Source organism: Mixophyes fleayi, unplaced genomic scaffold (assembly GCF_038048845.1).
Source record: "Mixophyes fleayi isolate aMixFle1 unplaced genomic scaffold, aMixFle1.hap1 Scaffold_46, whole genome shotgun sequence".
Classification (NCBI taxonomy): domain Eukaryota; kingdom Metazoa; phylum Chordata; class Amphibia; order Anura; family Limnodynastidae; genus Mixophyes; species Mixophyes fleayi.
The window spans coordinates 350,677-463,673 of record NW_027448146.1 but is presented as its reverse complement, the minus strand read 5'-3'; the positions used below and the strand labels follow the sequence as shown (position 1 = coordinate 463,673).

The following is a 112,997-nucleotide window of genomic DNA, read 5'->3' as shown; positions in this document are numbered from 1 at the left end:
CCCCATCCCCTCTCGCTCCCTCCTCTCCCCTTGGGGGTCTCCCTGTCATCCGTGCCTTCCCTCTTGGACTCCGTCGTTGGCGGACCTTCCCCTCTCCCCTCCCCCACCCTTTCTAGTTGTGCTTTGAGCTCACTGAGTTACTGTGCTTATTGTTTACTGTACTGTGCTGTCTCACCTCGTATTGTAATTTCGCTTGTCCCTGTACGGCGCTACGGACACCTAGTGGTGCCCTATAAATAAAAATTAATAATAATAATAATAATAATAATAATTCTTTCCTTTAAAATGTTCCTAATAGGCTGCTGAGTTGAGTATTGCCCGCCGGACTAAAATTTGCCAGGCCTCCCATGGCATGTAAGAGAAAAGCTGGTAGGCAGTGAGTGGAATGTCAGAGAAAAGCTTGTGGGTAGTAGGGGTGGGAGGTCAGTGTGTATCCAGTGAGTGATACGGGGTGACCTATGTCTAGTGATCAGTGTGTATCAGTTTTGTGACCTTTGTATAGTTATTAAATTGTACCAGGGGTGTGAAATCTGTGTGATTTGTGGATAGGGATCAGTGTGTACCCACTAATCATTGCCATGTGTAGACCCTCTTTTCACCTATATATAGTGATCAGTGTATATCAGGTGTGTAATAGTAATGTGACCTTTGTATAGTGAGCAGTGTGTATTAATAATGTGACCTGTGTATAGTAATCAGTGTGCTTTGAGTAAATAAGGGTATGGACTGATTGGAAGAGCAGGAACCCAAACTGGTATCTTGCTTAAACCCCATTGAAATGGATGACCAATCCTCAGTTCATTTCATATGCTCTGTGCTGTTTAAAGCGATAAATAAATAGGCAGCATGCAGCCCCAAATACTCAACAAGTTTTGGCTGGTTTACACTATAACAGGGTGTTCACTACTACAGTGAACACCCTACCACATTCAGCAAAATGAATCCCACTTTTCATTAAGATGTTGCATAAATCACATTAATGCAAATTTATGACAGTTATGCAAAGTCATCTTCTTTTGACACCAATGCATTTCCACTGTCCCCCCTTAGTAATAGACTGTATATGCTATTTTTACACTATGTCTATATATAAGATACAATACGTAGTCATAGAAACAGTTAAACGCTTATATGTAGGAGTTCCCTTAATGCAGAAATGATCATGTCTATTTAAAGTATCTTGTTTTAAATGGCTAACCTGGTAACCCTATTCTTTATCATAAAAGGATATTATTCACATTATTCTCTGCCATGTGCAGATCTTTTCTTCAATACATAAAATAGCAACAAGTTGTTGCATTTATGTAGCATTTATGCAGAGTAAAATGTACACTGAATCTCAGCTCTAGGGCATACAGACATCTCAATTTTAAAATGTAACTAGCACTATAATTTAAGTAACAGTGATACCAGTAATAGTTTAATGGCCAGTATCCATGGATCTAAATCAGTGATGAACCAGTAAATGGTTTTAGTCATTGTTAAGTATTTCTCTTATACACATTTTCATTTTAAAGTATTTAAGGATCATTTTCAGGTGTCTTTTATAAGCTGCAGCTTTGTGTCCCAATTAAAACTATAGTCTGTAGACATTTTAGCAGACTGCCACTAGATGGCAAGAGTGAGCTCTGTCAGACTGGTCTAATAGTCATGATGGAAAAAGTCTTAAAACTTTTATCAAATGGAAGTTTAGAGTGAAGCAATAAAAATAAAGCTCTGAGCAATGTTGTGGATGGTGAGCACATTAATTAAAATTTGATATATCCTCTTTAATATCTTATTTTTAATTAACTTGAAGTCTACACAAAATCAAAATGTTGCTGTCTACTTCCCCTCATAAAATAATCTGAAAATTGACAGACATTGACTCTTGAGGAAAATTTCAATTTACAAATGGCTATAAGGGAGCCCTGCAACAGAAGCCGAGGGTTGGAGCTAATATTTTGATTTTGTTTAAGGCAATTGTGTATGGGATGAGGGATAGTGGGGCCTGGAGTAGAGGAAAGAGCAGGGAAAGGTGTATCAGCAGAGGAGAAGCCAGACAGGTGCATTGTTTAGAACATCCCTGGAAGTCAGAGTTACACTGGTGCCAGAGATTCCATGTAGGAACTGTATTATGAAGTAAGCTGGCTAGATAAGCCATGGAGAATGCAAATCAAATACAATTCAACTAGGTGGTTCTAGCAGAGGGGGCTTCTTTTTTCTATTACTTTGCATTTGTAGTTTTGCTGCATTACTTATATGTGCAATGAGCTTAATTAGATATTTATTGAGAGGTTTGATTGGCCTGTTCAGCAATAAGATGGATGGGTCAGTCGGTACACAAATATTTGTTATTTGGTGCATTAAGTACAGGGCCCCTTTTTAAATTTAGCAATTAGGGCACATTACCACCAGCAGAGGTAACCCTGTGCTATTCCAGATAAGCCAGCACCCAGTTATTACTGGGTCCTAGGGTTCCAACTTTTCCACTAATTAGAAAAAGAGCATGAAAAATCTTAATTTAGACTGTAAGATCGAATGGGGCAGGTACTGATTTTCAGTGTCAGACTTGGGCATGAAGGGCCCACCAGGGGACTGCAACGCTAGGGGCCAACCAGAGGGGGTGTGGCCAGCCATCATGGAGGCGAAACCAGACACTAGAGGGGGAGTGGTCAGCCCACGAAGGACAGCTAGCACCATAGTGTGGTCAGGGCCATCTTAACAACAATATGGGCCCCCGGGCAAAGCAGTGCACCGGGGCCCCTACATAGAGAGAGAGAGAGAGAGAGAGAGATAGATGTATAGAGATACAGATATAGATTAGGATATATAGAGATAGAGATAGATAGATGTACTTGCTCAGTGACCCTTGAAGGTTTTTTTTGCAGGTTCTTTCTTTTGCAGGATTATTTATTCTAATTAAGAGCCCTGCCTATGGGGCCCCCTTGCCCATGGGGCCCCCGGGCACCTGCCCATCGTGCCCAATGGAAAAGATGGCCCTGAGTGTAGTATATAAAGAATGCAGTGTGTGTGTAAAGAGTACACAGTCTTCACCTGTCCCTTAGACTGGGCAGAACAGTCACCAAAAATCGGGATTGTCCCACTAGACCAGGCTTGGTTAACCTGTGGCACTCTAGATATTGTGAAACTACAAGCCCCAGCATGCTTTGCCAATATATAGCAGCTTATTGCCGGAAGGGTATGCTGGGCCATACTCTGCCATGCTGACTTGGCCCCCCTTCACACTCTGCCATGCTGACCTGGCCCCCCTTCACACACTGCCATGCTGACCTGGCCTCCCTTCACACACTGCCATGCTGACTTGGCCCCCCTTCACACTCTACCATGCTGACCTGGCCCCCCTTCACACACTGCCATGCTGACCTGGCCCCCCTTCACACTCTGCCATGCTGACCTGGCCCCCCTTCACACACTGCCATGCTGACTTGGCCCCCCCTTCACACTCTGCCATGCTGACCTGGCCCCCCTTCACACTCTGCCATGCTGCCTCAGTCAGAACCCTTATCCCTCTTTCATCCCTCTCACCATTTCCCTCAGTGCTCTTTTCTGTTTAAAAAAAAAATGACAGGCTGGCTGGCTTGGGAGCGCACTCACTTACCTGTCTCCTCTGTCTGTGAAAAGCTCCGGCATCCTGCTCCTCTGGGCGGCCGCGGCTAGTGATGATAACAGGAAGGCAGTAGGAACTCCTCCTCCCCTGCTTAAAGTGAAAAACACACTACCGCGCAGATGCAGAGAGCCATGTCTGGGCTCTCTGCACCTGCGCGGGATGTGTGTTTGTTACCGAAGTGTCGCCGCTGCCGCCATCGCAAGTCAGGTCTTCCTCATAAGCTCCGGCCTAACAGCGGAGGGGGCGGAGCTTCAACGCGGCCGGGCCTACCGGTGAATAGCCCGGCTGCCCGGCAGGCCAGTCCGAGGCTGCTGATGGTAGTGAGTTCTCTATACAGTGCTGCAGAATTAGTGGCACTATATAAATAGCTGCTGATTATGATGATAAGTTTCTTTCAGGCAGCCACATGACTTCAGAGGGACAGCTTACCTACAGCTAAAACTCCCAGAGTTCTTGGTAAGGACTATGGCTAATCTGCTGGCATAAAAGTTCCCGCAACAAAAATTGGAGGCCTGGGAGTACATATTGTGTCCTTTTGCTAATAGTTATCTATTCTTCAAGATGTAATGTTGTACTCAGTTCTTGTTCCTAAGGGGCTTCATGTGGTTCAATGGTTTGGAGTTCTGGTGATAATGCACAATTATATTAGATTGAGATTGCCCCTTTCCTGCCTGATGAGAACATGTAGATACATTCAAACTGGTTTAAGCTTTTTAACTTAGTTGTTTTCAAATAAAGTTTTTTAATTGGCCACAGTGAATAAAGGAGAATTGCGAAAGTCAGAGGTTATCCTGGAGTTATGCAAAGGAGAAAAAGTCAGAAATTTCAAGTATTTGAAAAACATGTCTTATGCCCACTTTGGCCCATGGAGGTGAGAATCTGGTTGAATTACATCAGGAAAACAGCAGGTGATGCTATACTGAGGTGAGAGGTGAGGGGTAATGGTTCCAAATTTACAGAAGCCAGAGGAAAAAAATCTAGGTGGTCCTCTACCAGGAAGGCATTCATAATTTCTGTTTTATCCTTAATTTGAACCCTTTTCCTGAGCCCTGGTTCATCAGGACAGCTAATGTGAGTGTATTGGTAGTATTTCTGGGCAAGCAAAGTCATCTTGAAGTCATGGACTTTTCTAGAAGTCAAAAGGAACAGAAAAATAGTGTTTGTAACAAATATAGCAGTCTGGGTGATATGCTAGTTTTAACAGCAATTCTACCCACCCAGAGATATATAGGGCCTGATTCATGTTTGGACATAAGTCTGTGCCGTATCTTGCGTAAAATAGCTAAGTGCATGCTCCGAAACAGGCCTTGCACAAATGGGTGGAATTGCATGCAATTCATGTCTGTGCACATATGACACTTAAGACTGCACTTAAGTGCAAGGTCTGAAGAGTTGGACAAACATAGGGAATGCGCGGTCAGTGTGTGCCGAGGACATGCTGACACAGATGTGGACAATTCAAGACCTGGGTTTCTCTTCAGTACGTTTATTTTGGAGGTGTATCATTTGCAATCAGGGGATAGCAGTCTCCACTCCAGAGTTCCCTCCAAAGCCAGTGCCTGGGTGCCACCATCTTGGATACAGTCACTTGATCCCTCTCAGCCAGTCAGAGTACAGCTTTAGCTCAGTTGAAGGCAGCCTCCAATCAGTGGGTAGCAATTACTGTAAAAGGACTTCCTGGAGCCCTAACCTGTTGGGAGCGAAACGTTGATTCCTCAGATGCCAACCTGGTTTCCAGCAGTCTGCAGTCTCCTCATTTATTCCTGCTCAGACAGTGCAGTTTGCATTCCGTGTCCAGTCCAGCATTCCGGTTCCAGTCCGGTCCAGCATTTTGGTTCCTGTCCGGTCCAGCAATCCGGTTCCAGCCTGATTTCCTTTGCTAAATCTGATCACCGTCCTACTATTCTTGACTACATGCCAGTCTCCAGTGCCATTCATATTCTCTAGTCTCCTGAACTCACAGCAACCACCATCTCTACCAATACTATCTCTTCCATGCAAAGGAACCTATTCAAGCCACCCACCTTTTTCTATGTAGTCACCAGTTCCGCTCCAGAGACACAACCAGTCCGGGTACAGACAGATCCTCAGTCGTGACATTGTCACGAGCACTAGGAGTTTTACCCAGAATTCACCAGGTGTAGCTACACTTACCAGAAGTGCAGACCTCTGGGTAGTGTGGTGAATCAGTGGAACCATACAGTAGAATAAAGGAAAGGAATGTCAATAGTATAAATGCTGAGTCTTGGCACCGTGGAACTGTGATGGTACAGCAGTTTAGTGAACAGGATAAAATGAGGAAAGAGTCCCAAGTGCCTTAGCACGCAGGTAGCATATAGCAGGCCAGTACTTGATAACTGGATAACATTAGGCAAAGACCAATCAACAATATAGTAGAAGAGTCAGCGACTTGCAGCTACAATACAGAGGCACGTGTAGACTTTAGTCCAGCTAATAGGTACCATACAGAGTAGTAGCTATATCACAAGGAAACATGAATGGTCTACAGCTGGTAAGTTTCACCACGGATATGTAGAGAAGACTTGTCCAGCGCAGGTGTGTAACAGAATAGCGTGAGTGGTCTGCAATTGGCAAGTTGTACCACTGATGTGAAGGGAAGACTTGTCCAGGCGCAGGCATGGAACGGAGTAACGTGAGTGGTCTGCAATAGGCAAGTTTTACCACTGATGTGTAGAGAAGACTTGTCCAGGTGCAGGCGTGGAACGGAGTAACGTGAGTGGTCTGCAATAGGCAAGTTGTACCACTGATGTGAAGGGAAGACTCGTCCAGGTGCAGGCGTAGTAGTAGTCTGCAGCGGGTAAGTTTTACTACCGATGTGGAGAGGAGACTTGTCCAGAAGCAGGCAGGTAACGGAGGTAGCGAGAGTAGTCTGCAGCGGGTAAGTTCTACTACCGATGAGGAGAGGAGGCTTGTCCAGAGCAAACGGATAACACGAGCAGAAACAGGAAACACCTCAGAGTCTCAAGGAATGAGAACCAAGAACAGGCAAAGGTAATAGGGCAACAGGTGCCTTAAGTACTGAGAGGTGATTAATTAACCAATGAGACTAGAGGCGAGGTATTAACAGTTGAGAGTTTCTGCACATGCGCAATCTTAGTCAAGATGGCGGACGGCCGCGGCTCAGGAGAGGCGCCGGCAGGAGCAAGAGAGACCCATGTCCCAACCTAGAGGCACTAACAGTCCGGTGAGTGACAGACATGTTGTCTGTTTAATATAACAGTTTGAATCGATTTAGATAAACATAATGTCTGGATTAGATCTGACTCTGGCTGCTAGGGTTTCTATACATATGGCGGTTATTTGCTGGGAAAATGGGGAGCTCTCTGATGTTTGCCAACTTGAATTGATCCTGATCCATGCTCGAGCTCTTCTCCATAATAGAGTAAGATGGATAAAAATACAGTGCTTGTATGGCTTATAGCAATCTCCTTTGAGGTTATACAGTATGTCCTGAGTGTCTGTAGCATGAAAGACCAAGACTATATTAAATTGAAATATATATCATGTCTGTCTATCATGCTAGGCAGAAGGGGATATAGTCTGTTAGCAAGGATTTTGGAAACTAGCTTAAGATCGTTGCTGAAAAGGGACATTGAAGCTTTTGCTCTTCTGCTCCACGGTAGGTTTCTGTCCTCCCTGAGCTCGCCTTTGGACACCTGCGTTACGGTTTGACAGGTGTACCGCCCCAGTCAAATCCCCCAAGTGCCACTGTCCTCGGAGCTCCTTAGGCAGTTCAGAGTGTCCTTATTTGGTATAGTTACCACAATTTTTTTAATAATAATGATAATATTGAGTGGGTTGCATCTAGATGGAAGTACTTGCTGTGCATTATTTTATTAAAGACTTGCACAAGGTGGAATGTTATAATTTGTTAAAAGGTTTTGTAGTAGGCCATCAGGAAACTGTTGGGTCTGAACGACTTCAATATTTTCTGGGATTTTAATTCATCTCTGAGCTCATCCTCCCTAATGTCTTTATTAAGTTTGTGTGAAACTAATGAGTCCAGCTGAGGGAGGCTAGAAAATTATGCACAAATGGCTCTGATTCATTGCCATCTGAATGAACACTGTGAATATGTTATAAAGCTCTATAAAAATCCCCAAAAATCATAATAATTAATTTGGGGACTTATACAGTTTACTTCTGTAATCTCTTAGAGCTTGTACAGTTTGGGAGGCTCTTTTTCCTTTTAATTGGCCAGCATAGTATCTGCTTTATTACTCTTTTCATAAAACTAGGTCTGCGCGAAAGGGGCAACCACACACGGCGTCAAGCTGAATGGGGGTGCATGGAAATCAATATTTTAGGTTAATTTGGTTAAACCTGAGGTGTAAGTTTTCTTTCTTGCCCCAGCACCTAAAATTTCTAGTTAGGGCTCAGGCCTGATTTACTAAAGAACGTAAATTGCGATTTTGTGCGTACAATCCACAAGATCACTCTGCGTATGCCCAGAACTGGCTCATATGCCACAGAACATTGCAACGTTCAATTCATTTTTGAACACAAAGGACACTTACTACAGCCTAAGTTTTCAGGAAGGGAACGAGGTGGAGAAGGAGCGTTTGCCCATAGTCAATGTACAGTCAAGGACCCTTCAAAGTATTTGAAAGTTTTGGAGAAAGTTATGTTTGGGAACTTCAACCTGACACAAGATATTTGGTATTTGACCAGTGTGTACTAACAAAAAGCCTTATAAAAACCATTTACTCTGTGACAATTAATTCTAGAGAGGTTCTTGTCTCCTCTCTCCTCTACTTCGTAAGTACAGCTCTTTAAAACACATTGGCTTGTGCTGTCAGGTTATCCAGAGGTTTTGTAAACAGTTAAAAAGTTGGGGAGAAAAAGTACAGCTCCCTCATACTCCTTTGTCTTCTCTAAACCAAGTCGGCAGTCAGTCCTGTGTTTTACATGTTTGGTGTATGCTCTGTCCACTGTTATATGGACTTCATCAGCACTGAATGGTATGGCAGTATAAATTTAGAACTGCCTTGTGTATCATTTGGTTCTCTCCTTGGCTTTTATTTTTTAGACACAACAGAACCCCTTTTTTCCTTAGTGCAATAGATAAATCCCCTTATGCAAGAGGATTAAAACAATTAATTAAGCCACAATTAAAGATGGTCTAAAAAAGTAGCTACCACTGTGGAGGTCGCACTCTAGCCCCCTCCCTCATAGGCACTTTCACTGTTGGGTGGGACCTAGTATTGTAGTGATGGTTAGTTGTAGAATCATGAAGGCTCTATGTGGAATGCGCTAGACAGCAATGCTAACCACTGCGCAACCAAGCATTTTGCACGTGGAGTATATTATCATTTATATATTGTTGAACTGCTATTGACTAAAAAGCTAAACCACAAAACACTGCATAGTGCAACAAATAGATCAATGGCTACTTACCCTTCTCTGAAGTAATATAAAGCATATAAGGTCATAATAGAGAATGTCCCATTTGGCAGTCTGAAAATCAGTGGGCAAATTTAATTGAAAAGTAGTTTCCTACTACTATCAGCCTAAAAGCACATTGCACTGTAGTGTACAGTACAAAAAGTGACATGGCCTATTGTGGTTCATCACTATCAATCAGCACTTACACATGCCCTATAGCGCTGGAAATGATATGGCTAAAAAAAACATACTTTAGAGAAACACGGGACTTAAATCGGCCACATGGTGTTGGAACGCCCTCGCCACGCTCTTACTGTACATTGCCTATGTTCAGCCGCTCATTACCACCCCCATTCTGCCCTTAAAGTTGTAGGCAGTCATAAGTGTCATTTGCTTTTACACATCAATTTCATGCAATTGCTATATTGGTGTAAGGTCCATTTCTGAGCATGAGCATGAATCAGACCCATTAGTTCAACCACTTTTGAACAATTTTTTTTTTTTAATGTTGTTTTCTATTATCATGTTGTCATTTTTTTTTTGTGTAAATGGAAAATTATTGTTCCACATTTGTAATTTTAGAATGTTTTAAGAATACATACCAATCATTCCTCAATACAATGAATTCATATTTTGAAAAGCCAGTCAGTCCTCCACCTCCCTCCATCGTAAATGCTATAAGCAGCCCCAGTACTAGGCAGCTGGGGTTGATTCTCAATACAACAGAAACAACTAGTCCATGGTCCCCCATGATAACCAATTCCCAGGCAGATCAGTGCAGGGCTGGATGCCTCTATTAGGGAAAAAAATGCACCCTCCTTCAACCCCACACACACAGGCACACAAACACTGCCATATTTCCTATTTATATTCACTTTGAGGTCTGAGGTCTTCAACCAATTCACTCTCGTGTTACTAAAGTCTCTTTTAGTGCATTTTAAATAGTGCGTACCAGGTAGGTAGTCTTCAGTGAAGGGTGAATAGACACAAGAAGGATAAAGACACTTTATCATGCCTTATAAATATCCCCTTAATGTACAATGTGCAGAACAAAATCAATACTACAACACTTACCGTTCTGCACATTGTAAATGGAATTTTAAGCATATTAGTTGGATGATTCTTTTTATTGCCTATAAACAGTCAGACATGCACAGACTCTCATGCAATCCTATTAAATGTTTCTCAATCTGAATGATTATGGTCTAGAGTGCTGTGGGTTGGACTTGGCTGTAAACCACTACTGTAATCTGTTTCAGATAAAACATGATTAGCCTTAGTAGTTGACTTCCATACATTTATTTTCCTTTACTGGATATATATGCCCATGGCACACAAGCATATTACTGTGCAGCCTCTCTTTTCTCCTTTCATAAACAAAACCAATATTGCGCAGTGAAATAGGATATAACACAGGCATAACATGGCACAGCTTGAACTCCTGTAGTCAATAGCACACCCCATGATCTGCTCAATTACTGTGCAAATATCCTAAGTGGGAACGAGTGGCAACAAATGTAAGTGCTAATACATGATCAATTTACTTTGGGCTAAATAGATAGCTCTTTTAACACATCTTTAACAAGTTCATTATAAGGCAATCATTACCTTTTCTTAAGCTAAATGGAAGAGCCATTTACAGAAGGAAATAAGTTAATTAAATCATCTACTTACATGGATTTACACACCTCAACCTACTTCCTTCCTCTTAGAATTTACGTAACCTAAGTTTACAAGTGTAAGGGCTTAAGTGAAGAATGATGTACTAGTATTAAAACGCAGTAAACATTTCCTCCTGTGTGTGTATGTATATAATTGCCCTTACATACTGAATATCTTGCAATCAGATGTCGTGCTTACTTCTTTTTCTTCAACACTGTATCTCACCTAGCATATCCTTCCTTAGCTATTCTTATTGTCGGGATGATAACAATTTCTGTTTCGGCTCTAAACATCTTCATAACTAAATGCTTATGGCTTATGTGTTACCTATATAGTGGCACTCTAACAGGAATCGTCAATTACAGAGGGCATTTGACTAGAGTCTCTTGTTTGTGTTTGCTCTGGTTTCAGTGTAAATTTCCTGTTGTCAAAACTGATATATGAGAGTTTCTTCTTTATATCAATAATAGGGTTCTATTGTTGAATCGTCAGTTCTTTCTCCCTGGAACCTATCAGTTCTACCATTGCACAAGAGAGAATGAATTAAATTACAATGTATAGTTAATGAATAGGCTATTGTAGCTTAATGACCCAATAAAGAGGTCTTTCTTTACCTTAGTGTCCAGATACACAAAGTATTATCTAATGCCTTTAATATTACCTAATAACTTGTGAGGGCATTTTTAGCATGGGTAGTAACACATTAGAATAGTTATATTTATTTAAATTGGTTAAATCATATAGGACCAAATGTATAAAGTAGAAAAACACTTTAAATGTTTATGTGGAGGATTACTTACTTTGATCTTTTCATTATTATTTATTTATTTTTATCTTTTCCTATTTTATTTATTTAACTGGGTTCAGGGAATTCTATGATGGTCTATTTCATAACACTTGGGGATTTGTATGCTGTGTTGTGTGTTCCCAGGCAGGTCTGATATATATAAAAAAAGGACAAAAAAATATATACTTTTATGTATAAAGCATGCAATGATCCTTTTTCAGGCATTAAGGAAAATTTTCTACTAATACATTAAAAAAAATAGAGAAAACGTTTCTTTCGCCGTAACATGGTGGTCGTCACAGCAGTAAATTAAAAGGAATATATTGTTAATTCACAAGTGAATTACACTGGCCAAAAATTACTTCCTGGTTTCCCCTGAGGGGAAGGACAGTTGGCAAAAGAGTGGTAATACTGAACAAAGTCGCAAATGAACATGATATAGCATGTCAGCTATTTCACTTTAAAGTATCACTGACATCAATGGCGATGCCTATGTGTGTGAATCCAACAATAGAGATGTAAAGATCATTTCTAGCACACTGACATTTGGACTAAGGTTTTGCATTGCCCCAGAATGTTGCAAAAGTCAGACATTTTTCTTTCTAAAAGTCTCTTTTAAGGGTGACAACTGTTAGCAAAGCAATAGGACAGTTAGAATGATGAGCAGATTTGGTTAACTGTAATGATTCATTCATTTCAAATCTATTATTTAGCTCAACAATGCACATATGTCAATAAATATTATTACCACATAGCATGCAATTGTGGGCAGCGTGGTTGCACATTAGTTAGCTTGATTCACAGTGTTGGGGACATGAGCTCAATTGTGATCAGGGCTTATAGGTTGTATGCTCACCCAATGCTTGAGTGGGTCTGCCCCCGGGTGGTCCGGTTTCCTCCCACAGCCTAAAAACGTATTGATAGTTTGATGCTTACTGTCTAAATCACAGAAACTAGGGTCCATTTTTGTCAGCAGCCAATTAGTGAGGCTGAGACTGATGTGAATGAGTGGATATGCTCTGTACAGAGCTGCAAAATATGGTGGCGCTCTATAAACAATAATAAATAGTAGCGAGTTTGCTCTCCCTTTCAGCTCCAAAGTTCAATTTGCATGCCATCTACAAAGGAAGGGGAGAGAGGGCACAGGTCAAAAAGGCTTTGAATGCCTATGTATATCACCCCTAAAGCTAATACGGAATAATTAGTAATGTACCACCATCAACACAGATTATAAAAGGGATAGATGGAACTGTAGCCTGGGGCCTATAACCACCCAGTCTGCTCCTTTTGGTGTATGAATGTATTTAGAGAAGATTAAATCTGATGGGGGGGCGGGGGGGGGGGGGGGGGCAGAGAAGGTCAATCTACCTGGGGCTCCTGTGTAACTGACTAGCTCTGGAAGAACATTAACAGTGCAGAGGGTCATGCTATGTCTTATCTAGCAGAAAAGCCTCTACTTGTTCATGTATATTCTGGCCACTGTTTAGATAAAATGTAACGTGAACCTTGGGAAAATATGTGTGCGGTAGTGCATAGGTCACCAGGTACAGGGCGTGACAATAGGTTAGGTATCCCATATGTCCTGGTTTTACTAAGACTGTGCACTTTTGTCCACTTACATGTTGTTGTGTTTCTGCAGAGGTGCGAAGTTCCAATGATAAATTCTTCATGTTCCACTTTTAATTCTCCATGTCACTCTGTATTTGTAAATACACATTTTGTGTACTGAACAGAGCTGGAACAAGGAGGTTCGGTTCATTCTGCTCTGTAGTGTGGTTGGGGACACTTAAAGCCAAATACCCCACTGTGAAAAATGCTAAAGTTTGCATCCAAATGAGGAACGAGGTGAATATTTCACAGAACATGTTTTGAATGTTTCACTCACTTCTTATTGTAAGACTTAATTTACAATAATTCAGTCTGCTGATGTACCCAATATTACCAGAATAAATAAGAATAGACTCATATAGTTATGTTATCTTGTTATTCCTAGTTGGGAACTAAAAAAACATATGCGTTGGATTTTATGACCTGAGCAAACTTCAGAATATTTGGGTGTTCCAGTTTTCAATTTGAAATTATAAGAGCTCTAATAATGGTGATTCATTGTGGGTCACTGCATAAGTGGCAACAGATAATAACATTTATGTTGTGAATCTGTGAAGATTAATGTCTTCCAAATCGTTTTGTCTTTGGCTGAAGCTTCCTCAGAGGGCCGTATTTAGAGCTGGATGCATTTTGCGTTCCAAATGTAAAATTATGATACAAAAAACACATCCTTATAAATGTATGTTGAGTCACAAGCAGAGGCGGAGCTAGCGAGCTGTGTTCCCAGTGCATTGGGCCCCATTATCTCCATGGGCCCCGGTGGTAGTTCCGCCATTGGTCACAAGTATTTCAAGATGCATCCATTTAAAGAAAATAATAATCAGTCATACAAATGCAAATACATATTCCCTCCAAAAGCATATAGATGTGACTTAACAGTATTAGTAGTAAATGCAAAAGTTGCATTACCCTATTTGTACACACTTATACATAAGAGAGAATAGTGTCTTGACAGTGTTATTAATAAATGCAAAAGTTGCATTTTCCATATAAAATGTAATGACATACAAACACTCCATATCTTTCGTTTACTGCTTTATAAAACCAATGAAAATTTTTTCTTTCCTACAAGTAGACCAAATTTAAATAACAAATGAGTAATCCGAATAGATTGTCACGACTTGATATTCTATAGCCGTGACAATAATGAAGTACTATCAGCTGGAGGGGTCAACAGCAAGCAGCCTACTAGAAATAGCCAGATGTTTGTGTCATCATCATAATCATATATTTTTACTCCAGTCCTCCAGTGTGCGCAAAAAATACTTAGGTGTATCAGGGGATGCGTCTAAGTCATTAGGTCGCATGTCCTGTGGATGTACTATGCTTATGAGTACATATCCTTACTATACACAAATTCCCCACCTAAGTCTAAGATAGTTATAAATATAGATATGTACACATGTTGGTGTACATTACATAAATGCGGATATCTATGCCACAAAAATTGACCTATGTCCAACTCAATATGAGGCTCAGAGATCGATGTTGGGGCTTTTAATAAATTTTATTGCTTGTAAACGCCAAAAGTAATTACCTATAGGTAATTCACAAACCACCAAAGCATATGGCAATTGTTCTTTTGTGATGCCACACGTTTTCTGGGAAAGTGCATGGATCTACAGGCCAAGTAGCGGCATTTGTGTGAGCACTGGTTTCCTGTAGTCATTGGGAGGCATTGGGCAGATCTAGGGCATTCCTGGTTGACCGAAAGCAGTTGTAGGTTGTACATTGATGTGATGTTCATACTGTTCTCAACATGCACATTTTCAGGTTTACCCACCAACCCGCAAAACTAGGTGTAGAACACTTTTACTTGTACACAGAAAGAAGCATTGCGGGTGTGCAGATTTTGAAGTAAGTAAATCATCAACATTTATTTATATAGCGTCAGCAAATTCCGTTGCGCTTTACAAGTAAATGACCCTTATTGTTTTCAAGTTTTTAAATGAGGGCAAATGTGAAAGTATTTTAATTATGGAAATAATGTACATTCATAGTCCTTAAAATGAAAAAAATGCCATAATTTTATAATGAACATATTGTGAAATATAGGTTATGATATAGTATGTTATAAAATATGTAAACACATATGCAAATAAAATATACAAGGAACTTAAGAAAATACAAATGTCAGACAACTCTTTCATCTCAATTATAGTGATGAAACTGGTTACATAAATTAATTGTGTTCGAACCGGCTACTTTAATCAAGAACTAGTCTATTAAGTGTGACTTTTATTGGATGATGTACTTAACAACTACAATGGCAGAGCCCTATTAATCCCATCATGGATCATCAATAATTTCCTGCACTTCTTTTTATAAGAAGAATCTGTTGTGTCATTTAAGACAAAATTGATCAAAAGGACAGTCTGAACCAAAACAAAACATAAATAAAATATAGTGTGGTTTTCTAATTATTTCAACCACATCAAAGTGAGTTTTTTATGTATAATATGGATTATCTAATTACAAATCTATTTATAAAGGAACATATGAATAAAACAATTAGAGTAACATAGTCAAATTAAATCACTAATTGTAATTCACATAATGCTAAATAGTAACAGAAAAGAAATACATGAAAAGCATAGTACTGCACCAATATATATATATATATATATATATATATATATATATATATATATATATATATATATATATTATTTTCTTAAGAAAACTGATAATTGTTACAGGTAAAAAATGTTTTTTATTTTTTATTGTCATAAATAAAGAGAATAGATGTAGTGGTGATTTTTATTTATCTTACTACATGTCTTAAGAGCTACACAGCTATTTTAATGTACTGAACAGTGTGATCTTTTACCTACGTACAGTTTATGAGAAGGGCATTAGTTTATGTGATGCACGGTGGCTCACAAGCTCACCAGCATTGACCCACACAGATTTCAGGGGGGAGGAGAAGCACTCCAGAGGAGGGGACATTGTAAAGAAGCAAATGCAACAGAAGGGAGGAAAAGGAGTCTTTGGTACCTCCCACAACTTTCTATTTCATGCTGGGTTTGTGAATGTTCTCCCACTTTAAATATCACGCAGGATGGCCGAAAGTGACGTTTGAGCAGATTACTATAATCATTACAGAATAAACAAATCTGGCTAGAGGCTGTAAATAAACCAGCATGGCACAGTGGGCAAGCTCTTTTCAGACTGACTTCACTGTCTTACTCACAGAGGGGATCAAGTACAGCAACTTCAACTCATATCCACTTTGAGAGCTGGATTGTTATTCTATTTTTCCCCCATTGATATTTATTTATTTTTTTGCACTTTTTCATTCACTACTGGACATCAGTAGTAGGAAGCTTTTACCTTGCGATTATCATTTGGCCTTTTGGAGCATTGAAGCTATGATGGTAATCATTTGGAATGTATTTCTACAAACGTTTTTGCTGGCACTGGTCAAAGCAAACCAGAGGAGCTCCAGAGACACTGCAAACTGCAAGCTCAACAAGAAAGTAAGTGTGAAACCTGCAGATCACTCAGGGAAAGCTGATAGCTCGGTCAGTGCACCAGTAATGCTCTCTGCGTGTAAATCCATTGTTACAAGGATAACGTTTTCTATTTTATCTCCTATTCACCAGGCTTGTGCAAGTAAGCATTTTAGAATATTGCAGAAAAGCAGATGTTTGAATGTGGACCACAGTGCAGTATTTTATGCATTTTATTTTATGTTTATACTAGAGGATGGAGGGCAGATTAAAATAATAATCACCTATAGGGTTGTGGCTATATAGTAATTTTAACTGGATGTTATATCTATCTATATATCTATCTCTCTATCGATCTAAAGACATAGATGTCAACTTGTCTATAGAGAGAGTTATCTCTCTCTCTCTCTCTCTCTCATTAATTATGTTTGTTCTGTAAAGTTATTGGTATGATATAATGAGATCACTTTCTGTGCATTGTTCTTCTTGACATATGTAGGTGTTGGACTACTGAGTTTCTTCAACTTGCATTCACTTCCATGTGTATAACTTGTTTTCTACAAGATCTCAAAATATAGTTTTTATTTACTTACTGTCTAAAACCTTTAAATTCATTCCAAATCATGTTCCTGAAGTTCTTGTTCTGAAACCTTCTCCCTAATAAAATCTTGTAATGCATTTGTTGAAAGTTTATTTGATATAATTTGTAGTCATTTCATGTCTAAGCTATAAATTACAGGTGAGACTTTGTAATTTTCCATATAAATGAAGCTGTCTGTATTTGAGTTGTTTGACTAGAAGCAGAGGACATTATGCTCTTGCTTTGGGCATCTGAAAAACATGGAGCCATTTCTCTAATACTTTTTACAAATCCAAACCATACCTGTCCGCACCAGATTCAAATATCCAGATACTTTATATTCCTGTTAAAAATATATTTACATAGTATCTGATTCAGGATCCAGTTTGTTGCAGGAATGAATGCAATTGTATACAAATACATTTCTGACAACTGTTGACTAGTGAACAGAACATGCAGGGGAATTCATTAGTCAAATACAGTTTCTCACATTTTGATACCCTATCCTTCAAACAACAAAGATGTGAAAATCCCTGCTGGCAATGTTAAACATCATAGTGAAAAGCTATACATTACACAACTATATAGGCTGGTTTAGCCACATTGCAATTTGGCTAAATGTTGTGCTATTGTGATCTGTTCATGTGACCTGACAAACCAAGCAAGCAGATCTGTAACAATTTTGCCATCCATGTAGGTGGCCAAACTGGCCATAGAAATTACCATTTGATGGAATCTGTGGAATCTGTGGAAAATGGTACTATGTGCAAAAATGTTTTGTAACCCATAATTGCCAATTAGTTGTGCTTTAATTTCATAAACTACACTAGAGAAATGACAGGTAGAATCTGATTTCTATAGGTTACAACATATCTGTTAAATATTCCCATAATCTGTAATTAAGACAATTGTATTGTACATATGAGAGAGCATGCATTGTATGGTAGTTTTGAAAAAAAAAAATTGCATGAGGTTCTGAGCAACCTGCTGAATTTCAGTCTAAACCACATGGTAAAACCACATGTGAGGCAAAACATCCAGCTTTATATTAACTTAGTCCTCCTCCGTAGTATGTAAAGCAAACCGAGCTCGACAGTAATTTCACTAGACATCGCCATGATGTTGACAGATCAACAGTATTAGACAAGTTCTCCCAATTGTAAAGTGCTACGGAATTTGCTGGCGCTATATAAACGATGATGATGATGAAGTTCTATCCCTTTGTATAGGCATCATGCTCAAACTGCATATGATTTGAGTAATCACGCCAATCAGAACCATGTCTAAAATATTTACCTTTTTGCAACATTTTGTCATGTAGTTTTGTAAACTGCGTCTTCCAAATATAATACATTGCACCGTTTTTATATTTCTCAGATCCTGCAACTGACATTGCAGTCTGAGCTTTGGTGGTTTTGAATGATGCAGTTTGATGTGCTGCCTATGATGCATTGCTTGGTTTGCAAATAGCTCATGAAAACGCATGAGAAAAGGCGGTCTGACAACTCCCGCACTGATAAATCCCACTCTAAGCTCCAGGCCATAGGGTCTTTAACACCTATGATCTCAGTATGAACACCTGTTGTGTCCCCTTATGTACATCGCTGCAGAATACTTTACAAATAGAAAGTAATAATAATAATTGTAGCCCAGGGCAATCAATCATGCATTAGTTCTATTACTCAACTTGATTGTTCTAAGCAAAGATTTGATTTGTGTGTATAGGTTACAGCACAGACAAAATGACTCACATAGCCAGACCATGTAGATCATTAATGGTGTATTTACACCTTAGATCTGTGTTTAACCCAAGCTTGTTTGTTTCTGTCTCTTTAATCCATTTTTTTCAGGGACAGCTACCGGAAATTTGTTTCAAGCAACTACTACTCCTTAGAAACACTATAAACTGACATGATCTATCTTATGAGATAATGTTGTCCATCTGTTTTTCAGTTAATGAAATTGTCATTAACAAACACTTCAGTAATGCAATCAAATTTAATGTGCATCATGTAGTTTCTGTTGGACAAATGGAGGGGGTACTGGCAGATGACACAGAAAGTGTGAAATGTATTGTATCTTGCTGTTTGAAAATCTGGTAGATAGACGGCCATGGGAATTCTGCTTATTGTTTTCTTTTGGAATGTCTACTTTTTGCTCTTTTATGTTATACCTCAAAAAAGTATCAGTTGGGTGTTATTCTTTCAGACCACAAGTGCCGTCAGCTATCTTGTGGTGTCACAGTCACCAATCATTTGCACATTAAAGCAAAATTAAGCTACGAATAAGAAGTTTGTTGATGTTTCAAGTAGTACACAAAGCAAAAGAAAGTTATTTCAAATAATTTAGATATTTATGTTGTTCACAGATACATTTTTCCTGGCGCTTTAGTAATCAGTGCAAGTCTATAGAGGCATCAGAGCATCATTGGGCCATTGGATGCTTTGGGGACTCTGGCAGAAGGATTCACATTCTTTAATTATTAATTTGTGTACCACAAGAGAGCCATAATTGCACATTACAATGCATATAAAACCAAAATGTGAAAACACTAATTGTATACCTCCATCTAGGAGGCATCAATGTGTAAAGCTGTGAAATTGTAAGCTTGCGAGCAGGGTTCTCTTACCTCTCTGTCTGTATGTATTACCCAGTATTTTCTTATTAATGTTTGTTCCCAATTGTAAAGCGCTACGGAATTTGCTGGCACTATATAAATAAATGTTGATGATGATATTGCAGCCAGTATCGCACTAATATTGCAGCGAGTATTGTCCTATCCTATCGATAGGTCATAAGACTGTTGGTGGCCCTTGTATGTGGTTCTCTGAAAGGCTGCATTGACACCAGAAGTGATTGCATGTCTGTGGCTAATTTAAACAGTGGTCCTGTGGTTCAGTGCTTGGGCTAAGCAGCAGGACCACTATGTGTGTGGGCATGTTAACTGATAATTAAGTGATTTAAACTGAAATGTCAGAGGTGTAAGATACAGTTATTGAGTTCTGCTTTTACTGTGCCATTCCTCCCTGCATTTTGCAGAATTTATGTCCGGGAGACTCCCGAATTTCTGGGAGTCCTCCCTGACTCCCGGGAGAGCAGGCAATGCTCCCTGATCCTGGCCGGCTGTGTAAATTAAACAGAGGGGACGGGGCTTAGTGTTGCAGTGCACTCGTAATTGTGGCCCCGCCCACTGGTTTTAGTGGTCCAATATGGTTATGCCTGTTCGGGGGTGGGGCTAATGACACAATTCTTAGAGCCCTGCCCCCACACACCCACCTGTCCCCCGGACCTCCCAGGAAACAACTTGCTTATGTTGGCAAGTATGATTTATAGTCTATTGAGAATGCTGGGATGATGATGATGAATTTATTCTGCTGTGCAGTGTGGTCGGGGCAGGACTAGCAACACTTAAGCCAAAATTCCAACTGTGGAAGCATATATTGCCACTATCAGTTTATTTATTGGTTAAATCAGTGGATGCTTGTTGAGCTTTCACAAAACCATAGTACAATACTGTGAGCAACAGTGATTGGCTTTCTGACGAAGGAAACCATTGTTTTGGTTTCTTTCTTAGATTATGTTTGACCTGTTTGGAATAGCATAAAGTGATTGAAAATTTACTTAGTGCTATGATGTTTTTCCTAGTGTTCAACAGCCATCAGTCATTACAGTGTGGGATGTGGCATTTTTATGCATAAATACAGGTATTTTAATAAATAACTTTGATTGATCTGAATGTGCTTAGATATAGTGTTATGTATTGCACTGTTTTGAAAAACCATAGGTCTGTTTAAGAAATGTCAGCGAGGGCCTTATTTTCAGTATGTGGAGTTGTAATTCGTTGTTATACCTATACCAGCTGCAGAATATATAACTGGCTATAAATGAGTGTCATGTATATTCCACGTGTAGGCATTAACTCCAACAAGCAATTGGTATAAACCAGAAACTAAGTGGTATTATACTATTTGTAAACTGTGAGTAGAAGTACTTAAGAATGCTGTTAATGAGATCCCGTGGGCTGAGATAAAGTTATGTGGAGTGTGTGAGGCTTTTGTTTGCTTTGTGTCTTGCTCTTTACTAGGAATTGTTTATTTTACCCCAGCTCTCATCTCTCTGCCAAGCACTTTATTCACTGCAACCTGACTCTTTTCTGCTGCAGCCAATGATCAGAGGAGGCCACAGTCTCTCTAGACATAACCATTACTGCTTCATTAGCTCCCTTTATTCTATCTCCTGTTCCCATTATCACAATTTCCATTTGCATTTTAATGAACTGAGAATCACACTGTTTGCTCTACCTTTCTTATACAAATCACACAATTAAGGTTAGAGATTCTTCTTTAATATGCAGCACTTTTCACATAGCATCTCAGTTGTGCTGGTTCTAATGGCAGCCTGGACTGAACATGGTAAAGGTGACGCATACAAATATTGAATAACTCCACTCTCACTGCTTTAGTTACTTTTCCTCACAACCTTATTGTCAAAAAATTTTCCTTGAACTATACCTAATAATTTCATCTTTCCATTTAAGGATATTCTAAGCATGATACACATGTGGCCAATGATTTACTCACAACAAAGTCCAAGGGTCCCTTTTCCTGCACACCATTCACTCCATTGCCCTTTGCCCATCATACCTATCCAGCCGTTCCTTCAGCATCTCCACCTCTGGAACATCCTCCTCTCTACTCCCACTATCTGTTCCCACGAGGCTCTGCTGTATCCCTCTTCTCTTGTCACTGTACACCTTTATTCCTCAGTGAAATAATTGTGAGGCGCTGTCCCCACACTCCTCCTAGGTGCTGGGATGGTCGCTTGCTTTGCTCTGCACTCCACGTCCTGTTGTCTAGCAACGAAACGCGCTTCCGGCCCTTAGTCTCTCTCGGTCTGTGTGTATGTTAGGGGATTTAGATTGTAAGCTCTAATGGGGCAGGGACTGAAGTGAATGAGTTCTCTGTACAGCGCTGCGGAATTAGTGGTGCTATATAAATAAATAGATGATGATGATGGAACACCACGCTGCGCGCGCATGCAACGGGCCACTGTTTTTGACTTACTGACGGTGGTCAGCTGTGTTCTGACCGCCAAATCAGATTCCTCTCCTCCCTTTATAAGGAACATTCTGGCACCATTAGGGTGTCAGATTATTGGTTCACACCAGCTCCAGCACTTCCTGTTTACTCCTGCCTCCTGACTTCTGGCTTGTTCCTTGGCTCATTCTCCTGGATTCTGATTTGGTTCTGCACAGCCCGTTTGGTATTGACTTTCTGCTTGTTCAAGATGGCTCTTCTGATTATCCCTGTGTACTGTGCTACTGGTTGGCTTTGACCCAGATCGTTCGACCATTCCTGTCCTACTCCCCACTGCGCTGGTGAATAACTTGGAGAACCACGATCAGTGCACCCATAGTCCATACTGTCTTGTGGAGTCCCTGGTGAAGACCGGGGGTGCGTTAGACTCCGCCCCCTCCCTGTTTAGTTGCGTAAAATACCACCCGGTGGCTCCTACGGTATTATTAACCATGACATTAATCCACTCATTTGGCCCCCTGTATCATCTCTTAACAGACAATATCCAAATATTTATTTCCTCCTCTAATCCTTCTTTCCTAACTCATATGACCAATTGCCCTCCTCTTCTCCCCCACTGATAATAAGATCACAGTTTCTGTAGTCTACCAAGCCCCACCATCTAGATGTCGTGCATAACTCTGCTCTCTCCTTTACTCCTCCCATCCAGTGTCTCTTAAAATCCTGTAGTCTTCACCTATGAACCATCTCCAGAATATGTTCCTTTCTTCCTCAAGACGCAACTAAAACTCTAATCCTCGCCCTCACCATTTCCCACCACGACTTTTGCAACATTCTGCTGCTTGGCATTTTCCTCACCCATCTGTCCCCAATTCTATCCATCCTAAATACTGCTGTAAGACTGATATTTCTCTGTCACTGCTGCACCACTTTGTAAACATCTACACTGGCTCTCCATACCCTCCAGAATCAATTAAAAAAATACCACCCTCACTTAAGAAGTCTTTAACAACACCACTTCTTTCTACATCTCAACCCACATATCTTCTAGTTCAGTGGTCAGGGAACAGGGGTAAATTAGCCCAAATGGGGTAAAAATGAAATTCCTGGGGGTAATGCTGCCGATTCACATGCTGTCAGTTGGATTGTAGACCCCTTTAAATGTGAAATTGCTGTTGTACCAGAAGAGCCTCAAGGGTTGGCAGAGGCACTTCTTGAGCTTCGATGCAATAATGAAGCACGTATTGCATTTGAAAACAAAACAGACCTGTCATATTTGTGGATGTCAACAGCTGCAAAGGCATCAAAATAGCACATGAGGTGGCAGTCAAAAAGTTGCTGCCTTTTGCAACAACCTACCTTTGCGAACAAGGATTTTCCACTCTAACGAACATAAAAACAAAGCAGAGAAATCAATTGGACACTGAAGACTGTTTCCAAATGGCTCTGACATCAAAATGCCCCAATATTGATACTCTCGTATCAAAAATGAAGCAACATCATTTCTCCAAAACCTGAAGTTTTGAAGATGAAGCTTTCAAAGAAATTTTGAATAAATTAAATTAAATTTTGAATTCCAATAATTAATAATATATGATTTCCTTCCTTTCAAATCAAGGCGGTAACGTCGGCGTATCTAAATATATTGGGGGGTAAAGCTAAAAAAGTTCCCTGACCCCTGTTCTAGTTCATCCTCTCCATTCTGCCTCTGACTTTAACCTCTCCACCTCTCACTTATAATCACCTCTAACTCCCCCCTATAATATTTATCCTGTGCCACTACCTACAAATACAATTCACTATAACATTTCTTTAGACTTTCTCCCAGCCTCCAATGACCTTTAAAAATGTACCTATTCTCTGAAGTCTACTCAACAACTCTCCCTCCAAACATAGATACCTTGCTGTCGCAGCCTTCAAACTCAGTTGCTCATGGTTCTTAGTTGTACCCCATCTCCAATAGACTGTAAGTTCTCAGAGTCATGGCCTCTCCACCCTTATTTCACAACCCCTTTTACCTCATTGCTACTTTGCATGTCGCTGTTTCTTATGTACATGGTTCCCCCACTGTGCAGCACTGTGTATCACAGTAGCACTTTACAAATAAATACTACTTATAATCAGGGGTGGATCTAGAAAATAATTTTACTGGGGGCGATTTAGTCCCTGCCCCCCTTTTTGACAGCTAAAGCTATGCGCAGATCCGTTCGGCAGAGACAGGCAGGGAGAGTGTGCTGCCCTACCGCTCGGATTGTTTTTAAAATGCAATCAGAGCAGCCGGACAGCACACTCTCCCTGCCTGTTTCTGCCGAACGGACCTGCACATAGTGTGCAGCCGCTGGCAGCAAGCCACTGCTAGGGGGAGCAATTGCCCCGATCACTCCCCTTCCCCCCTCTCTCTGGATCCGCCACTGCTTATAATAAATATGGCGAGTGCAGCAAGCACTGATGTAAAAATAGGGATGATTTATTAAAGCATAGGCAATACTCACTGTCAAATGGATAACAAATTAAAATAGAACAAGTGATGTTCTGTCCATTATCTGCTATATAATGTCACAGTGGCCTAGTGGTTAGCACTTCTGCCTCACAGCACTGGGGTCATGAGTTTGATTCCTGACCATGGCCTTATCTGTGTGGAGTTTGTATGTTCTCCCTGTGTTTGCGTGGGTTTCCTCTGGGTGCTCCAGTTTTCTCCCACACTCCAAAAACATACTGGTAGGTTAATTAGCTGCTATCAAAAATAACCCTAGTCTCTCCCTCTCTGTATGTCTGTGTGAGTGTTTTAATTAGGGAATTAAGACTGTAAGCTCCAATGCGGCAGGGACTGATGTGAATGAGTTCTCTGTACAGCGCTGCGGAATTAGTGGCGCTATATAAATAAATGATGATGATGATGATGAAGGATTGTTGATCTGTGATCCCTGTATTTCTATTAGCTCAAGTTGCTTTCACCATGTGGTGATTACAGCACAGAACCATGATGGGAGGAGCTTAGGCCCCCAGTGTGTGCAGCCTTGTGTGTCATAGAAATAGTAAAATAAATACTGTACAATTCTCATTTTATAAAGAAACTATCTAATATTTCTGTGCAAGGTGATGTTCAGCTGACTTCTTACTCAAAGATGTTCTCCGCTCATTGTATTCACCATACACCAGAGCCTGGAAAATGTTCAAAGTGAACAAGGCTGAGCCTTTGGGGTGAAATGTATACAATTGAACAAAAACATTCCAGCACTAGGGTTACTATTATGGGAATGGATAGATTCCCGAAGAGGAACCCATGGTCTACTTGTTATACTTAATAAGAAATAAGCTTAAAAATATAAAACACAGTCAAAAGCATTTCTCAATGAATGAATGAATTAATAAAGAGAACATGTGTTCTAAAATGTCTCTACTGTGATAAATCTAGTAATATATAACAACTAATAAAATATTCTTTGTTTAAAGACCATCCAGATTAAAACAAAAATATTATTGCCAACAGTTGGTTAAAACAAAGAGACTGAAATGAGTTCATGTAGACATTTTAGAATAATTTAGTTTGACCTCAGAAACGTTTAACCAAACCCATGAGGTTTTCTGCTCATACCAGTCACATATTAGTTACACCTGGTGTGTGAGCAAACAGTCTGTGTAGATTGGGACCACATGTAAATGCTGATTAGTCCATAATATGGAACATGAATAGGGTTTGAGAATGTGTATTTATAGTGTAATTAAACTAAGATATTGCTAATGTTGTATTGTCTTCTAATATTTACCCACAGTGCTTTTGTTCAATTCCAAACAGGGCATTCTCTATATGGAGTTTTATGTTTTTACCATGTTGACGCAGTTTTCCTCTGTTTGTCCAAAAATTATACAGTTAGCTTAATTGTCTTGGAATGAAATTAGTCTACTGTGTTTGTTTGTGTGGTAGATAATTAGTCCCCCTTTCATAGGTGCAACTAGCAAACTGTGGGTCCCAGTGCAGGGAGGTGGGGAGGAGGGAACAGGGGCCCCCAACCCTCTGCATCTGCCATGCTGCGGCCCCCATTATTTCCATGGGCCCTGGTGCATGGCACCTGTCGCACCAATGCTAGTTCCGCCACTGCCCTATTTATCAATATTGAATGAAATTGAAGATTTCTATTGCTGCTTATTGAAGCAATACTCCTCTGCGGCACTGATGTGAGTGACTAACAAAAAAAAAGTCTTTGTAAAGCACTGCGTAATATGTGCGCACTGTATATAAAGTTTGATAATAACTTACTGTATCAATTGATGTTAAATACTAAATGAAAAATATGTACGGTTTATAAAATAACAAAAGGGTAATGTTGATATTTGTCTTGTAAAAGACAGAATCACATTGGCACACCTTCCTTTGGTAAATGCCCTACGTCCTTTGAGGGCTCCCATGTCTCTCTATGTCTGTCTATGTGTATGTGTGTTAGGGAAATTAGAGTGTAAGCCCCAATGGGGCAGGGACTGATGTGAGTGCATTCTCTGTACAGCGCTGCGGAATCAGTGGCGCTATATAAATAAATGATGATGATGATGATGAAACCCAAGATATTACTTCACAGTCACTGCTTGTTCATTCCTTTTGCAGGTCTGATAAACTGAGTTTCCACAGCTGGAGAACTGGGTGGGCTGGACAATTCAAAAGTTCTAAAGACTGTGGAAGTGATTGTAACACCTGACTGGACAGATGGCTGAAAGAGTCATGTTATGCTTTCACTGACTATGTATACCTCTAGTCAGGGGCAGAACTTTAGTGAGGGGGCCATCTGCTTCAGAGGCTCCCACTCTGCTCTCCTCAGCATGCTCAGGGTCAGTGTATACACAGTGAGACCCCGTTTTAGTTCCAAAACAATAGAACAGAGATCTTCTGTAAATTTTGCTGTGGGGCCCGGTGATTGAGTGGTACGCCATCGCTAAATCCTTTATGTACACCAGGGAAACAGCACAGTCTGGTGGTAATAATCAGGTAACAATTGGGAGTTCCAGTGAAGGAATAAGAGGTAGTGCAAAATCGGCCACAAGAATTCTCAACATATAGGCTTTAGTGTGTTTTGTAAAATGATTAATAATTTTATTTAGCTTTCCAGTCTACTTTAATTGTGAAAATAAATCATCCAATAGATTGTAAGCTTGCGAGCAGGGCCTTCTCACCTCTTTGTCTGTTTTACCCAGTTTGTTTATTAGTTTACTATGTTTGTCCCCAATTGTAAAGCTCTACGGAATATGTTGGCGCTATATAAATAAATGATGATGATGGTGATTTTGATTACATTTATTGTTATGTTATGATGCTACTCCTCTTCTAGTACAGTGGGCTGTAACATCTTAAACAATGCAGATGACACTGTGACGATAATTTTTTTTGCATATAACTAAAAGCTCACTGAAAAACAATGTAAAACTGAAGATAAGTATCATAACAAAACAATACACATCTAAGGTAATAGAATCAATAACTAATGCTTACAATGTATTACTTTACAGCTATAACTGCTTTTGTAATGGTCTAGAGGGGGGAATTCAGGCAGGGCTACCGAGAGCGACCATGGGCCCCTCCTTCAACCACCCGTGTTCCCAGGTTCCACCCCACTTAGATGAGGCCCTTAATAGCCCTTTGTATCCACCCCCCTCCCAGCACTCCTGATAATCTCACCCTTCTGTTTTATATTTATATAAAGGACAACAATATTTCATTGCCACTGTTCATATATATGGCTTATTGCGAAGAGATATGACTTAGCTCAGCGGTTCCCAAAGTGTGCACTGCGGCTCCCAGGGGTGCCACAGCGCTGTCATAGGGGTGCCGCAACCAAGTAGAGAAATATAAAACAAGACAAAATATATCAATCCGGCAGCGCTTGGGACCCAGCATCCTCCTCTCTCCTGCCGCTTCTCACTGAATGTCGGGCGTGCTGATGCCCGACATTCAGTGACAAGCGGCAGGAGAGAGGAGGATGCTGGGTCCCGGGCACCGCCGGATTGGTAAGTTGGTTTTTTTTTGTTTTTTTTCTCTACCTGGCAGAAGGGGCAGAGTGAGGATGCAGAGGGGGCAGAGTGAGAGGAGGATGCAAAGGGGGCAGCGTGAGTGGATGATGCAGAGGGGGCAGCGTGAGAGGAGGATGCAAATGGGGCAGAGTGAGTGGATGATGCAGAGGGGGCAGAGTGAGAGGATGATGCAGAGGGGGCAGAGTGAGAGGATGATGCAGTGGGCGCAGAGTGAGAGGATGCAGAGGGGGTAGAGTGAGGATGCAGAGGGTGTAGAGTGAGTTGATGCAGAGGGGGCAGAGTCAGTGAATGCAGTGGGGGCAGAGTGAGTGGATGCATGGGCACAGAGTGAGTGGATGCAGGGGCAGAGTGTGTGGATGCAGGGGCACAGAGTGTGTGGATGCAGGGGCACAGAGTATGTGGAGATGAAGGGGGCACAGTGTGTGGATGAAGGGGGCACGTTGTGTGGATGAAGGGGGCACAGTGTGTGGATGAAGGGGGCACGATGTGTGGATGAAGGGGGCACAGTGTGTGGATGAAGGGGGCACAGTGTGTGTGGATGCAGGGGGCACAGAGTGTGTGCATGCAGGGGGCACAGAGTGTGTGGATGAAGGGGGCACAGTGTGAGTTAGCTGTAAATTATTCTTTGACAAAAATATAATTGAAAACAAAATATAAAAATATTTTTTTTCCTTGGATTTATGTGTATTATTTTTGCATACAACTAAATAAGTATTTCTGTCCTGACCTAAATACTTATCATGTTTTTTTGACCCAACTACTTATAAAACTGGACTGCTTGGTAATTATTTTGGAGGGGTGCCTTGAAAAAATTATAGAGACTCTAAGGGTGCCGCAAACTGAAAAAGTTTGGGAACCACTGACTTAGCTTGATATATACCTGGCAGCAGTATAGTAACCTGGTTATGGTATATAAGACAATGAGAAGTCATTGAATGGAATAATCCCTTATACAGTAAATCCTTAGCTGCCTTTTGATATGAATGAGATTAGGCACAGAAGACACAAGTGTACTGTATTTATACATGGCTTTGTAAGGTGTGTTAAGGAAGTCCTGGCTTGTTCCAGTTTGTACTTAAATTGGTCTGCTTGCATGTTACAGACACTGCTTAGGAAAGTGAGATAATTTATCCGGTATCACTAAAGTTTGTTTGTAACATGTTTACATTATAAGAAGTCAAATATGCATTTAATGCATTTCAGATTAAATGAAAATAAATTATTATTTCGGGACCTTGTGTTAGTTTTAGTGTACTTTGTTAAAACATGCTGCATTGCAGTGGGGGACAGGGGGGGGGGGAGATTTATTATGATATAGGGGAGAGAATCAATTATCGGCGATGTGCCGCTGGACATCAACTTAATGTATGGCTACACGCACTGCTGCTTAATACGATACTGAAATCTTCACTTATTTTTGCTCGCACCTCAAAAATAAGCCAGTATTTAAGTCCAGACATCAAAGGAGAGTGTCTTCGAGGACTGTTCCGGAGGTACTTTGCGGAACATCACGCACAATTGAATTTCTCTGTCACCTGGGAAAAAAATGAGATGAACAGCAATATAGTTAAAACTGTATAATATATAATAATATTTTCTTTACATGTTTGTTAAACATGTATAATGCTTTTAAAAAAAATATAGCCCAAGTTTGGGCTTTCAGGTCCACTGCACATGCTTGAACCAGCTGCATGAGTCACATATGCGCATATCCTATGGGACTGGCCAGGCGAAGTGGTCATTTAACACCTTCCGCTCCAGGCTAGTATCACTAAGGCAGGAGTATTGAGGAAAGTGGATTGGAGGAATCCTGTGTATGGAAAGGACATTTTCTGGCAATATTGCACAGATGGGAGGTGAAGGATAAACATAGTCATAGATGACTCCAAGGAGGTAGGATTAGGAGGTTGCTGGCATTTTCTCATTGGTTAAAGTCAGGGAAATGTTGGAGAAAAGAGTGCAAGCTCTGTCTTACAGAGAATCATACATCCTTCAGTCATCCTAGAGGAGACTACAGTGTAGACTTTTAAACAAAATAGAGGGGTTTAGTTGAGATGAGGAATGGTAGAACTAGTTATTATTTGCATACTGGAGATGCTGTAACCTATAACAGACCTGGGGAGGAATAAGTGGTTCTGAATGACATTGGAAATATAGCATGAAAACCAGTTGAGGGCTATATTATAGAGGGCTACAAGTGAAGAGTTTGTAATAGGGCATTTATGTCTGGCAAGAGTACTCATTGTCAAATGCCAATCCTAATTCTGGCTTTTAAAGGGACCTTTCAGTAAAGGGCCTCACTAAAAGTGAGTATTGTATGTGTGGATCGATGCGTGGCTTTGGGTAGATATGAGGCATGACCTCATTTCTCCTTATTTTGTGCAAGTTTGGGCAATAGTGTTAAGACTAGTAGACAGATATGGGAGAAGTTGTTAAAATAAGTACTTGGCATTAGCAGTGATGGTGATATTCATAACCTATGCAAGTACTGTTCCAGTGGGGTGCCAAGGGGCTGAAGAGGATTGTCCATGTCGTTTGGAGACCAGTGGAAGTTAGGGAAACAACAGTATAGGGGTGAAGAGTTAGGGGAAGTATCTCTATGTTTTCTCATGAAATATTTAATTGAAAATTGTTTCCTGTTCCAGTTCTAATTATTTTATCATTCCGTTAACTGACTAAATGTTGCTACTATAACTATACAACTATGAATGCTTGTTTACTTGGCTTTATGTTTTATAATATAATAATAAAAGGCTATGTATTTGTTGGTCTGTATCTATAGTGATGTATTCATGCCAAAGGCATCTTGATTCCACATGTCAGTTTTGTTAAAACTGTTAAATCCATATCATTGTTTGGCTACCTGAATTACCTGTACATGTATATCAACATTTGCTAGGTTATGACATTTGGATCTAATTACCCGTGAGTGCTTGCAACTAATCCCTGAAGCCATCATTGGGGAGATTAAATATTTTCATAAAATTACTTTCAGCTTTAGCTTTGAAAAGTGTTTATGCTCAATATTCTGTTTGAACTTTAACCTTTGCCCAGTCTGCATCTCTTAGTGGTTTCTAGTACAGTGCATGTATCCTATGGAACATAACACAATTACAGCATACTTACCTACTTTCTTCAGCTCCCTTCCGGGAGCCAGCCAGTGGAGGGGGGCGTGAAGGGGCGGGGTGGCCGAAATCGCGTCATTTCGGCCCCGCCCCCTGTGACGTCATGACGCAAATTGCGTCATTTGACAGCGGGGGCGGGGCCAAACGCCGCGATTCACCGGGAATCGCGGCGTTTGGGATCTAATTCTGCCCACTTCACTAGGAAGTGGGGCACTTCCTAGTGAAGTGGGCAGAATTCGGGAGATTGCCACACTCGCCCGGGAGTCCGGGAGACTCTCACAAAATGCGGGAGTCTCCCGGACATTCCGGGAGAGTTGGCAAGTATGAATTACAGCTGTGAACTGCTGCATTGCTCAGGCTGTATTTACCTGAGCTCATGGAGGCACAGGCCTATAGCATCAATGTTTAGGGGGCTGCAACGGTGCAATATTTGTGTTCCATTTTTTTATGGTTACTTGCCGCCAAGCATTAGTCATCTCACAGTTGTAGCACTTTATTGTTGTTTTAGCACTGGAAGAAAATGAAACTGATCAAATCTGATTGGGCGTAACATGATAGAAGTTTAGGAGCCCCAATGAATGTTTTTACTCACCTTTTTATGCAAATGTGCAGACAGCTTGCTATTTTTTTTTTAATTTTGCCTGTTACTGACACAATGCTGTCTAATACCAAGATGGATTTATAGTGAAAATGTTAGTATGGGCAGCACAGTGGCACAATGGTTAACATTGCTGCCTGACAGCACTGATGTCTTGTGTTTGATTGCAACCATGGTCCTATCTCTGTGGAGTTTGTATGTTCCCCCTGTATTTGTGTGGGTTTCTTCCTGGTGCTACATCATACTTACCAACTTGTTGGAGCTGTCTCCTGGGAGCCTGCCGGGGGAGGTGGGCGTGAGGGGCGCCAAAAATCGCGTCAAATGCTGCGATTTACTGAGAATCGCGGCATTTTGGACCAAATTCTGCCCACTTCACTAGGAAGTCGGGAGATTGCCATACTCTCCCGGGAGTCCGGGAGACTCTCCCAAGATGCGGGAGTCTCCCGGACATTCCGGGAGAGTTGACATGTATGTGCTACATTTTCCTCCCACAATCCAAAAACATAGTGGTAATTTAATTGGCTTCTGACAAAATGGACCCTAGTTTGTGTATGGTAAGGGGCTTAGATTGTATGCTACTAAGGGGCAAGGACTGATGTGAATGATTGTATATTTTCTGTACCACTTTGAGTAATATGATTAATGCTTTGTAAATTAACAATAAAATAATACACTTGCATGCAAGGTGTCAGGGATTAAAAGTATGGGGTTCGCAATTGTAAACTTCCCAAAAACTATTTTTCCGATGTGTGAAACTTTCTAATATCAGTAAAATGCCATACTCAGGCCGCCTTCCTTTTTTTTAACATATAAAAAATACTCACTTTTTAATCCAATCATTTCTATATCTCTCGGCATAGAAGAAAGTGCATGAATGTATGTGTTCAAACAATAAAAATGTAAAGCGTGCAATATTCGTTCTTTAGAAAATACATGACTTTTCCTTCCTTAAATCGATGTTTAGCATAAACATAATAACACAACAAAGACTATAATAAATACTTCTATATCTTGGATAAAACAGTATGTACTTGTCTCCATTATATATACATTTAAATGCATATTTAAATTTTATCCATTAAGCTGCTTGTGCCTTCTTTGAAAGCTGAACTTTCAACTGACCCCTACCACTGCTTTGTGAGTGGTCACATTTGTTTTCTGGATTAAATTAGATTGAAGTAGGGTTCTAAGACTTTAAAAGGTAGAACATGTCAGACACAGTCGTATAATCAGGGATTTGGCATTCTCTTAAATTTCGAACATGTTCATCATGGAAACAATTTTTTTATTACATTTATAATCAGCGTAGTAATCATATTGCTCTTTGAGTCATTCCCTTAAGTTAATTTAGCATTGTGATGGGATGCGTGATTTTGAATGTGATGACATGACTACAAAAAAATGGCTGCCTTTTTCTGTGATTATGATGATGTGAAAAAGAAAAAAATGAATATGATTTTTTTTATGTTGTATAATCTGTGTTTTTTTGTTTTGTTTTTTTCAGCAAAGCCATTTGAACTCCTTTCTCTGGACCATCAAACGAGATCCTCCTTCATACTTCTTTGGCACCATTCATGTCCCATACACAAGGGTGTGGGATTTTATCCCTGAAAACTCTAAGAAAGCTTTCCAGCAGAGCAATATTGTGTACTTTGAGTTGGATTTGACAGACCCCTACACAATCTCTGCTCTAACTAGTTGCCAGATGCTGCCTCAGGGTGAGAATCTACAAAGTGTTCTTCCTAGGGATATTTATCGAAGACTTAAGCGCCATTTGGAATATGTTAAACTCATGATGCCCTCATGGATGACTCCAGATCAAAGAGGGAAAGGCCTTTATGCAGACTACTTGTTCAATGCAATTGCTGGAAATTGGGAAAGAAAGAGACCTGTTTGGGTGATGTTGATGGTGAATTCCCTGACTGAGGTTGATATCAAGTCTAGGGGAGTTCCCGTACTGGATTTATATCTCGCCCAGGAAGCAGAGCGTCTTAAAAAGAGAACTGGGGCAGTTGAGAAAGTAGAAGAGCAATGCCACCCACTTAATGGGCTGAACTTCTCACAGGTAAGGCTGTTGGGGCACATCCAATACATAAAGAACTATACACTGTTTTACTATTATAGTGGTCCACAATAAACTTTACCTCAAGTAAAAGGGAAATCAGCTGTAACTAACAAATATATACCGGTGTTCACAATGACATTTTCACACTTTCACTGTATTAAAAGATTTAAATATACCTATAAGCCCAATTTACCTCACTTACATGGCAGTAGATGGGGCACTGTATTAATACAAACTCTTTTGCAATGGTAACACCAAGGAATGCTGGGATGTTGTTCTCTCTAACATCGTCTGTTCTATTTCTGTCACTTTGTACATTATTTGTGTGACACAGATATTTAATTCTCCATGATATGTCGTGGAACAGTCGTGATTTTTTTTCCTCACAGGACAATCCATGATGTTGAGGTACTGTAGTACTCGATAATGAATTGAATTCCACCTCTATTTTTAAAAAAGTACCTAACTTTATCAAGCATCAACTGAGTCTGTCATACATTTATTTTTTATTTTTTTAACCATTGGTTTAATATTCCATATTTGTATATGTTTACTATTTACAGTCATGGCCAAACGTTTTGAGAATGACACAAATATTGGTATTCACAAAGTTTGCTACTTCAGTGTTTTTAGACCTTTTTGTTAGATGTTGCTATGGTATATTGAAGTAAGATTACAAGCATTTCATAAGTGTCAAAGGCTTTTATTGACAATTACTTTAAGTTTATGCAAAGGGTCAATATTTGCAGTGTTGACACTTCTTTTTGAAGACCTGGCATGCTGTCAATCAACTTCTGGGCCACATACTGACTGATGGCCACCCATTCTTGCATAATTAATGCTTGGATTTTTTTTCAGAATTTGTGGTTTTTTGTTTGTCCACCTGCCTCTTGAGTATTGAACACAAGATCTCAATGGGATTAAGGTCTGGGGAGTTTCCTGAGCCAAATTTTTGAAGTTTTAATCCCCAAGCCACTTAGTTATCAGTTTTGCCTTATGACAAGGTGCTCCATCATGCTGGAAAAGGCATTGTTTGTCACCAAACTGTTTTTGAATGGTTGGGACAATTTTTCACCTAATACAATCTGACCAATCTTCAATGTATTAATTGACTGTGTCAATTCTATAGCAAGTCAATGAAAAATGATCAAATTGAATGGTCAGTTTATAACGTGAGTGACCAGCTTTGTCCATTCTCAGCAACTTCCTTGAGTTTTTAAGTGTTATTTTATGTACAAGAACATTCCGTCTTTAGTTAAACATACTGATCCCTTATGTACAGAACACAGGATGTGTCAATTTGCCCAAAAGATTAAATGATTTCTACGTTTTTTTTTATCTACAAATGAATGGCCAGTAATCACAGCCTTCTCACCTGAAAGTTATCAGTGGACTGAAATCACCAGAAGGCATCTTGTGAATGGTGACAGCTGTGAAAATATTTGAGCCTTTCAGCGAAACAGATATAGTCCTTCTAGAGGAGATCTGTTCGGGGAGCAACAACTTAGGGTGAAAGGTATATTATGGAGAAGGCACATACTGTACAATGGGCCCTGTACAGTTTCTAAAATGTGATCAATGATGTTTATATCTGCATCTTTACCACAGATTATAGGGATGTTCAGCGACAGAGTTGGACCCATCTCTGGAACCAAATCTTCACAGAGCATTTTTTTTTCTGCTCCCTGGTGACATTTTTTGTTTGTTTGATTAATTAAACCTGGTCCAGCGGTTAATGTCTGTAGGTAATTGAATTATTTTTGAGCTACTCTGGAGAAATCATGTGTGTGAACCAGGGACTAGCTGGGCCTCCGAGGTCGGTCTAATAGTGGGCTACCTTGGGCTGGGTCAATGGGCTAACCACATTTTTTTTTCTTTAAAATGTGCACAATAGGCTGGTGGGCCAAGTCTCGCCCCCCGGGTTAAACCTTTCCAGTCAGCCCCTGGTGTCATCTGACATAAATTGTCTAATCACACTTTTTGACTCAGACATTTGGATACAAGTAAATACATAAACACACACACTTACTTGAGTATGCTCCATATCAAAAGCCCATGAATGCAAATAACATTTCCATGTAGAGTCTGGTTGTGACTTAGCATCAGCAGAGAATAAGTGTGAGCGATGGCAGTGCACTTCATATGAAGCTCTATACAATGCCTCTTCAAAATTGGGTATGCCTCATGGTCAGTATAGCGTCAAATCTAATATTGTAGGAAAGCTAGTTCAGCTGGTTCACAACAGGTACAATCCAATGTCATCATCATCACCATTTGTTTATATAGCGCCACCTATTCCGCAGCACTGTACAGAGAACTCACTCACATCAGTCCCTGCCCCATTGGAGCTTACAGTCTAAATTCCCTAACACACACACACAGAGAGAGAGAGACACACTAGGGTCAATATTGATAGCAGCCAATTAACCTAGTATGTTTTTGGCGTGTGGGAGGAAACCGGAGCACCCGGAGGAAACCCACGCAAACACAGGGAGAACATACAAACTCCACACAGATAATGACCCCAGTGCTGTGAGGCAGAAGTGCTAACCACTTCGCCACCGTGCTGTCCACATCTCATTCTTCATCTGCTCACGAACTCATGCTCTTACATACAGTAAAACTGAGTTTCTCTAGCCGCTTCTTAAATGTTTCCCAATATGTCTTGTATTAATGCTATTCTTGGCAATGTACAAATGAATTAGTCTAATTGACTGAACTAGTTAATCAGGCCACAAGCACTGGCACAGTGAAATCTGCAAGGTTTGATGGGGGCATTGAACAAGTGAGCTTAGAAAATGAACGGTTTAGAAATGTGAATCGGCTGATGATAATCTAATGACTTTAGAAATGCTGAGAGACCTTTTTTCCTGCATAATATTCCTATCTAATGTAGGGAAAGTGCATGGAAATTACTTTTTATGTTTAATCTTTCCTGCATAGAAAAATAAACAATTAAGGGAATAGTGGGTTACTGTTAGTCTGAATATTACTTTGATCTGATAAAACTTACTGTACAATATAATGGTCTTGTTCCATTTCCTTTGAATTCAAATCAGAAAATATTCAAGATTCAGAAATATCAAATAAGTAGCCGACCAATTCATATAATGATAATAATAATCAATTTTATTTTGTATGCATATTGTATATCCTTTTGTTACGTAAAGTGAGGCAGTAAAATAAAGGTACTCCTATTGTAAGTAACCTAGATGCATAATTGAAAAGCGATAAATAAATATGTAAACATTTAATTAAATAAAGGGTAGCACTTAATATGTAGCCTGTATGTAGCAATTACACTTTGATGGACTGGTATAATAATTAAGAACTGCAGTCTGTAAGAAGGTACGTACTGTAATAAAAAGGTAACCAGGTCACTATGCAATAGAATCATACCTCTCAATTAGGAGGCAAAAATGTGGGTTCAAACTAGAGATGGTCACTGACCCCCGTGTTTTGGTTTTGTATTCGGTTTTGGATCTGGATTACCGTCGTGTTTTGGTTTTGGTTTTGCAAAACCGCCATTGCGTGTTTTGGTTTTGTTGGAAAATCAATGTTTTTGGGCCTAAAATAACCAAATTTAGTGCTCCACCTGTTTCATAGATAAGTAATCTAATTGTAAAGCTAATAAATTATCAAAAAAACTGTTTAATTCCTGGTAGGTAGGCCTTCATTAATTCTACACACAAAACAGATTGTCTTCCTCTCCATTAATGCATATTGGCAATGCAGCCATCGTCTTTGGATGTATATTACACCCTACACTTATAGTTAAATATGTAAAGAAATGGACAAAGCCAGTTTGGTTTCTGTCTCTATAGCCCCCCCCCCCCCCTCCACTTGTCGAAAGTACAAAAAATTTCAGCCGTTATAGACTGTACAATATTAATTGAAATGGACAAAGCCAGTTTGGTTTCTGTCTCTATAGGCCCCCCTCCACTTGTTGAAAATACAAAAAAATTCAGCCGTTATAGACTGTACAATATTAATTGAACTGGACAAAGCCAGTTTGGTTTCTGTCTCTATAGGCCCCCTCCACTTGTCGAAAATACAAAAAAATTCAGCCGTTATAGACTGTACAATATTAATTGAAATGGACAAAGCCAGTTTGGTTTCTGTCTCTATAGGCCCCCCTCCACTTGTTTAAAATGCAAAAAAATTCAGCCGTTATAGACTGTACAATATTAAGAGAAATGGACAAAGCCAGTTTGGGGTCACTCTGTCTACGACACCCTACCCTTAAGGAGAAATTGCCCAAACAGCAGCCTTTCAAGACGGTACGTGATATGGAAATGCCACAGGTCCCTTTCCTCTTTGGGGGTGGATTGCACCCTGCACTTACATAGAAAGTTTTAAAAAGATGTTATCGTCATCATTTGGAGCTTCATCCTCACCCTCATCAGTGTGTACGTCATCATCACAGACTATCAATTCATCGCCGTTTGAATCCGCCATTAGAGAACAGTCAGTGCTTGGATGTCTTTGATGGTGAAGTCCTCCCTCGTGGAAGATGTAGTTCATTTTTATAAACATAATTTTTTCCACATTTTTTGGAAGTAACCTGCTACGGCGATCACTGACCAAGTTCCCGGCTGTACTGAATACTCGTTCAGAGTACACACTGGAGGGTGGGCAGCTTAGGTATTGCAAAGCAAGTTTGTACATGGGTTTCCAAGTGGCCTGCTTTTCCTCCCAGTAAGGAAATGGACTGTCTGACATTTCCATATCAATTACCTCTTGAAAATAATCCTCCACCATCCTTTGCATGTTTATACTCGTATTGGATGGAGTTATGGGAAAGGTGACACATTTTTTTGAAAAATCATTCAAACCAGCCCAGATGTTAAATTGTTCTGGTCTGCCCCCTGCGTTTTCCCTGCTTCTTTTTGGGAAATTTAATTTTTTACGAGCAGCAGCAGCTTGAAAAAGTGAAGGAGGGCACGTCGTCAAGCCGAGGCCCAGTTCAACGGCCAACTTGCTGAGCAATAGCTCCTTGCAAAAGTTCACATCTCGCTCATTTACAAGTAAAAACTCAATGTAGGTCTTAAACCTTGGATCAAGCACAGTTGCCAAAACGTACTGATCCGAGTTCAAGATCTTAATAACTCGAGGATCATTGTGAAGCGAATTAAGTACTTGATCGACAAGGCCAACATACTTTGCTGAATTGCTTGCTTTCAGCTCCTCCTTCAGTTTCTCAAGCTGCTTTTCCAATAGTCTAATTAAAGGAATGACTTGGCTCAAACTAGCAGAGTCTGCACTCACCTCACACGTCACAACTTCAAATGGTTTCAGCACCTTGCACAGCACTGAAAGGATTCCCCACTGTGCAAGAGTGAAATACATCCCCCCTCCTTTCCCAATGTCATGGCTTGTGCAATATTCTTGGATGGCTTTGCGCTGTTCATCCATCCTCTAAAGCATGTACAGGGTGGAATTCCACCTAGTTACCACCTCTTGCTTAAGTTGGTGGCAGGGCAAGTTAAACTGCTCTTGGAGCTGCTGCAATCTCCTACATGCTGTGGCTGAATGCCTGAAATGGCCTGAAATTTTACGGGCCACCGAAAGCATCTCCTGCACCTCACAGTTATTTCGTAGGAAGCTCTGCACCACCAAGTTGATGGTGTGAGCAAAACAGGGAATGTGCTGGAAATCACCAAGCTGTAATGCTCGCACTATATTGTTGGCGTTATCAGAAATGACATATCCTGGGGAGAGTCCAAGTGGTATAAGCCATGTATCAATCACATCTCTTAGTTTGCGTAACAAATTGTCAGCTGTATGCCTGTTAGTGAAGCCGGTGATACAAAGAGTGGCCTGCCTGTGACAAATGTTACGTAGTGGTGTAAATGCTGCTGCTGTTCCTGCTGGTGAAGGTAAATGACCAACCCAGTGGCCTGTCACAGTCATATAGTCATTGGTTTGGCCACTTCCTCTTGTCCACATATCTGTGGTTAAGTGGACAGTGGGCAGTTTGGCATTTTTCAGCGCAATCTCTACATTTTTACACACTTTTTGGTATAGTTGTGGAATTGCTTTACGGGAGAAATGGTGTTGCGATGGAATTCTGTAACGCGGACACAAAACCTCAATTAACTGTGAAAAACCAGCTGCGTTTATTGTGGAGATTGGACGCAGATCTAACACTAACATTGCAGCCATGGCGTCTGTGATTCGCTTGGCGACTGGGTGACTGCTGTCATATTTACTTCCCCTAGCAAATGATTGTCTGTCACAGTAAATTGCTGAAATGAAGGACTGCTCATTTTCTTGACCTGCCTCTGGGCTGATGATTCACCCCCAGCAGCAGCAACAGCAGCAGTGGGACTAACGCTTTCTTCAGAGGAATCAATAATAGTGCAGGAGTCATCCAGCCTTAATAAGTGGGATGCCGGGCTAACTCTGAGCGCTACTGAGGATATTGATGAGGATGGTGTGGTGGGTGTATTTTGTAGCCATCGGGATGTCAGTGACCGGAGGGTCTTAGTTGATGATGGAGTGCTTGTAATTTTTTTTGGAAGAACTTTCAGCTTTTCCCAATACTTTGCCATGAACTCTCGTTAAATGGCGTAACATAGACGAGGTTCCAAGATGGTTAAGGTCCCTCCCTCGACTGACTGTGGCTTGACATACACTACAAATGGCTATACAATTGTTGTCTGGATTTGGGTAGAAATAATTCCACACATAAGAAGTGGATTTTTTTGTTTTATGCCCAGGCATGACAATGGCCTTTTTCTTGTCACATGCCAGAACTGCTGCCACTGGTGCAGGACTTACACAAACAACCTCATCCTCATCAACATCCTCATTAGCGCCCTCGTCGCCTACACAAATCTCCCCCTCATCCTCTTCTAATTCCAAAGTGGCATCCTCAATTTGTGTATCACCGGCTACACTCGGGCTATTAAGGTACACATCAGCAGAATGCTCACGATTAGACATCCCACTGTTGGATGGACTCTCCACAGTGATTGGTGTCATTTGTGAATCAGAGCAAACATTATCCTCTAATGCCTTACTGTTATCTTGCAGCTCGGCTTTGATGCGTAACAGTAGTTGTGCACCAATTGTAGGCTGGGTAACTTTTTGGGATCTGCCACTAATATAGAAAGATGAAGGCCTCATTCTCTCTTTGCCACTGCGTGTGTAGAATGGCATGTTGGCAAAAAAAATTTTATCGGCACTTTAGTTTTGCTCAGTTACACTTCTTTTTCGCTTCAACACAGTAAAAAAATTTTTGGTGTGTGTTTTTTGGACTGATTTCGAAACACTGTGTAGTTTGACATTGCCTTGCCCAGATGACGTACTGGGAACACTAACATCAGGACTGGTGACAGAACCTGGTTGGCTCATTCTGCTCATATGTGGACTGCTTTGAATTCATTCTGAGCCCAAAGCACTTGTCGTGCTAAAAATTATTTGGTAGATACTGCTGACAAATATGACTTTTGACAGCCAGAAATATTTATGCACAATTATGGGGGACACCCCAAAAGCCCTGGGGAGTGCTAAAAAATATTTGGTTGATACTACTGACAAATATGACTTTTGACAGCTAGAAATATTTATGCACAATTATAGGGGACACCCCAAAAGCATCGGGGAGTGCTAAAAATTATTTGGTAGATACTACTGACAGATAGTAATTTTGACAGCCAGAAATATTTCATCAAAATAATGGGGGACACCCAAAAAGCCCAAAAAAAAATCCTCTATCCTCCTCTCTTCTCTAGCTATTTTTGTTAGCACAATTGGAATCAGAATATTGTATTCTCTGTCCCTGCTATAATCAGCCTGTGACTACACCCTGCTCTCTCCCTCTGTCAAATGGCGATGGATTGCTGTGGAGGCAGGTATTTATAATCTTGAAATATCGCGAGAACCGAGCCCCGAGATCCGACGACGTCACGATGACGTTCGGCCTCGATTTGGATTCCGAGCAGGCGGGAGAGTACCGAGCCTGCTCGGCTTGCGGCTCGGTACTCAGATAGGCAAAGTTCGGGTGGGTTCAGTTCTCGGGGAACCGAGCCCGCCCATCTCTAGTTCAAACTTTGTCACATTGCCCAACCCACACCCCCAATTTGTCCAGCCACTACCACAAATTCAAGAGGCCCTGTCTCCAATCCGCTAAACTTGCCCCTTCTAGGCACCACACATATGATCTGTCCTAAGGAAATCGAGATTGTTAGAGGATAGAGTTATTAGTAGAATAGCCACAGCTGTGACTACGTAAATCAGTCAACCAATAAGATTCTTCTACATCATAAGTAACTCTAGCAACTAAAGTAGAAGTTTATGTGATTATGGTATGTCTATGAAAAGCTATGTCCATAGTTACATTTATATATATTGAATTGGAACTCTAGTAATCTCTCTCAATATTTCATCATGATCATCATTTATTTATATAGCACCACAAATTCCACAGCTCTGTACAAAGAATATTTGTCACTCACATCAGTCCCTTCCCCAATGGAGCTTACAGTATAAAATCCCTAACATAGACACACACAGAGACGGACTAGGGTCAATTTGATAGCAGCCAATTAACCTACTAGTATGTTTTTGGATTGTGGGAGGAAACCGGAGCACCCAGAGACAACCCACGCAAACAGGGGGAGAACATACAAACTCCACACAGTTAAGGCCCTTTTCGGGACCCCAGCGCTGTGAGGTAGAAGTGCTAACCACTGAGCCACCATTCATTTACTATGCGTGCATTGATTTTTCTAAGTATTTACAGGTTTTCAATTAATATACAAAAAATCGTTATTGACTTCAGTGGTAATCAGTATCCCGATGCTTGGGATACAGACACCGAATACACCTACAAAACAAACCCGAACAACGACTGCTGCAAAACAAAATCCGAACATGCTGGTTGCCGGCACTTCATTGTGACATCACTGAAGACAGCTACATCTACATTTAAACAGGTATGTTAATATTAAGGGTTAGGGGTTAGGGTTAGGGGTAGGCTGCGTGAAACATCAGTGACGTCACAATGAAGCACCAGACTCCAGCATCTTCGCATTTTGCACCAGTCACATACCCGTTGTTTCGCTCATTTCCTCGGTCGGTGACAAGTTAAGTGTAGATTTTAATAGGTCGTTGATTTAAGGCTTTGGGTTTCTTTTGTAGGAGTATTGGGTGTCGGTATCACAAGCATCAGGATACCGTATCCAACCCATTGACTTAACTCTGTAATTATATCACTTTCTATCCCATTCCATTTTTCTGTTGCAATACCTCCTCAGATACCATTTATAACTCTCCCCTTTAGTTGTTAACTTCAGTATGTGACCTCTGTACCATACCACTGATTGGTTGCTGTGGGTCTCACTACATTTCCTACACAGCTACCAGTAGAACTGTTTTCATAAATGTCTCTATTGTACTTAGTTATGTCAGAAAGGGGATAATGGGTGGAAATGAATCTTCGTCAGGAATTCATGCAGTAACTCTTTCATCTATTTCCCAGAGCTGCTGTAAGTGTACAGTACTTACAGATAATGAATAGAGCAGTTTTTGTATATGAACACCTCTCCGGAGACAACAGGCTTCATATAACAGCACAGGGACAGGACATAAAGCTCTCTGCTTTCTACATCTCTCTTGTGATTGCATTTTTAATTGGATGTTGACATGTGCCTAGAGAGAACATCGCTTCCTGCTATGTTGTTCTGTGTGGCTGATTAATCAGTATACAATCAGGCCGTCACTACTTGATCATCACTATTCAACAAGTGATTTCTTACAGAGAATAAATATGACACTGTGATGTATACACCCCGATGTCACATACAGGATGGCTGTAGTACTGTTCCTTTTATTTTCCTTCACTGTTATTACCATTTTCAAAGGTTGTCAGTGATAATTCTTCATGTTCAGTGCTCCCAAGGAATGTCGTCCTGAGCTTGCTTGTGCTTGTTCGTAATATGTGTCTCAGAGGTTACACTCATTTCTTTTGTGTGTGATATGTGATAACATTAGACTACAGAGAAAAAGGGCCAAACCATTTACTAGAGGCATTTGTCATTTCTTAGTTTAGATATTGGCTGGTGCAGCAGCTATTATTTCCAAGGGTTACCTTTATGCAGTAAATGATTATACTACTGCATGAAACTGACATTATAACTTTGTAATTCTGTTCAAAACATTTCACTATTTACCTCTGTATAATTGGTATTTTTGCTGTCATTTTATGGTCCTGTATTTACTCCCAGTGATGCAAATGGTGCAAGTAAGGGAGAATAGGCTGGAACAGACTTCACATGAGCCAATACTGCCTGAAGGTTAAGTGACAGGATTATGGTTCAATTTGGACACACAATTTCGATGGCCAAATTGAAAAAGGTCTGATTCACTTCTGGCTCCATTACAATCCGTTAGTGTGGTCGGAGGAGTGCATGTACATACAGGCTGATAGGGGCTACTGGTGGCCATATTCCTCCATGCCGATAATGACCTCTTGATTTTGAAAGGATCATTATAAGGGACCACAGTCATTTTTGGTCCAACATAGTGGAATAATCAGTGCGTATGGGCACTTTAAGGGATAAAAAAACCTTTTGTTTATTGGTTTCCATATCTGAAATGTTCTGCAAAGAAACTGTTTTGAGATATCTATATAGCTTAGCAAACTGTTTTTACATAAAAGTGGACATTTTGTAAAAGAGATTCTGCATAGTTTATTTGAAATTTACAGGTCACTATATTAATTTATCTTAACAAAGATTAGTTACATGAACCTTTGATTACCTGATTACTGCACTAAATAAGAATGATTATAGATTTTTTTTTTACATTGTGTACTTGATGTGACAAATATACAGTCCTCATTTTTGACAGTATTTGCTCAGATTGAAAGTTGTTTCTCTCTTTTTGAGTTATTTTATTGAATAATGAGTCCAAACTCTAAATAGAGGCAAACCAATATTAAGTAAATAGTTTTAATGAACTTTTGTAAGTAATCAATAATTTTTTCCTTTATATAATAGAACATTATTGGTTCCATTTTTTAAGTGCACATCACAAAATGCCTTGGTTTTACAGTGGTACACCTAGAAATGCTTGTCTGCCAAAGTACAGAATGGTTTCCATTTTAAAGTATATGACAATACCCCAAATTCAAGTCACTTTGTCGAATAGAAATGGATGTGTGCCCCATGCCAACCAGAAACTGCCCTAAAAATATGCCCTGTTCAACTTTTTATATTATTTCAATAATCTTACTTCACAAAAGGAAATCTAGATTCTACATTGCTCAACAAAACTAGACTTTCCTGTACTTTACATGGAACTCCCTCACACGGCTCAAGTCCTCCCCTCAGTCTATGGATCCTTCTGCTCATCCGCAGATGATGCCAATTCGATTGGCAAACCCACACACCTTGGTGGAAATCTAGCTTACACAGATCAAAGCACATGGGGGGTCCAAATCCGGTTTTACACTGCACAGTGGACATTTTTCACTTTGTGAATTACCTCTTATATGTGTCTCAATTTATCCATGAACTAATTGCTAGTCTAACAAGCAGACAACAACAATTACATTTAATACGTTTCATGACTAGGTTACCAGTATACACAATTGAATTTAGCAAATAAAAGTGATTTACAAATATATCTTTATTCTCCTGACACTAGCAAAAGTCATAGTAGCCCATACATGGCTTGCTGATGATTACAAAAAATGTCGAGCTCTTGTAAATGATGTTATGGGCCATGAACGCTACATGTTCAATGTTAGAGATGCCAGTCACAAGTATAATCAGATATGGTTTCACTGGTACAATTCCAGGCATAGAATACATTCTGGAAACAAGGACGTTTGTCTGCCTCCTGACTAGTATATCCAAAGGCTTCTCTATGTGGTTCCCTGCTAGCATGTTTATGTGTTGTCCTAAGCTATGTTATTAAATGTACAGAAATTGTTTTATATGCTTTGTTAGTTTATCCTCTGACACAGCTAAATATGTTTCAAATCTCTATATGGAACAATTGCTATTATATCAGCCCTTTCACTAGTAATTGTTTATATCCTATAGTTAAACATGTACCTAACTTGTTACTATTTTTTTAACCTGGATAACTAATATATCATTTCATTGATTAGATTAGCAAATGCATATTAGCATGACATGTCAGTTTATTTTTGTTTTTTGTTGTTGTATAAAATTCTTCCAATAAAAAACCCATGTTTCAAAAACAAAAGAAAAGAATTTAGAAATTCTAAGGGGGAGATTCAATTTACGTCCATGTGGTATGAGGACATCACTGCGATGTCCGGTTGCGCACATTGCCGGCAATTACATTAGGAATCTCCTCTCATTTTTCCTTGCATCTGTATGCAGTACGAGGAAAAATGAGCGGAGACTTCGGCCATAACATCGGCGTGAGGTGTCTCCGCAGACGTTTCAGAGACACTTTGCGTCAAATTGAATCTCCCCCTGTTTGTGGTACCTGTACTGTACCTGAAAATAAATATTAAGGTGTATCATCATCATCATTATTTATATAGCGCCACTGATTCCGCAGTGCACTACAGAGAACTCATTCACATCAGTCCCTGCCGCATTGGAGCTTACAGTCTAAATTCCCTAACACACACACACACAGACAGACAGAGAGCGAGAGAGAGACTAGGTATCAGGGATAGAAATAGATAAACTTCTGTCTGAATGATATACCAACAGTCTATTCACAATGCTACACCAATTTAACACAATAGTTACAGAACATGTATTGCAAAAATACGCTGTATAATTCAGGGGTGGGCAAACCTGTCCTCAAGGGCCATATCCAGTTCATGTTTTTAGGATTTCTTTAATCATGTACAGCTGAGTTAATCTATTTGGCTGGGTCAGTAATTATCCCACCTGTTTCTACAGACAGAAATCCTAAAAACATGAACTGGATATGGCCCTTGAGGACAGGTTTGCCCACCCCTGCTGTATATTGTCCACACCTGTGTCATAGAAATATCAGACAATAAAGAATACTGCTCTGCACTAAGGAGACAGTGAAGCCCTCTGCTGTCCAGAAATTATAGTACACCTGCTCCACACATGCATAGAGGATAATGGTTGAGGTCTTTTAAGACTTTCTGCAACCCCGTTGTTTCCTTTTACAAGGCTATTTAGAGAAATAACAATGGCCATTCAAAGGTACTGTATCGTTCGATAGGGTCGATAGGTCAGACATAAAACACTAGATACATATAAAATACACACAATACACATTGCAATTTGTTCATATACATGATGCATGTCTGCAGCTGATCTTTAATAAATATGCAGAATTAATTCCGCTTTTAAATGGGTGACCTGAAAGCTGTAGCTATACCCAACAACAGCATAATGCAATTTTAACTCTTTGTATTACTATACTGGTCATTCAGAGGCGGAACTAGCGAGCTGTGGGCCCCGTTGCATCTGCCATGCAGTTGGCCCCATTATCTCCATGGCTATTGTCGCACCAATGGTAGTTCTGCCACTGTGATCATTGTCACTAATAATACATAGAAAATGTCACTTTGAATTATTACCCATTATCAGTTTTGGACCAAAACCCATAATTAAAGCTGCACTACCACCTAGAAAACATTTTTATAAATGTACCCCCTACCTCGACCCTTCTCTCCCCACCGCAGCCCTGGGAGCTGCTTCATATGGCTGTTTTCCCTGGTTTTCACAGTACTGAAAACCTGGGAAGGGTGCAGGGGCTGTGTGAGTGGGAGGACCAATCACCTTCTATGCTGCTATTTACTGATGGTTAGCTTTATTTCATTTCCGGCTCTGTAATACATAACGGACAGAGTCTGGGAACATTGTTTGCATGTAGCATTCCCTGGGGGAGGGGGCACTTTAAGAAAATTATTTCCTAGGTATTAGTGTAGCTTAAAATACAACTTTTTGTGTCTTGCTGTGCTCTATTTTAAAAAATGTATTAATTATATTGTTCATGTGCATACGTGTCCCCTTAAAACTAATGGATGTCTCACGATCTCCACAACATCAGGGAATATTAAGGTAAAGTCCATATAGGCTGTGTCCCACAAAACTAGATCTCATCTCATTCTTTACAGAATCTAATGCATTACTGTGGTTAGCCTGTGTTCTCTATGGTACAACCAGGGGCAGGCTGGGTTGAGGGACAGGGCGGCATCTGCCTCCCAGGCGGTCCCATAGAGGGCTGTCTTGAGCTGAGTCACTGTACGATCTGCATTTTCTTTCCTTTAAAATGTTCCTAATAGGCTGCTGAGTCGAGTCTTGGCCCCTGGGCTAAAATTTGCCAGCCCTCCCCAGGGTACAACCCAATACATCTTTATCTGGGCAGCTCCATCCATCACAAAGATTACTATTTTCCTACTCATGCATTTGCATCCTTTATGCACAGTAACTTATGGAAGTACCCAAATATTATCACAAATCCTCAGAAATTGCCATGACATATCTGCAATTTAGTATATATACGTCCATTTAATGTTTAGTCATTTAAAACTGTGAACTGCAGTTTCTATTGAGATGGTTTCTGCTGTCATAGTTAAGCTACACTAAGCTTTAAAAATAATTATATTGTTTTCCTTCCTTCTTCCACCATGAAATGATTTCATACAAAGACATTCCTTAACCATGACAGGCCGTCATAACTGCCAGCTTTAAAGACTGTTAAATGAGGACTCTTTTAGGTGGCCTCAATTCTAGGAGAGAAAGCCCAGCTGTCAGTTTCAATAGTATCACAAGAACTAAATCAAGTGCAGTGTATGTTATTCCATGGTCAGAGGGCACTTTTTCGGTGAAAATTAGAATTATTAGCATGACAAAAAACACATTATTGACCTTCATATCTATTGTCTGTAGATTTCAGCATTGATGTGATGAACAGCTCAGGTAGCAAAGAGAGCACATCAGACATGGGTAACTATCACACACCCAGTGTGACAGCAAGATTGTGAGATAAATATGGAGGAACTGATATCCTTTCTTGCAAAGTTTCATTTTATACTAAGCTGTTTTTACAAAGTTTAGCATGTTTCCTTAACTAGAATTAAAGACGTTAAGTGGCTTTCAACCTTTTGGGGAGAGAGCAAAAGAACAGAATATTGGGGCAGTGGATTGAGCAGATGTGAGAGTTTAGTTGTGTAGACTTGAATGCTGGCAGGGTGGCGATTGGCTAATTTGAGTAGCATAATACCATAACCCTTTCATATGTAAAGTGAAGCTTTGATCCAAGTTGGATGAAAGTTCTGAAAAGTGGAGATGGTGGCAGTGGGTCTTTTGTCTTTGACATAAAAAGGCATCTGCTGTACTCTCACTCTCCCAGCCCCCCTTCAAGCTGAACTCCCAACAATGATTGCAAGGAACAGGGACCAACCGAATGAATTCTCCTAACTAAAGAAATGTACAAGGGGATGGCAGCTTAAACTGACAGTTAGACACTTGTTAGACTTGTTGAATTAATCTCAGATAAGATAACAGACTTTTGAAAGAATTATAAAACATTAATGAATAAATCTTCTTGTCTTTAATTGGCTCTTTTTTGTTACTTAAATGTGATGTATTTTATAGGATAATGTATTAATTGTTTAATAATGGAGAAACAATCAAGTACATATAGTTAGAAAAAAAGTGCAGACAGAAATAGTGTGAGTTCCTCCAAAAAGTGACCTTCCTGCACCTGTACTTTGTGCTGGGGTACATGTGTAAGGATTAGGAATGTGCCACTGGTGCTAATAAAATAAATTGGGAAATTAGATTGTAAGCCCCATTGGGGCAGGGACCAACATGTCTGAATAAAGGATAATAATAATAATAATAATAATAATAATAATAATAATTTACCCATATATGCAAAATACTATTAAAATACTTATGGTTGATAACATAAACAATAGACCTTAGACTTAACCTTAAATCTTAAGTAAATATAGTAAAAGACACCATACCGACCTGATGGCAAATAACTCATATTTATTTAAATAAAACCGTAGCTGGTATGGTGGCGGGAGAACACTGTATTCGACCTTGTCCATCCAAAGCGCACACTGCTTGTTAAACTTAATGGGACAGCCGTCCCCAGGCAATCTGGATCCCGCACCCCTCGGGGCTAATCGTAAGTTAGCCCAGATGAACTGTACTTGCACCGAACCTAAGCCGATTCTTCGAAGGGCACAGGTTCCAAATACCCGACTACCATAAATGTGTGTTTTCCCACTTTGTTTATATCGTATAGTGTTCACCAGCTACGCCAGGTTCCCTCCTAAACCAAGGCCCGCCACCATACTACCCCTTAACGAACTCGCCTAACATCTTATAAATCTCCGCTAACCCTTCATTTGTTAGGTGCCTCCCATCAAGTCTATAGAGGCCCGGGTTCGGAAATCTAATTCCCGGGTTTTCAATTCTCAGTTCACCGATTGACATCAGATATTTGACCACGACCGTATTCACCTTCTTACAGGCACGGCCCACCATTCTTCCATCTGGAACAGATCTCCAGACTATGTCGGACCAGCACAGAAACAGCTCAGGCCAGGATGCATGCACCCATACTAGGTTGGACACTATTGCGAGACTCAATAGATTTAGTATTGCCGAAATAATTTCCACCCAGATGTATAACCAGAATATGGGGAACCCCGCTCTCCGCTATTTTTCTGGACAGTAGTACTTAAAACTTGGCCACCTCATTACCCTACTACCTAACCAAGATACGACTACTGGGCAGGGGAACGCAGCTGTTCGATGCAAAGCAGCCCAGTACACAAACGAGTGACCTAGGACCCAGACCTTCAGTGGAGTTTTATGCACTGTAATGCAGCAAAAACAACACTGTTAAAGCACCAAACGGCAACATAGCAATCCCATTGTACACGAAAGCCACTGCACATCGAGACAAACGAGACCCACTCACAGTAAAAGAATTAAAATTGGGGTAGATAAGGAGGAAACAAAAAAGAATTAGAAGGAGAATGAGAAAAAGAAGAGGATGGTGCCGCCCAAAAGTAAAAACCGTCAAAACCTTGTGATACCAATAGCCAATCAGGTCCACTTTAGAGGGAAAATCCGGAGAAATCCCTTCGTACCCCTGCACCCAAAAGCAGCAAGCAACAAAGTCCTGTGACAACCCATGAATAGGAGGATATGCAAAGTTCAAGAAAGAGAGGGCCTCATGTATCACCGATATGCAGTGGACTTTCATCCGCCTAACTATATATTTTCCTAACTGAATATATGGGCCTGACTCCCCATCCACAGCTACAGATGTGACAGCAACTATTCTAAACGAACGTGTGCCAAATTGCTTACTATTCAATCACAAGGCGTCTAGCGTGCACTTAAAGACCACTGTAAACTGGTGCCACTTGAGAGGGGGGGCCATCAATCACTACGCACCAGCCACAGAAACGCATCCTTTGACCTCAGCCCAGAAAAGCCAGCGACCACTTGCACCGGGCAAACCGAACACAATATTACAAACAGCTCTGTGACACCATGCACTGATCTGTGTACTACATGCACTGCCCCGTGTACCACATGCAGTGTACTATAATATCACATATTAGTCTATGTTACAATCCACATACAGCTCTGTGACAACAAACACTGCTCTGTGTCCCACATGCACTGTGAATAATACCACAGGCAAAAAACAAGTGAAGCAGGGAGAAGGAGGAAGAGATACAGGCAGTAAAAGGTAAAGTGAAGAAACAATGTAGGACAAAGGCAAAATTCAAGGAACAAATGCAATGGCTACTTATTCCTTGCTGTCCTGGGCTAAGAGAGTGAGCTTACTCCACCCCACTCCTCTTAAACTGATCCCTGTCTCTGCTCATTCATGATACTTGTGTGCACATTACCACACCTACTAATTTTGTTATGTTATGTACTCCAAACCACAGCTTTTAGTTTCCCTCGGGCTTATTTCATCCCTCAGTTCTAATTCTTGGCACTGGCAAGGAAACAGTCTGCCATTTTTCATGGTACGTTGACTAATTAAGCGGCGAGCTGTAGGGGAAGCAAGTAGGGACCATTATATTTATATTATAATCTACTCCCTCCTTATATATTATATTTTTAATTTTACATCACATTGTTTTTATAAAGCCATGCCAAAGAAAAACTTTTAGTTTGCTAGCCAGTCACTCCAGTGCAATTTATAGCCCAGACATGAGTAATCATTATCCCAACATAGGCAATCACCATGCTGTTCCTTCTGCATCAGTGTATAAGAAGCACACTGGTGGCTGAAAGAATGCCGGATCAGCATACTTGCTTCCCTCCACAATACATTGTCCCACTTCCTGACAAACATTGATGAGTTCCTCATGCACTGATGTAGTTGGAAGCGCACAGTGATTGGTCTGAAATAATCACAGTTTCCATTCTTCAATATATGGGGAGTGCACTGGGGACTGCAAGAGGTATAGGGAATAAAGAGAATTCCAAGTGACTTTTGGAAAAAGTAACCCAGCTATCAAAATAAGGTAATACAGTGAAAGTAAAGGTATATAGCTGGGCTTTGGGCATCCCAGGGGACATATTGGAACAGTTTTTTAAAAGAGGGCATTTCAGGCCAACAGGTGAAATATCCACATAAGAGTCATGCCTGTTTTATGAATGTGGTTTTGAAATCATTTTCATTCTACCTCCCACTTCACATTTATATAGACCCTTCTTTTTGCCATTCTTTTACTTACATTTCTTTGAAATGCACTCACAAATTGCGCTTGTCAAAAATGACATTTACATCTGTTTTGGCTCATACAGTCGAATACTACATTGACGCCATTGGCAATACAAATGCCCAGCACTCACAGAATAATGTACATTTTCCTAGCAGAAAGAAAAAGTGTTAGACATCTAAGACAGGTAAAATGAATTTAATTATCCACAAGACTTCGGAAATCTTTTTAGAATGTACAGGCGCACAGATATTAGAAAAGAATAATGGTGAACAACAAAATGTTCTTATCCAGAAGTGCCACTGCTGTATTGCTTATTTAAAGGTACAGTAACAGGATTTTTTTCATTGGGTATTGGTGAAACAAGTCCCCAGGGCAGGACTAATATAGTTCAAAAGCTTTTCTAGTTGGCATGGTGGCACAGTGGTTACTATTGCTGTCTCTCAGTGGTTGGGTCATGGGTTTGATTCCAACAAAGACCTATTCAAAATCCAGGCTTTGGGAACTGCCCCTGTAAAATCAATCTGTGCCTACATTTGCAGGACTGCGGGTCTAACTAGAAATGAATAGGTCACTTCAGAGTTCACTATTACTAAAAGACTACTTGGTTTAGCCTCATTTAAGTTTTTATTGAATTATAAGAGTTATGGAATCTCAGGGTCTGTCTACTGATGTGTCATTTTTGCATATTTTTAAAATTATTTTCACCAAAATTAGAAATTAAAGTAAATGTATCCTTTGTATAGAGTTATGCCTCCCTATTAACCTTGCCATTTATACTAGAGGAAAAAGTCTAATCTCAACTGCTTCAGAATTCTAACTTCTAATTTTGTGCTCAGCATCACTGGGATATGGGTGCAGGAGTAACATAGAAACAAAGAAACATAGAATTTGACAGCAGATAAGAACCACTTGGCCCATCTAGTCTGGCCATTGTTTTATTAACCTATGGGGACCTTAAACCTCATTTGATCCCTTATTCTTTATAAAGATATTCTTATGTCCATCCCAAGCATGTTTTAACTGCTCTACTGTATTAGCCTCTACCACCTCTGATGGGAGGCTTTTCCAATTATCGACTACAGCTTTCTGTGAAGCAGTTTTTCCTCAAATTTCCTTTGAAACTACTTCCCTCCAGTTTCAGTGCATGTCCTTGTGTTCTAGTACTTCTCTTCCTTTAAAGAATGTTTCCCTCATGTACCTTATTCAAACCCTTGATAGATTTTAAAGTTTGACCGAATTGACTGGTCATTTCTTCCCGTTCCCTTCTCTGCTCTAAACTATACATATTAAGTTATTTTAGTCTTTCCGGGGAAGTTTTGTGCTGTAGGCCATGCACCATTTTAGTTGCCCTTCTTTGTACAGTCTCTAATGTATTTATATCCTTCTGGAGATATGGCCTCCAGAACTGAACACAGTATTTTAGATGAGGCCGTGCCAATGACCTATACAATGGCATTATTACTTCTTTCTTTCTGCTACTGATTCCTCTCCCTATGCAACCAAGCATCTGACTTTCCTTCCTCATTGCTTTGTTACATTGCTCACCTGAAATAGTGACTTCTGGATCCCTTTTTTCCTCCTTGATCTATTACTTTAGTCATCCAGTCAAAAAAGTCAATAAGATTTGCTTGATATAATATTCCCCCAGTAAATCCTGTTTGGGATCCTGTAAATTACTGGATTTGAGATATTCTATAACTCTTTATTTTAAAAGTGTTTCCATCAATTTCCCTACTACTGATGTAAGGCTCACTGGCAGGGCCGCCATCAGGGGGGTACAGGGGGTACTGTTGTACCGGGCCCGGGCTCTCCAGGGGGCCCGGCACAACACACACTTACCAGGGGGCCCGCTGTATTTCCATCCACGGAGTCTCCGCAGCTGTCCGCTGCTGTCTTCAGCCTTGCTGTCACCATGACAGCCAGGCAGCAGAATGCGATCGCAGGGGCGGAGAAATCATTCCCCTGCGATCATGTGATCGCAAGCAGCTGTCAATCATGATCGCAGGGGAATCATTGCTCCGCCCCTGCGATCATGTGATCCTTCCTTCTCCCTGATTGTGTGACGTGACATCACACCACTGTTCCCGCCGCCGCAAAAGAAGAAGGAGCAGCACCTGCAACTGTAAGTATATGTCATGTCATGTTTATTATTGTGTCTGGGAGAATGAAGGATGGATGTATTAAGTGTTGATATGGTAATAGAGCACATTAGTCAACGTGACAACACTGAGACACGGAATAAGCAGCGCATAAGCAGGGCATACATGCTTCACTCTAATCTAATACTACACAGCCTACCTATCCTTTGCTATACAATAACATACGTACAATGAATTAATTCTACTTCCTGCTCAGTACTTGCATTTATATTTCCAAAGAGTATATTATATATTAGTATATTAGTATATTATTTATTATTGTAATTACACGATTGGGCTAAGGATTTTTTTATGTTGTTAGGAGGCAAACTGGACCTAGCTGCGTGGCAGCTCAAAACACAGAAGTAGAACCTTTCTACAGGTTTGAATAGAGTGGGGAGGAGGGATCAACAGAAAAGAGGTAAGAAGGGGTAACAAGAGACCCCACTCAAAACCCAGAAGCTGGAAAGATGGGCTCCCCAGACAAGGCATAGAAGAGAGAGAGAGGGGAACACCAGATAAAGTACAGAAAGGGGGGAGTCCGGACAACACTGAGAAGGGTTTAGAGGGTCATTAATAATACATAATATTGTAGGAGAGCACAACAAAGCCCAGCAAGATCTTCATTTTTCCACCTCTTCGGAGATGGGAGAAATTAAGCTTCAACCCGTACTGTCAATGGAATGCCATTTGCACTTTCCAGGCACACTTTAAGTGGGAACACATATTTGCAGGCACATGTCAACTTATGCAATAAAAACATCCAAACATTTAGTATTATAGTGACATATGAATTAAAAAGTCTTGATGGTCCCTTTTTTTTATGATTCAATAACAATATAACAAGCTAAAAACAAATATAACAGTTGAAATTAGTGAAGGGGTGGTAATAGATTAGTTTGTAAGTGCAATATTTCAGCTATGCGTGTTTTCAGATAGGCCTGCAAATCCGCTGGAGTGATATCCATTTTATGGGGGCAGTTAACATTACCTGGAAGCATGTATAGACTATAAAATGCTCTTGGTGGACAAATATACACATTGCCAGAAATAAAAATGCGGTACAGGCACATGTTTATGCAGTTTATAAATACTCTTACTGACTACAGTGAGCAAGAGGTGAGGATTTGGTAATAAAGCTGTGTCATTACCATATCTAGCAATTTCTCTTTGCAGACTAATTTAATTTGTAGCATTTTCCAGTTCAGGATATACATAGATAATGTTTATTGCTATGTACAATAAGAGCCCTAATTAGAATGTGATGCATTTTATTTATTGACAACACTATCAAAACACAATTTTGTCTTAACATATATGATGCTTCATTATTTTATTATTTTGTGTACAAATAGGGTAAGGTGATTTATGCATTTACTACTAACACTTTAAAGCCACATCTCTGTGCTACCATTAGGCAGAAATATATACAAATCCTTGGCATGTATAAAGTTGACATAATCATCTTGTATGTATGCATGAGTGGGCATGCTGTGAATAAAAATTAGACTAAAAACTGCCCCAGGCTTAACCGTAGTTCATAAGTCTAATGGTGGTAGATTGCAATGCCCCCTTTGGAGGATATGTTTTTATGCTGCCCTTGGAGTGATATGGAATGAACAGAACCACCTTTGTAGAATCTAGTATGGTATTGCGCTAGTAAAGCACTAGCCACACCCACATAGTAAGTTGTCCACACCCACTCTGCAAATGTCACTCCCACAAAGATGGGGGGGCGCCGGTGCCCTGTCTCGCCCAGGGCACTAAAATGTCTAGCTACAGCACTGACAAATATTCTTTGTACAGCACTGCAGAATTGATGCACTATATAAATAGATGATGATGAGGATGATGATCTTCTACAGTGCACAGTGTATCAGTTTATAGGCATGTAAACAACGTTTTTTTATTGATGAAGAAACCAAATGGAATAAAACAACTCATGTTTTGATAAGAGACTTATTGTCCTCATATCTTGTAAGGATAAACAGTTTGTGAAGCATTTTTTTTTTTTTTTTTGGGGGGGGGCCCTGCCTGCGTCATTTGTACTGGGCCCCATGATTTCTGATGGCGGCCCTGCTCACTGGTCTGTAGTTGCTCGCCTCTTCCTTGCTTCCACTTTTGTGTATTGGGACTACATTTGCTCTTTTCCAGTCCTCTGCAATTACTCCTGTAGCTAGTGACTGATTCAATAATTCCGTTAATGTTGTTACCAACACCCCTGTAAGCTCTTTTAGTATCCTTGGATGTATCCCATCTGGCCCCATTTATTTATCCACTTTCAGTTTTGAGAGTTCTGTCATGACCTTCTCCTCTATAAATGTACTTGTATCTACCTCATCTTTATGAGTATACTTGCAACTTAACTGTGGTCCCTTCCCAGCTCTTTCTGTAGTGAACACTGAGCAAAAAATAATTAAGATAATCTGCTATTACCTTGTCTCCCTCAACAAGACTTTCACTCTGTCTTTAGTCTCATTATTCCTCCTTTTTTTTGTCTACTTTCACTTATATACCGAAAAAAAGTTTTGCCCCCTTTACCTACTGACTGGGCCATTTTCTCTTCAGCTTGTGCCTTTGCACATATGATTACCTTCTTAGCCTCCTTGGGCCTGAGTCATTAAGGAGAGCAAAGCATAAAAAAAGGAGTAACATTTGCACATGGGCAAAACCATGTTACATTGGAGGGGGAGGTAAATTTAAAATGTGGGGACATATTTATAGTTGGGGTATGACATGTCCTAGATCAACTTTAAATTTTAGTGTAAAGATAAAGCTATTAAGTATTTGTGGCTACATGAAAAAACAGCCAGTATTTAACGTATGTGCAAAATAATAAACTAATTTGCACCCCTTACATTGAAACATGGTTTGTCCCAGAGAACATTTACTTTTTTTTTGCCTTAATGACTCAGGCCCCTTCTGTCTAGCATGATGCACCTCTTTGCCTTCATTATTCTGAGTCTGCTTATATTTCCTAAAGGCCATCTTTTTTTTTTTTTTTTTATAATATTTATCTTTATTGAAGTTTTTAAGGCAGTTTCAACAGAGATTCACAAGAACAGATAAGTGGGTAACAAAACCACCTCATTAATACAAAATGTCATAATAACATATTCAAGTAAATGTTATAATAGAAGAAGAAGGAAGAGAGAAAAAGGAAAAGACAGAGACGGGGATAGGTAAGGGGGGGGGGGGCAATGTTTCCTAGTACAGATTATGTAAATAAACAATTCAAGTCCTAGCAAGGAGAGTAGGTGAGAGAACTGGTTTGTTTAAATGATTAAATTTATCGAAGTCCTGGAATTCGAGCCATGGGCTCCAAATGGAGCAATATTCAGTAACTTTATCAGCAGATGAAAGTAAAAGCTCATCCATAACTCTATAAAACTCCAATCTCTGGAACCACTCCCGGATGGTTGGGGGGTTAGGAGATTTCCAATGGGTTGGAATCACTGCTTTCGCAGCCGAAATCAGATAACGTAAAATGTTTTTTTTAAACTTGGAAATTGGAACGTTGATCTTGTTGAGAAGTCAGAAGGCGGGACTATCAGGAACATCATCTCCTAATATTTCAGCAGAGACCTCCATGACCTTGGACCAGAAAGGTCTGAGTATCTCACAATCCCACCAGATATGCATAGTAGTGCCCCGGGCATTCTGGCATCTCCAACAGGAGTCAGAAACACCCTGGCAAAAGTTTGCTAGTTGGGCTGGGCACCTATACCATTTTGTTAGAACCTTGTAATTAGTTTCTATTATAGAGACACTAGCAGAACAAGCAAGTGTGATCTCAAAAATGGCTAACCAGTCTGCTTCATGTACCTGCTCTCCCAGATCTTGCTGCCAAGCAAAGGTGAATTTGGGTAAGGAGCTAAAAAGGTTTTCTATGAGTAGTTTGTAGATTTTGGAGAGCAGGTGGGGAAGACAGCCATCTGCTAGACACCATGTTTCAAACGCTGTGAGGGCTCTAGTTATATCATTACGAGGTAATCCCGAGGTCAGGAAGTGCTTGATCTGGAGGTATCTCCAAATCTCCAATCCCGTAAGCTCCCATTTGGACTGGATCTCAAGAAAGGAGGACACACCGGTGGAATTTATCAGCTGGCCGACACGTGTAATCCCAGCAGGCACCCATGTCTTAAAGGGGCCAGTTTGTACGCCTGGGGGGAAAAGAGGATTATCAAATAAGGGGGTCAGTGGTGAAATAATAGAGGAGAGGTGTGGAAGGATCCGAAGTCTGGACCATACTAAAATGGTAGGACCAATTATGGGGTGTCTGATGATAGGTAGTTTGCTTAACCATGGAGTAAATAGAGGTGAGGAAGGAAGGTATGATCCTTCAATAACGATCCACTGCTTCTCACTATTAGCGTTTAACCACTCCAGGATCCTTCCCAGCATCACCGCATTATGGTATGAGGGGAAGTGTGGAAGTTGGAGTCCCCCTATGTTTTTACGTTGATATAAAATGTCATGTTTGAAACGGGGCCTCTTTCCCCTCCAAATAAAGTCTCTCAGCAATTTCTGTAGGTCATTAAACCATTTATTGGGTATGTGAATTGGAAGAGTCTGGAGGAGGTAAAGGATACGTGGGAGAATGTTCATTTTAATAATATTGATACGACCTATCCAGGAAAAGGCCTTGTCATGCCACTCTCCCAGATCCTTACGAAGTTTAGCCATGAGAGGACTAAAGTTAAGGTCGAACAGTTGCGTCAGATCTTTAGAAATAAGTATACCCAGATATTTAATATGTGATGGGTGCCACTGGAATGCAAAAGCCTGCTGGAGCCCTTCAACCACACGAGGAGCTAAATAAGTTCAAAGCCACCAATTTTGAATAATTGATTTTGAAATTGGATAGAGAACCAAATCGTTGGAATTCTTTAACCAGATTGGGAATTGATATGATTGGGTTGGTAACCACAGCTAGGAGATCATCTGCAAAAAGCGCTAATTTATATTCCACTTTACCCACTACCACTCCTGAAATGTCAGGGTTGGCTCTAATGGCCCTAGCCAGGGCTTCCATACAAAGTACTAAAATCAATGGTGAGAGTGGACACCCCTGTCTAGTGCCATTTCCTATCAAGACTGGATCCGAGAGAGACCCGTTAATTTTTATACGACCCGTAGGGGTACGGTAGAGAGCTAAAATCTGATGAAGGGCAATTGGTCCTAGGCCCATATGGGATAACATGCAGCCGAGGAAATGACCAGTCAATTCAGTCAAAGGCCTTTTCGGCATCCGTGGATAACAACATAGAGGGTGTATTAGAGCTCACTGCCGAATGGACCAGGTCGATAATCTTAGTTGTGTTATCTCTTGCTTCACAACCAGGAATGAATCCCACTTGGTCAGAGTGGACTATTCCCGGTAGGATGGGCTTCAAACAGTTAGCTATAAGTTTTGTGTATAGTTTAATGTCCACGTTAAGTAGGGAAATTGGCCGATAACTCGGGCACAGAGAAGGGTCCTTGCCATCTTTAGGTATTACTGTGATGTGGGCTTCTAGGGATTGTGTGGAGAAAGGGGTGCTCTCTGAAACAGCGTTGAAGGCTGGCACCATCAAGGGTAGTAGCTTATGTTTGAAAGTCTTGTAGTAAGATATTGAAAAACCATCGGGGCCTGGGCTTTTACCTGAAGGTGTAAATTTTATTGCTTCAGCCAGTTCATCGTGGGTAAATGGCTGTTCCAGCAAGGCTATGTCAACATCTGAGAGAGTGGGAAAGGCGATCTCCTGTAAGAAAGATAGTATCGATGGACGTCTATTGGGAAAGTCTGTCCTAAACGTCTTGTCTGATATGTTGTAAAGTTGGGAGTAGAACGAGTGGAAAGCTGCCGCTATGTCTGATGTAAGTTGGCATTCTTTGCCTTTGTAATTTTTAACCATGGCTATGAATGATTTGGCCCTCTGGGCCCGCAAGGCCCTTGCTAACATTGAGCCGGGTTTGTTACCCCATTGGAAGTATCGATTGCGACATTTTTGAAAATCTAGTTTTATTCTATCATATAGGAGTGTATTCAAGGTCGTCCTGGCTTTGGTCAATTCCGCAAGTACTTCGGAGGACAAAGCAGCTTTGTGTTTGGCCTCTAAAGCGATAATTTTTTTGAGAAGCTGGTCTTTCAAAGCTTCTTTCTGTTTTTTCATAAATGAGCCTAGTTGGATCATTTTACCACGAAGGACACACTTATGTGCCTCCCAGATTGATACTGCCGAGACCTCCGGGGTATTATTGAATTCAATGTAGTCGTCAAGGGCTTGTTCGATTTGTGCTTTACAGTAGCAGTCTTGTAAAAGGAGCTCGTTAAGTCTCCATGAACAACCTTTAACCCTTGGTTGAGCTAAGTGTAGGGACAAAGAGATAGGGGCATGATCTGACCAAGTTGCCTGACCTATAGATGTTGAATGAACAAGGGAGAGATGTCTGTGTGAGAGAAATAGGTAGTCAATGCGGGAATAGACTCTGTGTGGGTGGTAGAAAAAAGTGTAGTCTCTAACCGATGGGTGCTGTAGCCTCCACGTGTCGACCAGCTGAGAATCATGTAAAGTGCGTCTTACCTTCCCATGCAGAGATCCACGAAACCTGGCTGCACTATTGGATGTGTCAAGATCAGGAAGCAGGGACCAGTTGAGATCACCTCCCACCACCAAGATACCCTCTGCCAGCTCAGCCACCTTCTCCAAAACCTTTTCCAGAAACATAGGTTGACTCTGGTTTGGGGAATATAAATTGACAAAGGTATAAATAGTGTCTTGGAGTTTACACTTTATCATAAGGGCTCTCCCTTCTACAAGCCTACTTTTCTGCAAGATCGTAAATGCGAGTCTTTTAGAAAATAGGATGGCCACACCAAGAGTTTTGCCTGGTGAGGACCCTTGTTTGAAATGTGTTTCCTGCACAAAAACAACATCAGCGCCTACCGTACGAAACTCACGTAAGGCGCGAGAACGTTTAGAAAGGGAGAAAAGTTAGGAAAGGAAAAGAAGGCATATAGCAAAGAACTAACAAAATGTAATCCAAGAATATTGAAAAAAACCACTCCAGTAAGATGAGGGGAAAAAATCCATTCCCATCCTCTGGAATAAATTGTAATGCGGTGCAGGTCAACGGGGTAAGGTGACCAAGGTAACTGCTAGTATTCTAAGGGTCAATGAAATAACTAGGGAAGACTAGCTTCCGAACTTTAAAGGGCTGTTTAACTCTTAACTGAATATGGTAAAGTAAACAAGGATAAATATATATATGGGGGGATAGGGGTCTACGGCACTGGGATCAACTGTAGACACCCGGGAAGCCTAAAACAGGTGAAGAGTTGATTGCTAGTAACTCGGGTGTGGTTACGATTCAGTTATCGAAAACTACACAATAAGGGGAATGAGTGGAGTGATCTAGGATACCATTGAGTGGAAAGGATGTATTGAGTAAAACATATTCTAATGAGATTAAATGCAGCTAATAGGGATCGTCAATCTCAGGGTACTGGCTTAACCCTAGTGAGAGGTTTTCTTCGCTTAGCCTGTAATTCAGAAATACGAACAACACAACCTGCTAACATGACAAAGCTATTCAACATCCAATATGGAAAGAGAGAAAGATGCTAGTCAGAAGAGCAGGGAATAATGAGATAATCAGATAATGATGAAATAAGAATTCTCAGTATCACCGTCCACTTAAATCAGGTTTCGGGGTCATCCTGCTTAATCTATCTTCGCTTTACTGATTTCCCTGGATTTCCGGGCTTCTGCCAAGGTTCAGATGTCGCAGGATGAAGCCTTGCATTGTAATCTAGCCACTCCAGGAGATGTACATTTTGAATGTCTAGAGCAGAGCAAAAGGGGGCCAAATCTGATGGAGAGCGCACAGATTCTGTTCGCCCATTGAGTGTGACTTGGAGGCCAAACGGAAAGCTCCATCTGTATTTAATGCTCCGATTGCGAAGCGCATCTGTCAATGGCTTGAACATCCTACGGAGTTGGAGGGTGTTCCAGGAGAGATCTTGGAAGATTTGTATTTTTTGACCATCATAATCGATTCCATCCAGGCCCCTTACTTTTTGAATGATCGCTTCCTTTTGTGTGTAGTAATGAAGACGACATATGACATCTCTCGGGCGGTCTAACTGGCCACCCCTTGGTTTTAGAGCCCTATGTGCTCTATCAAAGTGGATGTGTTCAAGTGGGTCATGGCCTAGAATCTCATTGAAGATCTTTGTGATGAACGGGACCAGGTCTTGGAGGGATATGTTTTTCTTTCACAATACTTGCTACTTCTTTTGCAAACCACACTGGCTTCCTTTTCCTTGTACTTTTCTTAACCCTTTTCATACAAAGGTCTGTTGCTTTAAGTATTGCACTTTTTAATTTTTCCCACCTTTCCTGCACTCCTTTCAAGTTCTTCCACTCTGCTAAAGAGTCACTTACACATTTTCCCATCTCTACAAAGTCAGCCTTCCTAAAATATAACACCTTTATATTTGTGTGGTATGAGTCGGTCTCTGTCTTTATACTAAACCATACTGCTTGATGGTGGCTGGATCCTAGGTTCTCACCCACATTTACATCAGATATTCAGTCATCATTTGTAAGAATTAAGTCTAATATTGCGTCTTTGCGAGTAGTCTCCCTCACCATTTGCTTGAGGGATGCTCCTTGTAAGGAAATCAGAATGTCGCTACTTCTAGTGGAACTTGCAGAAGACTCCTCCCAGTTATTAACAAATACATTAATGTCTTCCTGTAAACTACTCAATCCAGAATAATCTCAATCTTAGATTAGATGCCTAATTTCTACAGTAAGTGTTTATCTCCATCATATCTACAGGGGATAATAGATAAAAAATAAGTTTATTAGTGTGTTGAAAATAGCACATGTAGCTCATAGTAACCAATCAGACAATTGCTTTCAAAATTGGTATCTGGTTGCTATGGATTACATCAGCATACAGAACCAATTTTTGGGGCTGCCACTCAGGCTGTTTGCTTTAGTGGGTCACTTCCCTTAACTGCTCTGATGGCCACATATGCCATAGATTGTAAGCTTGCCAGCGGGTCCTTCTTACTTCTCTGTCTGTCTGTATTACCCAGTATTGTTTTATTACTGTGTTGGCTCCCAATTGTAAAGCTACGGAATTTGCTGGCTTTATATAAATAAATGTTGATGGTGATGATGATGATGATAGAATCCTACTAGTATTAGGGTAAGGTAAGAGAACTGGAGAGGCAGAGGGAGAAGAGAGAACCTGTTTTGGGTGGTAGAGGAGAGGTGACAGGATGTCTGGAGAACCAGAACAGGAGGAAACGAGGGATCCAAAGGGGAGGGAAAGGGGAGAGAGCCACAGAGGTTGTGTGAGGAGAGCGAACCATAGGCGGGATAAGAGAGCAATGGAGAGAGGAGGAAAGGAGAGAGAAATCTCATCTACTATGAATAACATGGAGAAGTTGAGAGAAAGGATAGAGAGAGAACCATGGGGAGAGGGTACCTTAGGGATGGGCAGGGGGTAGAGAGGACTATGGGAGTATGAATAGCCATGCCCTTTCTAGAGGGTTGAGGGTCCCACAATTGATCTAGCACATGCCCTGCTAGCATGTACATGCCATGTGTGCCATATGACTGAATAAGATTTTCTGTATCATTTTTTGACACAAAATAAGAACATGATGAACATGAATATGATCCTATTCTACAAACATGCATTATAATCCATTCAGCTGGAAATAGTTCTACCCTTTTCTTTTCCCACTTTATGTTGCCAATGGTCGGACCATCCTTCAGCAGTTAAATATGCAGTTCTCGCTGTCATAGGACCATTCCCACACTTCCATTGCAAAGACATATGTATATATAAGGTTTATCACTGCTGAGAGAAATTGTTTCTTACGCTGTGAGTGGTCCACTTTACGTAGTCATCTTAATTTGTCCCTTTTTATGGTGGTCTAAATTTAATATAAGCAATGTTCAAATAGTTAATGACTATAACAGGTTGGTACATCCTTTTGTCTAGTAGCCTGTTCTACAGTATTATTATTATTATCCAGCATGTTAAAGAAAGTAAAAGCTTTCTGTCGTAGATGCCTGTGGTGTAAATAACCCGTATGTCTGGGGCACATTGGCTCAAGAACAGTCTAACATTTTATGAATAATTCAGAAATACTGTACATGCTGAAGGTAGAGGGAGCTGTACGTGGTGCTTGGAAAACAAGTCTGCTTTTAGTTCCAAATTGCCAGAGATCGTTAACACTGATGAATATGCAATTAATCAACGAGGAAAAGTACTAAAGTACTGTAATTCTTCATTTTCCACAAGCCTGATTTAGCTCTTGAACGCACAGAAATGAAGCCAATGCATCACAGATAGGCACTGCTCAGGCAGTTATCTGCTGGCATCAATAATTGCACGGTTGCCATGAGCTGAAAAAAGAGATTGCAAAATTAATTTATATATAAAAAGTTAACTTGCATAGTACTATGTCAGATTATTTTTACATTCTGTTCAGAAAAGTTCAATAGGTTAATCTCAAATTCAATAGGTTAATCTCAAGATTCAAGATTTCTTTATCAACAGTGCTAATATGTGAAACTGTAATTGTAGTAGCTGAAATTGTGATACTATAGTGTGCAGTTTACACTTTATGTTAAAAGTTTGATTGTATAATGAATAGCATATGGCAGTGGTTCCCAAACTTTTGCAGTTCACAGCACCCTTAGAGTCTCCATAATTTTTTCAAGGCACCCCTTCAAATAATTACTGAGCAGTCCTGTTTTAGGAGTAGTTGGGTCAAAAAAATGTAATAAGTATTTAGGTCAGGACAGAAATACTTATTTGGTTGTATGCAAAAATGCCCCCTCTGCATCCAGTCACTCTGCCTCCTCTGCATCCAGTCACTCTGCCTCCTCTGCATCCAGTCACTTTGCCTCCTCTGCATCCAGTCACTCTGCCCCCTCTGCATCCAGTCACGCTGCCCCCTCTGCCTTCTCTCACTCGGCCCCCTCTGCCCTCTCTCAGGCTGCCTCCTCTCACGCTGCCCCCTCTCACTGCTCCCTCTGCCCTCTCACGCTGCCCCCTCTGCCCTCTCACACTGCCCGTTCTGCCCTCTCACGCTGCCCAATCTGCCCTCTCACGCTGCTCCCTCTGCTCTCTCACTCTGCCTCCTCTGCCCTCTCTCACGCTGCCCCCTCTGCCCTCTCTCACGCTGCCCCCTCTTCTCTCTCTCACGCTGCCCCCTCTGCCCTCTCTCACGGTGCCTCCTCTCATGTAGCTCCCTCTGCCTGCTCTCACGCTGCCCCCTCTGCCGCGGCCAGCCAGAGAAAAAACAACAACAAAAAACTTACCATTCCGCGCGGCGCCGGGACTCAGCATTCTCCTCTCTCCCGCAGCTTGTCACTGAATGTTGATTTTCAGTGACAAGCTGCGTGAAGGAGGAGGATGCTGGGTCTCGGCGCCGCGTGGCTTGGTAAGTTTTTTGTTGTTGTTTTTCTCTGGCTTGCCTGCGGCACCCCTTTGACAACGCTGCGGCACCCCTGGGAGTCGCGGCGCACACTTTGGGAACCGCTGGCATACAGGCTCTTAAGGCAAATTATACACATTTTATTGATATACCTGCACTGCAGCTTAGTACCACACAGTAAAATGCCATATAACGCCTGGCAGAGAGTAAATCATCTCTCACCAAAAGAGTATGCTACAGAGTGTCATAGAACTAAGTCATGCCTCTTTTTGCCCAGAATAAATTGTTACTGTTGGCTCTGTGCAGTGCTATAATAGGTTCTGAATCGGGGACAGTCCAGGAAATAGAGGCTATAAATCAGAAATACGCATGTTAAAATTGAAAATATACCATTTTCTGCACATATTAGTGAATAAATATCAACCAATTAGGGATGAGCAAAATCATGGAAACATTTTAAAGTTTCAAGTCATTACCCGGAGGTAATGGTGAAGTGAATAACATTGATTATCTCATTACAATGGCAACTGTCAAGGGGTGGGATATAATTAGCAACATGTGAACTGCCTGTTCACATGTTGATGTCTTGGAAACAGGAAAAATGAGCAAGCGTAAGGATCTGAACTTTGAGAAGGGCCAAATTGTGATGGCTAGATGACTGGGTCAGAGCATCTCCAAATCAGCAGGTCTTGTGGGGTGTTCTCGTTATGCATTTGTTAGTACCTACCAAAAGAGGTCCAAGGAAGGACAACCGGTGAACCCGCGACAGGGTCATGGACCTCCAAGGCTCATTGATGCGCTTTGGAAGTGAAGACTAGCCTGTCCGGTCCAGTTCCACAGAAGAGCTACTATAGCACAAATTACTGAAAAAGTTAATGCTGACTATGATAGAAAGGTGAGAACATATTGTGAAATAAATCACAAAAAAGAAGTTGGCTCTTGAGGCACTCCAGTCCACTAATATGTTTATATAAAAATTATTTTATTAATATCTTTAAAATAAGTGTTGACCAAAAGTCGGCAAACATATTAAAAAGAAGATGGGTGATAAAGTATAGAAAATGAGTGTAAACAGAAATAAAACAAAACAAACAGACCCTTCAGGGAAGCCAGTTTAGGATGATGTGTAAATATTATTGTCCCAAATTCTACAGGTACTAGTATAGGGATTATATATCAAGAGGTATTAATTGAGATTCATGTTCACATTTTACATTATATTGCTCTTTATTGTAACTGTGCATTCAAAACAATGGATCCCCCCAAAAAATTTTAGCCTGATATATTGTTTAATTCCACATCATCGTTTTCATATTTTACAAAGCTGCAGCGCATTAGTTCTCTTTTGTTATCGGGGATAGATGTTAATTCTCCTTTAAATTATAAGCCTGGAAGGATAGTGTGAGTGGGGCTATCTATAGTTAAGGATGCTTATGTCCAAAAGTAATAGATGTAGAAACATATATCAGTCAGAGAAAATACCAAATTTATGAAGGGAAAGAGAAAAAAAATCTCCAACAATCCCTTTCTATGGTGATGTTGTTATAGACTCTCACAGTAGGATATATATAGCTTTCTTAGTAATTATCTATTGAATACTTGAAATTCTGGTATAATAAAGACTCTGTTTGTTACATCATATATTAGTGTAAGTTTGACTGATTGTACATGCACTCCGGTTCTGTAATGTCATACATGACATGCGACCCAACGTACGTTTCGCCTTGCAGACTTAGTCACGGGAATCCCCTTAGTCATGGGAATCCCCTTAGTCATGGGAACGGCCTCCAAATTTTCCAGATCACAATCCGATAGAGTATCTGTTGGATTTGCTTTAAAAATAAGTCCGAGTCATGGAGGCCCCAACTCGCAACTTACAGGGCTCAAAGGATCTGCTGCTAATGTCTTAGTGCCAGATACCAAACGACACCTTCAGAGGTCTTATGGAGTTCATGCCTCGATGGGTCAGATGATGTGGCTGATCAGTATATATATATATATATATATATATATATATATATATATATACATATATACTGTATATGTTTGTTAAAAAAATATAAATGCAATGGGCATTATGAATCACTAACCACCTCTAACAGCTTGTTAGTGTTTATTTTGCGTATGGTGAGGTTGGGGTAGAATTGGGAACACATAAGGCCAAATTACGCCACAAAAATGTGCACTTTTTTGTGGCTAAATGCTTAAAGAGCTGAATATTTTGTTGAATAGTTTAAAACATTTAGCTCATGTCTAACTACAGCTCATGTCTAACTACAATTAAACAATGTGATTCTAGTGGCCAAACTATTGTAAACCATGGTTGAATGCTCTGGAATGCTTTCTTCATTTAGTACTTTTAAAAACAGTAAATGTTTCTGTATAATATTATTTTAGGCTGCAGCATATACTTCGTAGGCTGAAACCGTCACCATTCAGACTTGCAGTGTAACCGGGCTGAAAGAGCTGAAAATGAAGAACAAACTTTTTATTAATAAAGTTACAATTGTCAAGTCATTTCAACGGTGGGCCCCTGAGCCCAAACTCTCTTTACCCCATGAATGTGATTCACTTGACCCAATCTATCCCAAACCAAAAGATCCCTGGTACACCTCCATTGGGATGGAAGGAAAAATGTTTGACATTACATCACCGTGGAGTGGCTTTGTGCTGTTTTAATGGAACTCCGTCGCACACCACAGGATTTCAAATAGTTTTTAAATTACTTTTTGAAAGGGGTAAAAATAAAATGATTTAATTGAAAAAAATACTTAGATTGCACTTAGGGGTATATTTACTAAACTGCGGGTTTGAAAAAGTGGAGATGTTGTCTATAGCAACCAATCAGATTCTAACTGTCATTTTGTAAAATGCAGTAATTAAATGAAAGCTAGAATCTGATTGGTTGCTATAGGCAACATCTCCACTTCTTCAAACCCGCAGTTTAGTAAATATACCCCTTAGTGTTTTGTTCTGATGCTAATTGTTGGTTTCAGTATGTGGAGAGTATTTAATATCAGATTGTTTGGCAAGAGTAAGAGCCATAACTTCTCTTTCTATGGTGGATTACACTAACCATTTCGAGGTAGGTATTATCAGCAGTCATTTAAAAATGTATACCAATATTTTTAAAGTTCAGTGGCTTATTGAAGGAAAAACAGAGCTTGTTGTGACAGATGGCAAATTTTGTGACAAGATCTGCCCATTTTACAGTAAGAGCTGTGGTGTATTAAATTCTGATGATAATCCTTACCTGTAAATTATAATTCTCTGAAAAAACATCCTGGAAAGGAATTCCCAGTTATGGTAACAAACTCCTGTAATGTTGTGATTGTAGGACAATTGCTCACCAGCATCTTGGCCATTGGATACCAGTAATTGCCTGATGAAAAGTTGCTTAAATTATACTGGACCAAATTCCATCACTCAGTTATCTTGTGTCTTGTGGGGAATTTATATGGATACTGTTAGGAACTCCCAAGCCAGTACAGTGAAACTCGGAACTACTCTGAAGGCCCGGTATTCACTGGAGCCCCTAGTGGTGGGGACAGATTTGGCTGCGGACCGACCGAGGGTCGAGCAACGTGTACTGACTTAAAGGAGAACCCAGGAGTGAGTGGTAGGCAGGCCGAAGTGAGGAAGAGATCCAAGGTCAAAAGGACACTAGCATAGGTATGAAATCCAGGGACAGGCGAAAGGTCAGGAGCACAAGCGAAAGGAGCAAAATCCGGAGTTCAGGCAAATGGTCAGGGTCAGAAGTGAGGGTTCAAAGGTCCAGGAACAAGCAGAGGTCAAAACGGGTAGTCAATCAACGGTAATGGTAACCAAACAGAGAGCACAAGCAGGTAGCAGAACTGAGGACAGAACGCTATAACTGGCAGTGAGGCTCAGTCCTCACTGCCCTAAATACCCCTGCTAGCCAATCAGAGCCTAGCTCTGAAACAAGTCACAGCCCCTGCCTGATTAATTTCCTATAGGTTGCGCTAGACTGCGCATGTGCCCAGCTGTTTTATTGCGCCCAGTGCGCCTGGGTAAAGCTCCCGGCGTCCAGCCGTTGCCCTGGCAACGGTCCGGCCAGATTTCCGGAAGTGACGTCCCGGTTGCCATAGCGACAGCCGGGACGTCAGAGGAAGCAGGAACTGAGTCGCGGCGGTGCCCGCGGCCGCCGCGGCTCGTGACAGATACCAACCTGACTCCTACAAGTTATTGAAAAAAACGGGTTAATGAATTTACAGAAGAGGTAACAAAATAATATATCAGATAGAAACTGTAGCTCACAAAATTAATTTAGAAATATAATTTTACTCAACATTTTGAGAAAGAAAAAAAAGTATACTGCTGAAAATGTTTCTATAAACCTGTGATGGAGACACTTCTTTTCTGTCTTCCCAGTGCTTATTATATATATAAAGTTCTCTGTGATTAACTGCTGTTATATCCCAGGTAGCAGAATGTCACAAGATGCTGGTTACATCTGCATGAGACAATTATTTCTTTGTTTACATGCTGCTGCCTGAACAACATCTACTTCCACATGCTACATTTATCTGTGTCAGTTTTTGTAAGTGTTTTGCTTTCCCCTAAATGAGGCACAAATTTGTGACTCCATGCAAAAGGAGCTCTGTGACTCTTGTGCCAAGATTTCACTTTGTGATGAGTGGCTAATGATTTATCATGCTGTTGGAGTTACAAGCAAAATTAAAGAAAAACAATGTTACAAAAAATTGACAGATTGCTATGAAAAAAGCACTGATTAAGGCTTCGTACACACAGGCATTAATCATAAGTGTTTGACGCATGTTTCTAGAGCCTATTAGACTCACTTTTTCATTAGTAGTCCAGAAATATAATGTTAGTGAATGGATCTGTACACACAAGCTTTTGTTTGACTTTTCTTAAGTTTTGACATTACTGTTCAAAAATGTTAATGCTTGTCAAATACAAGGAGTTGTATAAGAACCTTCCTTAAGGTCTTACTTCATTATCTTACAGGGAGGCTTTGAGATGCTTCAATTAATGAGTTTTGAACATTCCTTTAAAACAAGAAAAAAGTTTAAGGTTTTACCTACGCTTTTCGTTAAAGTTGTTTTTTTTTAATGCACATGAGTATGCATATAAAAATATTTATATAGTTCAGACTTTTTATTAAACATTTTTGCATAATATTGCAATTGTTTTAGTGTTTGCTATAGCTTATCTATAAATGTAAAGGCTTATCTTAGGCCAGTTACCCACTGGCGTTAAGAAAACACCAATGACCACATGTTACTAGTTTGACATGTGTTGTGTGACCATTGCATGCACCTTTGGTCAGGACAGAAGTCAATGGAGGACACTCCCTTGACCCCACATGCATTAAACACAAGTGAGTGGAGTGTGCAGCGCCCCCAAAAAAACACAACCGCCTGCAAAGCCTATTCTTGTGACCAGTGTACAGTACAGAACCAACATTTTGGTGGTTAGTGTACAATACAAACACATTGCCTAGTGGCTAATATACATACAGAGCCTATTTACTGCTGACCAGTGCACAATACATAGCCTTTTATTTGGCAATATATAATACTGCAAACTGGGTGCCGCGGCTCCTTGGGGCGCCGTGGCAGTCTCACTGGGCCGGTGGTAAGCAAGGCGGGGGCAACTTGGTAATTATTTTGACTTGGGGGTGCCTTGAAAAAATTATGGAGATCCATAAACTGAGAAAGTTTGGGATCCACTGCCCTAGGCTGTTTCCTCCCAGCTTCAATCTGGCACTGTGGTCAGTTATACACTTGCAGTGTTCCCTCAGACATGTTCGTCTTACTGCTGCTTCACATCACAACCTTTTCTTTTTTTTGCTGCTGGTTATAGCACTGTGATTGTCAATGAGAAGACACAGCAATATGACACAGTCGGGAAAAAAGGTAACAGTAAGTGCACAAATGGTATTAAAAGACACTCTCTTGCTTTAAGATGAGAGAGAAAGATGATGGTTTGGCCTCTACATCTCATCTGTAAATAGTACATTTTTATTATGTCCAGGAGACACTCTATTTATTTTACCTTTAGTGATGCAGACAAGTACCAAAATACTTCCCCGCTTCCTCTTGACACTACCCTCCACTTATTCCCCATTCACGTTGCTTCCTGAACCATCCAGTTTCCACCAAAATCTCTGCACCGTCTCCACTAAGCTGAAACCCATCTTTGGTTCCCTTTGACTGCATTCACCTATTCAAGTATTTGCCCAGCTGACAATTTTCACTGCCTGCACTCCTCAGTGTCTGACTCAGCAGGGGGCTTTGGGAAATGGGACTTATTTAATTCCCTTCTACAGTGGGAGTACCGTGACAAACTCATGATTGCAAAGTGCATTATGACATAAAAGAAAACTTCTCTCTTCTACAAACAGTCCCATGTAATAGCTCAAGATACTGCAAAAATGATAATAATCAGATAAAACTGGCGTGGGTTACAGCTTGGTATATATTGCACAGCAAGCCAAATTTGTACAGCCTCTGATTTTTGGCATTGCTTATAAAGAATGATCCTTTTGTGTTTCTGCAGAATTTCCTTGGACAATCTACAGTTCTGAGACTATTAATTATTTGGCAAACAAACAGCATAATAAGTAAATGTCAGCCAAATAAACATAGAAAATTGGCCCTGGTCTTCCATTGAAGGTGCAAACTAATTAAAACAGTAACATGATAAAGTGGGAGCTTTTTATATGTGAGGGTTTATGGATATCAACTTAATAAAGTGGGATTTTCTTCTTTGTTTAAATATTACCATATTTAGCATAGGAAAATTTAGATAAATGCTAGATTACAGAGAAATGTTAGTGCTTGTGGCACCATTGAAATATGTACTCTGTGTGAAGAGTGCAAAAGAGGATAAGTACAAACCATTACATAAAAGATCAACCTTTGTATAAATACTGAACATTGAACAGTTCTTATGACAGTTATATGTAGGTTTAAAGTATGTGAAATTAATGTAGAAAGCAAAGAAGTGCCAAATATGTAGTTGTATGTTAATACACATGTAATCAGTGCGAACACGAAATATAGGTATCTCTGCACCAAAGTAAAAATGGGAAGCAGCTTATCTGTATAGAAGTTACCACCACCACCTGTATGGATAACAAAGATCTATAGCCCCTTTTGGCAAATGTATATTCCAGAATGTAAATAAGAATGAGCTTTTCTATAACAATTAACACCACCAGAACACTATGGCTGTATGTACACTGCAATTATGTAGCCTCTGGACAGATGAGTCACTAAAACTAAGAGGCTGTTGAAATTATGAATACAAATACATTAGAACACTGATGTCTCCTAAGCTCCCTCCAATTGTTTGCTGTTCTACTGTCTGTTTCCTGACACTTTGATGCAACTCACTTAATCATGTATTGAAAGTTATCTTCAGGTATAGTGAAAGTATAGAATTAGTATATGAAGTTTATCCTTTAAGTATATGAAATTTGTTCTGTCTGGAGCCAAAAAAATAAAATAGCTCACACTGTGCTCGCTGTGCAGTTTGTGTTGGCCAGTTTGGTAAATTTGACCAAACTGGTCAACAACTGTACCATATGTATGCTCCCAAGTGACCACCAGATGAGTGTGATGCCATCGTACAACACAGAAGGACAAGTTATAGTACCAAGCATTACAATCTGGTTGTTCAGCCCGGAACCCGAACAACTGGGATCAGTGTAATTGTGTCATATTGCTTACTGATTTGGCATTCTTTGTTTGTGCCTAATGGCTAAATTGTGACATGTCTGCTTGTTGTAGTTGGAAAAAGACAGTAATCTAGAGAATGATTGAAGGAAATATCTGATTTGGAGGATTGAGAATAATGGTGAACCATGTGAGCAGCAGAGAAGGAAATAAATGTATTGCTAAACAGGTTCAGTAGATCCTTAGAACTAAAATACCTGCAAGTAACCAGGTCTGTACCATTCAAAAAGGCATGCTTCTGGCAACAGTGCACTAATCAAAAATGAGGTTAGTGGAACACACATTGACATTTCCTGGCCAACTATACAGAATTTTTTACATCGCTTCCTCCCCACTCAAATATCATACAAATATTTTGGAACTTTTTCAGTGTGATCAATGGGAAGAAGGACAAAGGAGGGATATGAACATAAAATAGGCAAGGAAATGTATTATTTTGTAGAGTGGTTATGTGACACCCACCTGTAGTGACTCACTGTAGTAACACTGATACTATTTATATATATATCATCATCATTTATTTATATAGCGCCACTGATTCCGCAGAGCTGTACAGAGAACTCATTCACATCAGTCCCTGCCCCATTGGAGCCTACAATCTAAATTCCCTAACATACATACACAGACAGACAGACAGATAGAGAGAGAGAGACTAGGGTAAATTTTGATAGCAGCCAATTAACCTACTAGTATGTTTTTGGAGTGTGGGAAGAAACCGGAGCACCCGGAGGAAACCCACGCAAACACAGGGAGAACATACAAACTCCACACAGATAAGGCCATGGTCGGGAATCGAACTCATGACCCCAGTGCTGTGAGGCAGAAGTGCTAACCACTGAGCCGTGTGTGTGTGTGTGTGTGTGTGTGTGTGTGTGTGTTTCCAACCCTTCTTATAAATAGTGCATAGTTTCTATTTAGCTGCAAATATCAGTTGAATTTAGTCAGTCATTTACAAAGGGCCTGCCTTAGATGTAAGTCCATTTGCACCACATAAAAATGCAACTTGTGTAACATATGTTGCACTGTACCTGCACAACTTACACCTGTAATGTTGCGTCCACTCGCATTTGGGATGGTGGGTCAGGGGCATTTGCTTGTATATTTGGTAGAATAGAAGCGTGGAAACATCAACCACACCCTTTAGAAATGCATCTGTTTTTGCAGTTGATGTGGTTGTAAGCATTATTATCATTATGTAAACAAAACTGTAATCCAGGAGATCTATAACTATATTCTGACTAATAATAATAATAATACTAATACTACGGTAAAATATTCTTAGCATGCCACACGTGCATGGTTATAGAAACTATTGTTAAGTATTGTATTTGTCTTCTTATGCCCTTATGACCCTATAACCCTGTAAGATTAGTTCTGGAAAATGTATTTGTGCTTTTAATGACTGAGACACAGAACAAATATTTAAAACTAAAAAAATGTCATTTATCATATATTACACTACATTTTATGGTTTAAAAAAAAACGTCTTACGAAAAACTTGTCTTGTTTGCTAAGTATTTTATACAGTTTGTTTTAAAAAGTAAATCAGACCATTTTCACCTGTTGCTAATGTATGAGAAAATGTAAATGTGACAATGTTTTGTTTGTGTGACCTTTCAGAAGGAAATGTACTAATGTATTTGAACCTTAGTATAAAACAATATAGGATCTTCTCTGGGTATTTCTGCAGCTGCCATGTTCCCTCTGTAAAGATAGTTGGTGAAGCCTATATTAGCTGAAGGGGTGGGAGAAGAACAAGGGTCCCTCAGACAGCAGATTCTTTTTTTAAGACAAAAGACCCCCTGCTTTGCTCTTTTATTCACATGGGATCAAAGAACCAATCTGCATATGAAAGGCTTATAGTATTATGCAACTTAAATTAGCCAATCGCCACCCTGCTAGCTTCTAGGCCTTCAAAACAAAAACACTCACATCTGTTCAATCAATTGCCCTATCTTCTCTGTGTTTCCATTCTCAACTTTGAGCAGTCAAGTCAATCAGTTTATTAGATTATGGTTTGGAAATCTGTGCTCAGTGCTTTGGTTTTGAAAAACAGGAATTTTCACGAAAGAGTAATTTAATAGAACATTGTTTAGTCTGTAGTGAGTCAGTCTTCTTTCTAATTTTATTTCAACCTTGGCATTTGCTTTGGACAGACAATACTGACATATATCTCAGGAAAAGTAATAATTCACATAAAAAAAATCATTCTATGTAGATTGTATTCTATTAAATATTTTCTAAAGTAATTCTTATTTATATAAAAGTTTTGGTCTACTTCCAGTTGTAAGCAGATGATCACATGACACAGACTAGTTTTATAATGAGGACACATATCTGTCTTGAAGGTATATTTACTAAACTGCGGGTTTGAAAAAGTGGAGATGTTGCCTATAGCAACCAGATTCTTTTTATCATTTATTTAGTACATTCTACAAACTGACAGCTATAGGCAACATCCCCACTTTTTCAAACCCGCAGTTTAGTAAATATACCCCTTGATATGGTATATCTGATGACTATGAAAACACCTTTTCATTATCTAGAATAGACAATAACTGTGTTTACTGCACCAATTGTTTTGGCCTTCTACCCAAAAGCTATTATGTAGTCATATGTTTTACTGGTGCTGATCTGCACCCTGTTTATTGGTATTGAGGAATTATTTGATGCTTACACTTACAGGATTTGTGTGTCATATTGTGGCAGACTTCCCTGTGCACACACCCACTGTGTCTGATGAAGCCGCATAATATATTCAAATAATTAAAATGACCTCTGCGTCTTCTGAATTTAACCTCCAGCTCAGTCAGCCTCATTATGCCAATGTACTTAGCAAACAGCCATTATGGTTACACTTGAAGATTAATTACTTTATAGACAATAATTTAATACCAAATTCCTTGTCAATTATGGGATTTCTTCTAACAACATGTATGTATCACCCATATTCATAAAGGGTAATACTACTAGATTGAGCCTTGTTTCCAGACACGAAGGTACATCATAGTTGGAACATTGGCAGCTTGTGTCCCGGGAGGTCCGAGGGTCAGGTGGGTGTGTGGGGGCGGGCTCGAAGAATCATGCTGTTAGCCCCGCCCTCAAAGCTGTCACCACCCTTTTTGGCCAATAAAACGAGGGACGGGGCCACAATGACGCGTCCTTGACGCCAATAAGCCCTGCCCCCTCCATTTACTTTTCCACAGCCGGTCGGGAATCGGGAGAATTGTCCTCTCTCCCGGGAGTCCGGGAGACTGACCCAGATTTCAGGAGTCTCCCGGATATTCCAGGAGAGTTGGCAAGTATGAGGTACACCGTGTGCACTAATTACATAGGGGTCTATTTATTAAATTGTGATAGCACAAAAATCCAGACTGGCTATTACAGGACTTCACTTAATTTATTAAAGGGTTACCACAGGAAAAACATCTGTTTTCTCCTGCATTAACCCATTTACCGCAGTCCCCTAGACCTCCACGGTGACTGCGATCTGACTGCATTTCAACTCTTAATAGATAACGCACCGATCTGCCTGTCAGCCCTAGCCGGAGAGCATAGAAATCAGAGAAGCAGGAGCATCTCTAGATCCCTCCCGGCAGCTCCTCCCCTCCATTTACACAGCACGCTGCTTCTGAAGGGGTGAGCAGTGGGGGCATTCCAGGGAAATAGTTCATTTATTGCAGATAGTTTTTTTATTAAAATTACAGTAGATTAAAATGTGATTTATGTAACACATTTGTGATTATAAGGCTCAGTTCATGTAGAATAAGTTTAAAACGGTTCTGACTGAACGGACTTTTACCGACGCATGCGCACTACACTCTTTGCCATAGCTGCAGCTTCTGTCTGCCTACAAAACACCCTTCGCTATCGCAGAAGAGGAGACTTTTCGTAGGTTATGATAACATAGGTGAGGAATGATAAATAGCTGTGGTACATACAGTATGATCGTTCATGCAGCCCACTTGCCACCAATAAAAAATAGACCCCAAAGTGTCCAGTTTATGCTCAGATTCCTAAAAATGAGCAGAGCATGCCTGGTAAAGTTAACAAAAACAACAACTAAAGCTAGTTTTTGACATACATCAAAGGCTGTGTACTACTGAGATAAATCATATACATGAAATAACTGGTGGTTTTAACTAGTTATGTCCACAATGCTCTCTTTTACCCATCTACAGTAGATCGTCATGTTAAGTTGCCTTGTTAAACATCCAAACAGTGACTGACAGGCATACTTACTGTGCAGAAATGCAGAATGTCGGATTGGCAGGGCCGGGGCCAATGATGTCACAGGGCCAGTGATGTCACAGCAACTCAGTCTCAGCTCTTTGACCTGTATCAGATTTAATCAGGAAACCATCCGAAAGTTGTGGGAAGAGTTTTAGTTCTGTCTAATGGAATGGGTAGATAATACCTTCATGGTATCTGAAATTTAAAATTTTGAATTTGGTTGTTCTTTAAGGTGCCTTTTGAGATATTTCTCTTTTTTTGGAGAAAACAACTAGTACTAATCTATGTTGCTTTTTTCCATAGCAATAACAATATTATTCCATTCTATTAGAACTGTAGGACCCCTGTGTAATGTAACAACCCTATACAAAGAACAAAAAACAATGTATTGATCTCAGTTCAATGCTCAATACAATATTAATAAAAAAAAGTGAAACATTTCCTTTTAATTTATTGTTACAGGTAATATTTGCCTTAAACCAGACCCTCTTGCAACAGGAGAGCCTTCGGGCAGGCAGTCTTCAAGCTCCATACACGACGGAGGACCTCATCAAACATTACAACTGTGGAGACCTGAACTCAATAATATTTAACCAAGATCCTTCACAAGTATGTTAACTCATTCTGTTATTAATATTTCTTTAAATTACATTTTACTGTTCAGTGGAATGACGGGAGAAATTTACATAACAGCAGCAAAGAAAACTGTTCATTAAATCACAATTGTATTTTCTTGGACTCTGTGGTATTTTGCAGTTGATAAATCTACTTCATGAATTAGCTTATGCCCAAAGATAGGGGTTTCTAAAATGTTTATAATGTGGTATGTGTGATTCGACCTCACTTAAAAAAGTAAAAAGATCAAGGGCTAGATTTACTAAGCTGTGGGGATGTAGCAACCAATCAGATTCTAGCTTTCATTTATTTAGTACCTTCTACAAAATGACAGGTAGAATCTGATTGGTTGCTATAGGCAACATCCCCACTTTTTCAAACCCGCAGCTTAGTAAATCTAGCCCCTAGAAAGATTTTAAACTCATCCATAGTGACCATGTGCAAATAAACATCTTAATTCCAGGAGCTGTACTTTCTGAAAACGCAATTCACTGTGCAGCCTGTAGAATCAATGGTTTACTGGATGGACATTCTGACCATGACACATGTAGATTCTGAGACAGGATCCCACCTTCAGACAGCTGTTTCACTCTATTTGGGACTCAATAGTGATAGTTCTAGGTTTTTCTTCTCACGATATAAATCACTTCTCACTGAAAAAGGGAAATTGGGGCTTTTAAGCTCTTTCCCTAAAGGATTTTCTCCTGTAGTGGTGATAAAGATACCACTAGTTTAACGCCTCCAATTTTGGTGCAACATTTTAGAGAATATATATTACTTTTAACTTTAATTTATTATCAGTTTACTGCCCCTTTCCCCTTCCATAAGTTCTGGAAAATTTACCCTTAGTGATCATATGCAAATAATAACTCCATCAGGGGCGCATGCAGGGTGGGTTTCTAGTTCTCCAGAAACCCCTCCCCTCCGCGAACGAATGGGCACTAAACACTACCCCTACCAGCAGCACTGTATTGTACAGCAGCCGCGGCGCTGTCAAAGAAGCATCCGCCGCGGTGCTGTATTGTACTACAATACAGCACTGCGCTGCCTATATGCTTTAAATAGTATTGTCTGCATATATGAAGCAGTAGTTGAGAGGCACTAGTGTACCTAATAACTCATTGTATAAACATTTGGTATCAAGATTATTTTTTTATCTGACAGCTGATAAAATGCCATGTAAACTGAAATGACATAAATGTTTGCATACTTTTTCATGAAGACTGGTTCTATCACTATTTTTTAACATCATCAATTACAATTCTGTTCGTGACTCTGTTTCTCAGGTGCCCAATTTTATTAATACCACACTCCCAGTGCATGAACGAACAACCGCGCGGGAGATCGATAACTATTTCCGCCAAGAACTGATCTACAAAAGAAATGAGCGCATGGGGAAGAGAGTAAAAGATCTGCTGGAACAGTTTCCAGACAAGAGCTTTTTCTTTGCTTTTGGGGCAGGTAAGATTCACCCCATACAAAGTTTCTACCATTACCTATATTTTGCCATTGGCATAATACCCTTTGGGCCCGAGTCATGTTGCATTGGAGGGGGAGGTAAATTTAAAATGTGGGGACAGCTTTATATTTGGGGTTGGCATGTCCTAGATCAACTTTAAATTTCAGTGTAAAAATAAAGCTACCAAGCATGTGTGTGCTATACGAAACAACAGCCAGTATTTAAATTATGTGCAAAATAATAAACTAATTTGCATCCCTTGCATTGTAGCATGGTTTTTCCAGGATCAAATTTATTCCTTTTTTGCCTTGCTCTCTTTAATGACTCAGGCCCTTTGTGTTTGCTCATGTGATCTTTTCTACTGAACAGATAGGCCCTGCTTTGTGTGACATGACCATATGACGAAGCCTGGGTACACACTACAAAAACCTTCAGCCAATTAGTTATCACGATTTTACAAACAATTGAATTTCCAATCAGTCTCCCAATATATGCGAACACATTATATATGATTTACCTCATACTTCCCAACTTTTTAAATCTGTACTCCAGGAGATCGGAGTACAGATCATGTGACAGAGGGTAGAAGGGGGTGTGACAACGTCATTACATCACTATAGTCCTGCTACTACCATAAAATACAAAAATCCACAGATTGAATGGTGGGGGCGGGGCTTAATGATGTAATTAAGCCCCACCCCCTGCTATTCAATGCCGTATATTTCAACATTTTACAGGGTCCGGGATGTTTGCCTACTTTTACTGGAGTCTGGGAGGACTCCCCGAAATTTGGTAGCCTCCCGGAGATTCCGGGAGAGTAGGAAAGTATGATTTACCTTCAGATATGTGCTCTTCATCTGGTCCTTTAGTCATTTACAGACAGTACAGTATTCATTCATTCATTCCTGTCACACTGATTAACCGCCTTGTTATAGCTATCCACATGTAATTACAAATTTTGTTAGCTTCAGTGACTCTGAAACAATATATTCAGTCTCAGAACGAAGAGACGAATTATTCCATCTACAGCACTCTCTACATTTAATCACCAAGGATATGTTCATTGCCGGTATCGACTGTAAAGATCATGACTCTGTATACTTTATGGAGATCGTGATCGTGAGTGCATACAGAATGCAGGATCTGAAGGCGATCGGAACGAGATTATTACTTTTACCGACCAACCAAATGAACTGACTATTGGTGCTTTGGAACGACCATCGGTCATCGTGTTAGTTGGTTTATGGGTATTTGGCCCTATAATCGGCTAAAAACCTGTAGTGTGTACCCAGCCTTAGTTTAAAAGTGTACGATGTCAGAATGCATAACAGTCAGTAAAGAGAAAATACACCTCCTACAAGGCAATTGTGGGTTATTAGTAAAGAAGTAGGGAATACTAGATTCACTTATAGACTAAATGGTTTTTGTTTGTTCAGAAATTTATTTCTGAAAAAAATGAAACATTCTGTGACCTACAAGCAAAAACATACAAGTCCGTTTTTCTAATCTCTTCAAAATTCTCCTGCCATGAGCTAGCCACTTTGTGGGAGTATCTCACAAGTGGCACGGCATGTTTCCTTTTGGCTAATGACTACATATGCAGGCTGATGTATTTACTGGTCATCATACTTTACTGCCTGGCCCAATAAAAATTCCATCACATTTTGATCTTACTATCTTTTGCACACATATGCAGTTATTTTCTGCACATTTAGTTGAATAAGTCAATGTAAAGATTTTGCCACCTGTGTGGCAAGCTTAGAGGAATATAAAATGATGTACAGAACAACACTATTCAACAGGCTGGGCTGAAACTGACCTATTATTATGATTATTATTATTATTATTATGTGTTATGTTCAGCACCGGATTAAGGGAATGGAGGCCCCTGGGCTAAGGGGGCCAAGCTGCCCCCCCCCCCCTCCCATGATCCGAGCTGCTCGCGCCCCCCCCCTTCCCCGGCACTTACCTCCTTCTCCGGCGCGCTGTATGCTCTTCACTGAGAAGATCTCGTGAGAGTGAGACTCACGAGATCTCCTCAGTAAGGAGACTACAGCGTGCCGGAGAAGGACCGTAGTGAAAGTGCTCAGCAGCACTGCAGTGGCGCACGCAGGGGGGGTTTCTGAGTCTCTAGAAACCCCCCTGTGCTAACTAAGTGGCCACTGTCCTATACAGCAGCCGCGGCGCTGTCAAAGAAGCGTCCGCGGCGGTGCTGTAGTGTATACAGCACCGCCGCGGACGCTTCTTAGACAGCGCTGCGGCTGCTGTATAGGACAGATCTGACGAAACGGGTTGTTGTTTTTTTGGGTCGGGGGGGGGGGGGAACCCTGCACTGATCGCGCCGGGGGCGCCCCCGCCCCCGACCGATCAATACTGCTGCTGAGCACTTTCAAGGGCCCCCTGGATGCCATAGGCCCCTGGGCTGTAGCCCAGTTAGCCCTATGGTTAATCCGGCCCTGGTTATGTTATGTTAAAGAGAAAGGAAGGAGCAACCATATGTGTAACCTAATGTCTACAGTTATAACTCTGTGGGCTAGATTTACTAAACTGCGGGTTTAAAAAAGTGGAGATGTTGCCTATAGCAACCAATCAGATTCTAGCTTTCATTTGTTTAGTACATTATACAAAATAACAGCTACAATCTGATTGGTTGCTATAGGCAACATCTCCACTTTTTCAAACCCACAGTTTAGTAAATATACCCCTATAAGTCTATAAGCAGGGATTTCAGATTAAAATACCATATTTGCTGTTACATTTGAGTACATGGCACTACAATACATTTAACAGTATGAGATGTATTTTCCATAATGCTTTGGGATATAGAGCATACTTGCCAACTCTCCTGGAATTTCTGGCAAACTCCATTCTCATGTATCCTGCCCACTTCCTAGTGGACCTAGTGCATAACATTGGCAAAAAAGATCAACTTTTTCTTATTTTAATAACAAAGCATTTAAAATCCATTTTACGTGGCTGTCAATTTGAGGCAATTTTTTGTTTAACATTTTTTTTTGTATGAGAACAAGTTAAAAGTTGTTTTTTTTTCTGATATCTTGAAAAATTCACACGCACCTAAATAGGACTTGTAGAGTTTGTCAATGTGAGTCTGATGTCAGGGAATTTGTATCAGGTTACACACTATTTTATGTAAAACCATCTGGAAAGGATAATCCTATTACACCATAGTATACCCACACAAAGCCTACTGACTTACAATGCTGTCACACATAAAGGTTCCCATTGCAAAGTCAAAAAGGTTTAAATCTCATGCAGCGTATTGATTGCTCAGTAATCGATTATATAACCTGCGCTTAGAGGGTATTTTATTTAGGTAATCATATCTTAGGTAACTATATTTAATACTTATAATTGTATTTACATTGTTGCTGCAAAAAAGGAATGAAATGCATCTTAAAGGTGCCTGCAGTCACTACCTCTTGCTTGTAGATGTCACAGTGGAACAGTTCTGGCACAAGCAGTGACTTGGGAAATCACATGTTTGCTGACTGCTTAGCTTTATTTGTGTTACGTTTGTAGACATTAGTACTAATCATGACTTTTCTTTGTGGGATAAAGTTATACATGCTAGACTTCTAAGGCCCAAACTGTCTGTGTTTTTAAGTTTAGTGAGTCTAAGTGGGCCTTCCTAGGCTTCTGAAACATGTCAAATTCTCAAAATGTCTTATTGACATTATGCATACACATCATGCTCGTAAATACGTCCGATTGCGTAGCGTATCTAGCTCTGCACATGCTCAGAATCGGACCTTACTCCAATAAACGCTTTCGCCTGTCTATGACATAAGAGGCGGTACGGGGGAGGGAAGGGCAGTACTAATGAAGGTTGCGATGCAGATGCGGCTGACTCAAGTCCTGTTTTTCTCGGAAATACACTTGGTTTCATCCTTATCATTTGCACCCAGTATATGTCAAGTGTAAATGCCGAATGATAGTAATGACTCACGCGGCATAGTTTTTTACTTAAAAAGTACATGTATGCGTCCCACCAGCTAGCACAGAACAGCTGTATGCAACTAAGATACACCATCAAAATGCATTGGAGGTCTGTTTCATCTTTGAAAGCATTGTGAACGCAACTTGCACTTTAAAAAAAAGTGCTTAACTTGTACGCACGCACGTCCGTATCCAAATACAAGCGGTTCTCAAGAAATGTTTCCATTTGAATCCTGGGTATGCTCTGGCTGTACGTTAATTGCCGTCTGCACACAGGCAGAACACACTGCAGGATACGTACATGCATATGTGCAATGTAAAGTCCCATAAGAACACATGCAAAAATCAAAAGATTTTATAAACTTAATATAGTAATCATTAATAAAAATATATGTTTAAAAAATGCTTTTTTTACATGAAAAATATAAAATTAGGATGTTCTTAATGTGTGTTGTACATACAATGCATATTTTACTTTCTCTTACTTGCAAACAGGGCTTCCAAGAGGAATTCAGGGCCCCGGTACAACATATAAGGGGGGCCCCATGAAAATGTGATATGGGTGTGGTCATACTATTGGGGCATGGCTATGCATCATTGCAGTGTGGCTAGCAGGTGAAAAGTGCTAGGACACTCTCCTGTAGAAAAGAAACCTGCATTGATGTGTACACCATTGAAACAAGGGTGGAGTGCACACTTGCCGGAGCGTGACATATGTCCCAGCACTCCTGACTTTCAGTATAGAAAGAATACACTGTGTACATAAACTGTTCACAGACTTGGCCTGCGTCTTACATTGGGGAGAACACTCACCAAAAATTGGGATTGTCCCACTAGAATCACAACAATTCACACACCTTCCTACTCTCTCCTACCTGTTCTTCTCTTTCACCACCTGTGGCTGCTGCTTTCTTTAGTTGCTGCTTGTCTGGATCCTGGAATGTTGGGGGCCCTATTTGGGGGGAAAAAAAGGGGAAAATTAAGAAAATTATAACCAGCCCCAGTGTTAAATCAATAGCACCCACAAGTAATAATGAGGCCTTCCTCCAGCCCCAACATTAAACTAATAGTATTCCCATTTAATAAATAAACCTATTTCCCTCCCTGCAATCAGCCCCAGCAATAAATTAATAGTATTTACATTTCATAAATATACCTATTTCCCGCAACCTTAATTGAATAATTCGTAGTCACATTTAATAAATAGACCTCATTCTCCCCAAACTCACCCTCACATTCAAGTAATAGCCCCAAACCACCCCATCTTACATTAATAGTCCCCACTATTAAATTGCCTCACCATCACCCCACAAACAAAATAACACCAATTAATTAGCCACTACCTACCTCGCACACACTACATGGCCACAAGTTCCATGTGCCATCACACACATTACTGTGCCCCTTCATCACAACTACACTGTGCCCCCTTATGATCACACTGCGCCCTCCATGCTGCTTTTCCCTCTTTCTCTATCACACTGTGCCTCTCTCCCCCTCTTCTTTATCACACTGTGCCTCCCCACCTTGTTTATCACACTGTGCCTCTTTCTCCCCTCTTCTCTATCACACTGTGCCTCTCTCCCCCTCTTCTTTATCACACTGTGCCTCCCCACCTTGTTTATCACACTGTGCCTCTTTCTCCCCTCTTCTCTATCACACTTTGCCTCTCCCCCCTTCTTTTTCACTATATGCCTCTCCCCCCTTCTTTATGACTCTGTGCCTCCCTCTCCCGTTCTTTATCACACTGTGCCTCTCTCTCCCCTTCTTTATAACTCTGTGCCTCTCTCTCACCCCTTCTTTATTACTTTGTGCCTCTCTCCCCTTCTTTATCACGCTGTGCCTCTCTCCCCCCTTCTTTAGCACTCTGTGCCTCTCCCCCCCCCTTCTTTATTACTCTGTGCCTCTTTCCCCCTTCTTTATCACACTGTGCCTCTCTCTCCCGGCAGGGAAAAAAATAAAAGACAAGGGAGAAAAAAAGATGCTATTAAAACAGGTGGAATTTTTTTTTGTAAAATAATCAGCAGTGAGGACCTAGCCCGGGCCCCCTGGCATGGGCGGGCCTGGGTAAATAGTACCCTGCCCCTATCGGCGGCCCTGCTTGCAAACACATGTTCTGGCACACATACGTGTGGACATTACTATCAGTTATTACTTACACTTACCCTGTAGCTGGTGCAAGTGATATGGCTAAAAAATACTTACCTTAGAGATGCCCAGAGCTTGCATCAGCCGCATATGTGTGCGCACAACCTCGGCTCACCTTTACTGAACATTGCCTATCTCCGTCCACCCCTTCCCACCCTCGTTTCGCTCTTCGTAGGCAGTTGGAAGTGTCATTTGCATGCGGACATGAATTGCATGCAACTGCGTTCACTGGCATAGGTCCCGTTCTGAATTCTGACGCATGCGCAGAGCAATTTCACGCATGATACGGCATGCAAATGGACTTGTGTTCAAAGATGAATCATGCCCTGTATGCGGGGCTGCCACTTGAAATTGCAGGGCCCAGTAAAAATGTAACAGGCAGGGCTCCCTTTCTAACTTCACTCACCCCACCCTCATTTTTAAATTATTCTCTACCCAACATTTGCCTTCCCCCTCCGTTCTCTACAGTCACCCCCCGCCCCCATACCCGGTTCCATCTAACCCTTGCAGTAGTTTACTTACCTCTCTGCGTTTTCTTGCTGTCTCCTTTCGGCTCCTCTCTATTGGCAGCACTGTGACGTTATTAATTACATGACGTCAGCGATGCTGTAGGGAGCCTCTGCGCCTTGTCGCAGCTCTCTGTCCAGGAGCCGGGCACCTGGGTGGCTAGGACTGGAGCAAATGGCGGAATCTGTGGGTCCCGAAATCTTAGCAGTGGAGGCAAACATGCTTCCTACAAGGGGGCCCCGCTGTCGCATCCTTAATTATGCACAGAGGTCTCTCCCCACACCACTTCTCACATCTCAGGAGCAGCTGCTGCCTAGAAATGGCGCCGCTAACTCCCTTAATTCACTGCGGAGGCCCCATCTCCTAATAAATTTGTTTGCGCCCAGGGCTGGTGGGGCTCCACGCTGCAGTTTGGCCCCATACTGCTGTACTCCTTGTACCCCCTGATGGTGGCCCTGCTGTATGTATAGTATGCATTAAAAGCATCTTTACAATTTATTTTATGTGTTCTGATGTAAAGTTATATTGTACATACTCATGTGTGTATACTGCAGTCTTTTGTGTGTTTACATACGACAAGTGCTGTTTAGCCAGTTCATATGTAGACTCAGGTTCAAATCGAAACGTATCTTGCGATACGCTTGGATTTCAACTATGATCAAGAGCACTATCACAAGTTAAAACAGTATATGGGGATCATTTACTAATAAATGGAAATATACAGTAACCCATAGCAACACACTTAATTTCCATTGTATAACTTGCACATGAAGCAACAGTAATTGGTTGCCATAGTTACTGCATATTTGCATGTTATCAGAGCCAGATTTACACCTCATGGGGCCCTAGGCAAGGTATCGGTTTGGGCCCCCCCTTCACACACACAGTGGCCCCTCACACACACACACATACACACATGCACGCAGTGGCCCCACACACACACATAATACACGCACGCAGTGGCCCCTCACACACACATAATACACGCACGCAGTGGCCCCTCACACACACATAATACACGCACGCAGTGGCCTCTCACACACACACACACACACACACACACATAATACACGCACGCAGTGGTCTCTCACACACACACACACACACACACACACATAATACACGCACGCAGTGGCCCCTCACACACACACACACACAATACACACAGACAGTGACCGCACACACAGACAATGCACGCGCACACAGACAGACAGAGAGACACACACACACACACACTTAATATACTACCCTACCCCTCCCCCAACTTACCTTTTTCCAGTTAGGAGCTGTGGACTGAAGTCTTCTTCATCCCCTTCACACATGGGACGGCACCTGTCATGTGGTGCACGTCCCATGTGACATAGAGCAGGCCATACAGAGGAGGGAGGAAGGAGACCCCGTGTGGCCCCTCCCCCGACTCGCGGCACCCAACCCCCCCTGCAAGAGTTGCGGGGGGGTGGGGGGGGGGGGTGCCGCGAGTCGGGGGAGGGGCCTTTTTTTAATTTTATTTATTTATTTTTTAAATTGCTCCTGTCCCCCCCAGCTGTGCCCCCCGAGAGCCGCTAGGCCCTAGGCAGGTGTCTAGGTTGCCTAGCGGTAAATCCGGCCCTGCATCTTATTAGTTAAAAATAAAAATTTAAGTGATATCCAAGCAGTGTGTCTGGACATATTCATTTGTTCCAATGCCAGGCTAGATGCAACTGTAATATATGCAGTGGAGATTATATGAATTATTTTTTAATTGTAAATGACACATAATTGCTGTAATTCAACTTTGGCTTTTAATCAAATATATGCTGTTTTATAATTATTGTTTTATTTCTATTTTAACACTGGCGAATCAAGAACAAAATAAATCATGTGGCATCTATGTTGATCTGTCACTATACGAAAAGGGTTGGGAACCACTGCTATAGGGATATCTATCTCTGTTGACAGCGGAGGCGGAACTAGCGAGTTGAGGGCCTCCGTGCAGGGAAGCGGGGAGGAGGGAACTGGGGTCCACAGCTCGCTAGTTCTGACTCTCTGCACCTGTCCAGGAGCAGGCCCCATTATCTCCATGGGCCCCGGTGCACCGCATATGCAGCAGCAATGGTAGTTCCACCGCTGATTGATAGCATGCATATGTATGCATTACTTATGCAAATACATCCAATACAAATCTTCAAAACCATTTCACAAAATATTTGTCTCATTCTGCATTTGCGTGTGGAATTTTGCACGTCTCTCCTGTGGAATTTTGCCATAAGAGTTGCATGTTGTAGAGTTTCTGCAATAGGTTTTGTGTACACCACAGATCAAAATTAATTGACACTATCGTTGCCCCAGCTTTTGTTTATAAGCTATTAATTCCTCAAAATGCAGAACAGCCATTCCATGGAATGACGAAACAAAAGCACATTATGAAACTGCATGTTAGATTTATATGAAATGTCGCTGCAATTTCACTCAAATTTATTCTAGATGAGTATTTAACATTGCATATTATTATATACAGGAATAAAGTAATTTAAAGGCCATGCATTATTCAGAACTTAACCAAGGGTCACAAAGTTGACTTGTCTATAAAAGGTTACGAATCTTTTATGATTATAGGTAATTGCATTTACTACTTTCTGCCCTGCCCTCTGGTCTCACTGCCGTTATATGACAGTGATGGGTCACCTGATATAACTGCAGTACAGCATATATAATTTAGATATCCCTACATTGCTAGTCATGAGTGCATACACACTTCACAATTTGCCCAATATCGTTCAATCGTTTATAGAGATTTTTAGTCCGGCTATAAAATCAAATGAAATGATATGATGCGCTTTGGTACGACAAAACATGATCGTGGGAGGGTACACATACTAATGCAATATCGGACCTAACAGTTCATTGTTTGATTGGCCCAATAATCGGGTGAAAAGCCTGTAGTGTATACCCAGTTTTAGCCATTGGTACAACAAACTTTATGGTCTGATGAAAGATTATAAAACCACTGTGTATTGTTGTAATAAAGAAATCAACTGTCACAGTCATTGTTGTTTCGGTGGCTAAAATGTGGATATTAGTAAGTAAACCACATTAAAGGTTATGAGTGCAGGCATTAATGTGATCTGTAACAAAAAGTAAAAGTAAATGAAGTGTTCTAGACTAAAGGTATGAAAAAAAGTTTTTGCTGCCATTACATTTGAGTGTTGCATTAGGTAACATTAAAACCTGCAATCTGTCTTTATTGGCATGTTAAATTCACAGAGCCATTGTATGTGGCAGCATTTAAAAGAATCACAAGGGCAAACTGCTGGGAGACAGCAGTTACAATAGAACATCAGGAATGTGAATAAAATAAATATAGTTTAGAGAAAGAATGCCCTGTGTTTGTTTTAAATCAATGACATCAGTGCACTTTACATCTTAGTAGCAGTTGTCAATGTTGCTCTTTTGTATTGTGCTTTATTAACTATTTTAATTTTTACAACTCCATATTTAAAGGAAAACTATATTCTATATAGAAAATATTCATAATTAATACAGTCTATGTGTGCAGGAGGACAAGGTGAGGGTAAAAAGAAATACTGACCATTGTCTGGCTATTGTTCTGCAACTCCCACCGCTGTTGAAGATTAAATTGTTGGGATACAGCTCCAATAAGCCAGATCAATAGCAATTGATCACACAATTAACGGAACTGCTGAATGCCTCAACCTTGTTAATACAAAGCAGAGGACAGAGTATTCTACCACTGCATTATATCACTGCTTTTGTATTCATAGGATTCAAAGTATTGTAAGAACATGTATTTGCCATCGTATGACAATCATATGACAATGGTTCACTGTATTGAAGATTAACCCCAAATTGAAGGACTATTGTGAACGATAGGCAAGATTAGTAGTGAGCATATCAAATTTCAGAACAGAAGTAGGAGTCAAGAAATGTAATGAATGCATTTAGGGCAAAGGTAGGAATCTGCTAAAAGATGTGGCTTGTGGTGTCGTGGGACTTGTAGTCACACAGTAGCTGGAGTAGTAAAAGTGTTGTAGAGAACAGCAATAGGACTCATACATATGAGCACCTGTGGAACTTTCCATCTGAGCTGCAAGGGATCACTTAACCATAGGAAGAGTGTAATGACAATACAATTATGCATGCTATATCCATAGTCTGTGAAACATTCACTTTATAGGGTTCAACATTTACTATTAAAACATGTTAAAATATAAACTAAATCATTTGATTATGCTATGTACAGCATTTTCTTATTACCCAAACTGTATGTTTTCTATTTATTGCTGTATAATGCAAAAGGCGCACCATTGAAATTATGGCCCAGCGCCTGATCTCCTCCGTCTATGAGGAGCTGTAAAAATGAAGTTATTTTTGGTGGGATCTAGAACAACCTACTGAACATGCAGCAACCCCCTGTGCCCCTTAAAACATATTTAAATGGCTTCTCCCACAAAACACCAAAATCTCTTTTTTTCATGTGTGCATAATATTCAGCAAGTAAGTAATCGATCCAACTTACTCATCCAATCAGAAGGCATACCTCCACCATCTTAGTGTACTGACCCATGCATGTTCTCCTATAAACTGCCACAAATGCACAAAAACTGATGCATGCGGGTGATGGGCCCACATTTTTGAGGCTTTAGAAATAATCTTTTCTATGTGTAGAGAACCGCAGATTAACATGCTGTAAATAGTTCTCCATATATGCTCCTATTAAGTAAAATGCACATTGGAATCAGACAGCTTTCTATGTAACTGATATCCTTATCAGATGCCTATTGTTTCCTACTGACAGCCCTATTAAATATATCTAAAGTAAACAATAGGGTGGTATTGAGAGCTGCCTGATCTTGAAAAAATAATTATATAAATATACGTTCTATTGAATCAGCATGCCAAAATAAGCTAATAACAGCTTTGTTGCATGCTAAAATCTTTGGGTTGTATTTTGTTGGTACTGGTGTTTTGTTTAAACAAGTAATATAGTGCATTTAGCACAAGGATAGGGACATGGGTAACTTGCAGCTCTCCAGATCGCCAGACTAAAACTAAAACTTTCTCCCTAATGGATCTTGCTCGTCCTACTATGTCATTAGTGCCTTTTTATGGTATGAGGGCTACATATGTAATTAGATCTAGCCCACCATCAAAATGATGGAGGAGCAACAGATGAATCCATTTTTACCATGTAATGAATATTTACACCTGTGTTTTGATCTATTCTTAGGCCATTTCATGGGCAACAATACTGTCATTGATGTTTTAAGAAGAGACGGCTACGAGGTGTATCATACTCCTGCTGGAAGATCAATCATGAGGTAAGTCCCACACTGTATATTTACACATTACAATAATTTGATCATGACATAAACACATACTTTCCAACTTTTTTATGTTTTCCTCCAGGAGTTCTCGGAAGGGAGGGGGGGCGTGGCTGAGGGAGCAGGGCTTGGTGAATCTCGTCATTTTTAGCCCTGCCCCTGTGATGGAATGATGCATCACTTTACCGCAGAGGTGGGGCCAAAATGACGCAATTCCCTGAGAATCGCATCATGGCGGTTCTAATCCTGCCCACTCCAGATGCGGGAGGTCTCCTGGGAATTCAGGAGACCTACCCGAAATTCGGGAGTCTCCCAGACATTCCGGGAGAGTTGGCAAGTATGCATAAACATTATACTTAAAGAGGTTCTCTGCAACAAAATGATTTATCTTATCTACTTATGCCTCCTCCCCATAATGCTAGTTCATATTCTGCGACCATTTATCTAGCTGGCTATTCCGGCGACAAAGAAAAAATTAGTGTTCGCAACAGGTGGAAAAAAGTGATTTCAGGGGAATTCTCAAAATATGCAGTGGAATACTAATATTTTTGGTCTTCAGCCATATTTAAGCAGTATGATGCCTATCATTTATGTAATATAGTATAACTAAAAAAAAATAGATAAACTAAAATGAGATTTGTAAAAAATATATTCGCCCCCCCATAAAAAAAAAAAATTATTTTGTAAAACTATTTATTTATTTAACGAGTCTGTCATTAATGTAAAAGGAAGTAAGCATTTGCTGCAGTTTTTGTCTACTTTATGTTGTGTTGCTATAAAGTTGCTAATTTTGTAAATATCATTTTCCCAAATTTGACTTTTGTGACTCTAAACTTAAACCTAATCCATTTCGTATGTATGTTTATCTAATTAATTATTTTTGGTTTTGCTTTGAAGTGGTAAAAGTAAAAAGACAGCATCTCCCTCAAAGTTGTCACCTTTTTCCTTCTCATCGGGTCTATCATCGCCCTCCTATACGACCAGCTCAAAAATGAAGCAGCCAATCAACACACACAGAGACAAAGAGCTGCTCCCTAATTTGCTGATGTCTGATAATGTAGACGCAATGGACAAAATTGAAAGGAAGTACAGAAAGAAGAAGCAGAGGAAAGAAAAGCACCGCCACTTTAGTGACCTTTGGGTTCGCATTCAGGAAAGGTAAATTTGTGATGTTGGCTTATATACATATGTGAAAAATAAAGGCTTTTAAATGAATATAAATGAAAGAGAGAAATAATGAAGATTTATTTTATTCAATAAATTGAGGTGTCCATAATCAGATTGAGAGTTTGATGGCTAATTGATCTGTTCTAGACGTAAGTAGCTGAAAATTTCAGAATTTGCGACCAAAAAGTCTACCATTTATGATGAGCGTCTGTATGGGATCAGGATCTTTCAGATGTCGGGTCTAATGGTAGAGGTCATTGTTAGACTGTGATAATAATACGCGTCTGATTTGGACTTCATGGCTGACCACCAGCTTTTGGCAGATTTTAGTCTTCACTCTAGGAGCTGATATCTTCTGTTAGTAAAGTAAATTAAATGCCTTTACTTTTATTTTACTTGTGGTACTTAGTGCCACCTGCTTGGGTCTACTCGGATTCCTATAGGATACATAATTTAATTATTGATATGTTCTTAAAACTAGAGTATATTTATATTTCTGTAATTACTCATTTATAAGGTTTCAACATTAAATATAGAGATGTAAAAATGATTTTCAGAGTAGTACAGGTTGATACCAGCTAAAATAGGTTCATTGTGATGGTTTTCAGGTTAGAGGGGAAGACGGTGTCAAATTGTGATTTAAAAAGCTGCTTTGAGCAATGGTAACAGCTATTTCATTGTATATGCAGTAAGGTTTATTCATTCATCTGTAATCTGACCTGCAGCGTTTATACATTTCTTATCAGCTTAATAAATAACTTTTACTGAGCTGTATTATGAGATGAAAAAACAGAAGGGAAATAGCCAACAAGTAAAAAAAAATAATATACATTCATACTAATCTGCGTAGACACAAATTTATAGTTTTATTTTTGGTTTTAGAAGTCTGATCTAATGGGTGGCCACCTTTGTGTATGTTGTATGTCCCTTATAATGACGAGCTCTAACATTTTGTGTATTTCAAAGACGTGACCCAGGTATGATGCCAATAGAGGTATTTCCCTTCTCTCTTCTTGTTTCATTACTCCTGATGTTTCATCATTCCTCTTTTGGTGCATACTATGCATGTATACAAGTATGTGTATTTATATATTGTTATAGCAAAAGTCGTACACAGCGCTTCCAGGTACAATACACACAAAAGGTGTGTAAAAGTACATCAAAAAGGAAGATTCCAGTAAAGTAAAGACTGTCTCATGGCGTGGATATATGAGAAGTCTGTTGCCTTCAGTGCAACCCTTTTCCCTCCCTAAAAAGACCTTCAGCACTAGGGTGTGAAATACCCCAGCCACGAAGTGGATAAAGCAATTAGTGAATGTGTGCATGACTGTGTGTAATATCTTAGTACTAATTGCAGCTGACTATCTATTTAAAAAAAAAGTATTAAAATATTTTAAATTTGCATAATTAATAATGAAATCAATTATGTTATTTATGTATTACAGTGTTACTGACCCTCCTCCACACATCCGAATTATTAATGGATACATAACAGTGGAACCGCAGCCCAGAAAACATGGAAATGATCGTTCTGTACAGTCACTCAGCAGCGGCTCCTCAATGCTCTCAGTTCTACCTCCCTTGTTACTGTTGGCTTGTCATTTGCAGCAACTGTTAATATTCCAATGAGGATCTGAAAAGATAAAACACAAACTGACATGACAGGGCATTCATTTAAATGGACAATAATGTGTTTGCCAGCACTGAAAGAGGTCTAACTGCGTACAAGTGTTTAGTGATTATTCCTTGTATTAGACCAATAATATAATTTTCTGATTGATAATGAATGAATAATATACCTTTTTATTTGAAAAGTTACTATATTTTTTTCTTCTCTTGAGGAAGAATGAGTTCATGTTAATCCCATAATGCACTTGGGAAATGTACAGTTGTACTGTGATATAGATGTACTTTAGATTTATAAAGTGAGATTAAAATAAAAATAATAAAACAAATTGTAAATTTGTTAGGATCATATTAGTTGCCATTTTTTCATCGAATGGACTGACCACTAAAACATAGTATTTTTTGCTAGGTAAACTTAGAGTACTCCCACAACCAAGAAATGCTGGTTCTATAATTTAGCATTCTGCCATTTTGTATGATAATTGGCCCACTTAATATTACATACTAGAACATCATCATTTATTTATATAGCGCCAGCAAATTCCGTAGCACTTTACAATTGGGAACAAACATTAATAAAACAATACTGGGTAATACAGACAGAGAGGTAAGAGAACCCTGCTCGCAAGCTTACAATCTATAGCACAAAGTTACATTTTATATTAGCAAAACTTAAAACAGCATATTCCAGTGTTATCTGCACAGAAAATCATTTCACTGTATTTATAAGGTGCTTTTGACGAGGACAGGGTTGCTGAACGCCGGATACCAACTACCCCAACTGGTCAGATATTTGAGTGAGCAGGAAAGATAGATACTGGCCCAATCAGAAAGATAAGTTCACCTATGCATGATTAAGGAAATTCTTAGAATATCACCTATTGGGTTACTTGAGGAACATTGTTGAGAAAAACTGGAATAGGGTTAGAGCACCTTTTGGCAAAGCATCTTCATTTGCTGCTATTCCTGGTGTCTCCAGTGTGGTTCATACCCCAACAAAGTAGCAATGTGAGGCTCCTATCAAACTGGTGAAGGAAAACTTTGATGTCAAATGTTCCTCTATTTCACAAGAATTTCATACATTCAGCTTGTACTTTTTATTTCTACAAATATCATGTGAAAATAAATTATAAAAAAAGAGAGAAAATAAGCAGACATAATAAGATTTATTTTTTTAGCTATACTTTTTTATTTTCTGTGCTTCTAAAGCATTAATAGTTCTATTTTATTAACTAGGCCCATATTTATGTAGAGGTCAGGTCAGTGGTGGACCAGAAGCAGCCTCCCAATCTGACCGTTGCTGTTCTTATCAGAATGGGGGCAGTGGACATACAGATCATTTGACCTCATCTGCACACTGGAGAGACGTCACATGACATACCCGGAGGAAAAGGGAGTGCACTGCGCTCTCCCTCTTCCCTCTGTACGGTCCCTTTGACGTGGCCCTCCAGCTTTTTCACATTGTCCCTCACTGGATTAGATTGTTCAGGTGACTTTCATTATAATATGTACAGTAGGCTTCTTATAGTTTTGTAAAGAAAATTGGGACACATGTGTATCATATTGTGCTTTCCCTCAGGGCCATCTTAACAACATTATGGGCTCCCGGGCAAAGCAGTGCACCGGGACCCATATATAGGCCCCCTTAACTTACCTTTCAATCACCTAAGTCCGATCCCCTTCTCTTCTTTTTTCTTTAGTCCTCAGTGCTGCGCTCCTCTGGCTGTGCTGGCAGTGAATGTCGGGCGTGATGACGTCATCAAGCCCGACATTCACTGCCAGCACAGCACGGAAGAGGGGACCAGGGAGGGAGCCGGATCGCCACCAGGTGACCGCAAAAGGTAAGGTTTTTTTTGTTGTTGTTTTTTTTTATTTTTCTACAGGGATTTTTTATTTTCATTGCCTTGGGCCCCCTTTTCCCTGGGCCCCCGGGCATCTGCCCATCGTGCCGAGCCGGAAAGACGGCCCTGCTTTCCCTGGGGTGTTAGATGAAGTAAAATGATTGTTAGATCCTTTTACCTCTAATGTTAATATAGTTACATCAGAACTTTGTAATTTTTGGAAAACACGGATTTCAAATGAAAGATTCTCACTAGCAAACCTGGGAAGCCTGTGCATCCTAAATATAAGATATGTACTGAAAAATGTAAAGATTCATAAACAGTTAAAGGGCCTAGAAAAGCAAATTGTGACATTTGTGTAATGTTGGATACTGGTAACCAACAGCAAGTAGTGGTGGCCAGGGAACAGCGATTGGGCAGCACTGATCCAGTCATTTTGTGAGGTGAAACAAAATTCATGAGACCTATTATTTAGCTGGAGGTGATGTCATGGTTGGTGGCAGTGGCTTATAATTATAATTACACAGTGGGGTGTACTACATTTACACCAAGATTTCTGATAGCCAAAACTTTATTTCTGTGCCAACAAGTGAGTTCATTTGTCATGAAATTGGAGTGGCTTTACACTTACTCCAGTGACTAAGAACTACATTTATACTGAATTCCCCTTATTCCAATAAACCCATCATTATTATTCTCTAATACCTACAATACAGGACATGCTTAAAGAATAATTCCACCCAGAACTGAAAGTTATTTTTTGTTGTAATATCCCAATTTAAAACCCAGTTCTGAAAGGTTGCTTACCAGGGATGTGGCTTTCAGATTATTGGCAGTTCCCAAAAGAATATCTCAGGTCAGGTGCAGCATGTTGTTGGTATATAACTTGCTGCTTATTAGAAAAAAGACCAGTTCTGGAAGAGCGAAGAGAGTGCGTCAGCCATTGTTTTTCCCCCACACAGGCTGTAGCGTGTGCAAACTGTTGAGTAGCTTGCTGGATAGCCTGAACGCTGGGCCCTGGTTTGTAACTTTTTAGGGCTAGGTTTTACTTAAGATATTTTGCTCAAAACTACAAATTCAGTTTTAGGTGGAATTATCCTTCAATGCAATAATTAGAGATTATTACAAAAGAATACATGTTGTGGTTTTGTTTATGTCCTTGTTTCAGAGGTTTGCCCTGGTTTGTGGTGACAGTGGTCATCTTGAGTTTGGAAGTGTCACTTTTTAAGACCTCATACAAGATTCACCTGGATAAATAGGGTACATCTGAAATAGTATTTGGTATTTAAAAGACAGCACAATTCACTAATTCAGCTTATTACAGACCCTGGTAAACTGTCACTTTCATACATTGTTTGTCTGCAGATAGCAGGGTCAGCACCCAGAGTGGCACAAAATATTAACATGCTCTATAATCACCATAAGGCTCAACAGTGTTGGATGGCGATCCAATAAAAAATGTTAAATATAATGCTTGCCACACCCTGGGCAGTATCGACCGCAATATTGGGCAAATGGCCAATCATAAACAAAGTCAATCACTTTATTATTGGGCATACTGGTAAATGTAGCCAGAAGATGACCACTACTTGTCCATTTGTTAATCAATTTATAATATATTATATATATTTAAATTGCATACTTTTGGCACTAATAGGGCCTAGTGACTCCAAGTGATCCACATGTGTGGCCAAATTGGGCATGGATTTATATTCAGTTCACCTATACGACATATAGTATGTTTTTGCTAAGAATATCTGAAAATACTTATACCTATACCTATAGTGCCTTCTAATGCTGGGTATTCTCAGTCTATATTTGTCATATTATCTGGTGTGTTACCAGAAAGTGCATTCCAATATCAGACATACAACTCTACAGCATCAGTAATATTCTTCTCAGGAGCAAACTAAGTCTAACTTATAATGTGACGTGCAAATATAATTTTAGAGCGCCATCTACTGAACTTTAGTGGAAAAGATATGCAGCATGAATAAAGAAAAAAAAAACCATTCCTAAATATCTGTACTTTATCAAATTAGCAAATCAAATTAGGGCCTAATTTGCAAGTTCAATACAAAAATTCACATATTTGAAATGAATGTACACTTTCAAGCTGTATATAACATTTGGATAACAAAATACATAGTAAATAAGAACTGATAGAAAGGAACACTTAAAAGCAGAACCAGACTATAATAAAAAAAAAATAGGTAATTGTAAGAACACAATAGAGGTCATAAACCACTTGTTCAGCTGCCTAGCTTCAAATTTATTAGGAAGGGGAGAACAGCAGGGCAAACCATCAAGGAATAGTGGAGGGGGTGAGGGAGGTACTTGCCAGTCGGATGCGTAGGAGTTAAAGAATGACGATCATGGTTGCTATGTTTTGTTAAAAGATTTGGCAGAATTTGTAATTATACTGGTCATGTACTTCATGCATTGAGTGTGCCAGACCATTAATTATAGATTGGATTGAGGGGTGGGGTTGGTTTGTTTCCAGTTGGATGATAGCTGTCAGGCGTCAGGTGAGATCATGTGTCTTATTAATTTGTTTTGATGGTAGGTTGTTGTTGGCGCCGAAAGGAAGGAGAAAGAGGGATGTTTATTTGAAGGATTGTGAACATTAAATTTTTAATGTTAATCCAGAGACAATAAAGATTTGGACACCCCACCAGATGTGTATAAATGATCCCGCTGTGGGGCAGCCCATCCAACATCTGAGATGTCCGGAGGTATATTCGTAAGTTTTGTCAGCAGATCTTAATCAAAGCTCATCGTTTTTGAATATTATTCTACTGGCTCTAATTTTTTTTGTCTTTACTCAGTTTTGAACTCGCATATATTTTCAATATATATTATTGATTTATTGTTTCTACATTAGACCCAGATGGGGCTGATGTGGAATCTCCAGCTAATGCTGGATGACTGGGTGTGTTATGGAGATAGCGTTTAAAAGTAACCAACAAAAAAAACCCACCCTAAATTCAGTCCACGCTCTATGTACATTCCTAGTGACCATACAAACTTGCCTTCTTTTTTCCTTTAGCACGGATTTTGTGTGATCTTTAAAGCAGAGAAGCAGGGGCTGCTGAGCAGAGCTTGCGCTTAGTACAACAAAGTAATCAAAGGTTTACAGCCCTCATTCTTTTCCCTAGAGGGAAATGTTTTTTTATCAGTGGTAACTAGCAACACTCGCACTTGTGTTATAGTTCAAATAAGTGTGATCCATATTTTTTCATAGTGTGAGCAACCAGGAATTGTTTCAAATACATTATATGGACACTGGTCAGACTTTACTGAAGAGATCACTTAAATTAATTAAAAATTAATTCCTGCAAATGTTAATACTTCTTCTGTAGGTTAGTTTGGTAAAAAGTATTCCCAAAACTACACTTTGGTCTCCATCATTCCATGGTCAGGCAAAGTACAAATGAAGACAATTCAATATTATTGTTATTCTCAGGAGTGGATGTCCAACAAAAGTCACTCAGAGAACATACTGTACAATACTTTAATCACAAAGGTTCACTTACTTCTAACAAAGTCTACAAGTTGAATTAACGTACAGGCTAAGGTGAGAAGAAAACTCTAATACATAACAATTCCGTGTATATATAAATCAATATATATAAAATCAATATAAATCAATTCTCATCTTCACTGTACAAACAAGGAAAATGTTTATTTTCAGACAAACCCCAAATAAACTTTAATAGGTTAGCTAAATATGAAAACAATATTTTGAAATTTGCAGGCCAAGGGGATGATATTAAAAATATGCTGACACATGACCACATCTGTATTTTAAAAGGGTACCAGTTAGGCAGCAGGGTATGTATGTGCACCATGCTATTATGCAGTCTCTTGGCATCATCTTTATTCTAATTGGAGACAGCTGTTTAATAGCATGGGGCACTTCAAATGCTGTCATCCTTCTAATATATATTTTCGGCCATGCGTGATATTTATTTCCCTTCTCACAACTTTATGTTGTTTCCGCTGCATTTCAGTGATGCTTAACTATTAGTAGGTGCACAAAACACAAAGAGAACCTTTGGAAGTGCAAACTTACATATATTTAACCTAAATAAAAACCAATACTTCAGGCTTTTCTTGCTCATTGTATACAAATGTCCAACAGGTGGGAGCAAGTCATTTTTTATTTATATACTGTTTGTAGTGCTGGGCAGCTGCAACCTTTTAGACTACAGGTGAGGCCAAGTGGCTGCAAATGTTGCTGGTTATGAAGCCTGCTTATAAAGGATTATTTGGGTGTACTTTTAAAACCAACCTTTGACAGTAAACAGGCAAAACATGTAGTATATAAATTATTTAATCAAATTCCCTTTATCTAATACAAATAATGTTAAAGGGTTCACATACATTCATGACTGTATAGTGTAAGCACTTCCTCAAGCACTTGGTCAGGCACTTCCAACCATGATTAACAAGTTCAACACATGACCTTCATTTTATACGGAGGCAAATATAATTTGATTGACAACAGATTCTTCTATCTCCGCCCAAGTCAACACTAGTTACACATGTTTGTGCAGGAGATAAAAACTGAATACAATAAGTGCTCTTACTGTAGTTAAGCTCATCTATAACTATTCAAAGAATGGATAGTAACATAGTTGATGAGGTGGAAAAGAGACACCAGTCTTTCAAGTTCAACCTCTTTTGTATCTCTTGGGATCCCTCTCTTATAATTGAAATTGATCCAGACGATGCAACTGCCAATCTGTTTTAATCGGGGGAAAAAAAACCTCCTGACCCAATATTGCAGTCCTATTTCTCAGTGGATCCACTACTTAATTTTAATTAACCCTGGATACCTTTTTCCGTTAAAAATTTGTCTAACTCTTTCTTAAACATATCAATTGAATCTGCCACCACAACCTTTCCTGGCAGTGAATTCCATATCTTGGCTGCCCTTACTGTAAAGAACCCCTTCAATTCCTGGTTAAGAAACTTCCTCTCCTCTAACCTTAGGGGGTGACCGCATGCCCTGTGTATAGTCCTTGGAGTTAAACATTGCCATGAAAGTTCTCTGTATTGACCATTAATGTATTTGTACATAGTAATCATGTCCCCTCTTAGACGCCTCTTATCTAAAGTAAACATGCCTAAACTGGCTAATCTTTTCTCATAACTTAATGACTCCATATCCTTTATCAATTTTGTCGCCCTTCTCTGAACCCTTTCTAGTTCAAATATGTCTTTTTTATAGAGTCAGAACTGTACTCCGTATTCAAAATGAGGTCTTACCAACAATTTATATAGTGGTAAAATTACACTGTCTTCTCTTGCAACTATGCCCCTTTTTATGCATGCCAATACTTTATTGGCCCTTGCAGCTGCTGTTTGACATTGAGCACTATTGCTAAGTCTACTGTGACAGGATGGACCGCCTATGCCATCCTGTCTGTTGTTGCTGGAAACCGGTTGGGCTTACTTTGCCACCGTTCTCTTTCGTTATCCAGAATGCACCCTTTAACCGCAGTAGGAGGGGCTTGCAAATGCTGCCACCACTGGACTCCTTACAGACATCCAGTACCGGGTTACTTCTGGGTAACTGACGTTGCTAGTGCACCCCGTTACTGGTGTACCAGGGCTGGTACCCGTGACCTCTTCCTATGGATCAGGGTTGCTGTGGATCGATCCCTCCTGGACTAACACACTGGCCAGAGCTGCTGCGTAGCGGGCAGATCGGTGGTACCGGAAAGCTGGGTCCCAACCGTAGAACATCCGAGAATGGATTAGAGTTGGGTCTAATCTGTCGGTCACAGGGATAGAGAAGTTTCCAAGCAGGTCTTTGAAGCAAGTGATATTTTTTTGCTCACCCTGGTTGAAGGTACCAGTGAGCAGGCCGGATGAAACAAGAAGAACAATTTTCAATACAAAACAGGGCTTTTTATACAGTTTTGGACACAGCCTCACAGGGTAAGCCAGCCCTCTGAGGTCTGAGCTATTTTTAGAATCAGGATCAATATGTTTACCAAAACATGGTTTTACATGCAATGCAAAGCTAACAACATTTACACTTATCTATGATAGCCTAAAACTTGCTGTGATTTCCTTGTTTTAGACACTGGAAATCTAACAGAAAGTCTAATTAAACCTTCCTGGGCCTTCAGGTGCTGGACTCTCACACATCAAAAGGTAAAATTAACATTAGATTAACATGGGTCCTTTCTTCAGACAGTTGCAGTATACACATTCCCAAAGAAAAGTTATTAAACCCCAAACAAGTCATTTTCCTACCAAAATATACAAAAGACTTACTCAACAAGGGATTATTGCATCAGGTATATACCACAGAAATTATGCTTTTCCTCTAGCAAAGTTAAAACAAAAAACACATTTCTTCCCCTGGTCTCAGAAATAAAGATATTTCCTTACCAAAATACACACAAGATAAAAAAAATAAGTACATTTGCAATTGTATAAATAAGTGCCCTGCCCCATTTCCTTTAAATACCTTTATACCACAAGTTATTTATAAGTGATCCAGTCACATCTACCATCTATGAGCACTCCCAAATCCTTTTCCATTATAGATTCCCCTAAATTTATCCCATTTAATTTATACATTGTGTGCTTCATCTTCCATTTGACAGTCAAATCCTCCAATTTATTCAAGTAGAGGAACTACAGCTTGCTGATTTCATTACCTTACAAACTTTAGTGTCATTTGCAAAAATGAAACTTTGCTCTCTGAACCATCACCTTGAGGTACATCACTTAAAACTTTTGACCAAGTAGAATATTTTCCATTTATCACAACTCTCTGTTGCCTATTCTCCAACCACTTTTCAACCCAAGTAGAAATGTTGTTATCAAGACCCAGTTCCCTTATTTTGTAAACCAACCTCTTGGGTAGCGCTGTATCAAAGGCCTTTGCTAAATCTAAGTAGACCACATCTACTGTACTACCATGGTCTAAGTTCCCACTAACTTCCTCATAGAAACTAGATTAGTTTGACATATGTCCCTTACAATTCCATGCTGATTATCACTAATAATTATTTAATTGTGCACCAAGTAATCCTGAATACAATCCCTTAATATACCTTCCAGTACTTTTCCCACTTTTGATATCAGGCTTACAGGTCTATAATTCCCTGTTTTTTATCTCATTCCCTTTTTAAACAACAGTACCACATCTGCTATTTGCCAATCCCTTGATACTGAGCCTGATGAAATTGAATCCATGAAAATTAAGAATAGCGGTCAAGCTATTTGTGGGTTTAGCTCCATAAGAACCTTTGGGTGTATGCCATCTGGACCTGGAGCTTTATTTATCTTAATTTTATTCAGTAGCCTTTGGACTTCTTCTGTAGTCAGCCAAGTATTAATTAATGATACAGTTGTATTACGATTTTTATGTATTATTCCTACTATTTGTTCCTTTGTATTAAATACTAAGGAAAAAGAAAGTCTTTAATACCTTAGCTTTATCATTAATCAATCCACCCATCTCATTTCTTAGGGGTCCTATATTGTCTTTTTTAATCCTATTGCCATGTATATACTTAAAAAACTTTTTAGGGTTTGTCTTTCTTTCACAATTTGTTTTTCATTTTCTAATTTAGTCAATCTAATTTCCTTTTTGCATCATTTATTACATTCCTTGTACAGTCATGGCCAAAAGTTTTGAGACTGATACAAATACTGGTTTTCAAAAGGTTTGCTGCTTTATTGTTTTTAGACCTTTTTGTCAGATGTTGTTATGGTATACTGAAGTAAAATTACAAGCATTTCATAAGTGTCAAAGGCTTTTATTGACAATTACATTAAGTTTATGCAAAGAGTCAACATTTGCAGTGTTGGTCCTTCTTTTTAAAGACCTCTGCAATTCGCCCTGGTATTGTTCATCACCAAATTGTTCTTGGATGTTTGGGAGAAGTTGCTCTTGGAGGATGTTTTGGTACCATTCTTTAGTCATGGCTGAGTTCTTCAAAAATTGTGGGTCATCTGGAAAACCGCTTGTCCGGGGAAGGAAAGTGAGCACTATCATCAGTCCTGTGTCATGCCAGCAGTAAAGCATCCTGAGAACATTCATGTTTGGGGTTGCTTCTCAGCCAAGGGAGTGGGCTCACTCACAATTTTGCCTAAGAACACAGCCATGAATAAAGAATGCTACCGAAACATCCTCCAAGAGCACCTTCTCCCAACCAACGAAGAACAGTTTGGTGACGAACAATGCCTTTTCCAGCATGATTAAGCACCTTGCATTGTTATGATTCCTAGCAAATTCAGGAAGTGGCAACAGAAGTATAGAAATCAAGTATCTTTATTTAGGCAAAATATGTGAACAAGGATTCAGTTCGTGTATTATGAGTTCAGGTAGCAGAATAAACAGGTATACGCCAATACACAAATATGAACAGGTGTGACGAATGGCAGAAATAGTCCACAGAAGCAACAGAGGTCTTCAAAAAGAAGGGTCAAACCGTCCCATCTCCCTTCTCAATGTCGACATTAAGCTATACGCAAAGATCCTGGCTACTCGTCTGAATGGAGTCCTTCCGGGTCTAATCCATTATGACCAAGTGGGTTTCATCCCGGGTCGCCAGGCCAGGGATAACACTCGCCGCGCGATCGACCTTGTTCAAATCATTAATCAAAGGTGCCTCCCGGCCATGATGCTCTCACTGGATGCCGAGAAGGCGTTCGATCGGATTTCCTGGGAATTTATGACCCTAGCTTTGAAGGCGTACGGCTTCACAGCTGAATTTCTGACCGGGGTATCTGCCCTCTATAACTCTCCCTCAGCTAGGGTTCTGGTCAATGGATCTCTTTCCGACCCTCTCTCCCCTCCAACGGGACGAGACAGGGCTGCCCCCTTTCGCCCTTAATTTTTGCTCTAGTAATAGAACCCCTGGCGGCGATGATCAGACAGTCGACGTCGATCTCAGGTGTGACAGTGGGACCGCAGGAATTCAAGGTATCTCTCTTCGCAGATGACATACTACTCTCTCTGACGAATCCTCAGGAGTCTCTACCCGCCCTGGAGGCTCTCCGGGCCCCGACCTCCTTTGAGTACATGTGTTTACACTCACCTCTCACCAAAGGGATGAGCTCCCTGATCTATAAATGGCTCATAGATTATACTTTTGATACTCCAGGCCGACATGAGCGGGATGGGAAAATGACTTGGGCCCTCCTCCAGACGATCTATGCTGGGAGAAGGTCAGGGAGGGGATTGCCAAGAGCTCGATCTCCACACTAATTAAGGAAACTGCCTATAAAGTGTACTATAGGTGGTACTATACTCCTGATAAGTTGTCTCGAATGTTTCCTACGGCCACTCCGAGCTGCTGGCGGGAATGTGGCCAGAGAGATACGATGCTACATATATGGTGGACCTGCCCTCGCATAGTTCCTTTCTGGAACATGGTTCTTACACTCATAAACTCTGTATCAGAACAACAGATAAGTAAGGATCCCTGGTCATTCCTTCTCTCTCGCCCTATACCTGACGAGAGCACGCCTTCTAACAAGCTTATCTCCCACATTCTGGCAGCCGCTAAATCCCTGATAGCAAAGCACTGGAAAGACCCTAGAGCTCCCTCTATGCAGGAGTTACGGTCATACATAAGACATGTCGCAAGCATGGAGAGTATAACGTGCTACCTCCATGACAAATCATATAACTTCGATAAGGTGTGGGCCCCGTGGTACTTTCTAGAAAGCCGTAGCTGCCTATCCAATACGGCTCCTCCTCCTGCAGATGGAACATAGCTTTTGGGCCGCCTCTGGACCCCCCCAGGCTGGATATAGTGTGCGGCTGGTGAGTAATGTCTGTATGCCTCTGCTCTTTTGGGCAGTCATTGTAACTGTGTGTCTAAGCCTTTCCTAGCAATGTTCCAATTTTGCGTGCCTATTTATTTTATAGCAATATTGTTGATAATATTTGTGCCTTTCTACCCCCCCTCCCTCCCTTCCCTGCTCACCCTCCCCACCGATATAAAAGTATAAAACTTAGAGGATACACCTTGAATATTAAGATCTTTCTTGTCAAAATTGTTGTCTGTCCTGTTCCTGTTGTCTCCTCTTTAAATAAAAAGTTTTTAAAAAAAAAAAGAAGGGTCAACATTGCAAATATTGACTCTTTGCATAAACTTAATGTAATTGTCAATAAAAGCCTATGACACTTATGAAATGCTTGTAGTTTTACTTCAGTATACCATAGGAACATCTGACAGAAAGGTCTAAAAACACTGAAGAAGCAAACTTTGTGAAAAACAATATTTGGGTAATTTTCAAACCTTTTGGCCATGACTATAGATACGGAAGGACTCCTCAGTCCCTACAGGCTTAAACAATTTAAATGCATGTTTCTTCCTTTCTATATCTTCCCATAACTTTTTATTTAGCCATGTTAGTTTAGACTTAATTCTATTGCATTTATTTCTCATAGGAATGAACTTATACGTGTATGTTTCCAAAGATATTTTAAAAAGATACCCCACTTTTCTTCTGTATTTTTTCTTTCAAAATCTCCGCCCTAGTCTACCCACTTTTTAAACTCCTTTAGCATATTAAAATTTGCCTTTCTAAAGTTTAAAGTCCTAGTTGATCCCTTATACTGTTGCTTCTGGAAACTAATTTCAAATGAGACCATATGATCACTGTTCCCCAAGTGCTCCCTTACTTGAATATTTGATATTACGTCTACATTATTTGTTATTAGTAGGTCAGGTATAGTCCGGTTTCTAGTTGGGTCCTCTACTATTTGAGACATGCTGTACCACAAGTCTCATTACTCCAATCAAAGTCCGGATAATTGCTTCACTCCAATGGTGTCACATTTGGGCGACTCCGAATGAGTCAGTAAACTAAATACAAGAATTGTCACGGTCACTAGGAGTCTCGACCCAGAATTTGCCAATAGTTGGCTTTTACTCACCAGAGGCGTGGAGTTTAACAGCGGCTGGTCTTCTCCAGAAACTCCCGCAAGGAAGTATGGGTTTTAGTGGCTTCCACTGTGCAGGTCGCGGACCTCTGGAGAGTATGGTAGAGTAGCGGATTACAGCTATACACCATGGGGTCAGGTGTTACCCTGAACCAGGTAGTAGGAGGAACACTGAAGAAATAGGAAAGTCACTGGAGAGTTGAGGCTGTACTGTAGACAGTGGATAATGAGCACAATGATGAGAAGGCTACTGAGATAGGCAGTTCAAAGGTAGGTAGTATATAGATGAACTGCGGCTGATGGATATACCACAGACGAGGAGATGGGTAATCAGATGACGGGTGCAGAGGTAAGTAATACAGGAGGTATCTGGTGGCTGGTAAGTATCATCCCAGACGTGAAGACAAGATATCCAGATAGCGGGTACAATAGCAGGCAATGAAAGAATGTACTGCGGTAGACTGGTGTTACCACTAATGTGGAGAGGAGACTTGTCCAAGCTGCAGGTGCTATACAAGGTAGCGTGGAGAGGTCTGCGGCTGACAGGTATTACCACTAATGTGGATTAGAGACTTTGTCCAGACTGCAGGTGCGATACAAGGTAGCGTGGAGAGGTCTGCGGCTGACAGGTATTACCACTAATGTGGATTAGTGACTTGTCCAGACTGCAGGTGCAATACAAGGTAGCGTGGAGAGGTCTGCGGCTGACAGGTGTAGTCACGAGTGCACTGGAGGGATTCCACGACAGGCAGGTAACACGATCCAGGAGCAAAGGACTCCTTGGTTACCTCAGTAGAATGAGGATCAAGAACAGGCAAAGGAAGTTGGGCAGGGGTGCCTTAAATAGTGAGAGGCAATTAGTCATCCAATTAAGGGAGAGCGGAGGTTTTACCAGTCTTCTGATCTGCACATGCGCAGACACATAGCTAAGATGGTGGACTTCCGCGGCGCTGCACGGGCGTCGGCAGAGCAGAGAGAGACCTAGATCTTGAGCCAGAGGAACCAGCGATCCGGTGAGTGACAAGAATTAAGTTTGTATAAGTTGCTATGAAAGGAAGTTTAAGGTAATTTGCAATATTGCAGGTATTGTTGACACAAGACACTATGTATGAAATAGTTTTCTCTGAGTTACCCTTGTTTTCATATAAAGGGGGCCCAAATATATTTGCGTAAGCCTGATATTCCAGTACCTGCTGTTTGCTGAAGATTTGTCAGTGCACTGCAATTAGGGACATTCCCCTGTAGAAACTGTCGGCACTGCAATGGCATTATTAAAGGTGCATACGTGTCTTCTTGTACCCAATGTAAACAAATCCATTTGAAATGTTATACTACATGCAATAGTAAAATGGGGTCATATATTTTCTTAAATGCCCCTGTGGGTTGGAATACATTGGTCCAACTTCAAGGTCTATCAAAGTTTGATTACATGAACATAGCTCTAATATAAGAACGTTTAATGTTGAAATGGGAAAAAATTAGGGGAAAAGGAAAGACCAGTAGGTAGATAGGGAAGCTCTCGATAGATCAGCTAACCCCAGAGGTGTTCAAATAATGACTTTAATCTGCAATCTTTCTGAGAACTTTTCTGTACATGTGGTTTGAAATTTTATTTTTTTCACACGAGGATAGATAGATACGTTTGCTTTTACTTGACTTTGATAGTTTATTTCATTTAATTTATTGATTGTATTACCAATGTACTCATGTAAAAAAATGTATATTATTAGTATGTTGTTGTTGTTATACTTATAAATTGAGTAGGCGTTTGATGTAACGCACACTTACTATATTCTGCATACTGTGTGGAGTAAGATGCCATTTGTTTATTTTTCCATATGTTATATTATATTATAATAAGCTATAGCAATATTATTGGGAGAAGCATAGGACTTTATGAATAAGTAGCATATTGCTTTAAGAGACAATTTGTTTCTACCGTGATTGTCTGGTATCGTTCCATGATTGAGTGAATCCTATAACAATAAGAGGATTTTTTACGCACTGTAAAATCAATTTCTCTAACTCCATTGGGGGACAATGCGCGGTACAGGAGTATGGCACTTTATACATAACCGCTTTGAACATAAGCTTCTCCCCTACTAGGCCCCACTTACTCCAGAAAAGACTCTGTTTTTGTATAACCAAGCTCAGAACAGAGGGCTATCTAGGCGCAACAAGAGAAGAAAAATTTAACATTAACTCACACCATTAACATCACAGCAAGGGGAGGGTGCGCAGTGTCACCCAATGAAATGGATTTTACGGTGAGTAAAAAAAAAATTCTCTTTGGGGACATAACAAAGCTGCCCCTATGGGAGGGAATGCACTGGAACAGCAGCAAGCAAAACTAGCATTCTGAGATGCAAAGCCCTGCAATTTATAGAATCTAATGAAAGTGGGGTCAGACGACCATGTTGCAGCCCGGCATAACTGCTCAGCTGACACACCATGATGCGCTGCCGAAGACTCTCTGACTGCCCTTGTGGAATGGGCCTTTATTTAAACATGATGGAACCAGCATAGCCACCTTGACATATGCTAATCGTATAGTGGACGTGAGCCAGCGGGCAAACGATTGTTCAGAAGCAGGCCAACCTCATTTATAAGCCTCATATAAAATTAAAAGGTCTTTAGTCTTGCGGACTGAGGTGGTCCGGTCAACATCAAAGCGCCTGGACCACGTCTAGAAGATGTAAAATCGTTCTGAGCTCCAGCCAGTTCATTGGTAATAAGGAACAGGATTTAAACATATACTTGCATGTCAGAAACGGAGACTCACTATACTGAGAACCATAGCCGCATTAAGAGGGGAGTGGACGTGCCCAGGTCCCTCTCTCTCCGAGAGCCTCCCGCCGTCGCATAAACTTTCCTGCTGTCAGTTGATGTCTGACAGCATTGCCCATGATTTTTTTTGTTATTTTTGCGGCGGGGGGGGGGGGGGGGGGGGTGGGGGAATTGGGTTGTTTGCGGGCGAGTTCTGGGCTGCTCCTCTTCGTTGGTGGGGAGAGCAAAAAAAATAAATATATAGATTTACTCACCTGATCTCGGCGCCGGTTTCCCTCCTCCTTCCTCTCTGCTCTGTTAACGCTGAATGTCAGGCGTGACGTCAAGTCACGCCTGTCATTCAGTGAGGAGCAGCGCGGAGAAGAAGCAAGAAGAGAAAAGACAGAAGAGAGGAGAAGAAAAGTAAGAAGCTAATAGAAAGGTAAATGAAAAAGGGGAATAAAGCAGAAAGGCACACTATGAGGAAAAGGAGATGAGAGAGACACAGTAAGGAAAAAAGGGAGGAGAGAGGCACAGTAAGGAAAAAGGGGAGGAGAGAGGCACATTAAGGAAAAAGGAGTGGAGAGAGGCACATTAAGGATAAAGGGGTGGAGAGAGGCACAGGAAGGAAAAAGGAAGGGAGAGAGGCACAGTAAGGAAAAAGGAAGGGAGAGAGGCACAGTAAGGAAAAAGGAGGGAAAAGAGGCACAGTAAGGAAAAAGGGGCGGAGAGAGGCACAGTAAAAAAAAGGAGGGGGGAGAGGCACAGTAAGGAATAAGGGGAGGAGAGAGGCACAGTAAGGAAAAAGGGGGGGAGCGAGGCACAGTAAGGAAAAGGAGGGGAGAGAGGCACAGTAAGGAAAAAGGAGGGGAGAGAGGCACAGTAAGGAATGAGGGGAGAGAGGCACAGTAAGGAATAAGGAGGGGAGAGAGGCACAGTAAGGAATTAGAAGGGGAGAGAGGCACAGTAAGGAATAAGGGGAGAGAGGCACAGTAAGGAAAAAGGAGTGGAGAGAGTCACAGTAAGGAAAAAGGGGTGGAGAGAGGCACAGTAAGGAATAAGGAGGGGATGAGAGGCACAGTAAGGAAAAAGGAGGGAAGAGAGGCACAGTAAGGAAAAAGGGGAGGAGAGAGGCACAGTAAAAAAAAGGAGGGGGGAGAGGCACAGTAAGGAATAAGGGGAGGAGAGAGCCTGTCATTCAGTGAGGAGCAGCGCGGAGAAGAAGCAAGAAGAGAAAAGACAGAAGAGAGGAGAAGAAAAGTAAGAAGCTAATAGAAAGGTAAATGAAAAAGGGGAATAAAGCAGAAAGGCACACTATGAGGAAAAGGAGGTGAGAGAGACACAGTAAGGAAAAAAGGGAGGAGAGAGGCACAGTAAGGAAAAAGGGGAGGAGAGAGGCACATTAAGGAAAAAGGAGTGGAGAGGCACATTAAGGAGAAAGGGGTGGAGAGAGGCACAGTAAGGAAAAAGGAAGGGAGAGAGGCACAGTAAGGAAAAAGGAGGGAAGAGAGGCACAGTAAGGAAAAAGGGGAGGAGAGAGGCACAGTAAAAAAAGGAGGGGGAGAGGCACAGTAAGGAATAAGGGGAGGAGAGAGGCACAGTAAGGAAAAAGGGGGGGGAGTGAGGCACAGTAAGGAAAAAGGAGGGGAGAGAGGCACAGTAAGGAATGAGGGGAGAGAGGCACAGTAAGGAATAAGGAGGGGAGAGAGGCACAGTAAGGAATAAGGAGGGGAGAGAGGCACAGTAAGGAATAAGGAGGGGAGAGAGGCACAGTAAGGAATAAGGAGGGGAGAGAGGCACAGTAAGGAATAAGGAGGGGAGAGAGGCACAGTAAGGAATAAGGAGGGGAGAGAGGCACAGTAAGGAATAAGGAGGGGAGAGAGGCACAGTAAGGAATAAGGAGGGGAGAGAGGCACAGTAAGGAATAAGGAGGGGAGAGAGGCACAGTAAGGAATAAGAAGGGGAGAGAGGCACAGTAAGGAATAAGGGGAGAGAGGCACAGTAAGGAAAAAGGAGTAGAGAGAGGCACAGTAAGGAATAAGGAGGGGAGAGAGGCACAGTAAGGAATAAGGAGGGGAGAGAGGCACAGTAAGGAATAAGAAGGGGAGAGAGGCACAGTAAGGAATAAGGGGAGAGAGGCACAGTAAGGAAAAAGGAGTAGAGAGAGGCACAGTAAGGAATAAGGAGGGGAGAGAGGTACAGTAAGGAGAAAGGGGTGGAGAGAGTCACAGTAAGGAAAAAGGAGGGGGAGAGAGGCACAGTAAGGAAAAAGGGGTGGAGAGAGGCACAGTAAGGAATAAGGGGGATGAGAGGCACAGTTAGGAATAAGGGGAGGAGAGAGCCACAGTAAGGAAAAGGGATGGAGAGAGGCACAGTAAGGAATAAGGAGGGGGAGAGGCACAGTAAGGAGAAAGGGGTGGAGAGAGTCACAGTAAGGAAAAAGGAGGGGGAGAGAGGCACAGTAAGGAA

General features: G+C 40.5%; 1 protein-coding gene across 1 annotated transcript; it reads left to right on the top strand.

Annotated features, from left to right (window-relative positions):
- The first annotated feature begins 16,444 nt into the window (after window positions 1-16,444).
- LOC142134220 (metalloprotease TIKI1-like) lies at window positions 16,445-95,340 on the top strand. The gene is made up of 7 exons (XM_075194543.1): window positions 16,445-16,552; window positions 33,387-33,947; window positions 78,657-78,803; window positions 80,096-80,270; window positions 92,108-92,198; window positions 93,099-93,359; window positions 94,814-95,340. Exons 1-7 carry the CDS (start codon window positions 16,445-16,447, stop codon window positions 94,995-94,997), a joined length of 1,527 nt encoding a protein of 508 aa, XP_075050644.1. The 3' UTR covers window positions 94,998-95,340.
- Window positions 95,341-112,997: the final 17,657 nt, after the last annotated feature.

Excerpts from the sequence above, each read along its gene's own strand:
- LOC142134220 (XM_075194543.1), top strand. The coding sequence starts at position 16,445 with ATGATGGTAATCATTTGGAATGTATTTCTACAAACGTTTTTGCTGGCA. Across the intron at positions 16,553-33,386 it reads ACTGCAAGCTCAACAAGAAA|CAAAGCCATTTGAACTCCTT; the intron begins GTAAGTGTGAAA and ends TGTTTTTTTCAG. Across the intron at positions 33,948-78,656 it reads ATGGGCTGAACTTCTCACAG|GTAATATTTGCCTTAAACCA; the intron begins GTAAGGCTGTTG and ends TTATTGTTACAG.